This window comes from Dipodomys merriami, unplaced genomic scaffold (assembly GCF_024711535.1).
Source record: "Dipodomys merriami isolate MVZ:Mamm:240054 unplaced genomic scaffold, mDipMer1.0.p SCAF_60, whole genome shotgun sequence".
Classification (NCBI taxonomy): Eukaryota; Metazoa; Chordata; class Mammalia; order Rodentia; family Heteromyidae; genus Dipodomys; species Dipodomys merriami.
In genome coordinates, this window is record NW_027206180.1 from 7,260,883 (window position 1) to 7,382,778 (window position 121,896).

The window sequence follows — 121,896 nt, forward strand, 5'->3', positions numbered from 1 at the left end:
GCTCAGTTGAACTCCACTTCGTGCTTTTTGCTGGCTAACTGGAGATAAGAGTTTCACAGACTTAACCTGCTTACTTCAAACCATGATCCTTAGACCCCAGCCTCCTGAGTAGCTGAGATTTCACAGCACCGTGTTCTTAGGGGTCTGCCTACTCGGTGCAGGCTACAAGCCAGGTGCCTTGAGACCTGAGATAATAGCCAGGGCCTCCCTACACAGCCCGGAGGCCCAGGAGTGCAGCCATGGAGGGATTATGCACGGGATGTCAGGAAAGCTTGGCCGGGAAGAGGCAGACAGGGAGACTCAGAGGGGCTACACGGGAAGTACAGGCCCAGTGCTTGCTTAGCCACTGCCAGGCTGCTTGGGTGCTGGCATGGGCCTGTGGAAAATGCCAGACAGCCAGGGCTAACTCAACAGCCGCTTAAGACCAGCAAATCACCATTCTCACCCCCAGCACAGCCAAGCCCTCAGCCAAACCCATACCCAGTTCCACCCAGGCTGGGTCAGCCGGAGAGCACAAGACCTTGGTGCCTAGAAAGCCCAAGGCAGAGCCCTGGCCTGGGCTATCAGGTACGGTGGCCTAATGAGGACACAGGTCATGCTGGGTGCCGGGGGCTCAGGCCTGTAATCCTAGCTGATTTGAGGATCATAGTTCAAAGCTAGCCCAGGCAGGAAAGTCCAGGAGACTCTTATCTCTGATTAGTCACCAGGAAACCGGAAGTGGTGCTGTTAGTCACCAGGAAACCAGAAGTGGTGCTGTGGCTCAAGTGGTAGAGCGCTTGTCTTAAGCTGAAGAGCTGAGGGGCAGCGAACAGGCCCGGAGCTCAAGCCCCATTAAAAAAAAAAAAAAGAGGACATGGGTCAGGCTCTGAGCCACTCGGAGGGGCTGGGTTGGGACCCAAGACAAAGTGACAGCTGGGTTGGTGAAGTGTAGGACAGAGGCCCAGGAAGTATACTGCCTAAAATGGCACTGCCGGTGTCAAAGGATTCTCAGCCAGCTGCTGGGCCCCAGCAGCACCTGTGAGGGTGGGAACTGGGGGGACAGCTGGAGGGGGGACAAGGCGCCTGGGGGCAGACGCCTTCTGCACCCGCAGCTGTGAGATGTCGCCTGGCCTCCCACTCCCGCTCTGCCCCCACGCCACCTCCCTCTGGACAGCCCTTTAGCCCAGGCCTGAGCTTCAGCTTCGCTGGTCTGTCCCGGGCACACCTGCCTGGGCGTTCCCCAGGCCCTGGCCAGGTGCAAGGCTTGACCCCCTTCTCCCCACCCACTGGGCAGTTCACTGAAACCTCAGGCAAGTGTGAACTACAGACTCCGAGAAGCACACCCACAAATGTACAGCAGAGCAAATACTTAGCCACCAGAGCAGAATGTGGCCAGTCCTCAGAAGCGCCCACCTCCTTCCCAGCTGACGTGATTTCCCCTGTTTTGTTGTCACTTTATGCTGTCTGTGGTCCGGTCAGGCTCTGCCCCCATCCCCTACCCTGAAGTCCGAGGTGCTGTTGCAGCCAATGGACACACGGGGGCGCACGGGGCCCGCTGAGCCTGGAGGGAGGGTGGGATCCTGTGAATTCAACAGCTGGGCACGGCTGCCAGAGTACCCTGGGCCCAGAGCTTTGGTTCTGACCCCTGGGATCACAGGCCTCCGCCTCTGTGACCTGGGGTTTGTGTGGTTCCTGGACCCTCTCCAGAGGCCTTCTTTTGGTCCTGGCAGCTGTCTTGAAAACTGTAAAACATTGGGCTGGGAAGGTGGCTTAGTGGTAGAGTGCTTGCCTAGCACAGGTGAAGCCCTAGGTTCGATTCCTCAGTACCACATACACAGAAAAAGCCAGAAATAGCGCTGTGGCTCATGTGGTAGAGTGCTAGCCTTGAGCAAAAGAAACTCACAGACAGTGCCCAGGCCCTGAGTTCAAGTCCCAAGACTGGCAAAACATAAAAAGACAAAAACAAAATCATTCAGATGGTCAGGTGGGTTACTGTTATTAAGCAAGAAGACACTGATTGTGTGCTTGTGCACATTCATTCTCCCAGGCAGGGCTCCTGCCTGAGAGGAGGGAGCAATTTTAGTCTCCTATTTTACACATGCCAAGGTTGTGGCACGAAAGGAACCCAGTTCGGACTTTTCCCTGCACCACAGCCAGAATCCAGTACCACATTACATTTATTAGAAGTGTGATTTTAAATGCCTTTTTTAGTTTTTGGCTTGCTTTCTTCTTTTAGGGCTGGGGATTGAACCCAAGGCCTTGTGCATGCTATAGGCAATTGCTTTACCACTGAGCTACATCTCCAGTCCTTCTCCTTTTTCTTTTTTTTCGCCAGTCCTGGGGCTTGAACTCAGGGCCTGGGCACTGTCCATGAGCTTCTTTTGATCAAGGCTGGCACTCTACCACATGAGCCACAATACCACTTCCAGCTTTTTCTGTGTATGTGGTACTGAGGGATCCAACCCGGGGCTTCACACATGCTAGGTAAGCACTCTACCACTAAGCCACACTCCCAGCCCAGTTCTCTTTTGAGATTAGGTCATCCATGTGTAGCTCAGGCTGGCCTTGAACTCACCACCCTCCTACCTCAGACTCCCAAGTAGTGGAATTACAGGCATGTAACACCAAGCTTTTTTTTTTTTTTTTTTTTAAACAAGGTCTAACTATATTTTCTAGGCTGTCCTCCAACTTCTGGGCTCAAGTGGTCTTCCCGTCTCAGTCTCTTAAATGCTTGGGTTATAGGCTTATACCACAGTACCGGCTGATGCTTTTTTTTTGTTGTTGTTGTTGTAAATCAGACTTTGAGGGCTGAGAAGTTTCGAAGGAGCCTGTTTTGGAAAAGGGGCTGGCAGAAGTCGCTCTGGGCAGCTGGTCCCACCGGGTGTCTGGGCCAGCCTGAGTCACCGGGAGGTGGCTGCCCGAGATGCTAATAGAAAAGGAGGTGCGTGGAGGTAGGCTTTAGCCCAGCACTGGGTCTTGAGTATAACCAGGTGCCTCACCACCCTCAATGCTGATCCTTGAGAGGGAGACTGATCTGGGAAGGTTGGCACCCCATTACACAATCACCAGCCCCCTCCAGATAGAGACAAGGCCCACCCCAGCTTGCTCTGTGTATAAGCGCTTTAAGGGGATCAGCGCAGCATCACCTGCTCTGTTCTTCCAAGAGAGACTAATCCGATGCTCAGAAAAGCCCAGCTGGTTACCTGTAGGTCATTCAGCCTCAGCGGCCTCGGGAGGCCTCAGCTGAGCCTGAGAATAGTGTGTGTACCGCCAGACTCTAGGCACCCGCACAGGCGATCGCAGGGCGCCCCAGGGGAGGGACACAAAGCTGAACCTTCACTGGACATTTAAAGACTATGGATGGACACGAACTCCAGGAAATAGAGATAAAATAAAGAACTGTCTGTTCAGAGGGCTTCCAGGAAGAGGTGGCACTTCATGCTCCCGCCTGCACCATGGGGGAAAGTGGGGCGCGTCTCCCCTCAGGCACTAGGCCGGTCAGGAGGCCTGGGCCCGGGGGTCGGCGCTGGACCTGGTGCGCGCGGCCCCGCCCCGGCCTCGCCTCCCAGGCCCAGCGCTGCGGCCGCTCCTTTTATGGACTCCAGAATCAAGGCAGTCCAGCGAGGACAGCGGGTGTCGGAACCAGGGTCTGGAGGCCGCTGGGAGTCGGGAACTGAGCGGGGTGGGGCGTGGAGGCGCCGGGCAGACTCCGCGCGGCCGGCCTGCTCGCCGGGCTCGAAGCCCCGCAGCAAGCCCCGACCCCCGCCGGCGGCGGGACGCGGCGCGCCTGCGCAGTGAGAACTCCGGCGAGCGGCAGGGGGCGGGGCTGCGGCGGCGCGCACGCAGGACGCGAGGGGCGGGGCCAGAGGCCGGCGCCCTAGAGGAGCCGCGGCGGAAGGGGGCGTGGCGGTGGGCGGTCCTGGGCGGGGCCTCGAGGCCGGTTTGGAATTTTTGGCGCGAGCCGGCTCCGCGCGCGTTCACGGGCCGTTCACCCCGCAGGGAGAGCCCTTCCCCTGGGCGTCCGGAGCCGCCACCGGCCGACCCCGGCTGTCCTGACCGTCCTGAAGCTTCCTGTAGCCTTCGGCGACCCGGAATCTGGGACCTCGCTGCCGCGCCCCGCCCCGCCCCGCCGTCCCAGGTGAGCTCAGCCCCGGCCGGGAGGGCTCCCGGGAGGGGCCGGCCCGGGCCCCGCGCTCCGGGGCGGCTCCTGGTCGCGTCCGCCTTCACCCACTCCTCGAGTGCCCACCCTCGGTGGTCCGTCCGCCCTCGAGGGCTGCCCCACCCCTCCCTTCCGCCCTGGGCCGGCCCGGCCCTGCCCTGCGCGGTCCTGCCCTGCGGGCCCCGCCCTGGGCCGCGGCGGAAGGCCCCTCCCGCCCCGCCCCGCCCCGCCCCGCCTCCCCTCTGATCTAGGCGCCCCTTTCTCGGCCCCCCCCTCTCCCCGTACTTGCCCGGCTCCCCCCTCCCCGCTTCCCATCCCGTGCCCTGCGCCGCCGCCGGCTCTCCCCGCTCCCCGCTGACAGCCCGGCTACCCCGATTGTTCTTCGCCAGGGATTCCTTCCCCCCTTCCACGAACCGGTTCAGCCGCTGCCCTGCCCCGGAGGAACTCACAGTCTAGCCGTCCCGTGGTCAGCCGGCGCGTCCTGTCCCGTGAGAGGGTGAGGTCCTGGGCCCGTGGCGAGATCCGGACATCCTCGTTCTCCACTTCCCAAAGTGTGCAGTATGATTCTTCCCCTGCTTCCACCCCCCTTCCTTTCCTCCCCCTTGTTGGTTGGTGTGTGGGGTTCTTTCCCCTGCTAGGCAAGGGCTCCACCAACTGAGCTACACGCCCAGCCCTGCCACGGGATCCTGGAAGTCCATAGACGCAGCTGAAGGTCCCCAAGGACGGGAGAGAGGCTTTGCGCCCTCTGGTGCCCCTCTCCCACTAAGCTCTGTCCCCTAGCCCGGGAGGCCACTCTTCAGATGACCGATGCTGAAGTCAACACCTGGAAGGTTTGGCATCTTTGGAAACATTGTGGCTTCCCTTCCAAGTAGCTTTCTGGTTTTTCTTTCAGCTCCAACATTGTAACAACACCACAGCCCTCCCGGCCCCCACTGCCGACACAGCCCCTGACACCATGGGACAGCTAACTGTGCTTTGTGTGTCCTCCCAGTGATAACCCAGAGCCTGGTTTATGATAGCATTTATGCCCGCACCAAAGCTAAGTCTACTCCATGGAGCCAGTACAGAACTACAGGTCTGTAGACTCTGGGCACCAGCTGAATCTCAAAATTCAAATAGTCTCAGATCTGAAAAACTAATTTAGAAGGCTAATATTAGTACATATGCACTAATGTGTCAGAGGCATTATCCTGAAATCAGTATCTGTCACAAAGTATGTACTATTTACAGGAAGAGAGAATCAGGGCTCTCTGTTTCTCAACTCCCTACCTCTCCCATGCAAGATCCTGCCTGGAGCTGTGCCATGGGCTGAGCTCCGAGTGGCGCTGAGGCCTGAGGAGCAGCGCTGTGCAGGGCAGTGGCTCTGGTCACTGGGCTTTCCTCTTCTAAGTGAGTGAACTGGTGTTTGGGGCATCTGGCTCCACAGCTTGTTGAATTCAACAAGAGCTTCCTCCCTGAGGGGGGCAGGTTTAGAAGAAGGGGGCCCCTGGCCTGTAGGCCACATGGAGCTGGGGGGAGGGGCTGAGAAGCGCACAGAACCTGCCCCCTCCTAGCAGATACCTACACTTTAACTGGCAGGAGGGGAGGGGAAGCTCCAGCTTCTTGGCCTATAGGGCTCCAAGGCGCCATATACATGCAATTACCAAGATTTGGTAGGTTTCTTGGGCAAAGGGTTCTTCCTTTGCTGAATTCAAAGACCTCAGGTGCTTGGTTGTCATTTTCACCTGTTCTTCCCGTGTCTTTGGGGAGAGGCCTGTGGGACCCCAGGCTGCCATCCTGAAAGTAGGACCCCACTGAATCTGTTCTGGCACCTACAACTGTGAGAGTGAAAGGGTGAGAGAAACTTCTGCAACTCAGAGCTTCTCAAAAAAGTATTTTTTTAAATTTTGGAATTAGATTTTCCCCTCGAGATCTTGGAAGGGCCGGGTGCCAGTAGCTCACACCTAGCTACTCAGGAGGCTGAGATCTGAGGATCGCAGTTCAAAGCCAGCCTGGGCAAGAAAGTCTGTGAGACTCTTAGCTCCAATTAACTACCAGAAAACCAGAAGTGGGGCTGTGGCTCAAATGGTAGAGCGCTAGCCTTGAACTCAAGAGCTGAGGGACAGCGCCCAGGCCCAGAGTTCAAGACCCACGACTGACAAAAAAAAAGATCTTGGAGAGCTGCACAGCTGGTTGTGAGGGAGCTGGACATGCGGGTGTCTGACTCCAAGCGACCTCTCTTTAATCTCTGTACTGGGCTGGGAGACACTCGGGGCCACAAGTCCATGGTTTCCACATCATGTTTCTGCTACCTCCAAGATGTCGCGGGGTGCCAGTGTGCAACTGCTTGTCCTCTGCCTTTCCTGCAGGTGCTGTGGCCCCTGGGCCTCCATGTGTGTGAGGAGACCTGGCCCTGGGCTCTCAGGACCCGGCGCTGTGTGAGAGGACACACTGCACTCAGCCGCTCACGCTGGCCATGCCTGTGCCCACTGAGGGTACCCCACCGCCCCTGAGTGGTACCCCTGTTCCAGTACCAGCCTACTTCCGCCATGCAGAGCCTGGCTTCTCCCTCAAGAGACCTGGGGGCCTCAGCCGAAGTCTCCCACCCCGGCCTCCTGCCAAGGGCAGCATCCCCATCAGCCGTCTCTTCCCTCCTCGGACTCCTGGCTGGCACCAGCCCCAGCCCCGAAGGGTGTCATTCCAGGACAAGGCATCAGAGCCCCTGAAGAGTCCTGGGTATGACCCCAGCCGGCCTGAGTCCTTCTTCCAGCAGAGTTTCCAGAGACTCAGCCGCCTGGGCCATGGCTCCTATGGCGAGGTCTTCAAGGTGAGTTTAGGGGTCATGGCCCAGGCTCGCCTTGGGGATCCCATCCTTCACTCCCCTGCACAGCCTGTACACGCTCTCTCTTTCTTTCTCTCCCTTCACAGTCCATCTCTCTTGGGCTGACAGCCCTCCCTCTGTGTTTAGATTTCTCCCAAGCCCTCCTGCAAGCCCCTCTGGGGCTGCCCCCCCCCACCCCCCCAGCACACCGGCCTCTTTTCCAGAGCCTGGCGCAGCCTGCGTGGCCCCGGGATGACATTTCTCCATCTGGATCCAACTGTGCTGGGGTTCTTGGCAGACCCTGCCTGGCTCCTGGAGCTGGCCTAAATGCATGCCCCCACCCCCGCCCCACCCCCCCAGACTGGCAGGCTCAAAGCTACCCCATGCCTACCACCTTTATTTTTTTTTAATTCATTTTCCACTGACTTACAGTCTCTTTAAAACCATAGCTTTCCCTGGCACAGAACGATATAAAGGCAATCTCATTACACGCGCCAGCAGCCTGGCCCCTGAACCAGCTCTCCTCAGAGGAAAGCTTGTGTAGCACAGCACACTGCCCCATTGTCCTGCGCCCTGGGCAGTCCATGGGGCAGAACGCACGGGTTCGCCCCGCCTGCACCTCTGCTGCGTCTCCAGCACACCACCCTACCAATGGAGGCTTGTCAGTTTTGTTTCTGTACGTAGGGGGTCTCCCTAAGTGCTACAACTTTCCTCTCCCCCATATGTGAAATCTTCATGGCATCTGCTGATGGTCCCTCGCCCCTGCCTGTGGGCCACCACACCTCTTTTCCAGGTTCGCTCCAAGGAAGACGGCCGGCTGTATGCAGTCAAGCGCTCCATGTCACCATTCCGGGGCCCCAAGGACCGGGCCCGGAAGCTGGCTGAGGTAGGTGGCCACGAGAAGGTGGGCAAGCACCCACGCTGTGTGCGGCTGGAGCAGGCCTGGGAAGAGGGCGGCATCCTGTACCTTCAGACAGAGCTGTGTGGGCCCAGCCTGCAGCAACACTGTGAAGCCTGGGGTGCCAGCCTGCCCGAGGCCCAGGTCTGGGGCTACCTGCGGGACACTCTGCTGGCTCTGGCCCACCTGCATGGCCAGGGCTTGGTCCACCTGGATGTCAAGCCTGCCAACATCTTCCTGGGGCGCCGGGGTCGCTGCAAGCTGGGTGACTTTGGGCTGCTGGTGGAGCTGGGTACCACCGGAGCGGTCGAGGCCCAGGAGGGAGACCCCCGCTACATGGCTCCGGAGCTGCTGCAGGGCTCATACGGAACAGCCGCAGATGTGTTCAGGTGAGGACTGGGGGGCGGAGGATGTTGCCGGTGGTCACCAAAGAGAGGGACGTCCCGGCCTGGCTTTAGGTCAGACGCTTGGCCTCAGGCTGCAGAGATGCTGGCCGCCTTCTAGCCCTGAGGTCCCCAGAGCAAGCTGCTCAAATCAGTGCTGCCTTTGGAGCCCCTTTCTCTCCTCACAGCTCCATAGGAGGAGTGGTGACTGTACCCCACCCCAGGAAGGAATGACGCAGAGAAGCTAGGGCCTTGCCCCAGTCCCCCCAGTCCCCAGTTGCCACCGTGGCCGGGCACAGGCCCTGGGTTCCCAGCCACTGCCCCGCCTCCATCAGTGGTACCTGTGATCACAGGAAAACTGTGATGATTTAGAAACCGTGGTGTCTGTTGGTGGGGTTCTGGAGGGCCTCCATTACAGCCTGTCTGCCACAGGGGTGTGTGCACACTCTACAACAAGGTCTCTGTGCTGCTTGGGGTTCACTGGCTCTCCGGGGGCCTCCTCAGAACCCCCACCCTCCTCACGCCATCCCCCTGGCTCATGGTAGACTCTCTCCTGCCCTTTCATTGCCGCGTGGGCATCTGTCCTGAGGCTGCCTCTGCTAGTTCTGTCCCTGTCCCTGTCCTCCCAGCCTCGGTCTCACCATCCTGGAAGTGGCCTGCAACATGGAGCTGCCCCGTGGTGGGGAGGGCTGGCAGCAGCTGCGCCGGGGCTTCCTGCCCCCCGAGTTTACTGCTGGTGAGTGGGGACCAAGAGCCGGGGCCAGTGGCGGGGGAAGCGGCTGGGCTGGGACCCCTGACACAGCCCGGCCTTGTGCACAGGTCTGTCTGCTGAGCTGCGTTCCGTCCTTGTCATGATGCTGGAGCCTGATCCCCAGCTGCGGGCCACAGCCAAGGCCCTGCTGGCCCTGCCCATGCTGGGGCAGCCCAGGCCCTGGAATGTTGTGTGGTGCCTGGCTGCAGACGCACTGAGTCGTGGCTGGGCCCTGTGGCAGGTATGCTCCACCGTGATGGCTGCCCGCGTGCTTCCCACCGCCGCCGGCTCCCTTTCCCACTTACAACGTAGCCCAGGCTGGCCTCAAGCTCCTCATCCTCCAGCGTAGCCTCCCAAGTGCTCAGATCCCAGCCGCTGTGCTTGTCCTCTCCATCTCCTAGGCCCTGCTCACGCTGCTCTGCTGGCTCTGGCACAGCCTGGCTCACCCCACAAGTTGGCTGCAGCCCCCGGGGCCGCCGGCCACCCCTCCCGGCTCACCGTCCTGCAGCCCCCTCCTGGACAGCAGCCTCTCCAGCACCTGGGATGATGACAGCCTAGGGGGGTGAGACCCCGCCCCCAGGGTGGTGAATCCCTGGCCAGCAGCACATGGGAGGAGGCTGGGGCCTCACGGAGACAGATGCATTGGGCCTTGCCTCCAGCCTGGCCTCTGTCACACCCTGAGCAGCGTGGCCTGGCCTGCGTGCATATGGCTGTGTACAGGACAGTAATCACAGCACAGCGCCACACTAGGAAGGGCAGGGAGAGGGTCAGCAGGGGTGCAGCCACCTCCTCAGCAGAGGCTGCCACTGCCCAGGAACGAGACATTGTCCTTCCCTGGTGTAGACGCCTCCAGAGCCCAGTGAGCACCCGCCCCGAGAGAACTACCTGAGTCCCAGGTGTCTGGTGGCCAAGAGGCTGTAATTAAGAAACCGCAGCACAGAAAAGACACGTGCTCCCGCTCTCCTGGGAGGACTCCCTCACAGCAGCGTGTCCCTTGCTCCAGGCATCTCAGAGCGGGAAAAGCTCCATTTACCAAAAGCTCACTTGACATCAGCCTCAGAGTCTGTCTAGCCTGAAGAGGAGGAGAGGCCTCCGGGAGGGGCTGGGTGGAGGGAACAAGGTGCTCAGAGGCAGTGCAGGGTCGCTGTCCCCTGTGGACCTGGAGCCGTGGGAGGCCAGACCTGGTTTTACCCCGCACCACTCACCCCTTGAGGCCTGGTTGTTTCACTCACTTCCCTGCAGGCCCTCGCTCTCCCCAGAGCCTGCTCTGTCCCGGGCCACCAGGAGCACATCCACGCCCCAGGGCAGGTACATGTGGAGGTGAGCAGCCTGGGGACTGGGCTGGCTAGGACTGGTTTTGAATTCCAGAGTGTCATTCCTCTTTCCTCCTTCTCCCAAGGGACACCCAGGACCTAAGTGACATGGACACAGAGCCTCCCCGGGGCTCCTTTCCCTCTTTTGAACCTCGGAACCTCCTCAGCCTGTTTGAGGACTCACTGGACCCAGCGTGAGCTGTGGGCCCAGCTTCAGTGCTTTTAACCATTGACCCCTTTTTCTGTCCCTCCTCCCAGAAAGCTGGGGTCCCTCTGGACCCTCCTGTGTCTAATAAAAGTTGAATCTTGGGTGCACCCAAGCCTGCTCACATGGCCACGTAGCACTTCCGGTCCTTTTATTGATGCTGCCCAGGGTCCTGAGTCCCCGGGATGATCTGGCCTCCAGGCTGAGCCCCGCTCAGCGCAGAGTCTCAGGCCTCTGGCGAGCAGAGATGCACTGTGAGGAGCAGATTTCCTGAGTGGGCCTAGCCCTGGTGGGCAGGTCATGTCCTCAGACCGTGGCACTGAAGGTAGAAGACCAGCCTGGTCCCAGGGGCCTGGGTCCAGGGCCACCCATCCCCATCTGTGCTTGCTGGATCAAGCAGCCGCCACCATGTGCCTCTTGACCGACTGGTACACGAAGGGTGACACCCACTGGGTCCTGGGAGAAGGGGCTGGTCCTTCACCCTCACTCCGTCCAGTCTCTTGGGCCGGGAGGGGTGAGGTTTTGGCGTTGGGGGAGCTGGCATGCAGGGTGGAGATGGGAGCAGGGGCTCCCCAGGGACCCAGGAGATGTGGGTGAGGGGGATGGGGTGATGGCTCTGGGCTGGCAGCCACAGGCAATTGGCAAAACTCAACTGTCAGGGCAAGAGAGAACCCTCGAGGCCCTCTGGCCCAAGCCTCGCAAGTTACCAAAGGTAAACTGAGGCGCAGGGAGAAGTGTCCTTCCAGCTGGCACAGCAAAACAGTACCCTGGAGTGAGTCAGGAGGGGAGGCGTCAGGATAGTTGGAGTTCCAAAGCCTGGGTGGAAGAGGTAAATCCATAGGGAATAATGAACAGACCAGGGGTCCCAGCTGGGAAGTCCCTGGCTCTGGAAGCTTCCAGGGCTAAGAGGGGGGAGGGAACAGTGTTGGGCAGGCCCTTGCAGACCAGCAAGAGGAAAGGTGTCCCAGGGCCACTGGGGAGGCTGTTCAGTCGGGGGGACACGCGTGGCGGGCTGCCCAGAGCAGGTCAGGCACCACCCCAGCGTGCAGCTGCAGGATGGAGCCCACGCTGAGCAGGTGCATGATCTGGTGGGAGTTGCCCCAGTAGTCGAAGCGCCCGGGTCCCCAGCGCTCTGGCAGGCGGGCCACGTTCACCAGCCCTCCGAGAAGTGCCAGGGCATCCATGCGCAGGTAGCAGGGCAGGGAGCCGGGAGCCCCCGAGCCCAGCCCCACACCACGGGCCCCGAACACCAGGAGGCGGGCCCCAGCTTGCCAACCAAAGGCCCGGAGCCGGGCGCTGGTGGAGGGGGCGGTGAGGGCTCTCCAGCCGGCCACGCCGGACAGGGCAGTGTAGCCCACCAGAGCCGCCGGGCGCAGCCAGGGTCTGCAGGCCAGTGTGCAGTGGATGATGGGCAGGGCTCCTGCAGAGAGAAAGCAAAGAGCGCAGGTCAGCCAGAGCCTGCCCACCCCTTCCCACCCAGGGCTCCCAGCAGCCCTCCCCCACGCCGGGGCCCTGGCTCACCCAGGGTGTTGACCAGGCAGACCCCACACATGTCCAGGGCCAGGAGCCGGGTGTACACGGGGCTGCCCCCTTGGTGGCACATGAAGAGATGGTAGAGCACAGAGGCGGCCGGGGGCGCCAGGCAGGCCACACAGTGTGTGCCCCCCAGCCAGCCGTCCTTGCCCAGCTGACTCCACGGCATGGTCATCGGCACCAGCACCAGGAAGCCCAGGAGGGCCAGCCCTGGGGAGGAGGGAGACAGTTACCCACCGTCCATCAGCTCAGCATCGAAGACAGCGTGTCTGAAAAGCTGAAGATGGCACAGGACGAGGCTGGGACGGCTCTGCAGTGGGTGGAATCAGGGCCTCAGCTTTTTCCACTCCAGGCTCGTGCTCTACCACTTGAGCCACGCCTCCACACTGGCTTTTGCCAGTCAGTCGGAGATAAATCTCTGGGATCTCTCTTCCCTGGCTGGCTGTGAACAGGAACCCTCAGCTTCCTGAGTAGCTAGGATCACAGGTACCCGGCTGCCAGACAGGGGTGGGTGCTGCCGCCATGCAGCACCCAGGGCTGGAGACTTTTCAGAAACGGCTTGCCGAGGTGGCTCAACAGTTCTGGGGAGCAGAGATGACGAGCCCCACTTTGCTGGTGAGGAAACAGGTGTGGAAGCCAAGCAAACCCGAGACGAGCCGGGTGCCGGTGGCTCACGCCTGTCAGCCTAGCTACTCAGGAGGCTGAGATCTGAGGATCGAGGTTCAAAGCCAGCCCAGGCAGGAAAGAAAGTCCGTGGAACTCATCTCCAATAAACCACCAGAAAAACGGAAGTGGCACTGTAGCTCAAGTGGTAGAGTGAGGGATAGCTCCAGGGCCCAGAGTTCAAGCCCCATGACCGACAAACAAACAAACAAAACACTAGGTGAGCCCCGCAAGGAAGCAAACAACAGAGTTAGGAGCCGGGACTTCTAGCTCCCGCCCAGCAAGTGGCAGCATCCTGGAAATGGCAGGACCCCAGCAGGCCTGCTCTTCGGGGTGTTCACAGACGCGCCTCGGGGAGGCATGACCTGCAGAGCACCTCCCCCAAGTGTCCACACAAATGGGCCTTTTTCTGTCTTCCAGGCAGGAGCAAGCCAGAATGAGGGAGCAATCCCCCCGCCCCAGGTTCCTCTCAGGACCTCCAGTTGCGCAGCCAGCCCGGACTCTTCCTGGAGACTTGCGCCCCTCCTCTCCAGAGTTGGCATTGTCTCTCGGGGGGGTCACCTGGGGGCGCCAGCTGCCCGCTCTCGGAGGGGCCAGGCCTGGCAATCGCCCCTCCCTGGGGAAGGACCCTTGGCTAAGTCCAGCTGGCGCCGCCCCCCCCCTCCCAGAAGCCGGGGCAGCTCAAGGACGGGCAGGGCTGTGTCAGCAAGAGCTCTGCGGGCCGTGGAGGAGGGGCAGGGCGCTGCGGGGGGAGGACGGAGCCACCGCCAGGCGGAGCCCCAAGGCTGGGCTGCCCGGACGGGGGAGGCGGGAAGGCAGGGCGGCGGGGCGGCCGGGCCCCAGGCCCCGGGAAGGGAGGGCTTCTCCCGGCCAGTTCACACCCATCTCTAGGACCGGCGCCGGGGGGCGGGAGGCGCCCAGGGCGCCGAGATCCCGAAGGGGTCGGACGCTGCCGGGGGCTCGGCGGGATGAGGGGCCCAAAGGGGCCCAGTCCCCCCCCTCCCCGCTCCCCTCTCCGGTCCCCGCCGGGAAAGCGGAAGCTGGCAGCGCGGCTCGGGACAATGGCAGCTTTGTCACGGCCGCTGCCGGTGGAGCCGGGACGGGACACCCCGGGACCCGCGCGCTGGGGCGCTCCTCGGCCTGCGGCGGGGAGGTCGCGAGCGCGGGATGCGCGGAGCGGGGCGCGGCTCACCGTGGGTGTAGATGTTGCCCAGCTCGTTGTGCAGGTAGAAGAGGCTGCGCAGGCAGCCGGAGCCGCTGCTGGCCGGCCGGTAGCCGGTCAGCACGAACTTATTGAACTGCAGGTGCGGCGGGGAGCTGGCCCAGTCCAGCAGGCGGGGCCCCGCCAGGAACGCCATGGCCTCCCGCAGCGCCGGCGGCCTGGCGCCTCCGGATCCCCCCAGGCCCCGCTCCTCAGCGGGGTCGCGGCGCTGGGGAGCTCATGCCCGCGTGTCCGAGGGTGGCCCCGCGCCGGGGCAGCTCGCGCGCCAGCCCGGGGTCCCGGCCCGCTCCGTTCTCGCGCTGCGCACGCGCGAGCCCCACGCCCCCGCGCCGGGGAGCCGCGGACCCGCACGCCCGAGCGCAGTGCCGCCGCGTTCCGCCCGGGGCAGGCGCGGCGCGGCGCGGGCTCCGGGGGATCGAGAGCTCGAGTCCGCGGCTGGTCTCGTCGCCGCAGCCCCGGGAACGGGCGCGGCCGGACGCGGGAGCGGACGCCAGGCTCCACCCCGGCTCCTCGCCCCCGCCGCCCAGCCCGCGTTTCGCGCGCTGGATCCCTGACGTAGACGTTGCCGGGGCCAATGGGCGCCGTGCGCGGGGTGGCTCCGCCCCGGGGCCGCCCAGACTCCGCCCCCTCAGCGTAATACTTGCGGTTCCAGGCTCATTTGCAACGGGGCGGGGGTGGGACGGGGGTGGCTCCGGCTCGGGGCTCGGGGCCCGCAGTGACCCGGCACCTCGCGCCCCACGTCGCGCATCCTGGCTTCCAGCGTGAAGGCCAGGTCGTCACCCCCCCTTTGTACACCCGCCCTCCGAGGCGCAGCCCCTCGCCACCCAGCCTCCCCCCCCCCCCCCGCCCCAAGCCAGCGGGGCTCTGTCCAAGGTGCTGCCGTCCCAGCCCCGTGCCGGCCAGCCCCGCCCAGCTCGGGTGCGGACCCACATTGGACCCTAGACTGGCCCCTGACACCCCAAGCCCCCCGAAGCCGTCGGGCTAGGCCCGGCTCTTCCAGCCAGGTTTCGGCGAGCTCCGGCTCTGCCCAGTTCACTCCCAGTTATCGTCCGCCCACACTAGGCGCGCCCTCGGCCCGCCCAGGACCCGCAGCAGACAGAGGGCAGGGCCGGAGGAGGAAGATTGGGGCTGAACCGCTCGGTCCACGATCGGCCTCCGCCTCCCTCTCTCCTCCCGCCCTCGGCGCCCGGGTCCTCGGCACTCCTGCGGGGAGCGGCCTTTCCACGGCGCCGACACCCGCATGGCTCCGCCCAGCGCCCCCGTTCGCTCAGCTCCCTCCACCGAAGAACGTAAGGTCAGCACCAGGTCTCCAGGTCTCCAGGCCCTTTATTGAAAGTCTATGGTGGATCTTCACCTATGACCTCTAATTGGAGACAGTAGTCCAGGACCAACTCGGGAGGAGCTCAGTGACCTCTGAACCCAGAAGCCCACCCCTACTTCGAGGTCCATTGTTGGGGGAGGCGCTTAGGGTCCTCCTGCCCTTTGGCCTCCAACCCCTTGGACCTCTAGGGTTAGGCCAGGATCCCACGGCGGCACCGAAAGCTTCCCGTCCGAGGTCTCCACAGGCCGCGCTGCCTTCAAAGGAGAAGGCCGAGGTAGGCTGTGGCATCAAGTCTCAGATGTCCATCTCGGTGATGGTGGAAGGTCCGACGGACCCCGGGGTCCCGGGTCAGAGGGCGGAGATGAGCGAGCGCAAGGAGCTCTGGCTGGAGGCACTCAGGGGCCGGTAGCCCGCGGCGGGACCCTCCGCCTGGGGGTCCCCGGGGGGACAGGGCAGGGCCACCCCTCGGGGCCGGCGATACCACACAGCCCAGCTTCTCCCGGGCCCCCGGGAGGGCCCCAGGGCCAGGGGCCCCTTTCCCGGAGCCAGCAGACAGCTCCTAGAGAGGGAGCACACGTCAGCTGGGCCCAGCCCAGCCCCGTCTCCAGCCTCCTGCCTGCTCCGCCGTCAATCCCACGCCCGCCCCCTCGGGAAGCCAGGCGTCCCTTCCTAGGCGCGTTCCCTTCTAGGGCCCCGGCTCCCCACTAGGCTCCCTCCGTGTCCCGGGACACCGAGGCGATAGGCACCCGGTGCGGGGTCCGCCCTCAGGCCCTGCCCCGGCGCCCGCACCGTCGGCGCAGCAAACGCAGCAGCGACAGGAGCAGCAGCAGCAGCACGGAGATGGCCATGACCGTCGAGGAGACCCGAGCTGCGGGCACAGGGGCGCGGTGAGGGCGGGGCCCGCAGCGGCTGCGCCCGCCTCTCGCCCCGCCCCGCGCGCCGCCGGCCTCACCTCCCACCGCCGGCTGCGGAGCTCCGGGCCTGGGGCTGCAGCTGGCGTTGGCGCCGTCGAGGGGCTCTGCGGGGGTGTGCGCCGAGCCCTCGGGGGCGGCAGCGTCGTCCTCCGAGGCGTCCTGCAGCCCTGTGGAGAGCGGTGTGAGGGCCGGGGCGGGCGGGCGCGGGGCCGGGGCGGGCGGGCGCGGGGCCGGGGCGGGGCTCACCGCGGTAGGCCAGCGCGAAGCCCTGCGCGTGGCCGCGCGCGTCGCTGCGGAAGGACAGCAGCAGCGCGGCGGTGCGCAGGCGCAGCGGCCCGGCCGGAGGCGGGCGGGCGCCGTCGAAGGCGCGGAGCAGGCTGCCGGAGCCCGCGTCGCGCAGCTCCAGGCGGTCCCGCGGGTCGGCCAACTCGAAGAGGCGGAAAGTGAGCTCCAGCGCGGCCCCCGCCGGGCGCAGCAGCCAGCTGCAGTTCCGATCCGGCCCGTACTCGTCCGGGAAGTCCGGGGAGTAGACGACCCCCTGAGGAGCGGTCCAGTTTCCCTGGCAGGAGCCCACGGACACTGCGGGCGGGTGGCCGTCAGCACCCCCGGGGGCAGCGGGGCTGCGCCCCCTCGGCCGGGGACAGATCCTCAGCGGAGCCCTCGGAGCCCCGGCGAGGCCCCAGGTCGGCTCGGCCTCTTTCCTCAGGCCCCAGCGCCTTCCCGGGTGCTGCCCCCGGGCTCAGCACTGTCCCCTACCCGCCCCTGGGATTGCCCGTAGCCCACCCCGGTGAGGGCGGGGCGCGTCGGGACCCTCCCCCGTCCCTGCCCAGGGCTCACCTTCGTAGATGCCCAGCCGCCCATCGCCGCCGCACAGCTGGCCTGGGTGTCCGAAACAGATCTGGTCACAGTCGGTGGCGGGGGCCGGGCGTCCCCGAGCCAGGTCGCCTTCAGAGCCGCAGAAGCAGGCGTAACCAGCCTCCACACCCGCCAGCTGGGAGCGGACACCGAGTGAGCCCGGCGGCAGGGGTCTCCGGGGAGGGGCGGGGTCGGAGGGGTGGGCAGGGGGAAGCGGGCCACAGGTGCGGAAGTCAGTGTGTGGGTTTGGCCGTCGGAGTGCGGAGAGTGGGGTGCTGAGATGCAGCCGGGGGTCGCTGGCGTGGGGCCCCGCGGGCAGTACCTGGTAGCCCTTCATGCGGCAGAAGCGAAGGCACACCGGAACCGTGAGCTTCGTGGAGGTGCCGCTGGGCCCACTGAGGGCTGGGGGCGCCCCCGAGTCCACGAAGCAGCCCAGGTACCCGGGCACTGAGGGGGCAGCAGAGTCAGGCCCCGCCCTCCGAGGCCACACAAGGCGCTCCCACCTCCGTCCACTCGTGTCCACTCACTGTGGCACGTGGGGATGTCGCAGTAGCGCCAGTAGATGCCCTCTTCCGTCTCGGCCACGTAGCACCACGGCTGGACGTCACCGTCCGGGTTCCTGTGGGTGGGAGGGAGGTGGACAGGGCGGAGCACGTCGGCTGGAGGCCAGATTCTTCCCCCAGAGCCGGGTCTCCTCGTCTCCACCGGCTTCTGAACGCCGACCTCCGACGGCGGGGCCAGAAGTCACCGCAGAGCCCGGAGACTCGGGTGTCTTTTAAAGGTTTCTGATTCTGCCCGTAAGAACTCGGCGCTGGGCCTGTTCGGCCGGCCCTGTCCTCCAAACCCCGCCGGAAGCGCAGACGGAGGGCCCTGAGCTGCTCAGGTCAGTAGAGAGGTGGCCTCCTGCTGGACCTGCGCGCTCCAGGCGCAGGCTGACCGCAGCCCGCGCGCACGGACCCGCCGAGGCCCGGCTCTTCTCTCCTAGCTCCGGTCTGAGGCTCTGCCTTAGTCGGGCACCTTAGTCTTGGCACCTGTAGTGCCAGGGGTTCTGCGCACCTCCTGCCATCCCAGTGCCAACGAGGCCCGCATCCTTAAGTCCCCCAGGCGGACCCCGCGCTGGCGCGCGCGCAGCCCTCCGCCCCGCCCACCATGCAGGCCACACCCACCACGCGGTCCACCCAGCACATGTCCCCCGCTGCAAAGGCCACACCCACCACGGCCGCCCCGCCCACCGCAAGGCCCCGCCCACCGCACGGCCCCGCCCCTCACCGGCAGAAGTTGTGCGCGCCCAGCCCCCAGCGGCCCTGGGGGTCGCTGGCGCTGCTGTAACTGTGCTGCTGCGTCTGGTCCCAGAAGAGGCACGGGCGCCCGGCCCCGCGCGGGCCCGTGTGGTTCTGGTGGCCTCGGTAGTCGGCGCCATTCACCTGGAAGCACTCGGACAGGCCTGCAGACCGCCGCAGGACCGGGGCGGGGCGGGGGGGGGTCGGGTCTGTACCTCACGGGGTCTCCTTCCTCCGACCCCTGGGTGCCAACTCCCGACCCGGGCACCTGCCCGCGCCCCGCCGCCTCCCCAGCCTCGAACCCTGGCCCTGGCCGCGGCCCGACTCACCTGGGCTGTGCAGGCGGCCCGCGGAGGCCCCGCGCGGAGGCAGCAGCGGGAGGAGGAGGAGGAGGAGGCCCCGCAGAGCCCGGGCCCCCATCGCCCCCGGCCGGGAGCGGCCGCTCGGGGTCTGTCCCCCTCCGGCCCCTCCTCGGGTCCCGTCTCGCTCCGGGTGGCGCCGCCCCCCGCCCGTCTAACTATCTCCTGGAGGGGGGTCTTCACCGCCCAGGGTCGGCGGCCCCTGGGGTGTCTCCCCTCCGACCCCCGGGGCCGGGGCGACCTCCGTCCCCGCTGCGCTGCCCGCGGGGCCGCGGCCTCCGCACGCGCTCCGTCCCGCGGCGCCTCGCACCCTGCCGCTCCCGCGCCCGGGTCTCCACTGCGCCGCGCCGCCCCCCGCGCCCCCCCGCGAGTCCCCCCGCCCCGCCCCGGGCACGCGCGCCCCGCCCGGCGCCCCAGCGCGGGCTGCAGGTCCAGACGCCTCCCACGCCCGCCACCCCCGCGGGGACCCCGCGCCGCCCCGCCCCGCTCCCGGCGAGCGGCAGACCGGGGACCCCTCGGGAGGCCACGGGGGGCGCCCAGGGCACCAGCACGCCCCCTGCCCGTGCAAGCGCGCGCCCCCCCGGCCGCGCGTGCACCGTGACCTCCCCCCGCCCCCCCTCCGCAGGTCCCCGCCGCCCCCTGCCCCCCGCACCCGCGAGCCGGGCAGGAGTCGTGGACCCGAGCCCCGGACGGGCAGGGGCAGCTGGCGTCTGGGGAGGAAGACAGCTGCGCCCCGCGCCCCTGCGCGTGCCCGCGCCTCCCCCTCCCCGCGAGGACCCCAGCCGGGGCGGTGGAATTCCCCGGCGGTGCCCCCCACCTGGCGGGGAGGGGGAGGGGAGCAGGCCCGGGCAAGCGTGGGGGGAAATCCCCCGCCCCCTCCCCCGGGCCGCCGACTCGAGTCCTCTGATCTCCGGCTCCGCCTGCCCGCTGCCCCTGGGGCTTGGGGGGAGGCCAGCGCAGGTGCGGGGGCGGGCGGGGGCGGGGGCACCGGGGACCCGGAGCGGCCGCGCCCCGCCCACATCCCTCACCATCCCGAGACCCACGAAGCCCCCGGCCCGCCGCCCGCGGGGGCACCCAGCCCTCGAACCCCAGTCCGCCCAGGAAGATGTTGGGGTCCGGGGGCTTCCTGGGGGGATCTTATGCATCCCGTACTGGGTGTTCCCTACCAAGCCGGCCTCACCAGGAGCGGGCTGGCCGCCACTGAGGAGAGGGCCTGGGGAGCACCTGGGGCGCATCTAGGGGCCACCTGGGGACAACCTGGGGAGCATCTGGGGGCAACCCGGGGAGCACCTGCAGGCCCCCCTTCCCTGGCCGAGACCCCAGCAGGGTGGACGGCGGGGTGGACAGCGGTGGGGGCAGCCCAGGGACAAGCGCCATCAGGAGCCCGCTGTGGGCGCAGGGTGGTGCCCGGAGCCCCTCTGGCGGGACCAGGGACGGAAAGGACCCCGGGGGCTGAGGGGGCAGGGGTGCAGAGCCCCGTCTCCACGAAAAGGGAGGGACGGGGAGGAGGCATCCCATTGCCAGGCATGAGGGAGGCGGGCAGTGTCTCGGACACAGGCTGCGGTCCTTTCCACAACGAGTAGCCTTTGCACACGCGCATGCACGCATGCACGCACGCATGCACACAGCAGCCCACACTCAGCATTTGCTTTCAGGCAGCAGCCTGTCTACACAGCCTGGGCCCTGGGGGGCGTCCGTGTCTCCCCACTTTGCAGAACATGGCCTGAGCTGGGAGGTCCTCAGCAACCGGGGACTGGCAGGTTGTGAAGTGTAAGAGGAGGCAGGATTCAGTGCATGGACCCCAGCTGGGGCTTATGCACACTCCTTGGGCAGGATTTTCAATAAAGCCATTTCACAGATGGGGTGACTGAGTCCAGGGAGGGGCAAAGACCAGCCTAGGGGCACTGGAGTCTGAGACCCTGACTCTGGTGGACCTGAGGGAGGTGAGGCGCAGCCCTGGCTTGTTAATGAAGTAGGAAGCAGATTCGCAGGGAAAGACTGGCCACGTGGGGGCAGCAGAGAGACAGGAGGGGGCCACAGCTCGCAGGAGTGGGAGAAAAATGTCCCAGGCTGGGTGGGCAGTGCCCTTCCTCCCTCTGAGGCATGTAATAGCAGACTTGCCCAGTCTAGTAGGGTAGATAGCATAAAGTGGGGGGCTGTAGGTGAGAAGAGGAGTCAGGTTACTTTGTCACAAGCCCCCCCCCTTCCCCCAAGAAGGGAAGAGGCAGATTCAGCTTGGCCCTCTGGCTCAGCTGAGTGTAGAGGTAGGTGCGTCACCTCTGAGCCCAGCCTTTTCTGAGAGCCCATCAGAATGAGGGTGGACCCCAGCATGGATTCAGGGCACCTGACCTTGTCCCCACAGTTTTCTTTCTAGACGGCCCAGCTGTCAGAGCAGTGTCATGTTGCTGCCACCAACACAAAGGGAAATACCAGACATATTCTGTGTGCTCTCTGGGGGGGGGGGGGGGCAGAAGGGGGGAGAAGGTCAACCAGGCCAGGCCTGGCCTCCAAGCTCCCTGTCCACCTGTCCTGATACTTGGAGCTCAGCAAGTTGTGTGTGTGTGTGTGTGTGTGTGTGTGTGTGTGTGTGTGTGTGTGATTGGTTCATGCTTCTCAATTTCTGGCAGCAAGCTTTGTAGTTCCAAGGACTGTGGCAGGAACTGGCTTTCATTATCACGTGGCATTCTTGCTGGGTACCTGCTGTGTCGGAATGTCTATGCCCCCTCCCGCTGCCTCCTGACCTGCCTGGTTTCTGAGGGGCCCAGATTTCAGAAATCTCACTTCAACTTTGCCTTGTGGGGCTTGAACTCTGGGCCTGGGCGCTGTCCCTCAGCTCTTCAGCTCAAGGCTAGCGCTCCACCACTTGAGTCACAGTGCAACTTCTGGTTTTCTGGTGGTTTGTTTCATGGCCTTTCCTGCCCAGGCTGACTTTGAACCGGGATCCTCAGATCTCAGCCTCCTGAGTAGCTAGGATGACAGTTGTGAGCCACCAGATCTCCCTCAACTTTGCCTTTTATCTGCTGGAGGGTTTGATCTCTTTCCATCTCTTTGTCTCGCTGTCTTCTGAGACATAGCCTTTCCCTCAATCTTACCATAAAGCTGGGGCTCTCCATCCTCTTTTCACCTCTGTTTCTCAGCCTCCCCAGTGTTGGGATTTCAGGCTTGAACCACCATGTCCCCTCGTGACAAGTTTCTTGGGTTCCCTGGGCCTCCATTTTCCTATGAAGATTCCACTAAATGCCCACCGCTGGGGAAAACTAGCCACACTGGCTGTCTTCCTGCAGATCGCCGCGACGGCCAGCAGGGGCCGCGCTGGTCTCATCTGACACCAGCCATGCAGACTCAGGCGCGCCCTCCTGTGGGCGCCTGGGGCTCTATCTTTAGGAATCCACATGACTTGCGGGAAATTGCTGTCTGGCGCTGGGCTGGGCCTGGGCTCCGGCATGGGAAGCCCCAGGTCCATTCTGTTTGCTCCCTGCCCTTTCCTCTCCCAGGCGGCCCGGGACAGCAGGGTTTCACTTTCGATGGTTGAGATGGCTCCTGAGAGAGGCCAGCTGGTTCCTTGGCAGGCAGGCTGAGCCTGGAGGTGCAGTGACTGCCGGAGGGGTGTGAGATGTGAGAATGTTGGGGCTCCCCTGGGAAGAGGAAGGTTTTGGGGGTGGGGGCAGCTGAGCCAGCTGTGGAGCCCATCAGGGGCACAGCCGCAGCCTCACTTCTTCCTGACAGGTGAGGCAGCAATCATGACCTGGTTCCAGAAACAGCTGGTTTGGACGGAGCAGGTGAGAGCCACACCCCTCCCCGCCCCCTCCCCGGCTCCGCAGGCCCTCACTCGGTTCCCCTCTCCTCAGCAGCACAGTGAGGGGCTGCAAATGCCCCTGGGGATCCCCATCGCCGCCGGAGTCCTGGCTCTCCTGGCCCTGCTGGCCCTGGCCTGTCACTGCCTCGCAGAGGTGCCCGCTCCGCCCCCGCCCCTCCCTGCCGCCTCTCCCTCTTCCTCACAGCCCTCTCCTCCCCCAGGCCTGCAAGTCCAAGTGGAGAGCACCATGCTGGCCCTGGCGGTACCCCCACCCTGGCGCACAGCTCGTCTCTGTCCACAGCCTAATGGACAGACCGCGGGGAAACCCATCTGGGGAGCCCCATGTGCCCAACGGTCTCCCCTCCCCTCCCCCTGAGACCCCCCCAGATACTAGAAGGGCCGGGGGCTCTGGCTGTGAGGAGCCGGTGAGGTCTGCCCCGCCGTGCGGTGTGTCACCTGGGTAACTGGCGCAGCTGAGAAGGGAGGATCCCAGGCCCTGAGGTCACGGTGGCCCCCGGCGTGGCCCCGCCCCCTCACCTTCTCCCTGCCCCTTCCCCACTTGGCCCCGCCCCTCACCTTCTCCCCGCCCCTTCCCCACTTGGCCCCGCCCCTCACCTTCTCCCCGCCCCCTTCCCCACTTGGCCCCGCCCCTCACCTTCTCCCCGCCCCTTCCCCACTTGGCCCCACGGGGCCCCGGCTGCCCCTCACTGCCCGGCCTGGGCCTCGCGCTCCTGCAGCGCGCGCTCCTGAACTGCCATAAAGTCTCTTCCTGCCCGAACACGGCCGTGCGGCTCCCTAATGAACCCGACTTCACGCACCCGGCAGAGCCCTGGCCACCCGGGCTGCGGCGGCGCTGGGGCGCTGGCCTGGCGTCTCGTGGGAGATCACCTCGCATCTGTCACCGGGACGCGCGGCGGGGGCGCAGTGCGTGTGTCGGGGCCCTTCCCCGGCCTGTGGCGCTGACTGCTAACGCCCCCCGGAAGGAGCCTTTTCCCTGGGAGTGATGGGGTGACCCTCAGGAGGGCCAGGGGCTGCGCGAAGGCCCACGGGCCGGGGCTGGGGTGCAGAGAGCCCCGTGGGGCCGGGCGTCTCTCGCGAGGGTTCCCCGCGAGGCAGAGGGGTTTCTGCCTGTGAATAGGGCGTCAAAGGGAGACGTGCCGGCGCCCAGCGGCACACGCCCGTGGATGGGAGGTTCGAGGCCAGCCCGGGCAGCGCGCTGGGCCCGGGCCGCCGTGGGATGGATGAGCGCCGCGCGGCCTCGCTTGGGCGGTCGGTGACACCGGGTCTGGAGCGGCGGCTCCGGGGCCCCCGCGCGGCCCACGCCGCTGGGGTTCGGGCGTGAGAAGGGGAGCGGCCAAGGCCTTCCCGCTGGGGAGGCATCGTGGGGCCACCTGGCCTCGAGGCGGGCTGCACAGGAGTGGGGTCCCCCCCAGCCCCTCACCCCCCCGCGCAGGCGCGCGCGGAGCGAGGCCTTAGACCAGGTGAGCGCAGCGGGTTTAATGGGGAAGCAGAGCTGAGCAGAGCCGGGCACCGCGCCTTCGCCGGCCGGCCCGCGGCCTTCCCGCCGGGGCCCATCCCTCCGGTCCCAGGGCGGGCTGGGCCGCCCCGCGTCCCTCTCCTCGTGCGCCGGGCGACCCCGGCCCGACCTCTGGCCAGACTCCCCCGTCGTGAGGACTGCGGGCCCGGATCCACACTGCGGGGGGCGGTGCGGCGGGGGCCGGGCGGGACCGGCGCCGCGGAGCCCCCCGTGCGGCTGCGCGGGCGGGAAGGCGGGCGTCTGCACATGCGCAGTTGCGCCCGGCGCGCGCCACGCCGGGCTCTGGAAGCCGGGGCGCCGGCCGCGCGGGGCCGGCTGAGGCGTCGGAGGCCGGGGGAACGCGCCGGAGCCTTCCAGAGTCGGGAGGGCGGCAGCGCCTCGCCCGGCCCCGGCCAGGCGGGGACCGGGGGCCGCGCGGGCCCGCGGAGCAGCGACGGGACTTGGGCCAAGCGACTGGAAGCGGCTGGGAAATGGCCGCGTGCACGGGGAGCCCCGGCCGGGCGCGTGTCGTCCGCGTTCCTGGCGATAAAGACACCCGCGTTATTCCCCAGACGAGAGCGCAGCCAGAACAGGCCCGGAGCAAAGTGCCCGGGCCGGGAGGGGCGCACGCCTGGGGCCCCGGGTTCGACTCCTCAGCACCACAGGAGCAGAAAAGGCCGGGACTGGCGCTGTGGCTCAAGGGGTAGAGCGCCAGCCTTGAGCCGAAGAGGGTCAGGGACGGCGCCAGGCCCAGAGTTCACGTCCACACGCACATACACGCACACACATGCACATGCGCGCACACACATACGCACACACATGCACACACACGTGCATACGCACACACATGCGCATGCACATGTGCACACACACGTACGTGCACATACACACACATATGCACATGTACACATATGCGCGCACACACATGCACACACACGCGCACACATGTAGGATGTCTTAGAATAACAGAAGCAGTAGTTGGGATGGGACAGGTGTGCTGCGGTTTCAGCTTAAAGGGCAGCAACCAGTAGCAAGGAGAAGGCGGGAAGGTGCTGGAAAGGGAAGGCACAAAGCGGTCTTGGCCCAGGGTCCCCGCCCGGCCCTGCTGTACCTGGGCTCACTGCTGGGCAGGGCCAGGCTGCCGCTCCCGCTGCCGCAGGGCCTCGAGACCCTCCAGGTCGGGAGGGTGGCAGTGGCCCCGCATCACCATCACGCGCCGGCCCTGCGTGATGGCGCGGCTGCGGCAGCCCAGCCGGGCCTGGTCCCGGCACATCCAGTACACCTTCTCGCCAGCGGCCTTCTCCTTCCTGTAGAGGAAGCACTCGTGCACCAGGAACTTGCCCCCGAGGGACGTCCTCAGGAACTCCAGGGGCTGCAGGGGCTCTGGAGGGGGAGGCAGGGGGAGCTCAGGTCCTGGCGACAGCATGCCGGGAACAGAGGGCGGGTGGCCTGTCCCCCAGGCAGGAAACGACCATCCCTCCTTGCCCCATGCTAGTCTCTGACGCCCCAGGCCTCTGCCTGCCCCCTGGCCCTGGTCTGATCTGGTCTGGGCATCTAAGACCTCCCCCCCAGCCCCCCCAGGGCCCATCCACCCCTCCACTAATTGGCAACCAGGCAACTCCCTCAGCCTCTAGGGAGCTGCAGGAGAGATCATGAGGTGGGACCAGCATGGGGGGGGGGGGCTGAGGCTGAGCCCGTCCAGGGTTGCTCATAATGCCATGCAGGCCGCTGCCCCCTTTTCTAGCAGCCGGCTGCTTTCTGGCACCACATCAGGGCCAGCGCCCCGAGCCTGGTGCAGCCCCAGCTCTGAGCTCTCGGCCACGTTCTGGGGCATGCGGGCAGGGTGAGTGTGTGCAGCAGGGAGATGGCCCCGCCGCGCCCGCCCGCGCCCGCCCGCCCGCACCTGGGCCTTCCCACTGGGACAGGTTGGGGAAGTGCTCCCGCTGGCGCAGGGCCTCCAGGCCGCCCATGTCGGGCGGGTGGCAGTGCCGGCGCATCACCATCACGCGCTGGCCCTGCGTGATGGCGCGGCTGCGGCAGCCCATGCGCGCCTGGTCGCGGCACGTCCAGTACACCTTGTCCCCCGCCGCCTTCTCCCGCCGGTACAGGAAGGACTCGTGCACCAGGAAGCTGCCCCCCAGGGGCGTCTTCAGGAACTCGGGGCCTTCTGCAGAGGCACGGGAGAGCGGTCAGGACAGCTCCCCGAGCCCCAGGCCTGGGGAAGGGGCGATCTGGGGGTGTCTTGATCTCAGTCATACCTCCCCCCAGCTTGGGCCCGCCCAGGACGCAGAGCCCAGCCCCCTCGAGGACCCCCTCTCCGGAGTCCAGAGTCCCCTGCAAATGGAGCCCCTCAACTCTGGGGGCAGGCGGTGTCTGCTGTGCCTGTGTCTATGCAGGGACTCGGGGGACAGGGGGGCTGGTCAGGGGAGGCATGGGCAACTGTCCTCTAGGGACACTGTCCGCCGGGCCGGGGTTGCAGGCTGTGGTGGTCCTTGGGGGGCAGCCGTGGGGTGCAGATTCACCAAGAGCCACGTGGAGGCATCCCTGCCTGTCTCCCCACAGGATGGGGTCTCCCGGCAGCACGAGGGAGAGGGGCACCCGAGGTGGGCTGAGGACTCGGGGCGGGGGGCAAGGCAAGAGGAGGGCTAGAGGAAAGAACTGTGGCTACTTCTGGAATGTTCTGGAGGCTGGGCACAGGGGATGGGCGGGGCCGCAGGGCTCCTGGGGGCACCTGGGACACCCCAGCGAGTCGGGCTGGGGGGCTTCTGCCTCTGCCGCAGGGTCTCCAGCCCCAGCGCGTCGGGCGGGTGGCAGTGGCCCCGCATCACCGTCACGCGCCGGCCCTGCGTGATGGCGCGGCTGCGGCAGCCCATGCGCGCCTGGTCGCGGCACGTCCAGTACACCTTGTCCCCCGCCGCCTTCTCCCGCCGGTACAGGAAGGACTCGTGCACCAGGAAGCTGCCCCCCAGGGGCGTCCTCAGGAACTCGGGGCCTCCTGTGGGAAGATGGGAAGGACCTTCAGGGAGGGCGGTGGAGGCCGGGGCGGGACTGCCGGACAGGCGGAGGGCTGGGCTCTGGGGCTGGGAGCCCCCAGGGAGGGAGACTCACCCGGGTCCTCGTCAGAGGACCCCTGCGGGGCTTCGGGCTGGGCAGGGGTCTCCTGATCCTGGGCCTTGGCTCGCTTTCGGCCCTGGGGCCGGGGGGCGGGCAGCGCGCCCGTCTCTCTGCCGGAGAGCAGACTGTCCACAGCGCACGTTAGGCTATGGCCCACGAACTCGTACTCGTCCGCCGTGGTCTCCTCCGTGGCCTTCTCCTGCTGCCGCCGGGCCTCCAGCCCCTCCATGTCGGGCGGGTGGCAGTGCCGGCGCATCATGGTCACGCGCTGGCCCTGCGTGATGGCGCGGCTGCGGCAGCCGTACAGCGCGTGGTCGCGGCACGTCCAGTACACCTTGTCCCCCACCACCTTCTCCCGCTTGTAGAGGAAGGAGCGGTACACCAGGAAGCGGCCCCCATAGCAGGTCTTCAGGAACTCTAGGGACCGACCCTGCCCTGGAGGGAGGACAGGAGGACAGAGGGGCGGCTGGGCTCACGCCTGTCCTACCTACTCAGGAGGCCGAGATCTGATGATCACAGTTCAAAGCCAGCCTGGGCAACAAAGGAACTGAGACCTTTACCTCTGATTAACCACCGGAAAACCAGAAGTGGAGCTGTGACTCAAAGTGGTAGAGCGCTAGCCTTGAGGGAAAGAGCTCAGGGGCAGTGCCCAGGCCCTGAGTTCAAGCCCCAGGACTGACAAGAGGAGGAGGAGGAGGAGGAGGGGAGGTAGCGGCAGCGGCAGTGGCAGCCTGTGAGAGCTGGGTGTGACAGGGAACATTAGCAGAGCACCAGCCCATTCCAACACAGCCCCTGGTGCTACCCAGAACAGAGCCGGGCTTCCTCTGCTCACCCCCCCCCCCCCCGCCCTAGGCCCACACCAGGAGGGGGCTGGGCTATGTTCCTGTTTGCTCTTGGCTGTGTTTTCATTTGTTAGGGTTTATTTAATGTAATTCTCTTTATTATTATCTTTAAGTAGTTGTTACAAAGGAGTTGCCATGTAGGCTTAATTTTTTTTTATCGAACTTTTTCAATAATACATGTGCACGCTGCTATAAGTCAAGTAGTACTGAGAGATACTCAGTGGAAAGGAAGTCCCGCCCTGCCTCAGCACCTGGCTCTCCCAGCCTGGGACCCTTAGCTCCTTCTGGGGTCAGGCCTTCTGGAGCCCGCTACCTTGCTGCTGGTAATAAAAACCACCTCTCCCCAAGCCCTCACCTGCTAAGTGGGGGCCAGAACCTCCCACGGCCCCCATGGCAGCCCAGCTTGTTGCATCTGCCTCAGGATAAAGCTCCAGAGACACCAGCGTTTGAGCAAGTTTTCTGAGGCACAGGGCCACCGGTGGATGGGGCTGGAATGTGAACCTGGGACCAACTGACGAACCTTCCCAGAGTTCCTGCCCGGATTCCATCACATCAGAAGCACTGGGGCTTGTTCCAATTCAGATTTCCAGGCCTCCATATCGGGCCTTTCTGCATCAGAGAATTCTGGAAGGACCTCCCCCCCAGAGCCACAGCTGGTTTAGGAGCAGTAGTGCTGGCCCGTGACTACCGGGGCACATTTGTATTTTTGATCTTGAGCACATTTTGGGGAAACACATGGGACCTGACACGCCTAGGTTTTAGCTTGAGCTCAGGCTCAAGCTTCCCTGGCTAGGCTGGCTGGCTGTCTACCGCTTGAGCCAGGCCTGCAGCCCTGGGGGACCCTCCATTTCTGTCTGGGCATGAAAGGACCGGCAGGTTCCCGCCTGCTAAGAGGAAGAAAGGGCGCGTGCTCACCGGGCCTCCGCTTGCGCTTCTTGAGAGGCAGCCTGAGCAGCGAAAGGGCCAGGGCGCGCTCCTCCTCCTCCAGGGCCAGCTGCTGGAGGATGGGGTCCGGCTCCTCCAGCAGCGGCCACAGCGTCACGCCGTCCAGTGCCTCCTCCTCTTGGCCTTCAGCGCCCTCTGGACCGGGGGGCTCGCCCAAGCCCTCCGGCAGGCTGGGGCCGGGCAGTGTCTCCTTCTCGCACCCGGCCTCCGGGCCCTCCTCGTCGGGTGGGTGGCAGTGATCCCGCATGACGGTGGCCCGCAGGCCGCGCGAGACGGCCCGGCCCCGGCAGCCCAGCTCCGCGTGCCGGCGACACTTCCAGTACACCTTGTCGCCTACCGCCTTCTCCTGTTTGTACAAGAAGCCCTTGTGCACCAGGAGGCGGCCTCCGAACGGCGTCCTCAGGAACTCCAGGGGCTGGGGGGCGGCTGAGGGCAAGGAGAGGGCTGGTTAGCTTTCCTGGGGCAAGACTGGAGGCCAGGGAGGGTGGGGTGAGGGGCTCTGGAGGAGGATGGGGTCTGTATGAGTGGGGTCCCTCCTTGGAACCCCCAGCTGTTGGGCCAGAAGTGTATACTGTGCAGCTGGCTTCTCAGGGCGCCGTGGATGTGTTTGGAGGAGTCTAAAAACTCTTTGTTGGTCGTGGGGCTTGAACTCTGGGCCTGGGCGCTGTCCCTCAGCTCTTCAGCTCAAGGCGAGCACTGGAGCCACAGCGCCACTTCCGGTTTTTTGGTGGTTTATTGGAGATAAGACTCATGGACTTCCTGCCCAGGCTGGCTTTGAACCTCAATCTCAGATCTCAGCCTCCTGAGTAGCTAGGATGACAGGCGGGAGCCACCGGCGCATGGCAAGCGTAAGAGCTTTTGCTGTCACTGGCATTCCCACCCACAGGCGTGGCATGATGGCGCTGGCACCCCAGCCTGCGGCGGGCAAACCACACCAAGAGGCTCTACTGGAAGCGGGTAACACGAGGTCACCTAGCTGGATCTCGGGGTGCTGGGATCAGGGGCAACAGGCCGCCCAGATGTCTCACCTGCGTCCACTCTGCTGCGTTTCCTCGGGACAGGCCGCACCTGCTCCTTGGCTGGCGGGGTAGGGGGGGTGCTGGCGAGGGCGGGGGGCACAGACGGCTCCAAGGACACAGCACGGGGCGGGGCGGTGGGCTTAGAGCCCACCCCGTCTCCACCCTGGTTGGGGGCTGGGAGACTCCTGGGGGCGGCCAGGATCACGCTGGTGACGCGCCCCGCAGCAGGCGCCTGGCCGGCCTTCACTCCCTTGGCCTCCGGCTTGCGGGGCTCGGGTAGGGGCATCCCGACACCACGCTCCATTCCCTGCAGAAGATGACTCTCTCCTCTTCTTCCCTGGTCAGGATCTCCGTCCTAAGGGAGGAGGTAAACAGGTCAGGGCAGGAAGCCCTTGGGCCTGGGATGGAGCATGGGGCAGCTGAGAAGGGGCAGGACCAGTGGGCCCCAAGCCTCTGCTCTGCATCTCCGTCCGGGCAGCCATGGTTTCCCTTCCCCATCTAGGCCGACCGTCAGTAGACACTCAGCAGGCTGACAGTGGAGTTTCTCCCCAGTGGAGGTTTGGCCCTGCAGGTGCAGATGTGGCGCACTCACAAGTTCGTCCACTTAACCTTCTTGCCCTGGGGTTCCCTGCCAGTCATTCCTATTGGCCCAGTTTACACCAGAGGCCAGAGGCAGAAACCTGATTGGAGGCAGAAGACTTCACTGTTCGTGTGCCCAGGACCTGCCTGGACTCTCTCAGCCCTGTGGACCTCACTTAGATAAGGCTTAGGCCAGGTAAGCGCCAGCACTCAGAAGCTTCTATCCTAGTTTGGAGGTCCCAGAATGGCCCAGTCCTTGGGAAGTGCCAGGCTATGGGGGAGCAGCTACCTTTGTTTGCTGCGGCCTCAGCTGAGCAGGCCTGTGGTTATGAGGGTGTTGGGAGAGTTCCTCGGGGTTAGGGAGCAGTGGGGGGGGGGGAGAGGGCTGATGGGCCCAGCGGTCATCAGTGTGGGTTGGCCTTCCTGTCATTCTGGGAGGATGCAGTTGGTGGGGGTCTTTCTCAGTCAGTACCCCAAGCAAGCCTGCAATACCCCCTATTTTAAGCTTCTGTACTGCAATTGGTGACAATTCTGTGGTTCCAGTTCCTACTGGACCCTCACTTCTGCCATGAGGTTTCTAGACTGAGAACCCAAGTCCATTCACCAAGTCTCAGCAGCTGCATGATCAGATGAGGCCATGGTGAGCATCATTCAGCAAATGAAAAGGAACAGAATTTGCATTTTTTTTTTAAAGCCAGTGACCAAAGACCAAGTATTACAGGAATTCATTTATAGGAAATGTCCAAGCTGGGCACCAGTGGCTCATGCCTGTAATCCTAGCTACTCAGGAGGCTGAGGTCTAAGGATTTTGGATTGAAGCCAGCTGGATTTTCTATTTTCTCCTTCCTTCCTTCCTTTTCTTTCTTTTTTCTTTTTGTTAGTCATAGGGCTTGAACTCTGGGATTGGGCTCTGTCCCTCAGCTCTTCAGCTCAAGGTGAGCGCTCTACCACTTGAGCCACAGTACCACTTCCGGTTTTCTGGTGGTTTATTGGAGATAAGAGTCTCATGGACTTTCCTGTCCGGGCTGGCTTTGAACTGAAATCCTCAGATCTCAGCCTTCTGAGTAGCTAGGATTACAGGAGTGAGCCACCAGGGCCCAGTCAGATTTCCTTTTCTCTTAAATTGCATTCTCCATGTTGTTTAGAATGAACCTGAATTCTTTACCATGGGGAAAATAATAAACTTCAAGGAAAACTTCAGGGGCTGGGAATGTACCTTAGGGGTAGAGTGCTTGCCTAGCATGCATGAAGCCCTGGGTTTGATTCCTCAGTACCACAAACACAAAAAAGATCAGAAGTGGCTCTGTGTGGCTCAAGTGGTAGAGTGCTAGCCTTGAGACAGTGCCCAGGCTCTGAGTTCAAGCCCCAGGACTGGCCGGACAAAAGAAAGAAAGAAAACTTCATCTCCTAGTTTCTCTCTAACTATGTAAAGCTTAGGGGAAAAGAAGGATCCTTGGCAGGGAGCAGGTGGCTCACGCCTTAGCTATTCAAGAGGTTGAGACCTGAGAATTGAGGTTCAAAGCCAGGCAGGGCAGGAAAGTCCAAGAGACGCTTATTTCCAATAAACTACTCAGAAAAAGCTGGAAGTGGCGCTGTGGCTCAAGTGGTAGAGCGCTAGCCCTGAGCCGAAGAGCTGAGGGACAGCGCCCAGGCCCAGAGTTCAGGCCCCATGACCGACAAAAGAAAGTAGGGCCAGAAGCATGGCTCAAGTCACAGAGCACCAGCTGAGCAAGCAAGCAAAACAAGTATAAGGCCCTAAGTTCAAACCTTGGTACTAGCAATGCATTGACACAGAAAATGTTCCCAGAGGCCTCTCTTGTACAGCATGGTGAGGTGAGTGAGGAGACCTCTGCCCACATCCCGCCCCTCTGGTCCTTCTGCCCCTGGGACTCAGCCAGCATCTCCTCAGTGTCCCTTGCCTTAGGCCTCCTCGCCTTGGGCCCTGTCAGGAAGGAGATCCTGTGCTGTCAGCCCTGATGTCTATGACTGCAACCCGGGGCCTTGTCCCGTGTCACCATGGTGTCACTCTGCCCTGGGGAGGCAGTGGCCTCAAGCATTTCCCTGCATGGCCTAGGACTACACAGTTGATGAAAGTCAGGACTAGAGTCTACGCCTGGCTGGCCCAGACCCAGTGTGTCCTTCCCTGACCTTGAGCAGCTGGTGCTTACAGTATGCTCCCCAGGGAGCAGTCCACTATCCTGCTGTGTCTCAAAGGCCAGGTTTTATTTATTTATTTTATTTTCCCATGGGGCTTGAACTCAGGGCCTGGGCACTGTTCCTGAGCTCTTTTGCTTAAGGCTAGCACTCTACCACTTTGAGCCACAGCTCCACTTCCAGTTTTCTGGTGGTTCATTGGAGATAAAAGTCTCACAGACTTTCCTGTCCTAGCTGGCTCTGAACCTCAATCTTCAGATCTCAGCCTTATCAGAGTGGCTAGGATTACAGGCATGAGTCACCAGCGCCCAGCTGCCAGTTTCTTTCTTTCTTCCTCTCTCTCTTTCTTTCCTTCTAACTTTATTTTGTTTTGTTTTGTCTTTTCTGTTTTAGACCCTGGGGATCGAACCCAGGACATTGTACTTGCTAGGCAAGTGCTTTGCCACTGAGCTACATCAAGTCCTTCCAGTTTCTTTATAGTTGATTAGTTGTACCTCACAGGGGGTTTCAAGTCCAACTTGGCCAATGGAGGCCCGCAAGAGGGGCGGGGACCTCCGCAGCATCCTGCTTTGGACAGCGTCTCCACTTGTGCTGTCCACACACTCTGCCTAGCGCTCCTGGCTGCCCGTGACTCTCAGCCTGGCTGTAGTGGCAGTTTCTAGCCATGTCCACACTCTGGATTACCTAGAATTTCCTGCTGGTGTCTTAGTCTTCTCCCAGGAGAGCCATTAAATTCCAGGTAAAGTCTTAGCAAAGCGTCTGTCTTCCCAGTTGGAGTATGACTAATGCCACCTTCTAGATTCTAGAGTTATAACGTCAAGTTAACTTTCCTTTCCTGTCCTTTCCTTTCCTTCATTTCCTCCACCCTTCCCCATTCTAATGCTGAGGTTTGAACTCAGGAGCTCACGCTCTTACTGGGCGTCTTTGTTCAGCTGGCTCTCTACCACTTGAGCAGGCAACATTTTTGCTGGTTATTTCAGAAATGGAGCCTCATAGACTTTTGTATCAAGACTGGCTTCAAATATCTGTCCTCACTGGGTGTCAATAGCTCAGGCCTGCAACCCTAGCTACTCATAAGCTGAGTTCTGAGGATCATGGTTCAAAGCCAGCCCAAGCAGGAAAGTCCATGAGAATGATCTCCAATAAACTACCAAAAAAGCCAGCATTGGAGCTGTGGCTCATGTGGTAGAGCACTAGCCTTGAACAAAAGAAGCTCAGAGGTAGTGCGCAGGCCCCAGGACTGACACAAAGCAAATACCAATCCTCCAATCTCAGTTCTTCTGAGTAGCTAGGACTACAGGAGGGAAGGCCTAGCTTTGGAAAAAACCTCCCAAGCACGGCCAGTGGTGCAGGTTTGTGATCCCACCTGCTTAGAAAGTGAAGCAGTTAAAAAAGTCGTTAAAAAAAGCAGCCTGTGTGGGGCTGGGAAGGTGGCTCAGTGGTAGAGTGCTTGCCTTGCATGCCTGAGGCCCTGGGTTCAATTCCTCAGCACCACATAAGAAAAAAGCCGGAAGTGGAGCTGTGGCTCAAGTGGTAGAGTGCTAGCCTTGAGCTGAAGAGCTGAGGGACAGCGCCCAGGCCCAGAGTTCAGGCCCCACGACCGGACCAAAAAAAAGAAAAAAAAAAGAAAAGCAGCCTGTGTAACATAGCCTGACCTTACCTCCAACAAAGAAGAGGGAAAGCCCTTCCTGCAGGGTCTCAATGGCTCCTCCTTCACCCTCTGCTCTGCCTAATGAACTATGAGACTCAGGGGTGGGCACTGCCTGGTTCCGGAGCCCTGCGTGACGGCACACGGTCTGTGTGCTGTCATTCCTGGGAGGGGCTGGTGTCCATCCTCCGGAAGATTACCCTGTGCTACTCTAAGGCAGCGTCACAACCCCGGCACCAGTGGCCACTGCTGTGTGGACCAGACACTGCTTTGTTGTATGTGTATGTGGGGTGGGGGTGGGGGTGGGGAGACTGTTCTGCTCACTATAGGGTCGTTAACAGTACCCCTGCCCTCTACCTGCTGGACAGATGCCCCTCAAGTTATGACAACCAATACAGCTGAAAGATCCCCTGACAGGCAAAACTGCCTGAGAGCCACCGCTTCAAGGCAACTTAAAGGGTGCAGAAGGGGAGATCCCAGCCGGGTGAAGGCTCACACCTTTCATTCTAGCTATGCAGGAGGCAGAGATTGGGAGGACTACAGTTTGAAGCCAGCTGTGCAGAATATTCTCCAGATGCCTAGCTCAGCCAATAAAAGCTGGGTGTGACGCCTGTGCCTGCCATGCAGAGATGCATAGCTAGAAGGAACGAGGTCTTGGCTGGCCTGGACCAAAAAAAAAAAAAAAAAAAAAAGTGAGATTCTAGTTAAAAAACGGAATGGGGGCATGGCTGAAATGGTACACTGCCTAACAAACATGAGGCCCTGAGTTCAAATGCTAGTACCACAAAAAGGGAGATTCTAGCTAATGGGAGGCCCCTACCTCACATCTCCTGCTCTAGAGTGACTCATGTGTGCCCCCCCAACCCCGTGTGCTAAAGGGCTGAGTGGGAAGGGGCCATTAGGATGTGAGCATGGTGGGAGGTATTCAGGTCACTGGGCAGGGCGTGCCCCTGAGAGGAAGAGGAATCCCTGCTTCTTCCTCTCTCTTGCCTCCGGACCCTGAAAAGGACCACATGCTTCTCACTACTGCTATATAGCACTGCTGCCGGATGCCCAAAGTGCTCTCACAGTCCTCGACTGAAATCTTTGAGCTGTGAGCCAAAGTTAACCTCTTGTCTTTATAAGTCAGTTCCTGGATATATTTTGTACTTACAGAAAGCTAACAATGCACCCCAAGTCACCCTAGACTAGAATCTCAGCTAGTTTTGCTTCTTCACCTGGCCTAATGCATCTTCAAATCTTCGCCTGTGTACCTGATTGCACCTGCCTTCCATCTGCTTCAGGTCATCTGAGACCTTCCTCTTCACTGCAATGCTCAGCAATACTTCAATGTGCGCTCACGCCAGTTCTCTCCAAAGGTTGCCAGCAAGTTCCTCTTCTTCTATTTATTTCTTTGTTTGTGCTGGGCTTGAACTCAGGGCCTGGGTGCTGTCCTTGAGCTTTTTTGCTCAAGGTTAGCACTCTACCACTTGAGCTGCAGCTCCATTTCTGGCTTTTTGGTAGGTAAGTGGAGATAAAGAGTCTCACAGACTTTTCCTGTCCAGGCTGGCTTTAAACCTGGGTCCTCAGATCTCAGACTCCGGGGTAGCTAGGATTGATTACAGGCAGGAACCACTTGGCAGGTTCCTCTTTTTAAAGCTGAAGCTTCCTCAGGCATCTAAAGCATACCTCTAGCTCTGGGGCTTACTCAGCGCGGCCAGCTCCACACAGTCTAGCCCCAACGTCAGACATGGACTTCTTCCACTAGTCTGATTTAGTGGCTTTGGGGAAAGGAACCAGATAAACCTAACCAAATCACACCGGAAAAAAAAAAAAAAAATCTAAATCACATTCCAGAAACGACGCTGGCCCTGGAAAGCAGAAATGGAAGTTTACATGTGATTATCTGATTGTAGGGGTCCGGCAGACCTCCCACTAGGCCCCCCATTCACGGGTTCGCGTGTTGGCCGGCATGGAATGGGTGGGGATGGAATGGATGCGCGTGCAATGGATCCGAGGAGGGCCGAATCATCTGCGTCACGTGCACTGGGGTCTGCGGCTCCCTTTGAAAACTTGAGGTGCAGCAATCCAACCTCGGGCACCACAGGGTCTGCACACGGGGCGCATTTCTCAGACATGAAGTTTGAAAGCCGTCACCGGCGCAAAGTGCAAGGTCACTGGGGCCCGGGGACGCGGAGATGGGGGGGGGGCGGGGGCACCGCGGGGGGGCGGGCGGCGAGGGCGGGGAGGCCCCCCGATCTGGGGGTGTCGGCTTCAGGCCAAGGGGCTGAGGGGAAAGAGGACGAGGAGTTAGGAGGCGAAGCCCGGGCGGCCCACAGGGAGGCGGCGGCGCCCGTGACGCAGGCCCGGACCCCCCCCCAGCACCGCCCGCGGGGCCCGGGGCGCCCATCCGCCGGACGGGACCCTCCCCGCCCGCTGGGGCCCGTCCTCACCGACGGCAGCCGGCCCTCCCTCTCCCGCGACGGGTCCCTGGCCTCGGCCGCTACAGCCGCAGGCGTCGACCTGGAGGCCCCGGCCACTTGGGCCACCACAACCCCACAGCGCCGGCTCCCAGCCTCCAATGGCCCCTTCGAGAGCGCGCCCTGTGCCCTGCGCGCGCGCGCGCGCGGCCCCGAAGCGGAGCGGACCTCTCGGAACGCCCCCAACCCCCCCCCAGCGAGCATGCGCAGTAAGGCTGCGCAGCCGCTCCTGGGATAAAGTCCTTTTCTCTGGTTCTTCCCAGGGCGCCGCCGAGCTGACGGTCGTCCTAGCCAATGACCGTGCAGGGGCGGGGCCTTTCATATCGAAAGAGGCGGGGCCACCCTGGGATTGGGTAGGGGAGATCAGGGGCGGGGCTAGGGCGGGATTTGTGGCTGGGACTGGGGTTTGCAGGGTGTGATGCTCCATTTCTGAGGTGGCTATTGTCCATTGGTCTGGCTTCTTTGGACATCTGATGCCTTTATGCATCTTTAAAACCTGGGTTGTCATTGAGTATGATTATTTATTTATATATCCTAGCTATGCATCTTTCATCAGATATTTGATCCAGTTCAGGTGGTGTCTTTTTTTTTTTTTTGGTCGGTCGTGGGGTTTGAACTCTGGGCCTGGGTGCTGTCCCTCAGCTCTTCAGCTCAAGGCGAGCGCTCTACCACTTGAGCTACAGCGCCACTTCCGCTTTTCTGGTGGTTTATTGGAGATGGGAGTCTCACGGTCTTTCCTGCCCGGGCTGGCTTTGAACCGCGATTCTCCGATCTCAGCCTCCTGAGTAGCTAGGATTACAGGCGTGAGCCACCAGCGCCCGGCCAGGTGGTGTCTTTTGAACCATAAAAGTTCTTCATTGTATGATGTCTAATTATCATTGTTCTGTGTGATTTTGATTTTGGTGGTTCTGGGGATTGCATGGGGGCCTTGAGCTTGCTGAGCTGGCACCTCCAGCTCTGTTTCAGTTTGTTTTGTCTTGTTTGTTGGTGGTGCTGGGGATCCAACCCATGCCACATCTCACTACATACCCACTCAGTATCCACACTGTCTACTGAGCCATTCTCTAACACTTGCGTTTCTTTATTTTTTATTTTCTTTCTTTCTTTCTTTCTTTCTTTCTTTCTTTCTTTCTTTCTTTCTTTCTTTCTTTCTTTCTTTCTTTCTTTCTTTCTTTTTGTCTGTCGTGGGGCTTGAACTCTGGGCCTGGCCGCTGTCCCTCAGCTCTTCAGCTCAAGGCTAGCACTCTACCACTTGAGCCACAGCACCACTTCTGGTTTTCTGAGTGGTTGGAGAAAAAGTTTCACAGTCTTTCCTGCCTGGGCTGGCTTTGAACCTCGACCCTCAGATCTCAACCTCCTGAGCAGCTAAGATTACAGTCGTGAGCCACTAGTGCCCAGCAGTGCTTGCATTTCTGACAGCACCTCATGAACCTCAGGTTGGCCTTGAAATCACTATGGAGCCTAGACTGACCTGGATCCTAGGATCTTCCTATCTGCACCTCTGAAATGCTGGGATTACAGAAGCAAACCACTACACCTGGCTCATTTTTCCCCCCTATTTTGCTTGTGCTGTGCACTCTGTGTGTGTGTGTGTGTGTGTGTGTGTGTGTGTGTGTGTGTGTGTGTGTGTGTGTGTGTGTGTGTGTGTGTTGGTATTGGGACTTGAACTGAGGGTTTGGACACTGTCTCTCGGCTTTCTTGTTCAAGGCTTGCCTTTTACCACATGAATCACATGTCTATTTCTGGCTTTTTGGTGTTTAATTGGAGATAAGTGTCTCAGACTTTCATCTCTGTGCTAGCTTCTGACCACAGTGCTCAGATTTCAGCCTCTTGCATCATATTATAAACATAAGCCACCCCCTTTCTAGGTCTTAGACTCAGAGCCTTGTGATTTTGCTTGGCTTGCTTGCTTGCTCATGGCTGATGTTCTACCAAATCAGCCATACCATCAATCTGGCATTTTGCTGGTTAATTGGAGCTATAGTTTCATAGACTTTGCTGCTCAAGCTGGCTTTGAACCTCAATCCTCAGATCTCAGCCTCCTGAGTGGCTAGGATTACAGGTGTGTTCAGGATATTAGCTTTGCTCACTAGTACTGGCCATTCTCCAAGCCCAGATGTGCTTGCCATCCCCCATATTACTCTAGTCACACACACACACACACACACACACACAAGGACACTCAGCAAAGGATAAATCAGTGGATTCTATTTAAACATAGAACTAGCAGAAGTTTCCAGGCAAGAAGAAGTTTCCATGTAAAAGAAATATAGCAAAATGCAGATGCTAGTTGGTTTTGAAAACATCCTATTTAACAATAAACAGCTTCTACATCCTACACTGAAAAAAAAACAAAAACAAAAACAAAAAACCGGAAGGCTTCTTTGTACTCAGAGGTGATTTTCAAAGAATAAGGAAACCAAAGGCCAGGAGCTTTGTGGAGGAGCCTGGTGGAGGGCTGGAGGAAGAGAACTGCTTCCTTCATGTTTAACCCAGCCTGGTGACAGCCAGTAGGCTAGGGGAAAGGCTCAGCGCCACCTCGCCCAGAAGAAGCGAGGTGCAGGCTAGGCAGGGAAGTAACCTTCTGATCGTGGGAGGCCCCAGCAGGTGGGAGTATGAGGCCTCTCAGGAACAGGCCCCTGGAGGGAATGGGCTGGCTATCCAGGGCCTGGGCCATGAGCTCCCACTGGCCCCAGTCTAAGGGCAACAGGAAGAGGAAACCTCGGAGCCACCCACCTAGTTATCTTCAGTGGCTCATTTTTCCAGGCCAGAGGGGTCTAGAGCGGCGAAGCCTGGGATTAGAAGCCACAGAGGATGGATCACCTGCTCTGGTTACTCTGGAGAGGCGGGAGGCACGTGAAGACTGGTAGAGGGAAGACGGCTCTAGGCTGGTGGGATTGGGGCCAGGTCCCAAGAACCCAGAATCCTGGAATGTTAAAAACCCGTCTGCAATGGGAAATCGCATAGGGCTGGTTAGCCCAATGAGCTCCCTTCCCATAGCTTAGCATGTTCCTTCCCCTCTCTACGGCTTGGCATGCTCCCTTCCTAGACAACACTAGGCCCATGTAGTAAAGGCAGTAAATAATCAGCCTCCAAACCCTTTACCTTGAGCTGGCATTCTTCTGGGGCAGCTACCACCCTCAAAGGCAGCAAGAGCTCCTTCGAGTGACCTTCAGGTCTGGGCAGTTGCAGCAACCCTTATCTACTATTTGGACCCCAATCCTAAATCCTAGTCCGCCATGATGAAGCCCCTGGCCCTCACATCCACACCAGGGTCTCCGCCTCCTGGCCCCTACTAGCCCCTCCTAGCCTCAGAAGGTTATATAGATCACCTCAGAAATAGCCGGTGCCTCTTCTCACTCCTCTCTTGTGGGAAGGGGTCTCGCCAGTCCCTTTACTGGCAATAAGCCTTTTCTTTGCTCTTTATGCCTGGATGTCTGTGCGGTTTTCTGGCAATCTAAAATACTCTAACAGGGCTCCTTATTTTCTCCCTTTGAATATGTCTTTTCTTACAAAAAGTAACACGCTTGATCTTTTTGAAAACAAACCTCCGCTCCACTTCCCATGGGCTTCTAAGAGCCCTGTGGACAGCTCCTCTCCTCCTTCCCCTCCCCCAGTGATGGTCCTCCAAGGATCCACGGCTCCACCATTGGCAAGGTTACAGGGACGCAGTGCACGGGGCCAGGTGCCCAGTAGCCTTTTCCGGGAGCAGGATGGGAGCCACTGCAGCCAATCCGCTGTGTTCTTTGGTGTCAGCATCTGGAGGGGAGGCAGGTGGGTCAGGCTGGTGGTACAGGACCAGGGCTGAGAAGGGCTGGTTCTGGACATCCCAGGACCCAGCCTGTGCTGAGAGTCCCCTACCTGGCCTGGCTCTAACCACTCCTCCAGGCTGGGTGGGGTGGGGTACCTTCCCAGGCCAGAGCCTCTGATGATTGACTTAGAGAAATAATCTCTACTCTAGGGACCCGAAGGGCCTCAACCCAAGGGCAACAAAGGCTGTTGAGTTAATTCCAAAACATTTGGGGAAGCTGTTGCTCTGCCTACTACTGAGCCTGGTGGCTGGCCCTGTGGCCAGGGGTGGCCCTCCCTCTGCATGTCCCCTGCAGAAGCCTGGCTACAGAGGGACCCCAGAGACAGCTGTGTCCTACCCATAACAGTGGGGAGGGGCTGGGAAGGAGGCTCAGTGGTAGAGCGCTTGCCTTGAGCTGAAGAGCTGAGGGACAGCGCCCAGGCCCAGAGTTCAGGCCACACAACTGGACCCCCCCCCCCAAAAAAAAGAAAAACCAGTGGGGAGAACCAGTCCCCAGCCAGACCCTAATCCCCTCCTCTCTGTGGCATCAGCTCCTGGCCAACCTCCTACTCCCACATGGGCTCCTCTTCAACCCCACAGGTCCTGGGGACTCTACCCTCCACCCCTGGGCTGCTGAATCTCAAGGGTCAGTCACATGGAAGCACTCAGAGATCTGGCAGGCAGGATATGCCTCAGGTCAGGTCCCCTCTGACTCCCCAACAGGACTCCCATGGGTGTGGGAGCCCCCAGCAGGACATGGAGACAGAGAGAGTCCTTTGGTCCCTGAGAGTTCCAGGCCGCTGTTCGGGATATCTAGGGGCTCTGTGCCTGGCTGTCAGATGAACACCCAGCTGAGTCCAAGGGGCTCCCCTACACAGTGAGGAAACCCTGTCTTTTCAGGTCCTGGCAGACTTCACTGGAGTTTGGAAAAGCCTCGGAAAAGCCAGCACAAGGCCACCCAGTCTCTGGCTTCTCTGAGTCCCAGTGCCCAATACCATTCTGGAAGTGGAGACAAAGCAGCTAACTGCAGAAATGAAGGCGCTTTCTACACTGGCCATGCATGGCTTCTAGAACATGTGGAAGGTACACAAGGCCAGGCCCCCAGCTCCACCCACAGACATGACTGAGACAGAGTAGGGGTGTGAGGTGTGCAGGCTGCAGGGGAGGGGCATGGGGGGCATGGCCACCTGGAAGCAATGGCAGGGGCAGAGTCAGGATCTCCAGCTCTGAAGGGATGCACAGCCAGCACCTACCACCCCAGGGCCACCACCTCCCACGTGTGCTCAGAGGAGTCAGGGTCGAGGGCCAGGAGGCCAGAATGAGCAACAGAGACGCTTGGGACAGACGTCAATCCTCTGTGTGGGCAGCTTTGACAAGGGACCAGAGGCCATCTTGGTGTGTGTGTGGGGGTTCTCTGAAACTCACCCAGGCCCAGCTTGCTGCGCTTCTGTTGGGGATCGGGGGGAGCTGCCTCAATGGCCCGCTGAGCCTCTGGGTGGGTCTTGAGGAGGGCCTTGGCCAGCGTAGCAGGGCCTGGCGCGCCCAGGGCCATGATGCAGTGCACACCTTTGCGCTTGGCCCCGGCCACTTTGGCACTGTCTTTGGAGGCTGTCAGCAGGACCAGCTTGGAGAACTTCCTGGGCTTCCTGGGGGCAGCAGGGAGCACAGCTTTGCCAGGCTCCGAGGGCTCCGGGTCAGCCTTCACGTCTGGCTCACTGGGTTCAGGCAGGGGCATGCTGAGCCCGGCTGCGCCTGGGCTCTCCGGCAGCGGCAGCGCCAGACCCCCAGCAGACATGATCCACCTCCTCCTCCTCCTCTGCTTCCTCCCCTCTGGCCAGGTTACTGGGGTTCCCAGGCTCTGTCCTAGGGGAGGAGGCAAGCCAGTGAGTGAAGGAAATCCTTATTCCTCAGGCTCCAGCAGGTAGATCTAGGGAGGATCTAGTGGATGGAGTGATTTCACTTTCCACCAATCTCTGTTCTCAAATTGTAATGTTCATGACCTCATCTTTTTTTTTTTTTTTTTGCATGAATTAACCTTTACAACAGGAAAATATTTAACACTTAAAAAGGCTAGGGCTGATGGGAGACAATGTTGTCAAGACACCTTGTAGATTCATATACTGTTTTGTAGAATGGGAATGTCTTTGTACAACTACTTAAAGATTTTTTTTAATAATAAAATGTTAAAAGAAAAAAAAAAAGGCTAGGGCTGGGAAGGTGGCTCAGTGGTAGAGTGCTTGCCTAGCATGCATGAAGCCCTGGGTTTGATTCCTCAGTACCACATAAGCAGAGAAGGCCTGAAGTGGTGCTGTGGCTCAAGTGGTAGAGCACTAGCCTTGAGTATAGAGAGGCTCAGGGACAGCACCCAGGCCCTGAGTTCAAACCCAGAGCAGGCAAAAAAAAAAAAAAAGGCTAGTGGTGTACATTTTGCAATTCTAGTTATATGGAGAGAATCATAGTTCCAGGCTAGCTTGGATAAAAAAGGACAAAAATCACTAAAGCAAAAAGGGCTGGTGGCTTGGTTCAAGATGTAGTAGACTTACTCGGCTAGCAATGGCAAAGCCCTGAGTCCAAATTCCAGTACCACCAATAAAATCAATCAACCAATCAATCTATAATTACTCACAAGGCAATTTTTTTCATTAGTCCATTACTCAGAGGGAAAAAAGAGTCTCTATTCAGATACGAGATAATACCACAAGAGAAAATGAAGGTGGGTGCTAGTGGCTCATGCCTGTAAATCCTACCTACTCAGGAGGGTGAAATCTGAGGATCATGGTGGAAGGCAGCTGGGGCAGAAAAATCTGAGATATTATCTCCAATTGGCTGTCAAAAAAAAGCTGGAAGTGTGGCTGTGGCTCAAGTAGTAGGTTGTCAGCCTTGAATCAAAATCCTAAAGGACAAACCAGGACTTGAGTTTAAGCCCTAGCATGTGTGCGTGCGCGCGCACACACACACGCACGCACGCACGCACGCACGCACGCGCGCGCGCGCGCGCGCACACACACACACACACACACACACACACACACACACACCATTCTGGCATTAAAAACAGACACAACACAAGCTGATAGAGATAAAGGAGTGACCTGGAGACCTGGGTGGAATGGTGAGAGGGTGGGAGGCAGAGCGTGAGTCAGCCCCTCTGGCTCTCCTTCAAGTCCTGCACAAAAGCACCCTGAGTGCGGAACAAGATCCTGTGACATCAGGGTCAGACCTTCCAAGTAGGTGATCAGGATTACAAACCCCCTCCCCCCCTCCCCCCCAAATAAAATAATCCCCAAACCACACTGATCTAAAGAACTGAATACAAACTTCCTCTTCCAGGAGGTGGCGCTACGTCTTCTCTCTAGATTGTCAGTAAGCTTCAGCGACTCCGTTCCAAGAAGAGGGAACCGTAAAAATAAATTAAAAATAGCAAATGCACCGGGGAGACAGCTCCTCAGCAGCACCACAAGAGACAAGGCATGTGGATGCCGAGCCTCACGTGGCCGGCGTGTGATGACAAGGGCCCCTCAGCTCTGGACTCTTTCCCACAGAGTTCAGGGTAGATCAAGCCCAGCATCACACCACAGGCAGGACCCAGGGGTATTATTCCCACACTGTCAGGTCTGTGGGAGACAGAGGGACGTCCCTAACCACGTCCAGGTCCTAATTCCTGACAGTTTCACCTTATTTGAGAAGATGCAGAAGGAAGGATGCAGATGGAATTAGGGTTGCTCACCAGGAGTTCACTCTGGATTATCCTCAGGCTTAATCACTAGGCTGCTTCTAAGTGGAAGAGGGAGGCAGAAGACTGGGAGAGACGCATCATGACGGAGGCAAGGCCCACTGAGATGTGTCTTTGAACATGGAGAAGGACCACAAGCCAAGGGATGCAGCCCCACTCATCTCTCCAGTGTGTGTGTGTGTGTGTGTGTGTGTGTGTGTGTGTGTGTGTGTGTGTGTGTGTGTGTGTGTGTGTGTGTTGGCACTGAGGATTGAACTAAGACCCTCTCATTCTTTTTTTTTTTTTTTTTGCCAGTCGTGGGACCTGAACTCTGGGCCTGGGCGCTGTCCCTCAGCTTTTCAGCTCAAGACTAGCGCTCTACCACTTAAGACACAGCACCACTTCTGGCTTTTTCTGCTTATGTGGTGCTGAGGAATTGAACCCAGGGCACTGTGCATGCAAGGCAAGCACTCTACCACTAAGCTACCTTCCCAGCCCGAGCCTCTCATTCTTGCTTGACTTTTCCACTCAAGGCTGGCACTCTACCACTTGAATGAGACCTCCACTTTCACTTTTCTTTTCTTTTTTTTTGTCAGTCATGGGGCTTGAACCCTGAGGTTTTTCACTCAAGGCTAGCACTCTATCATTTGAGTCACAGTGTTCTGTTTTTCACTGGAGATAAGTCTCACAGCCTTTCCTGTCCAGGCTGGCTTTGAACTTCAATCCTCAGATGTCAGCCTCCTGAGTAGCTAAGATTACAGAAGTGAGCCACTGGCACCCAGCTCACTTTTAGCTTTTTGCTGGTTAATTGGAGATAAGAATCTCACAGGCTTTCCTGTCCAGGATGGCTTGGAACCTCAGATTTCAGCCTCCTGAGTAGCTCACATTACAAGGTTTGAGCCTGGTGGATTTATGCTTCCATTTTTCCAGTGACACCCACGACAGCTTCCGTATAACTGTGGTTCTGTTCTAAACCACTTAAATTTGTAGCAATCTGTTCATGGCAGTCACAGGAAAATAATACAAGGTCTAACTAACCTCACCAGGAGCTGGAACCTTGCCTGGCTCCTTCTTCAGGTCATCAGAATTATCTTCATAGGAAGACAAATCCCTTACCATTTCTGGGCTGATTTCATGTGTTCTGGGATTAGTGATGAAGGGAGCAGAGGTTGTTAATAAGCGAGATGTGAAGGGTTGTGAACGTTTTGTTTTGTCTTTTTGCTTGCAAAGTGTGCTAGCCCCAGCTGCTCCCGGCAATCTGTGGAAAGCGTCCACGAAGGACACGCATGACGGGGCTTCTGAAGGGATGATGCGACACGTAGTGTCCAGGACAGTGGAAGAAAAGACGGTGCGCTTGGGGGATACCCGAAGGTCCTGGGCTGTATTCTACAGGTGTGGGCTACTGAGGCATGGACCCGGAGTTTTCATCAGGTGATTATTTCTCCCTCAGCACCAGGGCCCAGAATCTTCCCGACAGGACTGCCGTGGGGGGCCGTCCAGGCTGCACGCAGACGGCCCCCCGGCTCCCCAAGGCCGCTCCGGGCCTTCGATCGTCTCCCCAGCCTCCAGCCCTCAAACCTCCGACTCCCAGCCTCCGGGGCCGAGATGGGACAGGACCAGGTGGGGGCGGCGCACCCTGCACGGGGCGGGAAGGCAGGGGGCTCTCGGATGGGGGGGGCGTCAGGCCCGGGGGTCCGGTCCTGGAGGAGGCGAGCCGAGGAGGCAGATCCCGGCACGCCGGGGCAGGGGCACCCTCCCCAGCCCCCCGGACCCCGCAGAGCTGGGCGGGGGGGGGTCGTCCATCGCGGGCCCTCCCCGCCCGCTGGGGCCCGTCCTCACCGACGGCAGCGGGCCCTCCCTCTCCGGCGACGGAGCCGCGGCGGGTTCCCTCCGCCTCAATGCTCAGGATCCCCCCCTCCCCACCTCGGCTCCGGCCGTCACCTCAATCTGGGGTCAAGGCGCGAGCATGCGCGGCAGGGCTCCAGAGCCCATTCCTCGCAGGACTCCGCTTCTCCGGGTCTTCCCCTCGCGGCAGCGGGCTGACGGACCGACCAATCGGCGCGCGGGGCGGGATCGAGGGGGCGTGGCGGAAGCGGATTGGGTGTTGTCGGAAAGGGGCGCTTCCTCCGCGGGGCCGATTCCGGTTTCCGGCCCCCGCGGCGGCCCTCGGCCCTGGCGGCCCGCCCGGTCCCCGCGCGTTGGCCCCGGCCTGGCCGTTTGAGCACCGGACCCTTGTAGTTGTATAGCAGCCCGGTGCCGTGGGCACCAGGGTGCGTCTGGGCGCAGCCCCGAGCGGCTGCTGCAGCTCCGCGCTCCTGGCCGAGTAGTCGAGGCCCGCTGAGGCCTCCGGGAGCCTCGGGCACCGAGCGCCCCGGCCGGGCCGCGGGGAGAGGCCGCGGGAGCCCTCGGGGCGAGGGGGCGGCCCCGGGCTGTGTCCACCGCGAGCCCTCCCGAGCCGGTGTCACTCCTTAGCCACACCGAGGGACCCTCCGAACTTAGTTTATTTCCCTTTGGTGGGACGCGGGGCCGGGGCCCAGGGCCCTGGGCTCTGTCCCCTCAGCCCTTCTGCGCAAGGCTAGTGCGCGACCACTTTGAGCCACACCCGTGTTTCTGGTGGTTCATTGGAGATCCCAGTCTCTCGAACTGTACCGCTCAGGCTGGCTTCCAACTGCGATCCTCAGATCTCAGCCTCCTGAGTAGCTAGGATGACAGGCGTGACTCCCTGGCACGTTTGATTTAATTTTTGCTGGTTGGGGATCCAACGCAAGGCCTTTCCCACCTCTAGGTAAGCTACCCCTTCACATTTTTTTTTTTTTTTCTTCGCTGGTGCTGGGACTTGAACTCTGTGGGCCTGAGTGCTGTCTTTGAGCTTTTGTGCTCAGGACTAGCACTCTCCCACTTGGGTCACAGCTCCACTTCTGTCTTTTTGTGTTGTTGTTGGAGATAAGAACCTTAGTGACTTTCCTGCCTGAGCTGGCTTTGAACCACTGATCCTCACATCTCAGTCTTTTGGGTAGTTAGGATTCCAGGCCTGAGCCACCAGCGCCTGACTTGTTTCTGTCTTTCTCTGGTGCTGCAGATTGCACATCTGAAAGCCAGCCCTACCCTGAGTGGCATCCCCAGCCCTCCAATGATGAGCATCTTTTTAAGACAAAGGGAACAGGAAATGGAGGCAAACATACAGGCCAGTGGAGGAGTCTGAGTACAGAGGCAGAGACATGAAGGGAGACAGGCGATGCTGGAAGAGCTGAGGAGGGCATTTCCCTAGAACTTGCAGAGGAAGTGAGCACTGCTGACACCCTGATTTTGTACTTTTTTCTTCCAGAACTGTGAAAGAATAAACTTAGTTGCTCAAAGCTACCCAGTTCATGGAGGCCTACAGGAAACCCTTACTTGCACTTTTGGTCTGTGGCAAACAGTCAGGGGTGATGGGATTGAAAGACTACGTTTGACTGATTGTTTGTTCAGCTGCTAAGACATCTACGTACAAAATTTAGGAAAGCCACAAAAGCTGGTGGCATGAGCCACTGGCACCGGCTGCCCTAGTCCTTTTGAGAAAGCCTAGTGGACAAAATGCAGCTGGTAGAATATGACACCAACACCTTACCCTGGAGACGGCAGTGTGGAGTCTGGATTTTTCTGACCTGCTGCCGCTCAGGCTTGGCAACTTTAGAAATGTGGGAACAGGTCATACTTAGGAATGTATAAGTAATTTTCTAAAAACAAGGTAGCACAGGAAAATTTGGAATGGCCTGGTTCACATGAGAGAACCATTGTTAGGACTGAAAAAACATAAAAGTTATTTAAAATATTGCCTACTGGGGCTGGGGAGGGAGCTCAGTGGCAGAGTGCTTGCTTAGTACTCCTCTCCGCTGGGACCCAGGCGCTAGCAGCCATGGGACTGGGGAGGCTTTGGGGAACGGAAGCCGGCTGTCCTGGGAGGGTGTGGAGGAGGGGATGAGGGCTCCCAGAGAAGGACCCCTAGAAGGCAGAGTCAGTCATATCTAGCCACAGGGTAGGACTCTAGAGCTCGTAAGGACAGTGGCCCACTTCTAAGGTGAGGAACCAAGTCCAGGCTGTTCTAGGCACTTAGCTTAAGATCTCTGGAAGAAGCAGGAAGTCCTGAGTTTCAGGTGGTTTCTTCCTGTCTCAGAACTTTGCCCTCTCGGCTCTATGTTTACTTGTAGTCAAGGAACTGGTCTGGCCCCAGGGCCCTCTGCCAGTGGCTCTGTGTTTACTTGTAGTCAAGGAACTGGTCTGGCCCAGGGTAGAGTGCCCGGTAGGGAGAGTAAGGACTTCCTGGTCTCCCCTGAGGGCCCAGACAAGCTCCCACTGCTCCCTTCCCTGCCGAGGAAGCAGGAAACAGAAACCTCAGGGACTTTGCTTACTTAGCAATCCGGGGCTTTTTTTTCCAGGCACAGCAGGACCAAGGGCTGTAAGGATTGGAGGTGGGTGCTGAAGGACCCAGGATCCTGCAGGTTAGAGTATAGTTCTAGGGGGAAAAAAAAAAGCCAGGCATCTAATAAGCACATCTAATTGTGTTTAATGAAACTTCTTACATTGTTCACGCTCAAAATTTGGAATGTGTACTGTGTGTTGTCAGCGGCCTTCCTGTCACAGTTACACCAGGGCCTGGATAACAATTGTATCTTAAAACAATTTTTTTTGGGGGGGAGTTGGAATCCAGGGCTTCACACTGAATAGGCAGCCATCATTTCATTTTTTTCTCATTCATCTTCTTTACCTGAAAAAGAGAGGCAGGTCAGCTGAGCCACTGAGGAGGGGGAGGGGTGGGGAAGGTGCAGAGGGAAGAAGAGGGTGCTGAGAACCCCAGAGGGACCCCGCCCCTTCTTGCACACCTACCCTGAGCAGTCCACTGACACCCCCACCCCTCCTGTTACTCATGGGAACCTTGGCTGCAGATCCATCCCAGGTCTGCCATGGAGAGCAAAGTCCTTACCTTACTTGTGATATAATAAGTGACAGCAGTAACAATGACCACCGCCACCACAGCTCCAATAAACCATGCCACAGGTCCGGTAAAGGTCGCCGTCACAGATACTGTCTCCAGCAGTGACTAGTAGAAGAAAGATGGGCCCCTGACCTCCCTAGCTCCATGCCCATCCCACAGCTGGGGGCCATGAAGGGGTCTACAGGCTCAGGTCCCTTAGGACACAGGAGCAGGGACGATCACAGTGACCCTGGAGATGGCTCGGTCCCACCAGCTGCCAGGGAAGAACAAGCTCCCAACAGACGCAAACTGCCCCTCCCTCCCCTCTGGCCTTAGATGAGTGCGCTTCCCTCAGGGCCCGGGGACCCCGCCCTGCACCAGGCTGATACTCAGACCCGAGGTGGGCAAGCTGGCATGCCCCAGAGGGGCCTTGTGGCTCCTTGGGTCCTGTTCCCTCTGATTGATTGCTCAGCAAGGTTCCCAGAGGCCTGGGCCCCCCATCTGGGTGGAGGCCCAGGGAGCCTTGTGTCCCCTGACAGCTGCAGGCCCTCGGTCAGGGATAGCCCATCTCAGGTGCCCTGGGGCATCTGCCTGTGGGAAGGCAGCGGAGTGCCTACCCTCACTGCCCATGGGAGGCCTGTAGGGGCCTTTGGTTCTCACCAAGGAGATTGAAACGGCAGACTCCGTTCCCAGCATCTTTGAGACAGTAGAGCGGTCAGTCCTGTAGGGAGGAGAGTCCAGGTCACCTTCCACCCTTGCCCTGACTCCCTGGGACCATGAAGCCCAGCCCATGGCAGGGCCCCATTTGCCCTGCCTACCGCCCCCTAGCTGTTCCTGTGCTTGGTAGGAGCACCTAGACAGAGGGCACAAAGGAATGGCCTCGAGACCATGGGCTGCCCCAACCCACCCTCCATGTGGCCTCTGAGTGGCCTCTGCCTGCGGCTGGGCCGGCTAGAAACCCCTCAAGAGGTACAGGGATTGCCTACCAAGGGCCCAGTCTCCCATACACCCCTTTCTATTGCTCTTGTCAGTTGCTTGCCCGGATGTACACAGGGGTGGTCACTAAGCTGCTCTTCACCTGCCCCTCCCCTGTATCCCCCCCCACTCCTGTTTCTGGATAGTTCCAACAGGGGAGGCAGCTAGGAAGTTGGAACAGGAGCTCTGTAGTCCCTACAAGGTCCCTAGCTGCCTGTGAGTGCGTCTCTGGTCATGCCCTCCTTAAGCTACAACCCAGGCCGACTCCTGTCAGGGTCCCGGTGGCCTGTGGGATGGTATCAGCCCCGGCCTCCCACTTTCTCATTCCTCAGTCATCTTGGAAAGCAGTCTGCCCTCAGAGGGCGGCTCCTCAGTATCTCTTCTTTGCACCCCAGGGTCTCCACATGCATGCTGAACATGGTTCTCTGGGTCCTTAGAAGACACTGCCACTTCCTTCTTGTTCTCAGCCTGTTCCTCTGCTGCCTGCATGCCTCCTCTGCCACAGGGCCCCCCACAGAACCTCGACGCACCTTTGGGTCCTGGGGATGTGGAAGGCAGAGGACTGGGTGGCCGGGGTGGGTGTGAAGAAAATAGTAGGCTTTTAACACTTTCTCTGTCATTCCCTCCCCACTTCTTTCTTAGCACCCCCAAATCTCATGACACCCTGTGGCTGACCCTGCCCTGGCCTGGCAACCACACTGGTGGATGGAAGGCCTGATTAAAAAAAAAATTAGCATACATGGCCAGTACCAGCGTCTCATGCCTATATTCCTAGCTATGTAGGAGGTTAAGATCTGAGGATCACAGTTGGAAGCCAGCCCAGGCAAGAAAGTCCATGAGACTCTTATCTCCAATTAACCATCAAAAATGAGTTGGAGCTGTGGTTCAAGTGCTAAGAGTGCTAGCCTGAAGTGGAAGAAGCTAAGGGTCAGCACCCAGGCCCTGAGTTCAAGCCCCAGTACAGGCACAATAAACAAATAAAATTAGCATATATTAGTTATACAAGGGAGAAGGAAGGAAGGTCTTGATTCATGCCTGTTTCACCTGGGCTGCCCCTTCATTAAGGCCTTCTTCAGCCTGAACCCCCCACCCTCGGGCCTGCACGTTCCCAACTGCATCCAATAATGAGCCATCCATACAACTCCCACATCGTGGACATGGTGCTCCCACCCTTACCTTGAGCTGTGTTCAGTTCCAGAAGATTCTTAATTTGGTGCCAGAAGCTGAAAACGAGTCAGAGTAACTGCCTTTGCCCCACCCATTTACTTTCCGGAAATAGCTTAGTCTACAGATTTGGTGGTAAGCAATGAACGTCACTGAGTTTCACTTGGTTTCTTTTTCAGCTGCTTTGAGATTAAAACTAATAAAGATCTAGTAATAAAGATCTAGTAATAAAGTTCCTTAAAGTACCAGTTGGGAGCCAGGCACTGGTGGCTCATACCACTAATCCTAGCAACATAGGAGGCTGAGATCTGAGGATCGGGGTTCAAAGCCAGCCCAAGCAGAAAAGTCTATCAGACTCATCTCACTGTGCTACTTCTGGCCTTTTCTGTTTATGTGGTACTGAGGAATTGAACCCAGGGCTTCACGCACACCATCTAAAGTCTCAAAATCAGCTTGCTGATATTGTAAAGTACTTCCTGCCTATTTAAAAAAATCTGTTAAGTTTCGATTTCCCCATGCTGTACCATTTTCCCAGTGTGATGCACAAATCCCCACTCAGTTGCAAGTCTCATTACATTCTTCTTCTTCCTCCAATTCTGGCAGCCCACATAATGTGAATCATGACTGTCCACTCCCTGAATTTTAAATTTCACTCACACCTGTTGACAGCTGCTGCCTCCATTCCCACTTAGAACAGCCTGGCAGGTCTGTCCCCCCCAAAAGTTGACCCCATTATCGGTCCCTTGCCTCTCATTTCTTACACACACCTCTAAATCCAGATACTTGGCAGGCAGAGATAGGAAGATCAAGGTCCAAGGCCAGGCTGGGCAAAAGTGTGAGATTACCTGATTAAAGAGATTCAAAGCAAAAGGACTGGGGGACATGTGGCTAAGGGGTGAGGTCCTTGGCACTGAGTTCAATCTCAGGCAGGCTTCCCAGCCTCACCCCACCCCTCACAAAAAATCCTGCACATGAGGCTCCGAGGGTCCTCTTTTTTATTCCCCTTCTTATGCCACAATGCTCTCAGGACTTGGGGTCCTGGCACTGGCTCTCTACTGTCAGGAGAAACTGGAGAAATGAGTTGCATCCAAGACAGCCTCCTAGGGCAGAGAGCAGAGCTGCTGGAGCACAAGGTGTGGCAGTGGTACCCTCTCTAGTTTCCCTATGGCAGAAGGGGCTTTTTTCTTTGGCAAGTCATTTTCTGTATATTCTGGATATTAACTTGGCAGATATATGACTTGTAAGACTTTTCTTCCATTCAGGGACGGATTAAAAGTATAGATTTTCTGCTTAGAATGTTGAAAAAGTTCTGGAAATGGATATGGTAATGGTTATATGATTTCATAATGTACTTAATGCTCCTGAATTGTATTACTTGAGAGGTAAAATGAGATATTCTGTATTCCCTGCATTTCTCCACCCAAAACTGCATGGAAATACCAATTCTTGTCCAGAGAACTAGCTTAGATTCACAAGTATAGTGCTCCCTCTATAGGTGAGGCTGCGGGCCAGCAGGCACTCTCATACTTGCTAGTGGGAAGAGAAGCCAACCTGAGAGGAATTTGGCATTATGACCAAAACTGCTGTCTTTTCTTTTTGCTCTATCCTTCACACCTTAGGAATTTACAGCAGGAAGACAGATGTCCCAGGAGGTGAAAATAGACATGTACTTGGTTACTCATTGCAGTGTTGTTTGGAATTACAAAATAGTGCAAATAGTTTAAGTGATCAGAGGTACAAGACTAGCTGAGTAAATACCATTACATCCACAAATCTCTACAAACGAAGGGGGAAAAGTAAAGTAGCAAAGAATACCTGTATTGTCTTTGTGTATGAAAGGGAATTAAGGAAACATATTGGGCTGGGAAGGTGGTAGAGTGCTTGCCTAGCATGCATGAGGCCCTGGTTCAATTCCTCAGCACCACATAAACAGAAAAAGCTGGAAGTGGTGCTGTGTCTTAAGTGGTAGAGTGCTAGTCTTGAGCTGAAGAGCTGAGGGACAGCACGTAGGCCCAGAATTCAGGCATCACAACCGACAAAAAAAAAAAAAGAATAATTGAGGGGCTGGGGATGAGAAAACAACCATTCTCTGAATAAATATAATTATTGTATAGACATGTCTTTTGGAATCATGTTATTGTTTCACTGTTTAAGTATCTAAATAAAAGTGGGGAAGCCAGGCACCAGTGGCTCATACCTGTAATCCTAGCTACTCAGGAGGCTGGGATTGGATGATGGAGGTTTTTTTTTTTTTTTTTTTTTTTGGTTGGCCGTGGGGCTTGAACTCTGGGCCTGGGTGCTGTCCCTCAGCTCTTCAGCTCAAGGCGAGCGCTCTACCACTTGAGCTACAGCGCCACTTCCGGTTTTCTGGTTGTTTATTGGAGATGGGAGTCTCACGGTCTCTCCTGCCCGGGCTGGCTTTGAACCGCGATCCTCAGATCTCAGCCTCCTGAGTAGCTAGGATTACAGGCGTGAGCCACCAGCGCCCGGCTCTGATGATGGAGGTTTAAAGCCAGCCTGGGCAGGAAAGTCATATGACTTTATCTCCACATAACCAATGAAGCTGTGACTCAAGTGGTAGAATATTAATCTAGAGCAAAAAAAGCTCAGGTACAGTGCCTACCTAGACCCTGAGTTCAAGCCCCAGACTAGCAGCAGCAACAATGACAAAGTTGGTGACTGGTTACTCACACTGGTTAATCATATATACTCAGGAAGCTGAGGTCTGAAGATTGAAGTGCAAAGCCAGCTCTAGGCACATTTCCACTTCTGGCTTTTGTTGTTGTTGTCGTTGTTAACTGGAGAAGAGAGCTCAGATCTCAGTCTCCCTGGTATCTAGGACTGCAGGTGTGAACCACTAGCTTCTGTCTTCAATCAGGGTTCTTGGCTACAAATTATCGACAAAATGGCCTGTTATCTCCAAAACTCACTGTCACGAATTATAGTCAGGAACTGTTCCACATAATCTAAAAGATTTGACAACTAAATGCAACGAATTCATGATTTTAAATTTTCTTTTACTGTAAAAAAATGTTTGCTATCAGAATAGTTGACATTTCATTACGTTCTACGGATTTTAGCATTGCTCTGATGTTACCTTCCTGAAACTGTGCTATGGGTTATGAGGTTTCTTTTTTCTTGATGTTTTTTCTTTTTTGTTCCGGTCGAGGGGCTTGAACTCTGGGCCTGGACACTGTCCCTCAGCTCTTCAGCTCAAGGTTAGCACTCTACCACTTGAGCCACAGCACCACTTCCGGTTTTTTCTTTTTTGTTTACGTGGTGCTGAGGAATCGAACCCAGGGCCTCATGCATGCAAGGCAAGCACTCTACCACAGAGTCACCTTCCCAGCCCGATTGATGTTTTTGTTTTCTTTCCTTTTTGTTCTGTTTGTTCGTTTATGTCTTTGTTCGTTTATGTGTAAGGGGAGGCACAGAAAAGGAGGGACAAAGGGTGAACAAATGCAGTAATAGTGCTCATTGGACACTATTTTGAAAATGAACTATACAACTTGTGGCTGGTGATGGGAGAGAAAAACTGGGAAGGAAGGAATGACATTGCCCCGAAAGAAATGTAGTCAGAGGCTAGGAATGTGGCTTAGTGGTAAGAGTGCTTGCCTAGTGTACGTGAAGCCCTGAGTTCGATTCCTCAGCAACACATAAACAGAAAAAGCCAGAAGTGGTGCTGTGGCTCAAGGGGTAGAGTGCTAGTCTTGAGCAAAAGCTCATGTACAGTGCCTAGGCCGAGTTCAAGCCCCAGGACTGGCAAAAAAGAAAAAAAAAAGAAAAAAAAGAAATGCAATCCTAACTACTCAAGAGGCTGAGATCTGAGGATCAGGGTTCGAAGCTAAACTGGGCAGAAAAGTCCCTGTGAGACTCTTATCTCAAAGAGCCCGAAGTGGGGCTGTGGTTCAAGTGGTAAAGCATTAGCTTTGTGCAAAAGAGCTGCGGGACAGCGCCCAGGTCTTGAGTTCAAGCCTTGAAACCGAATTAAAAAAAAAAAAAAAGAATGTAGTCATTGCTGGGTGCAGGTGCTCCTGTCTGTGAGGAGGCTGGTATCTGAGGAGGGCAGTTTGAGGCCAGCTGAGGCAGGCAAGGCCTTGAGATCCTTATTTCCAATGAACTACTTAAAAAAGAGGAAAGTGGTGCTGAGTCTCAAGTGGACAGCCCCGGGACAGGCCCCCCAAAATGAAGCGCTCGTGAGAAGGACTATTTAACAAGTCCAGCACAGGAGGCAAGCGGGGGGCAGGCCGGGAAGAGCCGCAGAAGCAGCCGTGCGGGGGAAAATGGCCTCCCGGCCGGCCACCCTACCCGCAGGTGGCGGAAGACCGCTCCTCCGGGGCTGGCCGCCCGCCTCCCCGCGGGCTACGGCGCGAAGCCGCCGACACCATGGAGGGCTGCTGCCGCCTTCGCCCTGGACGCTGAGCCCGGAGCCCCGCAGGCCCAGGCTGCGACCCCGAGGGCTTGTGGAGGAGACCCACGGTCCGCTCGGAGCGGCCTCGGGGCCGGGCTCGCGCCACCGCCGCCCCAGAGGGGGGAACAAAATGGCTGCCGCGCCTTGGCCGAGGCTACATACGGGTTCCGCGCCATCGCGGAACTACAGCTCCCAGAAAGTTCTGGGCCGAAGGCGGCGTTGGGTGTGTGTAGTGGGGGAGGAGGGAGTGTAGTTTCTCGAGGTGTCGCAAGGCCCGATACCCTTCCCCCTCGCGGGAGGCTTCAGGTGGACGTTGAGGGTCCGGTCCGCTCGCCCCGCCCTTCCTCGCAATGGCTGACGGGACTTGAAGTTTTTGGGCAACGGATTCGAGCATCCCATACGCCTTAAAAAAACTATACTTCCTGGTGAGGCTTCGGCGCCTGCGCACCACGTCACGGAGCCTACTACGGCTCCCGGCAGGCTCCGCGGCGCTCGCAGTTGCGTGCTGACGCATTTTAGTCGTGCTGACGTGCAAGCGTGGCCCAGGCGGGGTGCGAGTGGCGCAGTCGGAGCCCGCTGCGGCCCCAGAGGTAGCGAGGAGACGTCCGCGTCGACTGAGGCGGGCGGACTGACGAGGCGAGGCGGCGGCTCCAGGCCCCGAAGGAGTCTGGAGCCCGAGCAGCAGTTGCAGCGGGACCTCTCCCCCTCGGAGGCGGCGGGTGGAGGCGGCGGCGGCGGGTGAGAACGAGAAGGAGCGCGCGAGCCCGGTGGGGGAGGGGTGGTGGCCGCGGCCGGCGGCCAGGGCGCGCGGGGAACGGCCGGGCCGTCGCGCTCACGCGGGCCCGCGCGCCCTCGGCCCGCGCGGAAGCCCTCGCGGGCCTCCCCGCCTCCCCTCCCCCTCCCTCCCTGCGGTTCCTGTCGCGCGCGGCCTTCGGCTCGCGCCCCTCCCCCATGGCAACGGCGCGCGCCGCCGCCGCCTGCGTTCAGGTTCGCGCGCTCCCCTCTGGAGGAGAGCTCGCGAGACTCGGCTTCTCGCCCCCCTCCCACGTGCGGTCGAGGCCGCGCTCGCTCGCTCGCTCGCTCGCGCCGCTGCTGCCCTGGTTGGTCTTTTAAGCGGAGGGGAGGGGGCGGCGGCGGCGGCGGCGGCGGCGCCGCACGGCCTGCGGCCTGCTCGCGGATGCGTTCTCCTGCCCGCCCGGTCCCTTTTCCCTCGTGACTGCGGCGTTAGGCCTCCCCGCCCCTTTGGAGGGCCTGTGGACCGGCCGGAGCCTCCCAGACGGCGGGGCGCCGTGCAGCCCCCTCCCCCATCGCTCAAGGCCGAATATAGGTCTTCGCGGTCCAGCCAAGGCCTTGAACTAGGTGGCCCGGTTTCACGGAGTTTTCTCTCGGTAGTATCAACCCTGAAGTTGACTTGGGGGGAATGGGGCCGCCGAATCTTAAAAATAACGTATTCGAAGACGTACGGCAGGCCGTGCTCCCTTTTTATTCTTTATTCTGGTCAGTCTTTAAAGGCCTTCAATAAGCTTTTTGTTGGGAAGAACAATTTCAAAGACGTTCTAGCTTCTTATTTCTTGAAACTTCATTTCTGTTTACTGTTGTCCCCCATATTTCCAGTCCATTCAGCTAATAGTGCTGAGCTAGCTCCTACCTACGACCATCTCCTGGACACCTCTGCCTGCTCCCCTCTTAGTGCCGGTTCTGAAACAGTTTAATAATTTCAAAATATCCTACTAATTTTATTAGTTGGCATTCTTGTAATTTTATAACAAGAAATTCCTTGCATCTTTTCTTTCTCTTGGGTGACTTTTGCCTAGCCAGTTTGGAAACTTCGGGTTTTAGAGTTGTCTTTTGGTAGTTTGTTTTTTGTCTTAAGTACTGCCTGGATGCTCTTTTTTAAATTTTTTTCTTTCCTTTTGGTGCATCCCCTAAAAGTTCTAGAAACATTGTGACTTAATTTTCTTGGCTTAACACCTACTGGTTTCCTCTTTTTTTTTTAAATAGAGGATTTTGGTGTGAGGTGTGGAATTGTGGGTGAATGGTTTGAAGAATTAATTGCAAGCCAGAAGTTTTGTGTTTTTTGTTTTTATTTTTGTAAGGGAAGTTAAGAAATTAGGTACGAAATAGGATTGCAAATAAAAGACCTTGTTTTGAGTGGGGAAGGATTGTTTTTAGAAAATTAGAAGTGATGCCAGGCACTGGTAAACTTATGCCTGTAATTCTGCCTACTCAGGAGTCTGAGATCTGAGGATTGAGGTTTGAGTCTAGCCTGTGAAGGAAATTGTGTAAGGCTTATATTTCCAATTAAGTACCAAAAAGGCAGAGTGGAGCTGTGGCTAAAGTGGTGTAGAGCAAAACAATTCAGAGAAAGTGCCTTGGCTGAGTTGAAGTCCAGGACAGATACAAGAAAAGGAAAAATAAGAGAATTGAAAAGTGGAGAAACTAATTTCTTGAGATGTTGAGGCTTTATTTGTGAATTTTCCTTCTTAGATTTAGTCTCATCGTTCCTTTACACTCATAACAGTTATTCCTTGTTCTTTCCCAGGTCTTCTGTGGTTCTGTTAGGTTTACTGTGGGTCTTTTTTTCCCCTTTTTTTTTTGCTAGTCATGGGGCTTGAACTCAGGGCCTGTGATCTGTTTGAGCCTCTCTGTGCTCAAGGCTAGCACTCTACCACTTGAGCCACAGTGCCACTTCTGCCCTTTTCTGTTTATGTGGTACTGAGACATCAAACTCAGGGCTTCGTGTATGCTAGGCAAGCATTCTAGCACTAAGCCACATCGTTCCCTGCCCTGCTGTGGGTCTTTCTTAAAGACTCATCCTTAAGACTTTCAGAGCCATCTGGAACAGTCCTTTCATTTAATATTCTTATATTTTCTCATTTCCCCCTTTGCATTTTAGTAACTTTTCCTGGGCATTTATATGGCACTTTATTCTGGAGCTTTATAAATGCAATTTCCTTTTGTCAAATTCTATCTCTTTCATTTATCTTGATTGATCTCTGCCTGATCCTTGGGCATTTTCATGAGGCATTGTTTTCTTACATGCTTATGTTGTACGAAACTATTTCTGAGAATGTTAGAGAAAGACATGTAGCATAGGTAGCAGGAGAAGGAATAGAGTATGAGAAACCTATGAATTTAGTCAGGATTACAATCTTGGTTTGGGGGCTCCTTGAAAATCTTGCTGGGGTGGGGCTAGTTGAGAGCGTAGAACCTGGCAGGAGGCATAAGGTTAACATTAGAGGACAGATAGGATTGGATGAGGAAAAGTGGTATAGCTGGGGGTTGGTACAGAAAGTTGATGCATGTGAGATTGTGAACTTTCTAAGTAAATTTAGGGGTATAGTAAAAAAAAAAAAAAAAGGTATATAGGGAATGTATAGGAACAGTTGGATTGGAGAGGCTGGTTTGATTTGTTTAAAGAGCTTTAAGTTGAAAGCAGGTAATACTTAAGAACTAGCCAGACTTGGAGGAGCTACAAGTCATGGTAGATCCCACTGGAGAGGAAACTAAAGGCTAGTTGATAGCTGTAAATGTTTGGAATCAAAGAAATAGATCCTTCCCTGGGAGATAAAGTATAAGGTAACACCATGATTCATGTGTGGTTTTGATGTTCCTATTGGCCTATGGTTAGAGTGTAAGGCTGCATAGTATATTCAGTTTGTTAATCAGTGTACTTATTCACTGAGACTAGTCTCACTTTGTGTCTGTATAAGGATAGCCTGAAAGCTTTAGGTAAATTTTTGGAAGAGTCTTTGGACATGGATTGCAGGCCTTTAGGTGACAGATCTATGTCTGGTGTTTGTTGTGTTGTTTGGATGACTGTCTTGATTAGTAGAAGTTAGATGTGAAGAGTGGTGAAGATACCACTTGTGTGCATTAAGATCAAAGATTTCAGAGAAACTAGGAAAAAGGAAGCAGTATGGGAAGGATGAAGAATTTTGTTAGGAGACATGAGAATGGCCCATGCTAGCAGATTAAATACAAGTGCTGAACTAGGAATAAGGAGAGCCAGGGATACGGGAGGTGGTAAGTGGTAGTGTGGGGCCAGGGGCCTGACCCGTGTCTCCCCGCTCCCCCTCAGGAGCGGTGGTGCCCCCCCGGGCACAGGGCCATGTACAACGGGATCGGGCTGCCGACGCCCCGGGGCAGCGGCACCAACGGCTACGTCCAGCGCAACCTGTCCCTGGTGCGGGGCCGCCGGGGTGAGCGGCCAGACTACAAGGGAGAGGAGGAACTGCGGCGCCTGGAGGCTGCCCTGGTGAAGCGGCCTAATCCTGACATCCTGGACCACGAGCGCAAGCGGCGCGTGGAGCTGCGATGCCTGGAGCTGGAGGAGATGATGGAAGAGCAGGGGTGAGGGAAGGGGCAGGGCAGAACAAAGCATCTAGTGGGTACAGAGTGGGTATTAGGAGGGATATATGGAGCTTAGGGTTGGCTGGAAGAGTGGATTTGTGAGGAGAGGTAAATGAGTTAGTGAAGAATTAAGGGAGGTGAGGAAACTGTCTAGAGCATGAATAGTAGCTTGAGGGGTTCTGAATTAACTAGATGGATATGGGAAAGGGGAGATTATAGAGGAACAAAAATGTGCTGTAAAGGACAGAGAAGAGAACAGCATTCTGGCTGGCGAAGACGTAGGTAATCTGATAGGTATTGTCATTGGTAGGAAATGGATTAAGGTTGAGGCCTTGAAGGATAGCAAAGACAAAAGAAAAGGAAGAATACTTGAAGAGGCTATCTTGGGCTAGGTAGGAAAGTGAAGTTTTGGAAAAGGCACACATTCAGGCAACCTTTTAGAGCAGTGGTTTTCAAACTTGAGCAATGGTACCCCTTTTGTACACTATACCTTCCTTTGAAATCCTAGGAAATAAAGGATCTTTTCTTGTTCACATTGGGAAGGAGCACTGAGAACTTTACCAACTAACTTTCTTCTCTAGGCCCCTAAATTGTAGTATGTTTAAAATCCACTGTTCTAGAGGCTATAGTAAATACAAAAGGAAGGTATGGGGGGAAATCAGCAGGATTTAAGAAAACTTTGGATGATAGTGAAAAGTTGTATGTGTGCATGGAGATGTAAGGGACTCTGATGGAAATTAAGGAAACGTAAGTCTGACACTTACATTGAAGGGATTTGTTCTTTAGGTACGAGGAACAGCAAATTCAGGAGAAAGTGGCTACCTTTCGACTCATGTTGTTGGAGAAGGATGTGAACCCTGGGGGCAAGGAGGAGACCCCTGGGCAGAGGCCAGCGTGAGTTGAGCTCTCCCTTGGTTCCCCCACACTGTATACTACTACTGCTGCTGCTGCTGCTGCTGTTGTTGTCCTTTATCCTTCCTTGCTTTTGTTTTGATGGCTGGTTCTTGCTTCTAATTACTTCGAGTAGACATCTGCTCTGTTCCCATATTTTTGACAAATATTTGCCTTTTTTTTCTTCTAGGGTAACTGAGACCCATCAGTTAGCAGAATTGAATGAGAAGAAGAATGAGCGACTCCGTGCTGCCTTTGGCATCAGTGATTCCTATGTGGATGGCAGTTCTTTTGATCCTCAGCGTCGTGCTCGAGAGGCTAAACAACCAGCTCCTGAGCCTCCAAAGCCTTACAGGTACTGATGATCAGGCTTCTTTTTCTGGTTTTAAGCATCCTGCTGTTACTTTAACTATTTCTCCAAACATCAGATGTTGTTCTTTTGAGCCTGAAGGGTCTTAAGGGTATGAGCTCTAGCACCCACATCTTCTGTTATTTTTTCCTAGCCTTGTACGGGAGACCAGTAGTTCTCGTTCACCAACTCCAAAGCAAAAGAAGAAGAAAAAGAAGAAAGATAGAGGACGGTGAGTCATTTAGAAAGTCAGTCTAGTATTTAGAGGATTAATCATGTGGTAAAATCATGTATTTTCTCTGTTGAGCATTCTATTAGGGAGCAGGAGACAACTGCCAGAAAAGCCAGGGAGAAAGGGAATCACTATTTCAGTTTTTAACTGGGAGAAATTTCTGTGTTTATTGGGACAGGTTGAGTTTAACCTGCCATTGAAGGATAGCCATCGGCATTTTGGATTTCTGGAATTTTCTTCATTTTAGGATTTGTTGATTTAACTATACTTGGTTTTTTTTTCGGGGGGGGGGGGGGGTCCAGTCGTGGGGCCTGAACTCTGGGCCTGGGTGCTGTCCCTCAGCAATTCAGCTCAAGGCTAGCACTCTACCACTTGAGCCACAGCACCACTTCCGGCTTATTTTCTTTTTGCTTATGTGGTGCTAAGGAATCGAACCCAGGGCCTCATGCATGCAAGGCAAGCTCTCTACCACTGAGCCACCTTCTCAGCCCCGATTTAACTATACTTGGAAGTGAAGAATACATCCTGGGCTAATTCTGGGCCACTGATGCTGATGGGAGTCATGGGTGCTTTAGAAACTATTTTTACGAGTCAGGTGCCCAGGGTTCATTACTTTGGAGGCTGAGATGTGAGGATTGTGATTTGAAGCCAACCCTGGCAGGAAAGTTTGTGAGACAGTTACCTGCAATTAAGCACCAAAATGCTGGAAAGTGGATCTGAGGCTCAAATGTTACACGAGTTAACCTTAAGCAAAAAAGCTTAGAGACGGTTCCCAAGCCCCGAGTTTTAAGTCCTAGGACCAGCAAAAACTAAAAACCAAACATTTCTAGGGATGGATTGTAGGTGGGAGAGCTAGACAGAGCAAAATAGAGAATGACCTTGCTTCTGAATCTGTCTTTAGTAGGTCAGAGAGCAGCTCTCCTCGTCGTGAGAGAAAGAAGAGCTCTAAGAAGAAGAAGCACAGGTATGGTATGAAGTAGAAGTACTTAGAGTGATTGGAAGAGGCTTATTGATACTGAGTTCAGGCATAGGTGTGAGTTAGGAGTTTTAATTTACAATTTATATTTCCCTATAGGTCAGAATCTGAGTCGAAGAAACGGAAGCACAGGTAAGAGTTCTTTGGCTCACAGGGCAGTGGTGTTCTTTTTCTTGGAATAAAGCTCACTCTTTTAGCTTTTCTGTTAACATTGTAGTCCTTTCCATTTCACATTGGATTTTATTGCAGTTTAAAAGTTTGCTTTGTAACACCTTTACCTTATTTCCTAGGTCTCCCACTCCAAAGAGCAAACGTAAATCTAAGGACAAGAAGCGGAAGCGGTGAGTAAATTTGAGAGGAATTTGCTTAGTAAGTAGATGAAGGCCCCCTTAGTGGGAGGGGAAAGTAGAGTCAAGGGTTAGGGGATGTGTGAGAAGAATCTAATACAAGTGAATTAACCTGATGAGCTATGTGGTGGTCTTTCAGGTCTCGAAGTACAACACCAGCTCCTAAAAGCCGTCGGGCCCACCGTTCAACCTCTGCTGATTCTGCGTCGTCCTCTGATACTTCTCGAAGTCGGTAAGGGGTAGTCCAAAAGGAAGGGGAGGGAGAGGGAATGGTGGGTTAATTAATTTAATATTTATTGAGCGCCCACGGTGTGCTAGGCGCTGCACAGACCATTCGGAAGACACGGTCCCTGCCCTCTAGGAGCTGACAGGCTAAAGCAACAGGATGGACAGACATATACATTTCCCCTTGTCTTTTTATTTTTTTTATTTTTTGTTTCATTATGATGTATATGGACTGCCAGAATAGGGGGAGGGGTGGTTTGTTCGTGGTGTCTGGGGGAGGAAGGAATCCTTACCCTGGCTTCCTTAATCGGGGAAGGCTTCCTGAAGGAGGTGGGTTCAGAGGTGAGTTGTGAATGAAGTGGGTAGGGATTGGGACTGGGTGGAGGGTTTGGGGATGTTTGGGGGAGGTGGATAAAAGGTTAAGGGGGAGATTGTGTTGGGATGAGATGGAACAAAGTGGACAGCTTGCATTTTGATGAATGATTTGAATCATGTGGCTAGATCATTTCTGGAAAAGGGTTGTACAGTTAGAAAAGCTGGGGAGCTAGGGGGGAGGGGACTTCTGTTGTCCCTTGAGCTGACTTCCTTGCATTCCCCCATCCTTCATTTAACTCACAGGTCTCGAAGTGCTGCAGCTAAAACCCATACATCTGCTTTGTCTGGGCAAAGTCCTTCCCCTGCTTCAGGGTGTAGAGGGGAGGGAGATGCACCTTCTAGTGAACCAGGTACCACCAACATACAACAGCGGCCTAGCAGCCCAGAGCCCTCTACAAAGCAGCCTGCCAGTCCTTATGAAGACAAAGATAAGAAGGAGGTATGTTTTGAATTAATATTCATTGCATTGCCTGGTTATTGGTTTTAGGATGAGTATGAAGGTGAGAACAGATAACATTAGAAAAAATTGTTTTTTTTATGTTCCTTTCAATTACCAAGTTCTTGTACACATCTGCAAATATTTTGGAATCACAACTCACTAAATTTGAAGCCTGGATATTACAAGTTTTATGTTACTATGTGGTTCATATTTATACATACATATACATGTATGTGTACAAAGACAAGAGTGGGAAAAAGTTTAAATTTTTTTGAGGTAGTAGAAATTGAATCTAGGATACTAGACACAGTTGGTAGGCAAGTGCTAGACCATTTGAGCTAGGAGAAAAGGTTTTGTTAGCCAGTTTACCTTTCCTTTATGGTGTTTGTTTTCATTTAATTATATGGGTCATGATTTTACTGTATGCTTTTAATCTACTGCATTACTACTAGCAGTCTGGAAACACTAAAGAATGGTCTTTTCAATTTTGTCTGTTGTTTTATACCCTGTGTTCTGAGTCCTGATCATTTCAGCCTTTAATTACTTCACTACTTTTGTCTTTTTATCCAGAGATAAGTTTCCGAATTATTAGTTGAGCCACCTCAGAGGATTTGAGTTCTGTTGCTTTTGTGTTACATTAGTGTTTTTGTTTTGTTGTTGGTTTGTTTTTTGCCTTTTGAGCTGCTTCTCAAGCTTGAACTCAGCTTGGCTTTTTTGCTCAAGACCGCTACCATTTGAAAGCCACAATTCTACTTCTGGCTCTCTCTCTCTGTGTGTGTGTGTGTGTGTGTGTGTGTGTGTGTGTGTGTGTGTGTGTGTGTGTGTGTGTCTGGCTGTGTGTGTGTGTCTGGCTGTGTGTGTGTGTCTGGCTGTGTGTGTGTGTCTGGCTGTGTGTGTGTGTCTGGCTGTGTGTGTGTGTCGGTTGTAGGGCTTGAACTCTGGGCCTGGATAGTATGGTCCCTGAGCTGTTCAGCTCCAGGCTCTATCCCTTTGAGCTACAGCTCTGCTTCTGGTTTTCTGGTGGTTAATTGGAGATAAGAGTCTCACAGACTTTCCTGCTCCAGCTGGCTTTGAACCACAATTCTCAGATCTCAGCCTCCTGAGTAGCTAGGATTACAGGCGTGAGCCACTGGTGCCCAACTGCTTTTTTTGCTTCACATTCTTTAAGTTGACTTTTGCTCATAGCTGGTGTTCTACTGCTTGAGCTATTTATCCTCCACCAGCTTTTTGCTGGTTAATTGGAGATAGACTCTTAGAGACTTTATAGCCCAAATGAGCTTTTGAACCCTGATCCTAAGATCTCATTTTGAGTAGCTAGGTTTATAGGAATGAGTCCTACCTGTATCTAACTCATATGTTCTATTTGTCACACAAATCATATTGTCAGGGGACTGGGAAGATGGCTCTGGTAGAGCGCTTGCCTTGCATGCCTGAGGCCCTCGGTTCGATTCCTCAGCACCACATAAGCAAAAAGAAAAAAAAACAGAAGTAGTGCTGTGGCTCAAGTGGTAGAGCGCTAGCCTTGAGCTGAAGAGCTGAGGGACAGCGCCCAGGCCCAGAGTTCAGGCCCCACGACTAGACCCAAAAAAATAAAAAACAAAAAAAATCATATTGTCAGTACTTTGCCTTTACTTGGGCAATTTGTTTTCTTTTGCCTGTATTAGAGCTTGAACTCAGTGTTTCATACTTACTTGGTTTTCTTGCTCATGGCTGGTGTTCTACCACTTGAGCCTCATCTCCAGCCCAGCTCTCTTGCTGATTAATTGGAGATGGAGCCTCTTAGATTTTTGCATACAAGATGCTTTTGAACTGCAATCCTCCAGATCTCAGCCTATCTCAGCTAGGATTGATTACAGGCTTAGCCACCAGTACCAGGCTATTTATTTTAACTGAATATAGTCATTTATCAAAGCTGAGGATATCCTACTTTAAGAAATGTCTTTCAACTCACAAAACATATTTTTTAGTAATATTTTTTGGTAAGTAAGCCAGTCAGTGAACAAAGTCATCAGGTACCAAGTCCTAGTCTTGGAACAAAAAATAAATACATTTTTTTTTCCTCTGTTCTCAGAATTTTTTTTTTTTTTTTTTTTTTGTCAGTCATGGGGCTTCAACTCTGGGCTTGAGCGTTGTCCCTTAGCTCCTCAGCTCAAGGCTAATGACGTTCCACCACACGAGTCACAGTGCCACTTCTGGTTTTCTGGTGATTAACTAGAATAAGAGTCTCATGGACTTTCCTGCCCAGGCTGGCTTTGAACCGTGATTCTCAGATCTCAGCCTCTTTTGTAGTTAGGATTACAGGCAAAAGGCACTGGCGCCTGGCTCAGAACATTTTTATAATACTACTTGCTAGTAACTTGTGTTGAGTTGCATTTAGTCTTTTTTTTTTTTTTTTTGGTTGGTCATGGGGCCTGAACTCTGGGCTTGGGCGCTGTCCCTCAGTTCTTCAGCTCAAGTGTCCTACCACTTGAGCCACAGTGCCACTTCTGGCTTTTTCTGCTTATGTGGTGTTGAGGAATCGAACCCAGGGCTTCATGCATGCAAGGCAAGCACTCTACCTCTGAGCCACCTTCCCAGTCTGATATTGTCTTTATTAGTCACAGCTTTTGAGGTCACAGACTGTTCATACATGTTTTTCCCAATGTGTTTTATGTCATATGATGTCCTGTTACTGAGTAGAAGTGATTGCTGGTGGTGAGGAAAAGGACAAATGGGGTTGGAAGAAGAAAAGTTTTATTGGAAAGAATGTTGGGTTCTTTGGGAGATAATGAAGCTTTGATGCTTATTGTATCTCTATCCCTACTTTTTCTTCTACTCTTAGAAATCTGCAGTTCGACCTAGCCCCTCTCCGGAAAGGAGCAGCATGGGTCCAGAACCGCTTGCTCCCCCTCTGCTCCTTGCTGAGCAACATGGTGGCTCCCCACAACCCTTTGCAACAGCCCCATTATGTCAGGATCCAGTGAATCCCCCTTCTGAAGCCTCCCCAGCCCGGGGCCGTACGCCAATTAAATCTCCTGAGAAACCTCCCCAATCATCTTCCTCAGAAAGCTGTCCACCATCCCCTCAGCCTACCAAAGTTTCTCGGCATGCCAGCTCTTCCCCTGAAAGTCCTAAGCCAACACCAGTTCCTTCAGCAGCCCGACGAGAGATGTCATCTTCTCCCACATCCAAGAATCGTTCACATGGCCGAGCAAAGAGGGATAAATCTCATTCCCATACCCCTTCCCGAAGAATGGGAAGGTCCCGTAGTCCAGCAACTACTAAGCGGGGGCGATCTCGGTCTCGAACTCCTAAGAGAGGCCACTCTCGGTCTAGGTCCCCTCAGTGGCGTAGGTCACGCTCTGCCCAGAGGTGGGGAAGATCTAGAAGTCCCCAGCGCCGTGGCCGATCCCGGTCACCTCAGCGTCCCGGCTGGTCCAGGAGCAGAAATACCCAGAGAAGAGGCAGGTCTAGGTCAGGAAGGAGAGGCAGGTCACATTCTAGATCCCCAGCCACGAGGGGCAGATCTCGTTCTAGAACGCCAGTCAGGCGAGGTAGGTCCCGCTCTAGAACACCTGCCAGGCGTAGATCCCGGTCCAGAACACCTCCCCGGCGTAGGTCTCGGTCAAGAACGCCAGCCCGGAGGGGAAGATCTCGGTCGAGAACACCTGCTAGGCGCAGATCTAGGACCCGATCACCAATACGACGAAGATCTCGTAGTCGATCACCAGCCAGGAGAAGTGGTAGGTCGCGTTCCAGAACCCCAGCCAGACGTGGCCGGTCGCGCTCCAGAACCCCGGCCAGACGTGGCCGGTCGCGCTCTAGAACTCCAGCTAGACGTGGCCGGTCACGGTCTAGAACACCAGCCCGGAGAGGAAGATCTCGGTCTAGAACACCAGCAAGACGAAGGTCCCGTAGTAGAAGTCTGGGTAGGCGTGGAAGATCACATTCTAGATCACCACAAAGAAGAGGCAGGTCTGGCTCATCATCAGAGCGGAAGAACAAATCCAGATCATCTCAAAGAAGAAGCAGGTCCCACTCAAGCCCGGAAATGAAAAAATCCCGTGTTTCCTCAAGGCGGAGCAGATCTCTCTCTTCATCACGATCCAAGCCAAAATCTCGCTTATCTCTGAGGCGAAGCCTTTCAAGGTCTTCTCCTTGTCCTAAACAGAAGTCTCAAACACCACCTAGGCGCAGTCGTTCTGGATCATCCCAACCTAAAGCTAGATCCAGAACACCACAGCGAAGTCACTCTGGTTCTTCACCACCTGAACAGAAGTCTGAAACACCATCCAGACAAGCACGTTCCAGTTTATCTCCGCACCCTAAAATGATGTCTGGAACGCCACCAAGGCAGGAGTCTGTAACCAGTTCCCAGGCAAACGAACAGTCTGCAGTGACACCCAGGCAGAGCCATTGTGAATCATCACCTGATCCTGAGATGAAATCTGGAACCCCTTCAAGATATAGCTGCTCTGAGTCCTCTCCTCAAGTGAAATCTAGGACACCTCCAGGACATAGCCCATCTAGATTGTCATCTCCACAACCTAGAGTAAAGACAGTGTCACCAAGACACAGGAGCCATTCTGGCTCCTCTTCTCCAAGTCCTAGTAGGGTGACTTGTGGGACACCTCCACGGCAAAGCAGGTCAGTATCTCCCTGCTCCAAGGTGGAATCTAGATTGTTGCCAAGACAGAGCCATTCTAGATCCTCTTCACCAGATACCAAAGTAAAGCCTGGAACACCACCAAGACAAAGTCACTCAGGGTCTACATCGCCATACCCCAAAGTAAAGTCTCAAACTCCACCAGGACGAAGTCTCTCTGGATCAAAGTCACCATGTCCCCAAGGGAACTCTGAGGACTTGTCAGCACAGAGTGGCTCTGAATCTTTCTCTCTCTGTCCTGGAGTAACATCTTGTATACTGCCAGGAGAGAACTATTTTGGCACCTCATCTCTGCAACAGAAAGGAGAATGTCAGACTTCACCAGACCACAGGTCTGATACTTCAAGTCCAGAAGTGAGACCAGGTCACTTGGACACTCTATCTTTGCAGAGCAAATCTCAAACATCTCCTAAGAGTGGCCGGTCTAGGTCTTCATCTCCAGTCACTGACATAATGCTCAGATCTCCAGTGAGACAAGATAGAAATGACTTATCAACAGGTTCAAGGCTGAAATCAGGTATGTCTCCTGAGCAGAGATCTCAGTCTGACTCTTCCCTATATACTCCAGTGGACTCTAAATCTCTTTTGGGACAGAGCAGATTGGAACCTTTGCCTGAAACGAAGGAGAAGATAGGCTTATCCCTTCAGGAGACTGTTACTGGGCATTCTCCTAGACCTAGAGACAGATTAAGTCCTGTGCAGGATAGGCCAGAGTCCTCACCAGTCCTGAAAGACACGCCTAGACCGCAGTCAAGAGAAAGTATTGCGGGATCTCCAGATACAAGAGACCAAAATACTACATTACCTAAGTTAAGTCAAGACGAGGAATTAATGGAGGTGGTAGAGAAATCTGAACAGCCTTCGAACCAAGTTCTGCCCCATATGTCTCCAGAACTTAAAGAAGTTGCCTGCATTAATTTTGAATCTCAGTCTCCTGAAATAGAACAAAGGTCTGTTGTGTCATTGGCTTTTGACCAAAGTGGGTCACAGGCTTTGGAAGCAGAAGTTCCTGCAGTGGCCTCGTGTTGGAGTGGACCCCACTTTTCTCCAGAACATAAGGAACTGTCTCACTCCCCTCCCGGGGAGAATAGCTTTGAGTCACCTTTAGAATTTAGGAATTCAGGCCCTGGTACAGAAATGAATACTGGATTTTCTCCCGAGGTTAAGGAAGATTTAAATGGACCTTTCTTGAGTCAGTTGGAGACAGACCCATCTTTAGACATGAAAGAACAGTCAACCAGGCCCTCTAGGCGCAGCAGTTCTGAGTTCTCCCCAGAAGGAGTGGAGAAGGCAGCGATGTCTTCAAACCAGAGTGTCTCTTCACCTGTACTCGGGGCTGTACCTAGAACGCCTTCTAGAGAAAGAAGTAGTTCTGTGTCTTCTCCTGAACTGAAAGATGGTTTGCCGAGAACTCCTTCAAGGAGAAGCAGGTCTGGGTCTTCTCCAGGACTTAGAGATGGGTCTGGGACTCCCTCTAGGCATAGTCTATCCGGGTCCTCTCCTGGGATGAAGGATGTACCTAGAACCCCATCCAGGGGGCAGAGCGAATGTGATTCTTCACCTGAACCAAAAGTGTTGCCTGAAACTCCTAGGGCAAGAAGTCATTCTCCATCATCCCCAGAGCTCAACAAGGGTCTCACCCCCCAGAGAGAGAGAAGTGGGTCTGAATCATCAGTTGAACAGAAGCCTGTGACTAGGACCCCCCGTGGGCATGGAAGTCCATCTGGATCTTCTCAGGAACTTGATGGGAAACCTGGCGCATCCCCTCAGGAGAGAACTGAGTCTGACTCTTCCCCTGATTCTAAAGCCAAGATGCGAAGTCCACTTAGACAGAGGAGTCGCTCTGGATCATCACCAGAGCTTGACAGCAAATCTCGACCCTCTCCTCGGCGTAGTAGATCTGGCTCATCCCCTGAAGCAAAAGACAAACCAAGATTGGTGCCCAGGGCCCAGAGTGGTTCTGATTCCTCTCCTGAGCCTAAAGTACCTGCCCCCAGGGCCCTGCCCAGACGCAGCCGATCAGGTTCATCAAGCAAAGGCAGAGGTCCTTCTCCTGAAGGAAGCAGTAGTTCTGATTCTTCTCCAGAACACGCACCCAAACCCAGAGCCGCTCGAAGAGGCTCCAGGTCTTCACCAGAGCCTAAGACCAAGTCTCGCACACCACCTCGACGGCGCAGCTCTCGATCATCTCCTGAGGTAACTAGGAAGGCCAGAGTGTCTCGAAGAAGCCGTTCTGCTTCATCATCACCAGAAACTCGATCCAGAACTCCTCCAAGACGCCGAAGAAGTCCCTCAGTGTCTTCCCCAGAGCCAGTTGAAAAGTCGAGGTCTTCACGTAGGCGACGCTCAGCTTCATCTCCACGCACTAAGACAGTTTCAAGGAGAGGCCGGTCTCCTTCACCAAAACCACGTGGGCTCCAGAGGTCCCGGTCTCGCTCACGCAGAGAGAAAACAAGAACAACACGACGTCGAGATAGGTCTGGATCCTCACAGTCAACCTCTCGGAGAAGACAGAGGAGTCGGTCTAGGTCTCGGGTAACTCGTAGGCGGAGGGGAGGCTCTGGTTACCATTCAAGGTCTCCTACTCGGCAGGAGAGTTCCCGAACCTCTTCTCGACGCCGAAGAGGCCGTTCCCGGACACCACCAACCAGCCGGAAGCGTTCAAGGTCACGCACATCACCAGCTCCGTGGAAACGCTCTCGGTCTCGAGCCTCACCAGCTACTCACCGGCGATCCAGGTCCAGAACACCCCTGATCAGCCGCCGCCGGTCCAGGTCTCGGACATCACCTGTGAGTCGAAGGCGGTCACGGTCTAGGACATCAGTGAATCGACGAAGATCTCGATCAAGAGCATCCCCAGTGAGTCGAAGGCGATCCAGATCCAGAACACCACCAGTAACGCGTCGCCGCTCAAGGTCCAGAACACCAGCACGTCGTCGCTCCCGTTCTAGAACTCCTCCAGTGACTCGGAGGCGGTCCAGATCTAGGACTCCCCCAGTAACTAGAAGACGATCTCGAAGCAGAACTTCACCCATTACTCGGAGAAGGTCAAGGTCCAGAACATCCCCAGTCACTCGGAGAAGATCTCGATCTCGTACATCTCCAATCACTCGCAGGAGGTCCCGCTCTCGAACCTCTCCTGTAACACGCCGCCGCTCTAGGTCTCGAACACCTCCAGCAATTCGGCGACGCTCAAGGTCTCGAACACCCCTGTTGCCACGCAAACGTTCCCGAAGTCGCACACCGCTTGCTATCCGCCGCCGTTCGAGATCTCGTACTCCACGAGCAACCCGGGGCAAACGCTCTTTAACAAGATCCCCTCCAGCAATCCGTAGACGATCTGCATCTGGCAGTAGTTCTGACCGTTCACGCTCTGCTACTCCTCCAGCAACAAGAAATCATTCTGGATCTCGGACACCTCCAGTAGCACTGAGTAGTTCCAGAATGAGTTGCTTCAGTCGTCCTAGCATGTCACCAACTCCTCTGGACCGGTGTAGATCGCCTGGAATGCTTGAACCACTGGGCAGTGCCAGAACACCCATGTCTGTCCTCCAGCAAGCCGGCGGCTCCATGATGGATGGTCCAGGTCCACGACTTCCTGATCATCCAAGAACATCAGTGCCAGAAAATCACGCTCAGTCTAGAATTGCACTTGCTCTGACGGCCATCAGTCTTGGCACTGCCCGGCCACCTCCGTCCATGTCTGCAGCCGGTCTAGCTGCAAGAATGTCTCAGGTTCCAGCTCCAGTGCCTCTCATGAGCCTCAGAACAGCCCCAGCCGCCAACCTCGCCAGTAGGATTCCTACAGCCTCTGCAGCAGCCATGAACCTTGCTGGTGCCCGAACACCTGCCATTCCAACTGCAGTCAACTTGGCTGATTCGAGAGCACCAACTGCTGCAGCTGCAGCCATGAACTTGGCCAGCCCCAGAACAGCAGTGGCACCTTCAGCTGTGAACCTTGCTGACCCTCGAACCCCCACGGCCACAGCTGTGAACCTAGCAGGTGCCAGAACCCCAGCTGCCCTGGCAGCTTTGAGTCTCACGGGTTCTGGCACACCTCCAGCTGGTGCGAGCTATCCCTCGAGCTCCCGAACACCCCAGGCTCCAGCCCCAGCAAACATGGTGGGTCCTCGGTCTGCCCATGCTACAGCTCCTGTGAATATTGCCAGCTCTAGGACCCCTACTGCCTTGGCCTCTACAAGTCTCACCAGTGCTAGGATGGCTCCAGCATTGTCTGGTGCTAACCTCACTAGTCCCAGGGTGCCCCTGTCTGGTTACGAGCGTGTCAGTGGCAGAACCTCACCCCCCTTGCTTGACCGAGCCAGGTCCAGAACACCACCAGCTGCCCCGAGTCAGTCTAGAATGACCTCTGAGCGGGCTCCTTCCCCGGCCTCGAGAATGGTCCAGACTCCTTCCCAGTCTCTTCTCCCTCCAGCACAGGATCGACCTAGGTCTCCTGTGCCATTGGCTATGACAGACCAATCTCGTTCTATTGCCCAGACCACTCCTGTAGCAGGGTCTCAGTCCCTGTCCTCTGGGGCAATGACAAAGACCGCATCCTCTGCTAGTGACCACAATGGCCTGCTCTCTGGCCCTGCTTCTGAGATGTCCCACCCCGAGGGTGGGGAGCCACTTCCCTCTACTGGGGCCCTGCAGCCCCCAAAGGAACGGCGGAGCAGCTCATCATCATCGTCATCGTCTTCTAGCTCCTCCTCTTCCTCCTCCTCTTCCTCCTCCTCCTCCTCTTCCTCTGGCTCCAGTTCTAGTGACTCGGAGGGCTCTAGCCTTCCTGCCCAACCTGAGGTGGCACTGAAAAGGTGAGGGAATTTTTAAAGATTCTTACCCATGGGGAAGGTATTGGGGATAGGTGCAGGAATGGGGAGGAAATAATGGTCGGTTCCTTGAGTCTTGGGGACTATGACACTCGAGCTGGGGTAGAAGAGTGTTGGGTGGGGCTGTTGGGGGTGGGAATGGAACAGGTAAAAGGCTCCAGAGGTTAATTCTCCAGAGGATAATGATAAGTTTTCCATCTCTACAGAGGACAGAACTAGAGGAAATGGACTTAATTTTACAGCAGGAGGGATGGCAGTTAGACCTCAAGAGGAACTCCCTGGGCTGGAAGGATCTTCAGAGGTCATCCCGTCCCTCTCCCTGCCTCCAGGCAGGACGGCCCCTCCCAGCCAACCTGCCATGCACAGGGGCCTCCCCAAGCTGCGGCTCTCCCAAGGAGGGAGACCACCTAGCTTCAGCTGACCATCTGAGCCCAGGGCCTTATTCCTCCATCAGGGACATTCTTGAGGTTTAACCTTGATCCCTTGTGCTGTGGCCTCAGCCTAATGCTTGTGTTAGCAGACGTTGGGTCGGCTCAGGCCACTGCTCCAGCAGAGTGCCCACTGGCCTGCCTAGGTGTGCTCCCGAGGCCTTTCTCAGCACCCCTCCCCCACTGCCCTTCCTCCAAGCCAAGGAAGGTAGGGTCAGGGCCGGGGCAGCTTGTCTACTGATGACCTTGCTCTTTTCCCACAGGGTCCCCAGCCCCACCCCAGCCCCGAAGGAGACCGCTCGCGAGGGACGTCCTCAGGAGCCAGTCCCAGCCAAAAGGAAGAGGCGCTCTAGCAGCTCCAGCTCCAGTTCTTCCTCCTCTTCCTCCTCCTCCTCTTCTTCCTCCTCTTCTTCCTCCTCCTCCTCCTCTTCCTCCTCTTCCTCCTCCTCTTCCTCCTCCTCTTCCTCTCCCCCCTCTCCTGCTAAGCCTGGTCCTCAGGCCTTACCCAAACCTGCAAGTCCCAAGAAGCCACCCCCTGGCGAGCGGAGGTGAGTGCTGCCTTGCCTGAGGTGGAAGTGGCGGGTGGGTTGACTGCTCCAGAGAAGGGACCCTGGGTGAGGTTCCTGCTGGGGTGCCTCGTGGACGTCGGTGTCTGATTGTATGGGAGGACTCGGGCAAACTCCTCTGCCCGCTGCTCCCAAGGTGCCTTGTTCTGGAAAAGGGCTGCACCATCCAAGAGGGTCCCACACCAGAATTGGGAGGTTCTAGTTTTCTTCCTCTGTCCCCTCCCTCCCTCCCCTGACATGCAGCCCAGTCCCAGGGGTTCTAGCTAAGTCTCCCCATTGCTGCTGCAGGGCTCTGGTCTGGCCACCGTCATCTTCTCCCGACTCTGTCCACAGCCTCCTCCCTGTCTCCCTGCCTCCACGCCATTCTCTTCCACTCGTAGCCAGAGGGATCTTTCTAAAACGCACATCTGGCTACTTCCCTCCACTCCACAAATCCTTCCGGGACGCCCTGTGGCCTGCAGGATAAAGCCCCACCTCTGCGGGAATGGCGTGTGAGGCTCTTCACCAGCTACCCTTGCCCGCCCCATGCTCTTGTCCACCCTGTGTTCCTCCTGCCTACCCCCACACATGCCCTGTGATCCGGCCATGCCCGCGCCTTGCAGTCTAGGAGAGCCCCATGCCTTTGGACATGCTGTTCCTTCTGCCTGGGATTTCCTTGTCCGCCTGGCGAGCTCCTCGTTCTGCAAGACTCCACTCAAACAGCACCTCCGAGAAGACTGCCTTGCCCTTTCCCTGCCCCACCCCAGCCCAGGCTCCCCTCCCTGGGGCCCCCAGACCCATGCACATCCATTCCTGCGGGGCTGCTTCCCACACATGGGGACTGGGCCTGTGTGCCTCCTTTGCTGGCCTCCTCCACTACCAGACTGAGCACCTTCAAGGGCAGGGACTGTCTTTTATCTTTGCGTCCCCCGCTGCACCCTGTGCCCTGCCCACTGGGGCACTCGGTGGATGGTGTGCGGGCGGATGGGTGAGTGCGGATAAAGGTGGGTCTGAGGCTGGCCCTGCGTGGTGTGAGGTTTGGTGGTCAGGACCTGGGCGGGTGGTCCTGAGTGCTAGCTGGTGGGTTTGGAAGGATGTGGTGCTATAGAGTCCCACTCTGCTCCTCAGGTCTCGGAGTCCCAGGAAGCCAATAGACTCCCTTCGGGACTCTCGGTCCCTCAGCTATTCTCCTGTGGAGCGCCACTGTCCCTCACCCCAGCCTTCCCCACAGGAACAGCAGAGGTGAGGCCCCTTCAGCCTGTTGCCTGATTAGCCACCATCCGCTCATACAGAGGGCTTTTGAGGATTCTTAAAGACAGCCTGGGGTCTGACACCTGTCCTCTGTTGCAGCAGTGAGCGGGTTTCCCGGAGAGGCCAGCGTGGGGACAGCCGCTCTCCCAGCCACAAGCGCAGAAGGGAGACACCTAGTCCTCGGCCCACACGCCACCGCTCCTCCAGGTGAGTTGAGTCTTGAGTGGCAGCACTTGTGGGCCAGCTTAAAGTGGCCCTTGGGCTGGGTGCAGCTTTCACATTGATCCTCCTCTGTTGCAGGTCTCCATAAATCGTTGGGGTTTCTATCACACCTCATAATTCTGGAGCCACATGGAACATCCCTTGTCCCCAATGGAGCTGTAGGGGTCCTTGTCTGTTTGCCCCTTGAACCCTGACAGCATCTTCTGGGAGGGCTCCTTTCTTCCCCTCCATTTTTTTGTTTCTGTGAAATGTTAATCTCTGTGAGTTTTCCCTGGTTCGTGTTGGGGGGGGAGGGCAGGGATTGGGGGGGGAGGGAATGCAAATGGAAGTTGGGGGAGGGGAAGGAAACTCCCTAGCCTAGTTATTAAGGGGGTAATTGATGGTTTGGGTCATGGGAGGTTGGTTGATATCTGGGAAGGGGCAGGATTTGAATTCAGTGAGCCCCTGTTGGCCCCTATGAAGTTGCAGGCCCCTCCCCCCCAAAATTTCTTCATGTTTCTTAAAGGCATTTTGGTTTTTTAAAAATCTGTACAGCAAGAGAAACTTTTTCTGTCAAATAAAAATGAGAAATGCAGGAATTCAGTCTATAGACTTTTATTAACAATCCTAGGGCTTGAACTCAGGGCCTAGGCCCTGTCCTTGACCTTTTTGCTCAAGGCTAGTGCTGCAGCTTAAACTACAGTTCCACTTGGAGTGGTTTACTGTAGATTGGCATTCCATGGCAGGAAGTGCTTGACGGATGGATGTTCCTGCCTTGGCTGACTCCAAACCAGGATCTCAGCCTCCAGAGTAGGTATATGAGCCTGGCACCAGCACCTGGTAGACCTTACTTTGGTGTGATAAGAAGGGCTACTAAACAATTATGGCTCTAGCTGCTGGCTTCTCACCTGGACTATTTGGAGAAGGGTAACTGCCCATAACTGCTGGCCCAGGGCTTTGGGTCCTCAGGGTGGACTATGGTGCCCAGAGAGGCAGGCAGCCTGGCTGCAAACAAGGTCCCTTAGAAGCTGATGTCTAGACTAAGGAGCCGTAGAGAGAAAGAGGCAGCAGTCAGTCAGGCAGACACCCAAATCTCTTTTATTGGGGGTAGGGGGAATGAGCCTCTGGGGGCATGCCTGGGGCCCTCACTGCACAGCTTGTTCATTGGCGCTGCCTCCGGAATCCTGAGGCTTCATCACATCTGGAAGCTCTGGTGGGCTGGAGAAGGGCTCGATGCGCAGGGCCTCAAAGGCTTCATCTGTTGGGAAGGACAACTGGAGTCGGTTCCCTACCTCCTGTCCTCTAGCTCAGAAGACACATTTTGTCTTAAGCCCCAACTCCCAACCTCTGGCAGGCTGCCGTCTTGGTGCTGAAATGTCATCGTCTCCCCCCCCCCCACCAGCATAACCCAACCACCCCTTCAATAACCCACCTTGGCCCCATGCAACTGGCTGTTTTGGGGGGCCTTTATCCCGATTCACTTACTTGCCTTTCCTGGCACTGTCCCTAAGCTGCTTTTGCTTGAGGATTCTGCTACTTAATTCACAGCCTGACTTTAGCTTTTTCTTAGTAGTCAGTTGATGAGTCTGACTTTCCTGCCTGAGCTGGCTTTGGATCTCAGGCTGATCCTCGGATCTCAGCTTTCAGAATACCTAGTGTACACCAGCTTATCAATAAGCCAACCTGTGGCCATAATACTTCATTCTGTCTGCTTTGTCTCCACGCCACCATCACTTTACCCAGAAGGTTTCCTTCCCATCAGGTTTGTGAATGGGATCCTAAACTCCCTGCCCTTTTTGATCATGCCTGATGCTTAAGGTACTGGCTCCTAAGGTTCCTACACCACCCTGTTTCCTGCCTGAGTCTCTGCACTCAAGTTGGCTAATCTGGGCTGTTGAACTCAGGCCCCTCCTCAGAGATCACTCCCAGCCTGCCAGTATACAGTACAGTTTCTATATCAACTTACCTGGACATTACCTCAGGAGCACTTAGCACAAGCAACTTGTCTGCTTTTCATACTTCAAACAGTGGCTCCAATTCCCACCCTTGTTCCAGTGCAGAGGAAATGAACTTCATACTTTTTTCTCCTACCTTACAGACTCTTCACCAGGCTCAAATGACACTTGGAGGTGTGTGCGTGCGGGCATGTGTGTCTCCTGGGGCTTGAACTCAGGACCTAAGTGCTATCCCTGAGTTTTTGTGCTCGGGGCTAGTTGTGTATCACTTCGAACCTAAGCTCTATTTTCAGCCTTTTTAGTGGTTAACGAGATTCAAGGGCTTCCCTGCCTGGGCTGGCTTTGAACCCCCTTTCTCAAATCTCAGCTTCCAGAGTGGATTACAGGCATGACCATTGGCGCAGAGCTCTAGGGTGTTTTCTTCATCTACTTCAGTAAACAATTTTTTTTTTTTTTGGCCAGTCCTGGGGCTTGAACTCAGGGTCTGAGCACTATCCCTGAGCTTCTTTTGCTCAAGGTTAGCAGTCTACCACTTGAGCCACAGCACTGTGTCTAGCCTTTTCTGTGTATGTGGTACTGAGGAATGGAATCCAAGGTTTCACGCATGCTAGCCTAACACTCAACTGCCAATCCACACTCCCAGCCCAGAAATTTTTTTTGGGGGGGGGCGTCTGTTGGTCGTAGGGCTTGAACTCTGGGCCTGAGTGTTGTCCCTCAGCTCTTCAGCTCCAGGCAAGTGCTCTACCACTTGAGCTACAGTGCCACTTCCCGGTTTTCTGAGTGGTTTATTGGAGATAAGAGTTCCACGACTTTCCTGCCCCGGGCTGGCTTTGAAACACAATCCTCAGATCTCAGCCTCCTGAGTAGCTAGGATTACAGGCATAAGCCACGGGCGCCCAGCAGAAATTCTTTATATACTTAGCTACAGGAGGTCCAAAGCAGTGAAAATACAGGTCTATGTTTCCATTCCCAGAAGCAAAGAACAAATTCTAAAAGCATCCCCTTAAAATTGGGAAGAAAATAAAACTTTTTGCAGATCCTGGGCCTTGAACTTGGGGCTTGTGCTCTGTCCCTGAGCCTCTCTATGCTCAAGGCTACCACTCTACCACTAAGCCACATTACCAGCCCAAATAAACCACTCTTTACCTTTCAAATTTCTAAGATTTGGGCAGGGCTGAGGCAGGATGGATTAGATCACAAGCTTTGTTCATCTGACTCCGGAGTTAATGTCCCAGCTAGTAACTAGACCACTTTAGGTTTCTTTAACTTATCTAAAAATGGGCACAGTACGGGTCTCAGAAATGCACTGTACAGCCATGCAGTCTGGCTCCAGAAAGCTACTTCAAAGCCTAGCCAGCCCCATGGGACTGCTTCAGCATCCTCATCTTCTAAATGAAAACTAATGCAGTACTGCTTGTCCAGAGCTATGGAGAGGAACAGAAAGGACTCAGGAAGTAACATGGAGAGTACAGGGTCAAGCACTTAGAAAAGTAAATCTGAGCTGATAGGACTATATCTTCACATCTATGGCTGTTATCAGACTACAGATGCCATCCAGCTCAGCCCTCTTACCTGCCCGGAAGGCTAGGCCCACTGTGGCTGGGGCCTGTGGCCGTGCTGTCTGGCTGGTGAAGCCACACTCGCCCAGTGTTTTCCCATCATCTAGAAGCTGGTCGTCCTGAGGAGGAAAAGCTTAAGTCCGGGAGGGGTCCCTGAGGGATATATCCCAGACCTCTAGCCAACAACAACGGGGGAGTCAGAGGGAAGACAGACCTCCCCACCTGTGGCTATGACTCCAGAGTATAAAATATGCATACCAACACTATACCCAAGGGTTTCAAACACACCCATAAAGAGAAGGAAATCTGATGTTTCCCAACTCCAAGAAAGTCTAATTTGGAGCCACTGGCCTAGGTCTACCCCCCTACCCCACCCCACCCCAGTCCTAGGGCCTGGGCACTGTCCTGAGTTGCTTTTTTGCCCAAGGCTGGCACTCTACCACTTGAGCCACAGCGCCACTGCTGGCTTTTTCTGTGTCTGTGGTACTGAGGAATCAAACCCAGGGCTTCATGAATGCTAGGCAAGCACTCTACTGCTAAAGCCACATTCCCAATCCAACTAGCATAGTTTGAAGAGAGCTAAAACTTGATAAATCCCCTTAAACAATGTCTCAAGTCCCAGGCTGGCCTTGAGCTTGAGATCCTCCTGCTTCAGCCTTTGATGGGCCATCTGCCAGACTAAGTTGAAATTTTTTTTCTGTTACGTTTCCAGAACCTTAAAATAGGAATTCCTGAGTTCCCAACTGCCAGGTTTCAATCACTAGGGAGGCACAGAAAGCACTCAAGCACAGTGTATGGCACTTGGGATCTTTATAAAGGAAGTTCAGCAGATTTCGGCGGGGAAAGCCTTTCACACACCAGCAAAAAGTCAGCGCCCCAAGTTGCCAGCCAGAATCCGATCAGCTCACTCAGGGGACCTCATGCTTCTGGGAACCAGAATCAAGGGCTGAAGCGCTTGATTCCCCAACGAGGGCCCGGACTCCCCGCCACCCTCACTAAAAACCGCCGTTGGTTTGAACGGAAACAGGCAGCTAACAACCCAGCGGGCGCTTGATGAAGCTCTTGTGGGCCTGACCTATCTGGACACATTGTCTCTCTCTCTGGGCACTGACCACGTCCCAGCCCGAGCAGCGGGATCCCGATGGGACCGAGGATTAAAAAGAACGTGAGGCGGACTCTGCCACGACCTCTGGCCGCAGCCTCGGGGTGTGGGTCTCCTCCAAGGCGGAGCAGGGCCCCGGGAGCCCGCGGGGCGCGGCGGGCCGGCCGGCCGCGGCGATCGGGGACCCCCGCCGGTCCCCCCCGCTCCACGCCCGCGCGCACAACCGACGCCCCCGCGCGCCGCACCTTGTAGAGCCGCTGCTCGTCCGGTGGCCGCTTGAGGATGCCCTCGACGATGCGCTTCAGCTCGAACACGGTGCTCGACTCCTTGGCGTCCGTGAAGATGGTGGTCTTGTGGCGCCGGATCATGAGGAACACATCCTGGGGGGCAGCGGGCAGCGTCAGCGCCCGGCCGCCGGCCCCCCCGCGCGGCCCGGCGCCCCCGCCGCCCCCCGGCCCGGCCGGGCCGCCCCTCCCCCCGCGCCCGCTCACCATCCCGGCGGCTGCCTCTGGCTCGACGCGCCGGCGCGGCCTCGCCCCGCCCCTTACCAGCAGCCCGCGCGCGGCCCAGCGTGCCCTGCGCGCAGCCCCGCCCACCGCGGCGCCACCATTTTAGGTAATCCGGAAGTGGCTCGCGCCGCGCGCAGATGAGCAGCCATCTTGTTGCCGAGGCGACTAGGAAGTAGGGTGGAGGGGCGCGGGCGGGGCGGGGCGGGGATCGGGGCGGGGCGGGGCGGGGCGCGCGAGCCGGGCTGAGGCCCCGGGACCGGGACGCCGGCGCCGAGCCGAGGGGCGTCGGCGAGGCTCGAGGGTGTGGTCTGGCGGGGCGGATCGCGAGACGCCGGTGGCCATCTTGGGAAGGTGTGGAGCTCTGCGGCGGGCCAGGCTCGGGCCCCACGCCTGTAATCGCGGCTGTCCCGGAGCCCGAGACCCTGAGGGTGGTGGTTCGAAGCCAAGCCCCGCAGGGAAGTCCGCTGAGACTGTTTCCAAAATACCCAGGGTGGGGCTGGGGTGAGGCTCAGTGGCAGAGTGCTTGACTAGCAAACGCCGCATCCTGGGTTCGATCCCCAGTACCAAAAAAGAAAAAGACAATAACCAGTGAAGCCGGGCGCCCGGTGGCTCACGCCTGCGATCCTAGCTACTCAGGAGGCTGAGATCTGAGGATCACAGTTCAGAGCCAGTCTGTGAGACTCTTTATCTCCAACGAACCACCAGAAAACCGGAAATGGCACTGTAGCTCAAGTGGTAGAGCGTTTACCCTGAGCTGAAGAGCACAGGGACAGCGCCCAGGCCCAGAGTTGAAGCTCCACGACTGATTAAAGAAAAAAAAACAACAGTGATAAAGCAGAACTGAGGGCTTGGCTCAAGTGGTAGAGGACCTACTTAGCAAGTATCAGATCCAGAGTTAGAACCCCAGTACTGCATTTGTTTTAAAAGGGGGAGTGAGGGGGTCTTTGAGATGTCAAGCTGCAATGCATTTTGGGTAGAGAAAAATCTCAGGACATGTCTGGCAAATGGAAATCCTGAAACTCAAACCTATTGCTCCTGAGTTGGGTAGGCCCGGATCACCTTGCCATGTTAATAAATTACAGCACCAAAGCTATGATTAGAGGTTGGTAGAATTCATGGCTGTGGATTATTCTCCCAGCTCAAAAATACAGGCCAAGCCGAGGTAAGGATGCCTCAGGCCTGTAAACCTAGCTTGTCTGGAGGCTGAGATCTGGAGATTGCAATCCTAAGCCAGCCCAGGCTGTCCATGAAACTCTTATCTCCAGTTAACCAACAGAAAGCCAGCTCTAGCTGTGACTGTAGAGTTAGAGCTCTGGCCTTGAGCAAAAAAGTTCCCCATGAGGGTGCAAGTCCCAGGACGCTCCCTCTCCCACCTCCCCCAAGTATAAAGGCCATAGATAAGAACCACGCATGTCCTGTAGGGAGTACACAGTGTTTCTCTTCTTAAAAATCTCTTTTTCTTATTACATGGAAATAAGTTCTTGCTAAACCTTCCCCCTTGTGAGACACTAGTGAGACACCTGGAAAGTCACACAAGTAGATGACAAGTTCCATGATTTGGTGTGCAAACTGAGAAGCTGAGGGAACTTGCTCATGCCTGAAGCGGTGACAGGTGTATAGTTTTGGACCTTCTGGTCACTGTAGTGGAAGCATCTCCTCCTCCCTTAGGCTTGGGTCTAGTGGTTGATGATGCCAATCCAGAAAGACTTTGTGGCCAGTAAGTTAGCTAGGCGAGTAGTCTGCCATTCCCCTCAGCTACCATCTAACATTTTAAAGCATGCCATGTGAGATGCAGTATCTCAAAATGCATGCACAGGATCGAGCCTGCCTGTACGTGTGATGACAAGTCTTTCCAGTGTGCATGTGTTTCCTCAATGAAATTTCCTTTGTTTGGAGCCACACAGCTAAGAGAAAGAGCCCCAGCATCTCCTACTTGCTGGAAGCAATAAACCCCTCCCCACTCTAATCTCCTCCTTGTGTTTATTGCCTTGAGCTAGTGACTGAACACGGTCTGGGCTCCTGTTCTTGCTCCGCAGCAGCTTTGGGCAGTTCGCCTCATCCAGAAATTCTTCCCTCTCTCTAAGATGGGGGATGAGTTGTCTTGCCATACATTGGCACTCTGTACCTGCTTCCAAAGATTTAACAAGTTATTGGTCACTTGTAGAGTGACAGCCTTAGGTTCCTCTTGAACCCCTTAAGTCTCTTCCCCTCCTATAACATCCTTCCCTGGGTGTGGTTCTCCCCCTCCCCCGCCCATCTCCCAGCCTCTCAGGCCCACAGGAAAGGGTTTAAAGCTGTTACCACGCCAGTGGGCAAGATGTGACTGAGGGAGTCCAGCCTCAGCAGGCCGCGGTCCCCCGGCCCCCAGGCTGGCCTCGCTGGCAGGTGGGACACACAGCTTCCGGGATTGGGAAGAGCTGCTGCTTGCCAGCACCACGGGAGTGTGGGAGACCACACTCTTGGGGTGAGAGGTAGTGGAGAGAAGAGGGGGTTCTCCTCATGGCTGGTCCTAGAAGCGGACAGCTGGGTATGAAGCCTAGTCTACTACCTTGACATCTGTGACTGGCCTCAGCTATGGTCTGGGGGTCTCTTCTCACCCCACCCACCCCCACCATGTAGCTTCCACTAAGAATGGGCCTAACCAGGAGCAACAAGGGCTTCATGGCCATCCTCCCCTGCAGCGCTCAGGTCTCAGAAGCCCTCTTATGACAGGCTTTCTGGATGTGAGTCATGGCAGGCCTCAGGCCTTTGGCCTGCTCCTCCTCTTGATCTCATCTCGCATGCTATCGAGGGGGGGGGGGCGCTTCCAGAAGGAAAGTCATGTGGGATCCACGTGGCCCTGAGCAGCATTAACCAGTAGGAACTGCCATCAAGGAGCCCACGGTCTCCCGAGGCCAGCCTGCCTTGCCCAAGGCGCCCTGGTCCCTGACCCCCCCCCCCAGCATAGACCAGCTGTGCTGCAGCGTGGACTGCCCTCGGCCTGGAGGCAGAGGGAGCGGCCTTGAGCTCTGCCTCCGACACAAAGTGGCTTGAGTCAGCAGTGACCTTCCCAAGCGGCCTGAGTGGGGCCCGGGCAACTGTGCCTCTGAGGTTCCTCCATTATTTTCCCTGGCTCACCCATCAGCTCCAAAATATAAGCTTTGACTTGTCCAGGTTTGGTTCACTTTCTTGCTCCTTCTGTAGCTCTAGTGACTCTTATCACTAGGTCCCAGTGGCTCATGCCTATAATCTTAGCTTCTCAGGAGGCTGAGATCTGAGGATAGCAATTCAAAGCCAGCCCAAGTAGAAAAGTCTTTAAGATGATTCTTCTTCTGCCTGAACTCAGGGCCTGAGCTTTTCAGCTCAAGGCTACCGCTCCACCACTTGAGCCACAGTGCCACTTCTGGCTTTTTTTGCTTTTGTGGTACTGAGGAATGGAACCCAGGTCCTCATGCATACAAGGCAAGCACTCTACCATTGAGCCACCTTCCCAGCTCAGTCTCTAAGATTCTTATCTCCAGTTAGCCCGCAAAAAGCTAGAGTGGAGACAGATCACTAGCCTTGAGCAAAAAAGCTACAGACAGTGCCCCAGGGCTGAGTTAGAGCCCCAGTACCTACACTGTAAAACAAAGAAACTGATCCTTATCTGTCCCGAGAGAGGACTCCAGGTCCTTAGCGGAAAGAGGTACGGGATGGGAGGGAGGGCCTGGGTCCAGGTTCTAGGTTCCCCCTAGGCGTAGATGGTGTCCATGAACAGCCGGACAGCAAGAGCTGTGGCTGTGCCTCCTGAGAGCTGACAGGTGAGGTCTGTGCCCGGGCCTCCCCGGAGGGCGAAGGGCCACGACTCCTCCCCCAGAACGCCCCGCCTCCCGCGTGCAAACTCTGGAGGAGTTTGTTTGTTTGACAGGGATTCACATTGTCCCCAGGCTAGCCTAGAAGTCCCTCATCTTACCTCAGCCTACCAGATGCCGAGTTTACAGGCGTGTATCACCACACCAGGCTCTAGATTAGCTTTTATGGTTGTATAATAACCTGCCACAAAGGTAGCAGTTTAAAACAACACAAATTTATTAACTCACTACTCAGTGGATGAGAAGCCAGGGGAAGGGGCTCAGCAGGTCTCTGCAGGCTTAAACTGGGTTCTTTTCTGGTGTTGGGGAAGAATTTATCTCCAAGCCCCAACATGTTAGCAGAGTTGGCTTTCTGGTCATCATGAGTCTGAGGATGCAGCCAGCCGGGGCAGCCACCAGCCCCTGCAGCCAACAACGGAGACTCCCTGGTGTCGAGTCCCCGTCCTGTTTCCACTCTGACTTCCTCCAGGAAGTGAGGGCCACGCAGCCCAGATGAACCATCAGCTGGGTTGCCCATCTCTGGGTGCCCTGGCCCCATCCCAGGCCAGGGAGGGTCACCAGGAACCAGGAGGGAAGGGGGAAAGTGAGCACGAATGATGGTGGCAGAGATCAGTGGACTCCTCAGAGGATCGGAGGCAGGGGATGGACAGACGGGCGGCTGGCTGGCTCCTGAGCATGTCAGCCTCTAGGCCGAAGGGTTGGGCATGTGCATGTGACTAGACAGGCCAGGGGGCCCGAGGACCAAAGTGACTGCTCCAGGCAGCCGACCTCCACCCAGCTGACACGCATCACAGGCTGAGGTGAGCCTGAATCCACCGGCTGTACTTGGCCACGTTGGTATACACGCCTGGTCTGTTGGGCAGGGCACAACCCTTGCCCCAGCTCACCACACCCACCAAGACCCAGCGTCCAGATTGCACGCAGGCCAGGGGTCCCCCGGAGTCACCCTGCAGGAGAAAGGCCAGCTGAAGTACCCGCCCCCCCACCCCCCACCATAATCTTCTAGGCAGCTCCCCCAGAATTCAGGCTGGAGATCTGATCTCCTGTCCTGGGTTCTGGGGATGTGGAGGTCAGAGGAGGCGGGGGACGCGGGGGACACGCACCTGGCAGGCATCCTTGTGGCCCTGGAGGTAGCCAGCACACAGGTTGCCCGGCAGGACTATGCGCTCAGCCCGGGGCACGTCAGTGCCCACGTGGTAGAGCCGGTCACAGGCCTTGGAGTCCAGCAGTGGCACCCGCGCTCCCTGCAGAGGGCGCCAGTCTGGGAGCGGAACTGGGAGAGGGAGAGAGTCAGGAGGGCACGAGGCCCGCAGCCCCTCTGCCAGGCAGAGGCCTCCGAGGGCCCACTGCGAGCAGATTGGGGGCCTCAGAAGTGACTCTGGGCCAGGCACCGGTGGCTCACGCCTGTCATCCTAGCTACTCAGGAGGCTGAGATCTGAGGATCATGGTTCAAAGCCAGCCCGGGCAAGGAAAGCCCGTGAGACTCTCATCTCCAATGAACCACCAGAAAACCGGAAGTGGCGCTGTGGCTCAAGTGGTAGAGCACTCGCTCGCCTTGAGCTGAAGAGCTGAGGGACAGCGCCCAGGCCGAGGCTCCACTACCGACCACAAAAAAAAGTGACTCTGGGAGGCTGCGAAGGTGGATCCTCAGTCAGATGGAGGAGGCTGGGCCTCCCATTGCCCTCCCCCTTGTGTCTCACCTCCGGGCTGGAGGCTGCCCCAGCCTGTGACCCAGCATGCTGCGGCATGAGGAGGCCGGGAGCCGGGCGGGGGCAGGCACACAGGCTGGACGTGGGCGCTCAGGGGCACCGGGCGGCCGAGCTGCAGCAGCGCCAGGTCTCCTCGGGCCTCGTCCTCCGAGAAGTCTGGGGGCAGCAGCACGCGGCGCACGGGTGCCGAGACGGCGTGGGGGGACGCGAGGCCCAGCCGCAGGGCCCCGAGGCGCACGTGGTACTCGGATGGCAGCACCCGTCTGAGAAAGGAGTTGGGGCCGCTCTGTGGAGGGGGAAGAAGGGCCAGGCCCCTGGGAGCCCTCACCGCCCAGGCCTCCCCCCGGCTCTTCCTAGGGCTCGGGGGTGGGGGGCTGACCTGGGGAAGCAGTGAGCCGCTGTCAGCACCCACTGGGGTGCAATGAGTGACCCCCCACACACGTGGACCCCGCGGTGCTGGATGCTGGCCTGCCACGGCCACTCTCCATTGCGAGCATCCCGGCCCCCCACAATGCGACTGGACACTTGGGGCTGCCCACAGGCTTCGAGAGAACAGAGAGACAGTGGGTGTGGACCAGGGACAGGGCCTGGGAAGTAGGGGTTGAGGAGGGAGGCTCGGGGTTCAGGGGGCGCATGCTCTGAGGGGGGCTTACCTGCGGATGCCTGCGCCCCAGCAGTCTCTGAAGAAGGAAGAGGAGGAGGAACTGGATTAGGGGTCGGGTGTCAGGTAACAAGCTGGGGCAGAGGTGGCGCAGATGGGGCAGGTGGCAGCGGCTTCTGGGCACTCTGTCACCTGATTTAAGCTGCAGGGTAGGGTGGGACTTAGGCTTTATGCAGGACTCATGCAGGATGTCAGAGAGGACTTGGCCCTTTGAATTAAACCAGCTGGGGCTGGGCACTGGTAGCTCATGCCTTGTGATTCCTAGTTACTCAGGGGGCTGAGATCTGAGGGGCAAGATTCAAAGCCAGCCCAGGAAGGAGAGTCCCTGAGATTCAGATCTCCAATGAACCACTAAAAAGCTGCAAGTGGAGCTATGGCCTAAGTGGTAGAGCGCTAACCTTGACTGGAAAAACTCAGGGACAGAGCCTAAGTTCAAGCCCCAGGACCAACTCAAAATGATAAAGGAAAAGAACGGGCCGGGGTGCTCAGCTGCAAGGCCCAGCCCCACTCACCCAGCACCAGCAGGAGCAGGACCCAGAGGCGGGGAGCCCCCCTCATCCTATCTTCAGGGCTGGTCTGGGTAGAGGTCGCACTGCTCAGGGCTTGGACTCTGGTCTGAAGTCGGTAGGGAGCAGAGAAGAACATCCCAGCCGTTGGGGACACACCAACCCACTCTCCCCTCTGCGGCTCTTCCCTCTGCCATCAGCGGCATCTGCTTGGTTCTGGATTGGTCTCTGTCACCCAGATTAACACCCCCTACCCTGCCCAGGCCCAGGTGGGCATCTGTGGCAGGTGTGTCTGACAATTGTTCTAGAATCTCATCCTCCTGTCCATTCCCCAGCCACTGCCCTGTCTTTCCCCCCTGGTGAGCCCTGAACCTGCTCTCACCTGCACGGCCTGTGCCCTCTTGGCTGACTGGGGGCCAGGGGAGGACCTGGGGGCTTAAAGGACAGAGGGGTGGAGGCCCCGCCTGGGGAAAACTAACACTGCCAGGCGGGCCTGCGGCTTCCCCTAAGCAGCCTCAAACAAAGATGCTTTGAGCAGTACTTTGGCAGAGGCAAGAAAAGGACACCAGGAGCAGGGCAGGGAGGGGGAGGCCGCGGCAGGCGGGGATCTCCGGAGGATCCTGGGCAGGTCATCTCTGAACCTGAGCCTGCTTCCTGGTCCCGAGCGCGGGCACTGGAGCTTCTGAGCTCTATTGTTCAGTCTTGTAATCCCAGCTCAGCCCAGACCAGCCAGCCTCCTACGCACCTCCACCACCCTAGATCGTGGCCTCAGACCTCAGGCCTGGCCCCGCCGAGCCCACCCAGAGCCCCCAGGGCTAGACCGGAAGTGAGTGGCTCAAACCTGCCTGAGCATGAGCAGAAACAGCCTCCATCTTGGGAAATGATACACATTTTGGCTTGGGGTGGCCACATCAGAGCAATCCTCTGTGTGGGGCGGGGTGGGCTGGGAGATGGCGGGCTAGGCCAGTGCGTCCCCTCTCGGGTCCCCTTCCAGTGCTGGCTGTCCATCACACGTCCTCTCTGCCTGGTCCTCATAGCTCTGGCCATGGCCATGCCAGAGTAGCGATCTGTCTTCAGGAGGGGTTGGGGGGGAGGTTTATCTCACAGGGCAGGGAATGAATCTGTGCCCATATTGTGAGCTCAGGCTGACAAGCTGACCATGACCATCAAGGAGATGTCGAATCTCCCCAGTCTGGTCTTCCAAGGCCCCAGACAGCCCAAAGACAGCCTTTCTTCTGGAAATGACCTCTCCTTGGGAAGGACTCTGGTGTTTGAATCAAAACCAGGGCCAGGTTTAGGAGCTGCTAGGAAGAGGTTCAGTGTGGACCCAGGGTGGTCTTCAAGAAGTCAATGGAGAGTTGATGAAGCTTCTCGAAGCATCAGCTTACATGCTCATGTGCATGGCGTTTATTAACAAGAGGAAAACAGAGCACACTCCCCTCCACACTGGGCGGATCTGGGCCTGGGGGGTATTTTAGCACCAGATCCAGACCTGCACCGAGTTGGAGAGCTCAGGCTGGGCCCCGGAGCGGGAGCCCAGGGAAGAGTGAGGAGCAGCAGGCGTGACAGCCAGGGCTCGGGCCTGGGCGCGCCGCTGGGGATCACGGTCTGGATCCAGTCGAAATGCTGACTGACGTTGGTGTAGACGCCAGGCTTCCTGGGCCGACCGCAGCCCTGGCCCCAGCTCACCACGCCGACCTGATACCACCGCCCGTTCTCCTCACAGACCAAGGGTCCTCCGGAGTCACCCTGGGGAGGGGCAGGGGTGAGATGGGCCAGGGGTGAGGGGCAGGGGTGAGGGGCAGGGCCGGCTCCCGCGCGGGGAGGATCACTCACTTTGCAGCTGTCCACACTGCCGTCCTCAGCGCCCGCGCAGATCATGTCGCTTTGGATTATATCAAGTCTTCCGGTGGTGTACAGATCGTTACACCTGGAGTTGTTCAGGATGGTGACCTGCGCTTCCCGGAGGTGGTAGGGTGGCTGGAGTTCTGGGAGTGGAACGGAGACAATACAACATGAGTCTCCTGCCCCAGGAGGAGGAGACACCGGTCCCATGGGGGTGTCCCTGGGGGTCACCTCACACAGTTGTGACTCACGGTGTCACAGAAGAATGGACAGGCTTGACCTTCACAAAAGCCCAGGTAGGAAGGGGCTAAGGAGGTGCTTTGGGGCCGTAGGGACACAGAGGAGGGGGTACATCAGGCTGAGACGGAAGACAGGCAGGAAAAAACTCAAAAGTCTTACAAAGGAACAAGGAGAGCCGGTGAAGGGCACTACGCCGCTGAATGTACAACGTGGCAGCACTGGAGTTTTGGTTTCTGATTTTGGTTTTGGTTTTGGTTTTTGGGCCGAGTACACTTGAACCACCTCTTAATCTCCCACCCCCCACTTTTTGAGACAGGATCTTGCAGTGTAGCCTCAGGTGGCCTCCGAATTTCCATCCTCCTGCATCTGCTTTCTCAGTGCTGGGATTACAGGTGTGGGTTACCAGGCCTGGCTACCAAAGTGTTTGTAGAGTTTTCTTGGCCATTTGTTCTTTGTGTTGCTGCAACTTATATGTCCTCTGCGTTTTCTGATAATGGGGTACAGCCCAGGGTGAGCGGAGAAGGAAAGAACTGAGGTGGCGGCTCCTGCGGCCTGCGGTGAGCTAATCAGCCTCTAATCTCTGAGCTGAGCTGGAGTGGATATCGTGTCCCAGTCTAAACCTCTGGTCTTTAACAAAAAAACTCCTAAGATTAAAAAAAAAACTTTAGCTGAAGGTACTGGGATTATGAGGTTCCAGGTTCAACCCAGAGCACTGAGAAAGCAAGAAGAGACCAAGACACAGAAAACAACAATTGTAAGTTCCCAGCAGTTTACACAGTGTGTAAGGGCATAAACAGCAGTGGCTCCCGGCACAGCTGGCTCACACCATAGCTACTGGGCAGGCGGAGCTGTGCGGGTCAAGGTTTGAAAACACCTAGGGCAGAATAAGCTAGTGAGGCTCTTTTTGTTTTTTTTTTTGCAGGGCTGGGGGGGGGGGAGGCAGTCATAGGGCTTGAACGTGGGCCTTGGGCGCCGTCCTGAGCTCTTTTTGCTTAAGGTTATGGTTTTCCGCTACTTCCAGTTTTCTGGTGGTTTATTGGAGCTGACAGTCTCACTATCTTTCCTGCCTGGGCTGACTTTGAACCGAGATCCTCAGATCTCAGCCTCCTGAGTAGCTAGGATGACAGGCATGACCACCAGCACCCAACCCTGTAAGACTCTCATCTCCAATTAGCAGCCATAAAAGCCACAAAGGAAGGTGTAGCTCAACTGCCAGAGCACCAACCTTGAGTAAAAAAGCTAAGGGACAGCACCTAGACCCTGGGTTCAAGCCCCAGAACCAGCACACAGAAACCAGTCACCAATGGACAAAGAAATAATGGTGTCCAGAAACTGTGCTGCGAGCAGAACATTCCAAATGTAGGACTGCATGCATGTGAAATGCACAGGGGGGCAGAATCCGGAGGTTGGAGGTTCTCAGGGCTGTGGAGAGGGGCCGGGAGGAGGAAGGCTTGGTGAGGGAGGGTCCCCACAGAGCCCGAGGCCGAGGGGCAGAGCCAGAGCCCGGGGAGGGGCTGCAGGGCCTAGTGCTGCTGGCTCAAGGCAAGGACAGGGCGGGGCCCAGCCCTCGGCCACGCCCACCCGCGTGCACCCAGCCTCACTCTGGTTCTCTTGGAGCCAGCCCCAGCCGGTCACCCAGCAGTCAGGCCGGTGCTGGAACATGGAGGTGGAAGACAGGATGCAGACGGGCTGGATGTGCTGGTTGTAGGGGACGGGGGAGGCCAGCTTCACCAGAGCGATGTCATGGAGCTTCCTATTTGCGTGGGGGTTCATGATGATCTTCTTCACCTTGTACCGGTTGGAGTAGGCCTTCAGGTTCCAGAGAGATGGCCGGGAAGTTAGCTCCCCAAACTGGACGGTCCACGTATGTGGATCAGGGGACCTGGTGGTAGGAGAGAGCAGTCGAGGCAGGAGGGCGGCCTCCCGGCATCCACCCCGCACCTCCCTTAGGGGTCATGGTGGATGGGGCTGCTTCCACTTGCTCGTCCTGGACACCAGTGCCAAGAGCCTGTAGATAGCAGACGGGCCACAAGCAAAGCCCTGAGCAGGGCCAGGGCTCTGGGGGTCTGCAGGAAGGGGGCTGTCTTGTCACCTTGTAGAGCTGTCCTCTGGGGACTCCTGGGTACCCCTAAGTAGCCTGAGCAATAGTGGCTGGGGTGACTGTGGGGCCCTGGGCAGGATGGAGTAAGCAGCAGCTCTGGAGAACTGTGCGGGGCGCGGGCCGGACCGAGGCCCAGCACCGCCTCATCTCTACCCACATGCAGACTCACCGTGCTCCCAGGCTGGCTCCCTTTGGGTAAAAACTGAGGGAAGAGGAATGAGGAGGAGGAACAGAACAGTGTTCTAGTGTAGCCTTCTAGAAGAATGGGAATTTCAGGATTGGTGGTTCACACCTAGGATCCTAGCTACTCAGGAGGGGGAGATCTGAGGATCGAAGTTCGAAGCCAGCCCTGGGCAGAAACTGGTGAGGCTTTTATCTCCAATTAACCACACACACACACACACACATGCACATGCATCACACGCACACGCACCACACACATGCACGCCCAGAAGTGGAGCTATGGCTCAAGTGGTAGAGCCCTCGCCTGGAGCAAAAGAAGCTTGGGGACAGCGCCCAGGCCCTGAGTTCAAGCCCCAGGACTGGCAACCACAGGCACAAGGGAGACCGGGCACTCCATGCGCCCAGGGCAGGGGGCGGTGCGCCCGGGGACGGGGGGGGGCGGTGCGGGGCGCCCGGGGGCGGTGCGGGGCGCCCGGGGGCGGGGGGGACGTGGGGGGGCGGGGCGGGGCGCCCGGGGGCGGGGGCGGGCGGTGCGGGGCGCCCCGGGCGGCTCAGGCCCGCTCACCTCCTGAGGCAGTGGGCGGCCGTGAGCACCCACCGGTGGTTCAGCAGGCTCCCTCCGCACTCGTGCGCTCTCCTCAGGCGCAGGCTGACCTGCCACGGCCAGCGCCCGCGCACCGACTCCTCGCCGCCCACTATCAGCGGCTGCACGTCCCGCTGGCCGCAGGGGCCTAGGACGGACAGACGGACAGGAGGCGGAGCCCGCGCGGCCGCCCGTCCCCCCGAGCCCCCGCCTCCCCGAACCCCCCTCCGCCCCGCGGCCGCACCCCGGTCCCCACCTCCCCCCCCCCCCCCCGCCCCGGGGCCCGGCGGTTACTGGTGAGCAGCCTGGCGTCCGCGGGACCTGCAGCGGACCGAGGAGAGCACCGGGTGAGGCCTCCGCGCCCCACGCGGGCCCCGCGCCGGCCGCGGCCCCCGGGCCTCACCTGACGCCCCGTCCCGCGGCGGCCCTGCGGGGGGCGGCGGGGGAGCGCGGCCGCCCCCGGCCCCGCCGCGCCCGGGCTCCGCGGGCCGCAGGGCTCCCGCCCGACACAGCAGCAGCCACAGCAGCAGCGGCAGCGGCCGTCCGCGCGCCGCCATGGCCGAGGCTCCGGGCCGGCGGCGGTGAGCGCGGGCGCCCCCTGCGGGACGGGCGGGGTGAGCGCGGGCGCCCCCTGCGGGACGGGCGGCGGCGGTGAGCGCGGGCGCCCCCTGCGGGACGGGCGGGGTGAGCGCGGGCGCCCCCTGCGGGACGGGCGGGGTGAGCGCGGGCGCCCCCTGCGGGACGGGCGGGGTGAGCGCGGGCGCCCCCTGCGGGACGGGCGGGGTGAGCGCGGGCGCCCCCTGCGGGAAGGCGGCGGCGGCTTCAGGAGCAGCGCGTGGCCGCCTCGGCCGGCACCTTCTCCCCTGACCTCCCCGGGCCCAGGCTTGGGCTGCTCGGAAGGCCGCTGTGCCGCAGGCGTAGCCGCCCTCGGCCCGGGGCTGCCTGAGCCGGTGGGTTTCAGCCCACAGGAGGGATGGGTGCCGGAGGCGCCGGGAGAACGCGGGGTCTGCGCGCGGCGCCCTGCGCGAGGCCTGCGGGAGGCCCGGGTCCCGGGGCCGGGCAGCCCCGGCCTGGCGGAGCCCCTGCACACAAGCGCCTGTAGGCCTGCGCCGGAGCCTATCAACGAGAGCCCAGGGCCGGGACCCCGGAGCCTTGGCCGAGAGCCCCGGGCCAGCAACCAGGAGCTGCAAACCACGGCCGTGTGGGAAGCCAGGCCCGAGTCCGCGAGCGTGGGGGCCCTGGGCCCCGCCCGGGCTGGAGGACAGGGTGGAGGCCCAGCCCCACCCCAGGGCAGCCCGGGGCCCAGCCGCAGCTGCAGTCTCCTTCCTCCTTCCTGGACTGACTGGAACTCTGACCCCGCACGCAGCCACAGCGCGCGCCTGGGCGCCATGGAGCTGGCCCCGCGTGCCATCCTGCTCGCCCTCCTTCCTGGAGCCCTTCTAGTCAGCGAGAGCCCCCCAACTACCCCAGATAGCCAGAGTGACTATGGCACAGACCTGAATTCAGGTAGGCTATGAGGTGGGGGGAGACACAGGAACTATAGGAGAGCCCACAAAGCCTGAGCTCCCCAGTAATCTTGACCCCTGGTCCTGGAGCCGTGTTCTTGGGCTGGTCCTGTTAGGAACCCAGGCATTAGGGCCTCACCCTGGTCAGGTCCTTCGAGAGGTGGTGACAGGTGAAGGTGGCTGGGGATGGAGGGAGGGAGGGAGGGAGGGAGGGCGCGTGGCCACGTCTCCCTGTGTCTCACGGTGCTGGTTCTCTGCAGTGTGCGGACGTGTGCAGGCGTCGGATCGCATTGTGTCGGGGCAGGATGCCAAGCCGGGCCAGTGGCCCTGGCAGGTCAGCCTGAGGCAGTATGGCCAGCATGTGTGTGGTGGCTCCCTGATTTCTGAAGACTGGGTGCTGACAGCTGCCCACTGCTTCAACCAGTGAGTGTCCCCCCAGGGTGCACAAGCCCCTTCCAGGCGCTCTTGTTTTCCTTTCCAGCCACACCCTCACCTCTGCCTACTTGGTCAGAAGAGGAGGCAAGGCTGTCCCCTCCTGGCATCTTGTCTTGCTTCTCTATCCATCATGGCCCCTGATCTTGGGCTAGTACTGGGGCCTGCGGGGGGGGGGGGGGGGAGATGGGAGAATCCAGCCTGCTCACTTCCTCTCTGATACCACCGCTTTCTCCCAAATTGATGTTCCTCTTGAGAACCCAAAATCTTGAGTGCACTGATTATTATACCGGCGTTTGCACTGGTGACAGGTCTTCAATTGGTGATTTTTCTTTTTGGGGTTCAGTTGTGGGGTCTGAACTCTGGGCCTGGGCACTGTCCCTCAGCTCTTCAGCTCAAGGCTAGCGCTCTACCACTTGAGCCACAGCACTTCAGCTGTTTTCTTTTTGCTTATGTGGTGCTGAGGAATCGAACCCAGGGCCTCAGGCATGCAAGTTAAGCACTCTACCACTGAGCCAACTTCCCAGCCTCTTTTCTTTGTGTGATACCTGGGTTTGAACTCATGGCCTTGAGCTTTCCAGGCCAGGTCTGGAGCCCTGGAGCCCCGCCCTCAGCTGACTGAAGCCGGGGAAGACTGCAGAGTGATGGCTTTTTACATTTATTTTTTAATTTATGTTTGTTTTTATTTTTTTGGTCGGTCGTGGGGCTTGAACTCTGGGCCTGCGTGCTGTCCTTCCCTCTTCAACTCAAGGTGAGCGCTCTACCACTTTGAGTCACAGCACCACTTCCGCTTTACTGGTGGTTCATTGGAGATAAGAGTCTCACAGACTTTGAATCAGGATCCTCAGATCTCAGCCTCCTGAGTAGCTAGGATTTACAGGTGTGAGCCGCCGGTGTCTGGCTTGTGTTGACTTCGAATAGCGATCACACACAGGGTAGCACATTGTCTTCCCTACACACACACACACACACACACACACACACACACACACACACACACACACCCGGGATCCTGGCACAGCTTGAACAGCCCCCTTGGCCTTCCTGTCCCCCAGGAACCAGCCCCTGTCCGCCTATGTGGTGCTGCTGGGCTCCATCTCCTCCTACCCAGAGGCCGGCGAGGCGGGCGAGCTGCGGGCCGTGGCGCAGATCTTCAGGCACCCGAGCTACTCGGATGAGGAGCACAGCATGGGTGACATCGCACTGCTGCGGCTGGCCTCTCCCGTCTCCTTCAGTGACCTCATCCTTCCGGTCTGTCTCCCCAAGCCCGGAGACCCCCTGGATCCTGGCATCAGGTGTTGGGTCACCGGCTGGGGGAACACCTCTCCGACTCAGAGTAAGGAGGCTCAGAGCCGGGGGTGGGGCACAGGAAGTGGGGGGGGCTCAGGAAGTGGGGGGGGCTCAGCAGAAGCAGCTGGTCAACTGTGGAACCCAAGCACGAAGAACGGCCACCAGAGGGCGTCCACGAGTCCCCGGCAGGCCCACCCCTCTGGGCCAGCGTGCACCTCGGCCACCCCGGTGGCCACAGGTCGCACTGAATGGCCTCCATTCTCCCTGGGCCCTGGTTTCTCACTGAGATCTTCAGTGCCCCACGTGCTGGGTTGATGCAAGGGTCATGTGAGGTGTTCTGGCCATTTCTAACAAGGCTGGGAGCTCATCCACCTTCCTTAGTGTCTTGGGCTAATGTCCTGGGGCTCGTGATGAGTCACCTCAAAAGGGCCGGCTCAAAGACACAAAAACGTGAGTTTGCTTGTAGTTCAGGGGGTCAGCAGCCTGAGGTGAAGGGGCTGTCGGGGCCTCTTGGCTCCCGCTGGGACCGCTCTGTGTCTGGCCTTGCCCAGCCTCACTCAGCCTCACCCCCCACCCCAGGCTGTCCTGTCTGTCCGTCTGTCCATCTACCTGGGCTTCTTATCTTCTCCTGTGTCTTTTGGTGCCCATGGTGGGCTTGAACTCAGGGTCTCTTGTTCTCCCTGAGCTTTTTTCTGCACAAGACCAGCTCTCTTATCACTTGAGCCACAGCTTAAGTGATGCTGGTTCATTGGAGATGAGTCTCTTGGGTTTGTCTGCCGAGGCTACCTTTGAACTGTGATTCTCAGATCTCAGCCTCCTTAGTACCTGGAATTACAGGCGTGAGCACTTGTGCCCAGCTGACTCATCTTAAGTGACTGATAGTATCTGCAGAGCCTCTATTTCTTTCTCTTAATTTTTCTTGATATTTGTTTATTTAGGAATTTAGTGCTGGTCCTGGGGCTTGAACTCAGGGTCTAGGTGCTGTCCCCAAGCTTTTTTTTTTTTTTTTTTAAATCTCGCTCTCAAGGCTCTCATTTTATTGTTTGAGCTGTAGCTCGACTTCTAGTTTTTTGATGCTTAGAGGTAAAAGTCTTATGGGTTTTCTTGCCCATACTGTCTTCAAACTGTGATCCTCAGATCTCAGCCTCCTGAGTAGCTGACAGGGGTGAGCCTTCATAAAAAGTGTGTGTGTGTGTGTGTGTGCATGTGTGCACAGGCACACACACCATTACCAGGGCTTGAACCCAGGTCCTGGGTGCTGTCCCTCAGGTTCGCTACTCAGGCTGATGAGCCCCAGCTTTTTGGTGGTGAGGCCCTCAGTCCATCACACCTATGCATGCCGGGCCGGGCCGGGCCGGGCCAGGGCAGGAGAGAGCTTGCTTTTGAATGTGAAATCCATGGAGGTAGCAGCCGTGTCCCCTGGCTGAGCTGGGCTCTCCCGTCCCCCAGGTCTCCTGCCCCCCTTCACCCTTCAGGAGGTGGAGCTTCCCCTCATCGCCCGGCAGACCTGTGAGGCCTACTACCAGGGGAACCCCGAGTCCGGCCAGGGGTCCCTCATCCTGGAGGACATGCTGTGTGCTGGCTTCGAGGAAGGCCAGAAGGACTCCTGCTATGTGAGCAAGCCGGGCCCGCCCCCCTTGTGTCCCCCCAGCCCCCCAGTCCACAGGCTGTCCCTCCCCCTCCCCATCACCCCTGGAGATCCAGGACAGAAGACATGTTTATTTGTTTTTTCTTTTCTTTTTGTGGCTGTCCTAGGGTTGGGACCCAGGGCCTGGGTGCTGTCTCTGAGCTCTTTGGCTCCAGGCTAGTGTTCCCCACGTGAATCACAGCTCTACAGCTGCCTGTTTATTTTGCTGGTTAATTATTGGAGATGAGAGTCTCACAGACTTCCCTGCCCGCGCTGGCTTTGAACCGTGATCCTCAGATCTCAGCCTCCTGAGTCGCTAGGATGACAGATGTGAGCCACCACATCTGGCTTCTTTTATTTTTTTATACATCTATACACAAGGGTCAATGCAAAAAAAGAAGTTTCCAGGGTAGAGCCCTTGCCTAGGCCTTTTGAAGGCCCCAAGATCCATCCCCAGCATCTCAAAAAAAAGAAAAAAAATCAGGACCTGCAGTTTTGTCCTGGATCTTATCTCTACGCTGAAAGCTTTTAAGAATCTTAAAAAAAAAAATGTCCTCCCACATGAACTTCAGAGCCTTTGACCACGTTTCCAGCAGTCAGGGCCTACCCTTCAACCGCTCTTGTAAACCCTCTTTATTGTGTTATCTCAAAGAAGAGATTTATTAGATTAAAAAAGGCACCAGCAACACCAGCTACCCAGACACTCTTCCCTGAGTGCTAACTCTTCTTTGTCGGTTGTGGAACTCTGGGCCTGGGCACTGTCCCTCAGCTCTTCAGCTCAAGGCTAGCGCTCTACCAATTGAGCCACGGCACCAATTCTGGTTTTCTGGTGGTTTCTTGGAGATAAGAGTCTCACGGCCTTTCCTGCCCGGGCTGGCTTTGAACCACGATCCTCAGCTCTCAGCCTCCTGAGCAGCTGGGGTTCCAGGTGTGCGGCCCAGGCAGCTGGCAGATGTTTTCATTTTGTTTTAGAGATTGTGCACACTACAGGACTTGTCCCATGTGCTAGGCATTCCCCTTCTTTTTCCCAGACTTTTGCCACTTTCCCATCGATTGATCTCCCTTCTAGCCCTGGGCGGGACAGTACCAAAGAGGTTAAGGGAGGTGGCGGGGGTGGGGGAAGCCCGTCTCGCAGGGAGGCCGGCCGGCCCAGCAGCCTCTACCTCCAGATCTCTCTGTCTCCGTCTCCGCAGGGCGACTCTGGAGGCCCGTTGGTGTGTGATGTGGGCGTGTGGGTGCAGGCAGGGGTGGTGAGCTGGGGGTCCGAGTGTGCCCTGCCCAGGAGGCCAGGAGTTTACACCAACGTCAGCTACTACACGGCGTGGATTGCCAGCGTCCAGAACTCAGCCCCAGTCCGGAGCCTCTCCTCGCCCTCCTCCAGCCCGTTGTTCCTGGGGTCCGCCGGTGCTGCCCTCATCTCCCTGTGGCTTCTCTGATGGGTACCCCTTATCTCAGCCCCCACACTCTGAGCTGGTGGTGTCTCCCAACCCCTGCCAGGTGCAGGCGCTCTGGGCGAGGCCCCTTCCTGGGGGCCTTTGTGGGCAGCCATTGCTGTCCTCCGTCCTCCAGCCTCCACACAGATTCCTCTTCAGACTCTTGGGGACCCCTCAGCGAACCCCCGGCCTCTTATTTGTCTCCTCTGGGCCCTGGTCACCCTTCACCCAGGATGGAGCTGCAGGGCGCGGCCTCCACTCCGGGCACTTGGCTGGTTTCTGGGACTCCTGGGCTGGGTGGATCCGTTTCACTGAAGCAATAAAGCCTGGACCTGCACACTTCCTCCTCTGCCAACTGGCCACACAGCTTTCACCGGGGGTCCCCCGAGACGCCTCACCCACACAGGCTCACCCGAGGCTCCCCTTGTTCTCAGAATGGGAGGCGGAGGAGGGGAGCAGGAGGCCCGCCCACTGTCCCGGGAAGCCCGGTTGCTAGGCCCAAGGAGCCGCCTGTGAACGTACCCTGGCGCCAGGGACCCCGTAGGACCGGCGGAGGGGACCACGGAGGGTGGGCGTGGATCCCAGTGGTGTGGGCAGGCCTGGGGCTCAATTCCAGGCTCTCCTGGGCAGAGAGGTAGGGTCGGTCTCAGTGTCCTGAGGTTCTGATGCCAACCCCAGAGCTGTGGCAAAGCAGGAGTCGGGCCTGCGCCCACCTCAGCTGAGCAGGGACGACCCCAGGTTCCATCCCCGAGGTGAGTGAGTGTGGCCCTGGCTGGGCCGTTCTCAGCCGCTCTTCCTCTCCCCGGTCCTTCAATTCCCAGCCTTCTCCCCAAGCAATAAAGTTTGTTAAAGAGTTTCAGCCCTCAAGTTCCAACTCAGTAAACTGGGTGTGGTGGGGCACTCCTATAATCCCAGCACTCGGGAAGCTGAAGGGAGATGAGCTTTGAGTTCAAGGTCAGGGTGGGCTGCATCGTCTGTTCCAGGCCAGGTGGGGTCCATGCAGCAAGACCTTGCCTCAAAAAGAAAAGAAAGGCTGGGAAGGTGGCTCAGTGGTAGAGCGCTTGCCTTGCATGCATGAGGCCCTGGGTTTGATTCCTCAGTACTACATACACAGAAAAAGCTGGAAGTGGTGCTGTGGCTCAAGTGGTAGAGCACTAGCCTTGAGCTGAAGAGCTGAGGGGCAGCGCCCAGGCCCAGCGTTCAAGCCCACGACTGACAAAAAGAAAACAAAATCATCTACCACTCTTCCTTCCTCAATGTTTTATTCTTCTGCTTTCATACTTGAATACATATTGACCATATTTACCCCTCTACCACCCCATGCACGGATGCCCCCCAGCAGCCGGGTTGTACCCCTGTTTGCATTTGTAAAGTGTATATTAATTGTACAAAGGGTATTTCTCAGATTCATATCTTATACTTTATTCAGATTAACTTCCTCTTTGGCTCTCTGGTCCCTTCACTCTGCCCCCTATTATTTAACAGTGTTGAATTTCCTTAGGCCATCTTTGTTGATTGATACAATGTATTATTTTTGTTGGTTGCGGGGGCTTGAACTCAGGGCCTGGGCGCTGTCCCTCAGCTCTTCAGCTCAAGACTAGCGCTCTACCACTTGAGCCACTGTACCACTTCCGGTTTTCCGGTGGTCTATTGGAGATGAGTCTCTTGGCCTTTCTCACCCGGGCTGGCTTTGAACCATGATCCTCAGATCTCAGCCTCCTGAGTAGCTAGGATGACAGGTGTGAGCCCCTGGCACCCGGCAGATGCAGTGTATTTTGATATGATTCATTCCTGGTCACTCTCTTCCCTGCTCCCTTGTACCTTCCCTCCCCCCAAACAGTCCACGTTGTTTTTGTAACAGGACCTCAAATCAATGCCAGTCTGGGCTGCAATCCTCCCAACTGCGCTGCTCGCACAGGGGTGCCAGGTGTGTGCTGCCACACCTAGCTTTTATTAGTTGAGATAAGGGTATTGTGACCTATTGCAGCCCTGAACTGGGACCCTCCTGACCTTTACCTCTTGAGGAGCTGGAAGACAGAGGCTTAGCTGAAGGTATTGCTTTTCTAAAGATATTTCAGAGTCTCTTCCTTCAAGGCCTGTAATTTTGGCATTCTGGGAGGCCAGAGAACCTCGGTTCTGGGCCAGCATGGGTTGCTTCGCAAGACGCCATGTCCAAACACATAATCCCTATGGAGGATGGTGAAGAGAGGTGGGCCTGCGGCCAGGTGCAGCCTGAGCAGAAAGGCTCCAGCCAGCTGTGGGCCCGGGGAGGTCAGGCGGATAGAAGGCGCAGGGCCGGGGCTGCCCTGCGCGCCTGTCCTGCAGAGGGCGCCCGCCGCCACCGTCTGCCTTGCGCTGCTTGTCCTGCAGAGGGCGCCTGCGGCCACCGTCTGCCTTGCGCTGCTTGTCCTGCAGAGGGCGCCCGCCGGCACCGTCTGCCTTGCGCTGCCCGACCTGTAGAGGGCGCCCGCCGCCACTGTCTGCCTTGCGCTGCTTGTCCTGCAGAGGGCACCTGCGGCCACCGTCTGCCTTGCGCTGCTTGTCCTGCAGAGGGCACCTGCGGCCACCGTCTGCCTTGCGCTGCTTGTCCTGCAGAGGGCGCCCGCCGCCACCGTCTGCCTTGCGCTGCTTGTCCTGCAGAGGGCGCCTGCGGCCACCGTCTGCCTTGCGCTGCTTTTCCTGTAGAGGGCGCCCGCCGCCACCGTCTGCCTTGCGCCGCCCGACCTGTAGAGGGCGCCCGCAGTTGTCGTCGCCAGGCACCGCCCGTCCTCCAGGGGGCGCCCGCCGTCAGGAGCAGCGGGAGCCGAGGCCATGGGGACGCGCGGAGGGTGGCCGCTGCCGCCGCTGCCGCCGCTGCTGCTCCTGGCCGCGCTGATGTCGCGCGTGGGCGCCAAGCAGCCGGGTGAGCTGCGCGGGCCGCGGGGGGTGCGGGGCGGGGGCCGCGTCTCACCTTCTCCCCCCCCCCCCCCCCCCGCAGAGCTGCAGGCGGTGGACACGCTGTCAGGTGAGGCGCGGGCGCGCCAGGACGCCCACATGGTGGACCGGGTAACGGGGCCGTGCGGGGGGGGGGGACCCGGATCCCGGCCCCCTCCGTCCCCCTCCGGCCCCCTCCATCCCCCTCCGGCCCCCTCCGGCCCCCTCCATCCCCCTCCATCCCCCCCTCCATCCCCCTCCATCCCCCTCCATCCCCCTCTGTCCCCCTCCGTCCCCCTCCATCCCCCTCTGTCCCCCTCCGGCCCCCTCCATCCCCCTCCGTCCCCCTCCATCCCCCTCCGTCCCCCTCCGGCCCCGGCCCCCTCCATCCCCCTCCATCCCCCTCCATCCCCCTCCTGCCCCTTCCATCCCCCTCCATCCCCCTCCATCCCCCTCCGTCCCCCTCCGTCCCCCTCCGTCCCCCTCCGTCCCCCTCCATCCCCCTCCATCCCCCTCCGTCCCCCTCCGTCCCCCTCCATCCCCCTCCGTCCCCCTCCGTCCCCCTCCATCCCCCTCCATCCCCCTCCGTCCCCCTCCGGCCCCCTCCATCCCCCTCCATCCCCCCCTCCATCCCCCTCCGTCCCCCTCCGTCCCCCTCCATCCCCCTCCGGCCCCCTCCGGCCCCCTCCGGCCCCCTCCATCCCCCTCCATCCCCCTCTCCATCCCCCTCCATCCCCCTCCATCCCCCTCCGTCCCCCTCTGTCCCCCTCCGTCCCCCTCCGGCCCCCTCCGTCCCCCTCCATCCCCCTCCATCCCCCTCCGTCCCCCTCCGTCCCCCTCCGTCCCCCTCCGTCCCCCTCCGGCCCCCTCCGGCCCCCTCCATCCCCCTCCATCCCCCTCCGGCCCCCTCCGTCCCCTTCCGTCCCCCTCCGTCCCCCTCCGGCCCCCTCCGTCCCCCTCCGTCCCCCTCCGGCCCCCTCCGTCCCCCTCCGGCCCCCTCCATCCCCCTCCGGCCCCCTCCGGCCCCCTCCGTCCCCCTCCGTCCCCCTCCGGCCCCCTCCGTCCCCCTCCGTCCCCCTCCGGCCCCCTCCGGCCCCCTCCATCCCCCTCCGGCCCCCTCCGTCCCCGGCCCACGCGGGCGAGGCCCCGGCCTCCCCACGCCGCTCAGCCTCCGCCCGCGCCCCCCAGGCCCGTGCGGCCACCGGCCCATCCCGTCGCGCATCGTGGGCGGCCAGGACGCGGAGCTGGGGCGCTGGCCGTGGCAGGCCAGCCTGCGGCTCTGGGGCATCCACATGTGCGGGGCCAGCCTGCTGAACCGCCGCTGGGTGCTGACGGCCGCCCACTGCTTCGACAGGTGAGGGGGCGGGGCCGGGCCCGCGGGGAGCCGGGAGACGCCCTCCCCGCAGGGACTGACGGAGTCCGCCCCGCGCCACCTCCCGCCCCGCCAGGTCCAATGACCCCTATGAGTGGTCGGTGCAGCTCGGGGAGCTGACCTCCTCGCCGTCCTTCTGGAGCCTGCAGGCCTACCACAACCGCTACAACGTGGATAGCATCTTCCTGAGCCCCAAGTACCCGGGCACGTTTCCCTACGACATCGCCCTGATCAGGCTCTCCTCCTCCGTCAGCTACTCCAGCCACATCCAGCCCATTTGCCTCATGGCCTCCACAGCCATTTTCGAGAACCGGACCGACTGCTGGGTGACCGGCTGGGGGGACATCCAAGAGGATGAGTGTGAGCCTGTGGGAAGGGAGGGGTCACTCCCGGGTCACAGCCCAGCCAGCCGTGCTCAACGGGCCAGCCAAACAGCCCGTGCCCTGCCCTAGAGTCTCAGAAGAGCCGAGACCTGCCTGTCCATCGCCCAGGTCCTTGTGTGGTTTTGTTGGCCATCCATGTCGAGTCCAGGTTGGAACTGGAAGTGTTAAGAACGGGGACTGGAGCTGGGCGCTGGTGGTTCATGCCTGTCATCCTAGCTACTCAGGAGGCCGAGTTCTGAGGATCACGGTTCAAAGCCAGCCTGGGCAGGAAAGTCTGTGAGACTCTTATTCCAATTAATCACCAAAAAGCCAGATGTGGAGCTGTGGCTCAAGTGGTGGAGAGCCTTCATCAGAAAGGGAGCGTGCCCAGGCCCTGAGTTCGAGCCCCAGTATGGGCAAATAAAAATAACCACACACAAAAAAACCCCAAACCAGTACCCAGGCACCCCAGTTACCCAAGGCACCCCTCACCCCACAGTCCACAGCATCGTCCACCGCGGCGCGGGGAGGATCAAGCTGCCTGCTCCCTGCCCCGTGTCTTCACAGTGCTGCCGTCACCCTACATTCTCCAGGAAGTTCAGGTGGCCATCATGAACAACAGCATGTGCAATCACCTCTTTGAGCTGACAGACTTCCGCGTGGACATTTGGGGGGACATGTTGTGCGCGGGAGACCCCAAAGGTGGCAAGGATTCCTGCTTTGTGAGTGCTCCCCCAGACCGCCCGGCCTTGCCCACCCCGCCCGGCCTCCCCAGCCCACCTGGCCTCGCCCAGCCTGCCCCCACCCCCACTCACCCCACTGCTCCCCAGGGTGACTCGGGAGGACCCCTATCCTGCGAGCAGAATGGACTGTGGTATCAGGTCGGCGTGGTGAGCTGGGGCCAGGGCTGTGGCCGGCCCAACCGGCCTGGCATCTACACCAACATCAGTCAGCACGTCCGCTGGATCCGAACCACCATTTTACACAATGGCACCCCTGGGCCGCGCCCCTCCCCAGTGGGGCTGCTCCCCGTTCTGCCCTGGGCCCTCAGGCTCCTGCAACCAGCCTGAGCCACAGGCCCACACTGGCCAGAACCTTCTGCTGAGCAGAGCTCTGCTCCCCCGTTTTTATGCCAATAAACACATTGGAGTTGACTTTTCCAGAGCATTCCTTGAACCCTGCTCCCCCACCTCCCTCACGTCGAGTCCAGCCCAAGTCCCACCTCTGTCTCCCACCCTGCGTCCATCTGTGCCAGCGTAGTTGTTTCTATCAGACGGTGAGGCTTGAACTCAGGCCTTGCGGTTGCTCTACCACCTGAGCCACACTCCCAGCTACCAGCCCAGTCACTGGTTCATTTCCTTTGTGCCAGTCCGGGGCTTTCACTCAGGGCCTGGGTCACTGTCCCTTAGATTTTGCCCTCAGGGCCTGGCGCTCCATTACATAAGTCTCAGCTCTGTTTCTGGCTCTCTGCTGTCTACTTGGAGATCAGAGTCTCTTGGAATTGTCTGCCCAGGCTGGCTTCTAACCTCAGTCCTCTTTCTGAGTTGCTATATTACAGGTGTGAGCCGCAGGGCCCAGCCAGCCTCCACCTTGTAAAGCTGGGCGCGATAGGCCTGGAGCTTGCAGCATTTGAGCGCTGAGCCTGTCAGTCTGCGAGTCCAGCCCTCGGGTCCTCGCACACCCGAGGGATTCCCAGCAATGGGGGAGGGGGGTCTCTTCACCTCCCCAGGCCTCTGTCCAGGACTGGGAAGGAGTCTGGTTGGCCTGTTGGTTAGCACCCCCTTGCTGCAGCTTCGGGGTCACCTCGAGGAGGTGGGTCTTCCTCCTCCCATGGTGCATCCACCCAAAGCCCAGGAGAGGCCAGGGGGTGCCTGGGGAGCCAAGGGCGGCGGTGGGCAGGCCTCGCCTCCCTCAGACACCTGCACCTGTCCGAGGCTGCGTGTCCGGGTTCTTGATGATGCAGGCACAGCCTCCCGGGCTGGAGGGGGAGAGCAGCGCCAGCTTCTGTCCACACAGGTGGAGCCGGCACGGACAGTGCCAAAGCCAGTCGTCCAGGCTTCCTGGGAGGCCACAGTGTGATTCCAAACAAAAACAGAAAAAATGCCTAGGCCGAACGATGAGTGTCTGTTCTCCTGAGCTGGCGCCATGACACAAGCTGCCATCCCAGTGACGCGGGGGAGCAGGGGGAGGAGGACCGCAGTCCCGCCGCGGGGTGGAGTCAAGACCAAGCTCCAAATACCCTCACACCAACGGGCTGGTGAGCACAGAGCTCTGAGCCCAGCAGCTCACAGGGAGCGATCCTTCAGGAGACCTCCAGGTGGCGACACCAACGCTCACTAGAAGGGCTCCAGGAAGGAGGGCGAGCAGGATGGCACGCGGGGCCAGCTCCATGCGCCCAGGCGCGCGCTGTGGCTGCGTGCGGGGTCAGAGTTCCAGTCAGTCCAGGAAGGAGGAAGGAGACTGCAGCTGCGGCTGGGCCCCGGGCTGCCCTGGGGTGGGGCTGGGCCTCCACCCTGTCCTCCAGCCCGGGCGGGGCCCAGGGCCCCCACGCTCGCGGACTCGGCCTGGCTTCCCACACGGCCGTGGTTTGCAGCTCCTGGTTGCTGGCCCGGGGCTCTCGGCCAAGGCTCCGGGGCCCCGGCCCTGGGCTCTCGTTGATAGGCTCCGGCGCAGGCCTACAGGCGCTTGTGTGCAGGGGCTCCGCCAGGCCGGGGCTGCCCGGCCCCGGGACCCGGGCCTCCCGCAGGCCTCGCGCAGGGCGCCGCGCGCAGACCCCGCGTTCTCCCGGCGCCTCCGGCACCCATCCCTCCTGTGGGCTGAAACCCACCGGCTCAGGCAGCCCCGGGCCGAGGGCGGCTACGCCTGCGGCACAGCGGCCTTCCGAGCAGCCCAAGCCTGGGCCCGGGGAGGTCAGGGGAGAAGGTGCCGGCCGAGGCGGCCACGCGCTGCTCCTGAAGCCGCCGCCGCCTTCCCGCAGGGGGCGCCCGCGCTCACCCCGCCCGTCCCGCAGGGGGCGCCCGCGCTCACCGCCGCCGCCCGTCCCGCAGGGGGCGCCCGCGCTCACCCCGCCCGTCCCGCAGGGGGCGCCCGCGCTCACCCCCGCCCGTCCCGCAGGGGGCGCCCGCGCTCACCCCGCCCGTCCCGCAGGGGGCGCCCGCGCTCACCGCCGCCGGCCCGGAGCCTCGGCCATGGCGGCGCGCGGACGGCCGCTGCCGCCGCCGCTGCCGCTGCTGCTGTGGCTGCTGCTGTGTCGGGCGGGAGCCCTGCGGCCCGCGGAGCCCGGGCGCGGCGGGGCCGGGGGCGGCCGCGCTCCCCCGCCGCCCCCCGCAGGGCCGCCGCGGGACGGGGCGTCAGGTGAGGCCCGGGGGCCGCGGCCGGCGCGGGGCCCGCGTGGGGCGCGGAGGCCTCACCCGGTGCTCTCCTCGGTCCGCTGCAGGTCCCGCGGACGCCAGGCTGCTCACCAGTAACCGCCGGTCCCCCGGGCGGGGGGGGGGGGGGGAGGTGGGGACCGGGGTGCGGCCGCGGGGGGGGGGGGAGGTGGGGGGAGGTGGGGACCGGGGTGCGGGGGGGGGGGGGAGGTGGGGACCGGGGTGCGGCCGCGGGGGGGGGGTGCGGCCCCCAACCCCCTCCAGGGTGGGCCGCACGGGCTACGCCTCCTGTCCCTCTGTCCATCTGTGTCCCTCTGTCTGTGTCCCTCCGTCCATCTGCTTGTGTCCGTCCGTCTGTCTAGGCCCCTGTGGCCAGCGGGCCGTGCAGCCGCGGATAGTGGGCGGCGTGGAGTCGGCGCTGGGGCGCTGGCCCTGGCAGGCCCTGGTGATGGCCAGGGACGGCCTGTTCTGCGGAGGGAGCCTCGTCAGCCCGCGCTGGGTGCTGTCCGCTGCCCACTGCTTTGGGAAGTGAGTTGGGGGCCGGTGGGGGGGGAGGGAGGTGACTGTGGCCTCTGGTCCTTGGAGGCCCCTTGCTGGTCTAGGTGGCCGTCCCCCCCCCAGCCCCAAGGAGCCCAGGCAGTCCATTCACAGAATCTGCCAGGCCTGCGGTCACCCTAGCTATGCAGGAGGCTGAGATCTGAGGATCCCCATTCCAAGCAGCTGAGGCAGGGAAGTCTGTGAGACTCGTCACCAGTTAACCACCAGAAAGCCAGAAGTGGAGTTGTTTCTCAAGTGATAGCACGCCAGCCCTGAGTGAGAAAGGTCAGGGACCGAGCCCAGGCCTGAGCTCAAGCCCCAAGGCCGCACAGAAACAAAACTAATAAGCATCAGTTTCTCCTCCTGGAGGAGACCCTGCTCGGGTTCTTGTAGAGCATTCCTACGCACTTTCTTCTGTTGGTGTTTTGGTCGCGGGGTTTCTCAGCCTCCTGAGCAGCTAGGAGGACAGGCGTGAGCCCCTGGGCCTGGCTGGGCGCGATTTCTATGCATTAAAGATAGGTTGGGAAGGTGACAAGACCTCTGCAGACAGCCCCCCTCCCTGCAGAGCCCCCCCCCCCGGGCCCCAGCCCTGCAGCCTGTCTGATGTCTACAGAGACTCGGTAATGGTGTCCAGGACCCACCATGGCACCGGAGGGAGGGCTCCGTGTCGGATGCGGGGAGGCCCCTCCTGTCCTGACTGCTCCCCATCAGGTCCCCTGAGGTCTCCAAGTGGACTGTCCAGCTCGGGGAGCTGTCTCTCCAGTCACCTCGCTGGAGACGGGCAGCCCACCACCACCAGTACCAGGTGAAGAAGATCATCGTGAACCCCAAAGCCAGGGGAGAGCTCCACGACATCGCGCTGGTGAAGCTGGCCTCCCCCGTCCCCTACAACCAGCACATCCAGCCCGTCTGCATCCTGTCTTCCACCTCCATGTTCCAGCACCGGCCTGACTGCTGGGTGACCGGCTGGGGCTGGCTCCAAGAGAACCAGAGTGAGGCTGGGTGCACGCGGGTGGGCGTGGCCGAGGGCTGGGCCCCGCCCTGTCCTTGCCTTGAGCCAGCAGCACTAGGCCCTGCAGCCCCTCCCCGGGCTCTGGCTCTGCCCCTCGGCCTCGGGCTCTGTGGGGACCCTCCCTCACCAACCCTTCCTCCTCCCGGCCCCTCTCCACAGCCCTGAGAACCTCCCCTGTGCTCCCCTGTGCATTTCACATGCATGCAGTCCTACATTCAGAATAACATTCTACTCACAGCACAGTTTCTGGACACCATCATGTTTTGATCCATTCATGGGTTTGGTGGACACCTGGTTGGTGTCTGCCTGTGGAATATTGTAAATGAGGAGCCTGTGAACATCAGCATCCTAGGTAGATAGACACTTAGATAGATAGGATCTATCTATTTCTTCTCGTTTCTTAGCTTTTTCACTCAATGCTGTTGCTCTCCCACCAAGCCACACTTCAGCCTCACGCCTTTGTCCTTTATTATTTTTTGAAGTACAAATATCTTGTACTTTTACGTCGGGTGGGAAATGCAGAAGGATGAGGAGGGAAAGATCCACACTTCCAGCTTGGCGTGCTTTACCAGAGCTGGTTTCTTTCTGTGACTTGGACTTCCGTCCTGCCTGGCTGCTCCCATCTCAGCCTGAAGGACCCCTCCTGCGGGACCCCAGCAATCGCTGGGAGGAAGCCTCCACGCTGATGTTTATCGAATTCCTCCTGCATTCTGTGGGGAATAGGCCTGTGGGTTGTTTGTACGGTGTAAAATTCTTGGCCGGCTTTAAACGTGTCTTCTATTGCTCTCAAGACTCGTGGGTTTCTCAAAGGAAGCCCACTGTTGGTCTTCCTGACAGTCCCTTGAACCAACAGCCCTCTTCTCTCCGGCTTCTGTCTTTGCCTGTGATAGTTTGATCGCGATGTCTCTCCACGTGGTTCTCTTAGCTTCCGGACCCTCTGGTTTGTCTTTGATCAATTTTGGGGATTTTTGTTCCAGATCCCACAGTCCTTCACTCCTTCCTATCTGTGCTTTGGGGCCTTCGGTGCCTGTCCACGCCTGGTCCTTCTGTGACGCTGTGGGTCCTGACTGTGCTGGGTGATCCCCGGGGACGCTGCACTGCACCGAGTCTCTCCTCCCCCCACCCCAGGGGTGGCCGGAGGCTGACCTGCTGTGTTGTCTCTGCTCCACTCCAGAACTCCAGCCACCCTACCACCTCCGGGAAGTGCAGGTCGCCATCCTGAACAACTCCAGGTGTAACGCTCTGTTCTCCATGTCCTCGGGACGCAGTTTCATCCATAATGACATGATCTGCGCAGGTGCGGAGGACGGCAGTGTGGACACCTGCAGCGTGAGTGCTCCTCTCCACCGCGAGAGTGCTCCCCACCCCGCCCGGGGTGTCTCCCCCAGCCCACCCTCGGGTTCATTCCGGAGAGACCCGTCCTGTTTCTCAATTACCCTGGCCTGAAGCCATCCTTCCCCCTTTCATTACCCACCCCTCCTGGGTGCGCCCTGCCACACGGGGCTGAGGCAAAGCTGAGGCTCTGTCCTCCAAGGGGAGGAGTAGGATTCATGCCCAGTCCACAGCCGCCCTTCTCCCGCTGCTCCTTCACTGGCCCTGCCCCTCACCTCTGGTCTGCCTCGCCCCTGCCCCTCACCTCTGGTCTGCCTCGCCCCTGCCTCCCCCCCAGGGTGACTCCGGAGGACCCTTGGTCTGTGACCTGGATGGACGATGGTATCAGGTCGGCGTGGTGAGCTGGGGCCTGGGCTGCGGTCGGCCGAGGAGGCCTGGAGTCTACACCAACGTCAGCTCCTTCTTCCCTTGGATTCAGTGGCTGATATCCTCCACTGCGCCCGCGCGAGGCCCTTCCCTGCTCTTGCTCTTCCTGACTCTACCCTGGGCTTCCCGGCTCCTGTGTCCCAGTTGAGCTCCCTCGACCTGGGTGGGCACCGAGCACTAGGACACCCGCCCAGCTGCGAGCGCGGAGTCCGGGCGCGGCCCGCCTCCTGCCCTCCATCCCATTCACTAATACACTTTCGCTAAGTTGCTTCCTTGAAGAGCCTGATGATCTGTCTAGATTTTAGCTCCAAACTCCAGCTAACTCCATCATTTGCAGGAGTTGGGGGTGGGGATGCTGGGGTGGGGGTGGGGAGCCAGGCGCCCCATGTGTTGGGGGTGGGGGTGTGGGGACACTGAGGGAGGGAAGGAAGGCGTTTGCAGAAGGAGGCCAGCACTGGGGGCCGAGGCCCAGCCCCCAGGGCCCCGCCTCCTCCTCCACGCTTAGGTAGAGGGCGGGCCGGGACTCCGGGTGCTGGGGCGCTGCACCGGCCCTGGCGAGCAGCCCCACAGGGTGGCCGGCCAGCGCAGCAGGGCAGCCCTGACCAGCGGGCGGCTGGTTGTCCCTGGGGCCTCCGGGAGCGCGGAGGTGGGGATGGCCTCGCCCGCCACTCGGAGGAATGCGGAGACCAGACTTGATGGGGAGGCCCGGCTGGTGGTCATTGCCAATGGAATTGAAGGACCAATCAGAAAAAGTATACACTAGGATCCAGTGGGATTTTCCCCAGACAACGTAAGATCGGTTTAATATACGTAAATGACACAATGTAATACACCACATTAACAGAACGCAAGACAAGACTCCCCTTGGGCATTGCAGTGAAGGCCAGAAGCCTTTGGCCCAATAAAACTTCCACCCCACTCAAACCTGGGGAGAAGCCAGGAGAAGGAACACCTTCCCCCCACCCCTGCACCCAAGCAACAGCTATGCATACAGACCAACAGGCAGCACCGTACTCAATGGTGGGAAACTAAAACAGCATCTACTATCAGGAGCAAGGTAAGGATGTCCACTCTCCACCCCTCTTCAAAGTGATTCTGGAGTGCCTAGCCAAAGCAATAAGACATAAAAGGGATTCACATAGAGGAAGAAGCCAATCTACCCCTCTTTGCAAACAGCAGGATCTTATAGCTAAGGGACCCAAGAGGCTCCCTCCCCAAGCTCCTAGAGCAGATCAATACCTTTGGATACAAACCTCACAAAATCAGTAGCCTTTCTGTATGCCGACAATGTACAAGTAGAGAGGGAAATCGGGAAAACAACTCCATTTGCAAGAGCCTCAAAAAAAAATTAGGAGTCAACCTAAGGGAGTAAAAGACCTCTGTAGTGAAAACTATAAAAATTCTGAAGGCCAGGCGCTGGTGGCTCATGCCTGTCATCCTAGCTACTCAGGAGGCTGAGATCTGAGGATCGCGGTTCAAAGCCAGGCCAGGTAGGAAAGTCCATGAGACTCTTATCTCCAGTAAACCACTAGAAAACCAGAAGTGGTGCTGTGGCTCAAGTGATAGAGCCCTCACCTTGAGCTGAAGAGCTGAGGGACAGCGCCTAGGCCCAGAGTTCAAGCCCCATGACTGACAAAAACAAAAACACCAGAAAAACAAAAAAACAAGTTCCAGGAACTGAAAACATGGATTTTGAGGCTGTTGGTGGTATTTATTTTTTGGCTTTGTCTTGGAGCTGGGGGGGACAAAAGAGCACAGAAAGGGTGGGAGGAGGGGTGAGGTGAACAGATGCAACCTCGCCATTCAGTATACTCTGTGTGGAAAGTGAGCTACGAAACTTATGGGCTCAAACACCAGCCCAGCCTCCCTGTGGCCCCAGGTGCCCTCCCTTCCCCGGCAGCAGCTGGTGGAGTCTACGCTCCATTTGCCCTTTGCTTCCGATCGTCTCGCTAGGCCTCCGGCCTCCCGGCAGCTCCTCCGGCCTCCCGGCAGCCGTGGTGTCATGGGTCCTGGTGTCCCTCAGCCCCGCGGGGACATGCTGCGTGCACCGCCTCCCGGCGCCATACCAAGCAGCAGCCTGGTCTGGAGGAGCCAGAGCCAGAGCCCCTGACCCCAGGCTCCGAAGGAGGCTAGCCAGGCCCTGCCACCCCCCACAGCGCACGGGGCGGGGCCGGGGGGGGCTGCAGGGGTTCCAGGTCCCGAGGGGTCCTCCTGTCTCCTCACCCTGACGCACAAGGGCTGGCGGGCCAGAACCGGAGGAGAAGGCTCCATTGTGGTTTGCTGGCAGCGGGGACTGGGCTGCATCCAAGGCAGGGAATTAGCGCCCGGTAAATCCCCCTCTTGGAAAGCGCCGATTTTTAGGGACAAAGGGGGCCTGTGTGGAGGCTGGGACGGCGCAGGCTCAGGGCCAGCCTTGGGCCTCAGTGACCGGAGGGGTGGGGCGTGGCTGCTCTAGGATCTCCCACAGTGTGTGTGTGTGTGTGTGTGTGTGTGTGTGTGTGTGTGTGTGTGTGTGTGTGTGTGTGTGTGTGTGTATGTAGCGCGCCCTTGTGAGTGTGCACACGGGTATTTCCCAGCATGGCGTGACTGTGCGTAGCGTCACGGTAGAAGCTCCCTGGCGGTGAACCCCTCCATCTTAGCCCCCCAGAGGCTGACGAGGAAGGTGACAGGTTTGAGGCCAGCTTGGGCTACATGATAATGAGGACTTGTCTCAAAAAACAGAAAGAAAAAAAGAAAAGTTTTCTGGTGGTTTATTGGAGATAACAGTCTCGTGGACTTTCCTGCCCCTGCTGGCTTTGAACCGTGATCTTCAGAGCTCAGCTTCTAAAGAAAGAAGAAAGAAAGAAAGAGAAAGGAAGGAAAGAGGAAGGAAGGAAAGAGGAAGGAAGGAAGGAAGAGGGATGGTGGTGTGTGTGGAACTCTTATCTGCAAAAGCAACAGACCCTAGAGGCTAGCTGGGGGGGGGGGTCCACCCTCATGTTTTATTTTTAAAAGAAAAGGGAATAGAAAAGGTTGGAAGGAGAGAGGGAGAAAGAAGGAAGAAGATGAAAAAAGAAAAGAAGAGAAATAGAAGATTGGGGAAAGAAAGGGAGATTGTTCCTCAGCTGTGCCGCTGAGCAAATCCCTCCTGCCCCACCCGGCCTGGGCCCCGGCACTGGAGCTGGCACCAGGTGCCCCGCGCTGTCCCCAGACCGCGCCCGGGACGGAACACTGCCTGGCTGCGTCACCTCCCAGGCCCAGCCTCAGGGCACACAGCCTGCCAGGAGCTGAGGTTATTTCTCCTTCCCCTCCCCAGAGGTCCCCCCGGGACCCGGGGAGGGGTCCCCCACCCACCCCAGCCCATCCTCCATGGCCCCTGGATGGTGGGAGTCACGGGGGGGAGTGGGCAGATGGGGGCTCACCTGGGCAGTGCTGGACAGTGGAGGCTGGAACCCGGAGGAGCCCCCAAGAGCAGCAGTTTAGAGCCAGCGGCCTGGTGACCGGGGACGCATCTCTGCCCCTGCTGGAGACCCCTCATGGGGCAGAGCCCGGGCCCCTGCCCTGCCCAGCCTCTGCCATGGACAGTAGTGCAGGCTTGGTGTCCCCCAGGGACGGAAAGATGTGAGGGCCGAGACGGCACCGTTGGTGGCCTGTCTGTGTCACGGGAGATCAGCCGCGCTGACACGCCAATGCCCTCACACTCCAGCAGCACATGGCAGCACCGTGGCTTCCAGATTTCATGAAACGATGTGCATGTGCACCCAACAGCCTGCTCGTGAATGTAATACTCCGAGGGAATTTCCCCTAGTGATGTTTTTTCTTCTTTATCAGTTGTGGGTCTTGAACTCTGGGCCTGGGCACTGTCCCTTAGCTCTTCAGCTCCAGGTGAGCGCTTTACCACGTGAGCCACAGCGCCACTTCCGGTTTTCTGGTGGTTTATTGGAGATCAGAGTCTCATGGACTTTCCTTCCCTGGGCTGGCTTTGAACTGTGATCCTCAGATCTCAGTCTCCTGAGTAGCTAGGATTCCAGGCGTGAGCCACCAGTGCCCCAGCTTCTAGTGATTTTTTTTTTCACATGTGAGAGGCTTAGCTCCTAAGCTCCTGGGTGTGCATGAGTGTGTGCGTGCGTGTTTTGGTACTGGGGCTTGAACTTGGGGCCTCACACGCTTGCTTGGCTTTTTCCATTCAAGCCTGGCACTCTTCCCCAGAAGCCGCCACAGGGCGTGCTGGCTCCTTAGAGAGCAGCGTCTCCTGCGTTTTCCTGCCTGGTCTGGCTTCGAGCCATGGTCTGCAGATCTCGGCCTCCTGAGTAACTGGAATTACAAGCGTGAGCCAGGGCGCCTGGCTGGCTAGGTGGAGAAGCCTAGCACCTCCTCACCAGCACCCCAAAAGCAGATTCTCTAATTCTCCACGCGTGGTGGGCGATGCGGTGCAGGGCGGGGCAGGGGCGGGCGCAGCACCCCAGATCTCACCTCTAGTGAGCAGGAAGCTGGAGTTGGCAGCTCCCTCCTCCCCCAGGGTGTTCTGGAATCTACAGGGGCCCTGGCGTGACTTCGGCACCCCCTCTTCCTTGTCCTCCACCCTCTCTTCTTCCCCGGACCCCAGTTCTTTTCCAGTCCGCCCCCCTGCACTCTGCGGGGTGCGGGAGCCTGGCCTCTGGGGGGGGTGTTGAGCATGAGCTACACACAGGGGTGTGGAGGTCACCTTGGGGGGGATGAGCTGGGTGAGAGACAGGGGTTAGGACCTGGCGTCTGCAGTCTGCCTGGAGCCCAAGCATGGCAGCGGCGGGGGTGGCCGCTCCCCGCCAGGGAAGGGCTGGCCGCCACCTTGGCACCTGTGCTCCATCTACAGCTCCACTCCCACCCTGTGTCCTGTTCTGTGGCTCGCGCCCCCCATGACACCCAAACCCAGAGGAGAGGCTGCAGACGCCAGACTGATGGGGGGGTCTATTGTTGGGGGGCGGCTTGCGCCTGGGGCAGGGTACCCAGAGGTGAGCGTGGCAGAGGCCCTGGACCTGTCGCTGCGCATGGCAGGGCCCTGGCGTCTCGGGGGCCCTATGGCCCCCTCCCCAGGGTTCCAAACCTCGCTGGCCAGGCGGGGCGCGGTGCCCCCTGCTGGGCCACGGTCAAGGTCAGTCCCGGTGGCCACGCGGGAGGACGCAGGAGGTGACCCACAGACGCCGCCCGCCGTCCCCGGCCCTGTTTGTGTGGGCTCCGGACCAAGTCAGCAAACACAGTGTGTCCGGAGGCTCCCCGGGGGGGGCTCAGGGGACTCCCCCAGGAAGAGCCCCCCACCCGGCTCCTTCCTGGCCCCCGCTGGCCTCGGCTCCTTCCTTCTGGATAGGAGCCTAGAAGCCCGGGAGCATATAAGGGGAGGCGCGGGCGCCAGGCGCCGGCTCCCACGACCGACTCCGACGCAGGTGAGGTGCGGGGCTCCCGTGGGTGGCCCGGGTGGGTGGGGTCGGCCGGGGCCTCTCTGAAGGCCCAGCGGCCTCCTCCTCTCGCCAGAGCCCTGCACGCACGCTCCGTCAGAGACCATGCTGTTCCTGCTGGCTCTCTCCCTCCTGGGCAGCGCCGCTGGCTTTCTAAGCAGTGAGTCTGCCTTGCCCTTACCCCCCAGCCCCCCCAGCCCAGACCCCCCCCCCGGGTCCCAGACCAAGTGTGGACACAGGGCCATGGTGTCTGGCTTGGTGACGGAGCCGCCGGGCCCACGCACCTGGACTCTTCCCCATTGTCCTCCACACAGACTACTATGGCAGGATGTGCGCCCCCCACTTCTGCATCTACTCCCATGATGGAGACGACCTCACGGGGCTGCGGGTGTACGAACAGTCCGACCACATGATCGGGTGGGTATGTCCGGCGGCCCCGGGGGCTCCCGGCCAGCTCCCCCTCCCCGCGCTCCCGTCTGGCTGCCAAGGGTGCTCTGGGGTCAGTTCATCTTTGGGATCCCAGAGATTCCAGCCTCTGCACCCCCCACCTCCTCTGTGGCTGTCAGCCTCACTCCTTCTCACCTTGGACGGATGACCAGAGGGTTGCCAGTGCCTTTCTGCCTTTCAATCCAAACACAACTCAACCCACAAGGGCCTTAGTCCCGGTGCTGATAGGAAAAAAAAAAATCAAGGGCAACTCTGCCAGGTTAGAGTCAAAGAGGCAAAGCTGACGAGGGTCGAGTGAACTGGTCAAATATTAGTGGCTATAAAATCCAAGACCCGATGTGTGTGTGTGTGTGTGTGCGCGCGCACGCACGCGCGCATGCGTGCACACATGCACTGGTACTAGGGTTTGAAGTCAGGGCCTGAAGCTCTTTCTTGGCTTTTTTTCTCCCAAAAGGCTGGTGCTCTACCAGTTGAGCCATGCACCCAGCTGTGGTTTTTTGCTGGTTCTTTGAAGATAAGAGTCTCTGGGATTTGTCTGCCTGGCCAGGCTGGGTTCAAACTTGGATCTTCAGATCTCAGGCAGCTAGGATGATAAGCGCCAGCCGCCAGCAGTCAGCTTCTAGGTGGATCTCTACCCTGCATTTTGGGGTGTCAGGGACATGGGAAAGAGAGGGCACAGAGGCACCACAGCAGAGGAGCTGGCTTGAATGGCTCTCAGGAGGCTGAGAGCTGATGATGGCGGTCCCAGCCAGCCCAGGAGGGAAAAGTCTGACTCATCTCCCATTAGCCACAAAACGGAGCTGTGGCTTAAGCATTGGAGCACCAGCCGTGCACCAATGGCTGTGGGAAGCGCGCAGGCCGGAGAGAGCGCGGTGTGTCCCGGGAAGCCGGGCTGGAGGCCGGGAGAGGCCAGCGCCCCGGGGCTCAGTGTACGGCTCTCTTCCAGGATTCAGGCGAAGTTCGGAGACTGCTGGAGTCCCCTACATGGCAGAACTGGAAGAGGGATGGTCAATGAGCTCGTGTTACGTCCCGGGGAACGGATCACCTCGATCATGGGCTCCATCCTGGGCAATATTCGCAGCATCTTGGTGGACACCCAGGAACGCCAGCACCTGTTCGGGACGATGAAGGGCCAGGAGTTCCTGGTGAACCCCTACCACCGAGGTGATGTGCTGAAGGGCATCTGTGGGCTCCGCGACTCCATCTTCATCAGGTCCCTGGCCTTTTATTGGGGTGAGTTCAAGGAAAACTCCACCACCGTGAATTGTTAAGAGTCCACGGCCAGACAGAGCCCTCCGAGCCCCCGGGCTGAGCTGTCTGGGTGGGGGGTACGCTCGTAGTGGTATTGGGGTAACTGAACTGGGACTTGGAATCTGATTCCACCAATAAATAAAGTTTCTGCAAGAACGCCGCGTCCAGATGTGGTCCTTGTGTCCACAGGATGGGGGGGACGGGGGGGGGGGACGGAGCCTGAGGGGCTGGAAGGAGAAGCGGGCGGAGGTAACCGGGGAGGCGAAGGTGCCCAGGGTTTGGGGCCTGTCTGAAAACCAGGCCAGTCCCACAGCCTCTGAGGGGTCAGGAGCCAAGGCTGCCCGTCTCCCTGGCCCCCCGCCGGACACCAGCCCCGCACCCTGGCCGCTCAGCTGTCCACTTAGCAAACACGTGCCGAGAACTTCCTCATATCCCCCAAGTCTGCGTGTTCTAGAACATTCTTCAGGGCCTGTGTTTGCTTTCCAAAGGGAGGATCTCCCCTTCTCCTGGGGGAGGATCCCCTTCTTCTGGGGGGAAGACCCCCTTCTCCTGGGGCAGGACCCCCTTCTTCTGGGGCAGGACCCCCTTCTCCTGGGGCAGGACCCCCTTCTCCTGGGGCAGGACCCCCTCTCCCAGAGACAAGGACCAGGCGGGCGCACTCGGGTGCAGAGCTTTATTGGGCGCGGGTCACCGGGCCGCCCAGCCGGGCCAGCCGAGCGCCCCTGACTCCGGGGAGGGCGTGGCTGGCTCCTGGGTGGGCGTGGCTGGCCCTCGGGTGGGCGTGGCTGGCCCCCGGGTGGGCGTGGCGGGCCCCCGGGTGGGCGTGGCGGGCCCCTCCGGAGCCGACCCCCACTTGAAGCCGATGCCGGACAGGCAGAGGAGGCGGTGCTGGCCGTTGACGGTCAGGAGCCGCGCGTCCCGGGCCGCGGGCTGGGCGCGGAACGGGCGGCCGAGCGGGCGGCCGAAGGCGGCCTCGCGCCCCGCGCTCGTGACCCAGCGCAGCCGCCAGACGCAGGCGAGCGCGCGCCCGTCCGCCGCGATCACGCGCTCGCCCGGCCGCAGCGTCAGCTCCCGCGCGCGCCCGCCTGGCGCTCCGTAGTGCGCGCTCCAGGCCGAGCCGAACCGCAGCTGGATGCTGGGAGGGTGGGGAGGGGAGGGGAGGGGGCGGGGCGTGAGGAGGGGGGCGGGGTGAGGGGGTGTGGCAGGGTGATGGGCGGGGCGTGGGGACGGGGGTGTGGCGGGCGGGGCGTGAGGAGGGGCGGGGCGTGAGGAGGGGCGGGGCACGATGGGCGGGGCGTGGGACGGGAAGGGCGGGGCGTGATGCGGGGCGGGGCATGAGGGGCGGGGCGTGAGGATAGGGGGGCGGAGAGGGGAGGGATGGAGAGGGGTGGGACGGGGAGAGAAGGGGCCGGTCAGCCCGCACTGCCCACCTACCTGGCCCTTCCCTCTCTTGCCTCAACCCCCCCCTTCCCAAAGCATGAGCATCGATCTGTGTGTCTGTGTGTCTGTCTTCAGGTCTCTCTGTGTCTGTCTGTAACCCTGTCTGTATGTCTGTGTGTCTGTCTGTCTTAGGTCTCTCTGTAGGTCTGTCTGTGTGTCTGTAGGTCTGTCTGTGTCTGCGTGTCTGTGTGTCTGTCTGTAGGTTTGTGTGTCTGCGTGTCTATGTGTCTGGGTGTCTGTAGGTCTGTGTGTGTCTGTGTGTCTATGTGTCTGGGTGTCTGTAGGTCTGTGTGTGTCTGTCTGTAGGTCTCTCTGTGTCTGTCTATCTGTAGGACGGTCGGTCAGTCTGTCTGTCATTGTCTCTCTGGGACAGAGGCAGTGTGCAGCCTGGCCCAGATCAGTGGGTCCTCTGGCCCTGGCTTCTTTCAGACCCACTTGGCGAGGCCCCCAGCCCGGCTTGGGTCCTGGGTGATGTCTCTGTGGTTTCCCTGCAGGCTACGCCCAGCCCGATGCCCCAGTAGGCTCCGCCCCACCCCCACCTCCTCCTGAGGCCCAGCTCTCACTCCCATCTGGGAGGCGTCCGAGCACGCAGGGTGAGCAGCAGCAGCGGCGGCCACGCTGAGGCCTGAGGTCCTGGAGCCTAAGACTGCCCTGGGGTGGTCCAGACTGCCGGAATCCGGCTGTCCCTGCCCTGGCCTGCTAAGACACCCCATGCGAGCTGCCAGATGCCATGCAGGACCTTAGTTCAATTTGAACTTCAGATAAGGAATGATTTTTATATGAGTGTTACATTAAAAATTAATACAGCTCCAGGCTGGCGCTCTACCACTTAAGCCACAGCCCTGCTTCTGGCTTTTTGCTGGTTACTTGAAGATAAAAGTCTCATGGACTTTCCTGCCTGGGTTGGTTTTGAACTGCGATCCTCAGATCTCAGCCTCCTGAGTCTCTAGGATGACAGGGGTGAGTCACAGGCGCCTGGCTACATTTCAGTGTTGTAAGGAGTAAATATGCTCCAAACCCTGCACGCACAGGACACACTTGGACTGAGCGACCACCCCTTGTCGATCTGGGACGCAGAGACACGGGGTGTCCTGTACTTGTATTTGCTAAATTTAGCACCTACAGTTGGAGCCACTGTGGGCGCTGCGGACGTGGGCAGGAACTCGCACACTTCAAATCCACACACAGCCCGGGGGTGAGCAGTTTCCCCTGCGCCCCACGCATGGTTTTGGTCACTACTGAGGGACGCTAAGGCCACCAGAGCCACGTCAGGAGGGGACATCAGAGCTTCAGCGGTCCTCTTTGACCAGGGTCCCCTTTCCCAGGGCCTCTCCACCCACCCGCACCGCCCGCCCGCACCGCCGCCCGGGCCGGGCATTTCAGCCTGCAGAAGGAGCTTTCAGTCCAGGCAGGAGCGTTGGATAATTGAGGTCAGGAAGACAGTGTGGCTTTTAAGGGAGCAGCCGCGAGGCCCGGCACAACATGGGCATCGAGGGCTAGGGCAGAGCCTCGGTTCACCCCTGGATGGAGCCCCACTCACCCCTTGATGAAGCCCAGGATGCCCACGAAGACGCGGATGGCCCGGATCTCCCCCTGATCCTCGCCCTGGACGTAGAAGTAGGTGCCGCCTCCCAGGCCCTGCATCTCTGGGAGAAGGCAGCGGGAAAGAGCTGGCACCATGCTGCGGCTTCACACGTGGGCCCAACTTCCTGGCGGGATGGTGGGGGCCGGGGAGGCCCGGGCGGAGCGGGGCTCACCCTGGGCCCGGCAGGCAGGGCTGGCGAGGAGGCCCAGGGTCAGCAGAAACAGCATGGTGGCCAGGCCCGTCACACCCCGCAGTCAGGAGCCTCAGGCCGAGGCCAGACTTCAAGGACGTTCTCCTGGGGAGGACACCTCAGAGGTGAGGAACCTGGAAGGGAGAGCCAAGGGTCTTTCAGGAACCTTCCTTTCCCATACAGGCTGTGTGTGTGTGTGTGTGTGTGTGTGTGTGTGTGTGTGTGTGTGTGTGTGTGTGTGTGTGTGTGTGTGTGTGTGCGCGCGCGCTCGTATGTCCGTACTGTTGCTTGAACTCAAGGCCTGGTCATTGTTCCTTAGCACCTTCCCTCCAAACTAGATCTCTCTCACAGCGCCACTGCTGGCTTTTTTGGTGATCTTATTGGCAGTCAGCATCTTCCAGTCTTTTTGTTGTTGGTGGTGGTCGTGGGGCCTGAACTCGGGGCCTGGGCGCTGTCCCTCAGCTCTTCAGCCCAAGGCAAATGCTCTACCACTTGAGTCACAGCACTACCTCCGGTTTTCTGGCGGTTTATGAGAGATAAGAGTCTCATGGACTTCCCTGCCCCGGGCTGGCTTTGAACCGCGATCCTCAGCTCTCAGCCTCCTGAGTAGCTGGGATTCCATGCGTGAGCCACCGGAGCTGCACTCCCGAAGCCTTTGTGCGCTGACAGGAGAGCCAGTGGCTTTGCTCCAGTGTCGCTGTGGGGAAGGGGAAGCGCTCTAACAAGTCTGATCATGGAGCCCCACAGTGTCCTATCCCGGGACCCCCAAAATTGTGGCTGCTCCAGGGAGAGTCCCGAATGGGAAGGGCCCCCTGCTCCCTGACTTAGCTCCTGGCAGTCCCCCCACGCCCCCCCCTTGCCTCTCCCAGGTGACAGCCCACCCCTTACCTGCACTGCGCGGCCCGGGCCCTCAGCTGCCCGTTTATACTGGGGTGCTGGGAAGAACCCCCACTACTGTGGCTCCACACCCAGGAGGGGTACGTGCCGGAGCACAGAACTGTCCATCCTGGGACACTGTTTGCGTTCCCGTCCACAGCCCAGGGACAAACGAGCCCCTCGGGCTAGGCCACGCTCGACGGGGAGCCGCCACAGGCTGCCCCGGAGCTGGCTGAGGAGGGAGGGGTCACACTTGGTGACATCAAGCAGCCCTGACCAAGCAAGGGGCCCCGGCCAAGCAAGGGACCCCGGCCAAGGGGCTGGTGTTGGCTCTGAGTCCAGGCCTAGGCGCACGCGGGAGGGAGGAGCGCACATCCCACCCACGAGGGCCAGGGCCGAGGGCCGGCCTTGGAGACCGGGCAGGACGCCCCCTCATTGGGACAAAGGTGCTGGAAGTCACTTCCAACACCGTCCTCCAAAAGACTCGCTCCCCACGCCTCCCTGC

The 121,896-nt window shown here is 58.4% G+C and overlaps 13 protein-coding genes and 2 long non-coding RNA genes across 38 annotated transcripts; 6 read left to right on the forward strand and 9 right to left on the reverse strand.

Moving 5' to 3' along the window:
- The first annotated feature begins 3,933 nt into the window (after positions 1 to 3,933).
- LOC138814611 (membrane-associated tyrosine- and threonine-specific cdc2-inhibitory kinase-like) lies at positions 3,934 to 10,598 on the forward strand. Of its 4 annotated transcripts, XM_070003659.1 has the most exons (9): positions 3,934 to 4,117; positions 4,528 to 4,634; positions 6,487 to 6,944; positions 7,732 to 8,225; positions 8,849 to 8,955; positions 9,039 to 9,211; positions 9,372 to 9,532; positions 10,213 to 10,290; positions 10,370 to 10,598. In XM_070003659.1, exons 3-9 carry the CDS (start codon positions 6,594 to 6,596, stop codon positions 10,479 to 10,481), a joined length of 1,476 nt encoding a protein of 491 aa, XP_069859760.1. In that variant the 5' UTR covers positions 3,934 to 4,117; positions 4,528 to 4,634; positions 6,487 to 6,593; the 3' UTR covers positions 10,482 to 10,598. The 4 variants fall into 4 exon arrangements, with proteins under 4 accessions (XP_069859760.1, XP_069859761.1, XP_069859763.1 ...); XM_070003660.1 differs by lacking the exons at positions 3,934 to 4,117; positions 4,528 to 4,634 and adding an exon at positions 4,643 to 4,689; XM_070003662.1 differs by lacking the exons at positions 3,934 to 4,117; positions 4,528 to 4,634 and adding an exon at positions 5,038 to 5,213.
- Positions 10,599 to 10,622: 24 nt separating this feature from the next.
- On the reverse strand, positions 10,623 to 14,360 carry LOC138814613 (progestin and adipoQ receptor family member 4). The gene is made up of 3 exons (XM_070003663.1): positions 13,877 to 14,360; positions 12,010 to 12,231; positions 10,623 to 11,908 (listed from the first exon to the last, which is right to left on the reverse strand). The coding sequence occupies exons 1-3, from the start codon at positions 14,040 to 14,042 to the stop codon at positions 11,475 to 11,477; spliced, it is 822 nt and encodes a 273-aa protein (XP_069859764.1). The 5' UTR covers positions 14,043 to 14,360; the 3' UTR covers positions 10,623 to 11,474.
- Positions 14,361 to 15,233: 873 nt separating this feature from the next.
- Positions 15,234 to 18,696, reverse strand: LOC138814489 (kremen protein 2). 3 transcript variants are annotated; one of them, XM_070003385.1, is made up of 9 exons: positions 18,606 to 18,696; positions 18,266 to 18,440; positions 17,524 to 17,615; positions 17,319 to 17,443; positions 16,979 to 17,015; positions 16,388 to 16,720; positions 16,180 to 16,308; positions 16,017 to 16,095; positions 15,234 to 15,786 (listed from the first exon to the last, which is right to left on the reverse strand). In XM_070003385.1, exons 1-9 carry the CDS (start codon positions 18,694 to 18,696, stop codon positions 15,576 to 15,578), a joined length of 1,272 nt encoding a protein of 423 aa, XP_069859486.1. In that variant the 3' UTR covers positions 15,234 to 15,575. The 3 variants fall into 3 exon arrangements, with proteins under 3 accessions (XP_069859486.1, XP_069859485.1, XP_069859487.1); XM_070003384.1 differs by having other exon boundaries at positions 16,979 to 17,132; XM_070003386.1 differs by lacking the exon at positions 16,017 to 16,095 and having other exon boundaries at positions 15,588 to 15,786.
- Positions 18,697 to 22,112: 3,416 nt separating this feature from the next.
- Positions 22,113 to 23,201, forward strand: LOC138814490 (uncharacterized). The gene is made up of 3 exons (XR_011368018.1): positions 22,113 to 22,250; positions 22,362 to 22,414; positions 22,653 to 23,201. It is a non-coding gene; the product is annotated as an uncharacterized lncRNA (long non-coding RNA).
- A 712-nt stretch (positions 23,202 to 23,913) lies between these two features.
- LOC138814614 (FLYWCH-type zinc finger-containing protein 1-like) lies at positions 23,914 to 46,226 on the reverse strand. Of its 5 annotated transcripts, XM_070003667.1 has the most exons (9): positions 36,681 to 36,827; positions 36,124 to 36,337; positions 29,877 to 30,222; positions 28,819 to 29,274; positions 27,056 to 27,496; positions 26,679 to 26,942; positions 25,851 to 26,114; positions 25,059 to 25,330; positions 23,914 to 24,487 (listed from the first exon to the last, which is right to left on the reverse strand). In XM_070003667.1, the coding sequence occupies exons 3-8, from the start codon at positions 30,169 to 30,171 to the stop codon at positions 25,065 to 25,067; spliced, it is 1,986 nt and encodes a 661-aa protein (XP_069859768.1). In that variant the 5' UTR covers positions 30,172 to 30,222; positions 36,124 to 36,337; positions 36,681 to 36,827; the 3' UTR covers positions 23,914 to 24,487; positions 25,059 to 25,064. The 5 variants fall into 5 exon arrangements, with proteins under 5 accessions (XP_069859768.1, XP_069859770.1, XP_069859766.1 ...); XM_070003669.1 differs by lacking the exons at positions 36,124 to 36,337; positions 36,681 to 36,827 and adding an exon at positions 46,151 to 46,226; XM_070003665.1 differs by lacking the exon at positions 36,124 to 36,337.
- LOC138814615 (FLYWCH family member 2-like) lies at positions 38,895 to 46,233 on the reverse strand. Of its 3 annotated transcripts, XM_070003672.1 has the most exons (4): positions 46,049 to 46,131; positions 43,245 to 43,390; positions 41,923 to 42,360; positions 38,895 to 40,466 (listed from the first exon to the last, which is right to left on the reverse strand). In XM_070003672.1, exons 3-4 carry the CDS (start codon positions 42,290 to 42,292, stop codon positions 40,366 to 40,368), a joined length of 471 nt encoding a protein of 156 aa, XP_069859773.1. In that variant the 5' UTR covers positions 42,293 to 42,360; positions 43,245 to 43,390; positions 46,049 to 46,131; the 3' UTR covers positions 38,895 to 40,365. The 3 variants fall into 3 exon arrangements, with proteins under 3 accessions (XP_069859773.1, XP_069859772.1, XP_069859771.1); XM_070003671.1 differs by lacking the exons at positions 43,245 to 43,390; positions 46,049 to 46,131 and adding an exon at positions 46,151 to 46,233; XM_070003670.1 differs by lacking the exon at positions 43,245 to 43,390.
- A 595-nt stretch (positions 46,234 to 46,828) lies between these two features.
- LOC138814617 (serine/arginine repetitive matrix protein 2-like) lies at positions 46,829 to 76,398 on the forward strand. Of its 11 annotated transcripts, none has more exons than XM_070003674.1 (15): positions 46,829 to 46,994; positions 59,792 to 60,063; positions 60,850 to 60,957; positions 61,145 to 61,309; positions 61,458 to 61,535; positions 62,437 to 62,499; positions 62,611 to 62,643; positions 62,802 to 62,852; positions 62,998 to 63,090; positions 63,702 to 63,897; positions 66,719 to 73,359; positions 74,066 to 74,350; positions 75,476 to 75,589; positions 75,698 to 75,805; positions 75,899 to 76,398. In XM_070003674.1, exons 2-15 carry the CDS (start codon positions 59,822 to 59,824, stop codon positions 75,906 to 75,908), a joined length of 8,187 nt encoding a protein of 2,728 aa, XP_069859775.1. In that variant the 5' UTR covers positions 46,829 to 46,994; positions 59,792 to 59,821; the 3' UTR covers positions 75,909 to 76,398. The 11 variants fall into 11 exon arrangements, 8 of the variants coding, with proteins under 8 accessions (XP_069859775.1, XP_069859779.1, XP_069859778.1 ...); XM_070003673.1 differs by lacking the exon at positions 46,829 to 46,994 and adding an exon at positions 56,265 to 56,448; XM_070003675.1 differs by lacking the exon at positions 46,829 to 46,994 and adding an exon at positions 56,265 to 56,448 and having other exon boundaries at positions 75,701 to 75,805.
- Positions 48,730 to 55,622, reverse strand: LOC138814616 (uncharacterized). Of its 3 annotated transcripts, XR_011368031.1 has the most exons (7): positions 55,608 to 55,622; positions 53,991 to 54,186; positions 51,312 to 51,358; positions 50,666 to 50,697; positions 49,821 to 49,881; positions 49,170 to 49,286; positions 48,730 to 48,953 (listed from the first exon to the last, which is right to left on the reverse strand). It is a non-coding gene; the product is annotated as an uncharacterized lncRNA (long non-coding RNA). The 3 variants fall into 3 exon arrangements; XR_011368030.1 differs by lacking the exon at positions 50,666 to 50,697; XR_011368029.1 differs by lacking the exons at positions 50,666 to 50,697; positions 53,991 to 54,186; positions 55,608 to 55,622 and having other exon boundaries at positions 51,312 to 51,409.
- Positions 76,399 to 76,881: 483 nt separating the features above from the next.
- Positions 76,882 to 80,964, reverse strand: LOC138814618 (elongin-B). Its single transcript, XM_070003681.1, has 4 exons — positions 80,907 to 80,964; positions 80,661 to 80,795; positions 79,327 to 79,432; positions 76,882 to 77,057 (listed from the first exon to the last, which is right to left on the reverse strand). The coding sequence occupies exons 1-4, from the start codon at positions 80,907 to 80,909 to the stop codon at positions 76,945 to 76,947; spliced, it is 357 nt and encodes a 118-aa protein (XP_069859782.1). The 5' UTR covers positions 80,910 to 80,964; the 3' UTR covers positions 76,882 to 76,944.
- A 4,052-nt stretch (positions 80,965 to 85,016) lies between these two features.
- On the reverse strand, positions 85,017 to 87,769 carry LOC138814453 (serine protease 33-like). Its single transcript, XM_070003344.1, has 6 exons — positions 87,637 to 87,769; positions 87,117 to 87,167; positions 86,843 to 87,005; positions 86,455 to 86,726; positions 85,858 to 86,027; positions 85,017 to 85,701 (listed from the first exon to the last, which is right to left on the reverse strand). The coding sequence occupies exons 1-6, from the start codon at positions 87,767 to 87,769 to the stop codon at positions 85,543 to 85,545; spliced, it is 948 nt and encodes a 315-aa protein (XP_069859445.1). The 3' UTR covers positions 85,017 to 85,542.
- Positions 87,770 to 88,992: 1,223 nt separating this feature from the next.
- LOC138814454 (serine protease 41-like) lies at positions 88,993 to 93,972 on the reverse strand. The gene is made up of 7 exons (XM_070003345.1): positions 93,926 to 93,972; positions 92,986 to 93,698; positions 92,877 to 92,903; positions 92,565 to 92,730; positions 91,317 to 91,597; positions 89,467 to 89,618; positions 88,993 to 89,379 (listed from the first exon to the last, which is right to left on the reverse strand). Exons 1-7 carry the CDS (start codon positions 93,970 to 93,972, stop codon positions 89,041 to 89,043), a joined length of 1,725 nt encoding a protein of 574 aa, XP_069859446.1. The 3' UTR covers positions 88,993 to 89,040.
- Positions 93,909 to 99,728, forward strand: LOC138814635 (serine protease 33-like). Its single transcript, XM_070003731.1, has 5 exons — positions 93,909 to 94,088; positions 94,348 to 94,510; positions 95,575 to 95,855; positions 97,259 to 97,422; positions 98,630 to 99,728. Exons 1-5 carry the CDS (start codon positions 93,971 to 93,973, stop codon positions 98,870 to 98,872), a joined length of 969 nt encoding a protein of 322 aa, XP_069859832.1. The 5' UTR covers positions 93,909 to 93,970; the 3' UTR covers positions 98,873 to 99,728.
- Positions 99,729 to 101,680: 1,952 nt separating this feature from the next.
- LOC138814455 (testisin-like) lies at positions 101,681 to 104,660 on the forward strand. The gene is made up of 6 exons (XM_070003346.1): positions 101,681 to 101,771; positions 101,847 to 101,873; positions 102,971 to 103,136; positions 103,231 to 103,514; positions 104,084 to 104,238; positions 104,347 to 104,660. Exons 1-6 carry the CDS (start codon positions 101,681 to 101,683, stop codon positions 104,584 to 104,586), a joined length of 963 nt encoding a protein of 320 aa, XP_069859447.1. The 3' UTR covers positions 104,587 to 104,660.
- Positions 104,661 to 115,065: 10,405 nt separating this feature from the next.
- On the forward strand, positions 115,066 to 117,456 carry LOC138814456 (pancreatic adenocarcinoma up-regulated factor-like). The gene is made up of 5 exons (XM_070003348.1): positions 115,066 to 115,371; positions 115,515 to 115,590; positions 115,679 to 115,762; positions 115,917 to 116,019; positions 116,996 to 117,456. The coding sequence occupies exons 1-5, from the start codon at positions 115,066 to 115,068 to the stop codon at positions 117,318 to 117,320; spliced, it is 894 nt and encodes a 297-aa protein (XP_069859449.1). The 3' UTR covers positions 117,321 to 117,456.
- Positions 117,457 to 117,987: 531 nt separating this feature from the next.
- Positions 117,988 to 120,552, reverse strand: LOC138814457 (prostatic spermine-binding protein-like). The gene is made up of 3 exons (XM_070003349.1): positions 120,498 to 120,552; positions 120,281 to 120,386; positions 117,988 to 118,435 (listed from the first exon to the last, which is right to left on the reverse strand). The coding sequence occupies exons 1-3, from the start codon at positions 120,550 to 120,552 to the stop codon at positions 117,988 to 117,990; spliced, it is 609 nt and encodes a 202-aa protein (XP_069859450.1).
- Between the last annotated feature and the right edge of the window lie 1,344 nt (positions 120,553 to 121,896).

What these genes read in the sequence shown, in the direction of transcription:
- LOC138814611 (XM_070003659.1), top strand. Translation starts at nt 6,594, where the DNA reads ATGCCTGTGCCCACTGAGGGTACCCCACCGCCCCTGAGTGGTACCCCT. An exon ending in CCTATGGCGAGGTCTTCAAG is followed by an intron (nt 6,945 to 7,731) that starts GTGAGTTTAGGG and finishes CCTCTTTTCCAG; the next exon opens with GTTCGCTCCAAGGAAGACGG. An exon ending in GATGATGACAGCCTAGGGGG is followed by an intron (nt 9,533 to 10,212) that starts GTGAGACCCCGC and finishes ACTTCCCTGCAG; the next exon opens with GCCCTCGCTCTCCCCAGAGC.
- LOC138814489 (XM_070003384.1), bottom strand. Translation starts at nt 18,696, where the DNA reads ATGGGGGCCCGGGCTCTGCGGGGCCTCCTCCTCCTCCTCCTCCCGCTG. An exon ending in GGCGCGCACAACTTCTGCCG is followed by an intron (nt 17,616 to 18,265) that starts GTGAGGGGCGGG and finishes TCCCACCCACAG; the next exon opens with GAACCCGGACGGTGACGTCC. An exon ending in CGACATCCCCACGTGCCACA is followed by an intron (nt 17,444 to 17,523) that starts GTGAGTGGACAC and finishes CTGCCCCCTCAG; the next exon opens with TGCCCGGGTACCTGGGCTGC.
- LOC138814614 (XM_070003664.1), bottom strand. Translation starts at nt 35,522, where the DNA reads ATGGAAGGCAGGTGCAATCAGGTACACAGGCGAAGATTTGAAGATGCA. An exon ending in TTGAAGATGCATTAGGCCAG is followed by an intron (nt 30,223 to 35,465) that starts GTGAAGAAGCAA and finishes CTCCTCCCTTAG; the next exon opens with GACGGAGATCCTGACCAGGG. An exon ending in GAAGCGCAAGCGGAGGCCCG is followed by an intron (nt 27,497 to 28,818) that starts GTGAGCACGCGC and finishes TCCTCCCTCCAG; the next exon opens with GGCAGGGTCGGTCCCTAGAG.
- LOC138814457 (XM_070003349.1), bottom strand. Translation starts at nt 120,552, where the DNA reads ATGCTGTTTCTGCTGACCCTGGGCCTCCTCGCCAGCCCTGCCTGCCGG. An exon ending in CCCTGCCTGCCGGGCCCAGG is followed by an intron (nt 120,387 to 120,497) that starts GTGAGCCCCGCT and finishes GCCTTCTCCCAG; the next exon opens with AGATGCAGGGCCTGGGAGGC. An exon ending in ATCCTGGGCTTCATCAAGGG is followed by an intron (nt 118,436 to 120,280) that starts GTGAGTGGGGCT and finishes CCACCCTCCCAG; the next exon opens with CATCCAGCTGCGGTTCGGCT.
- LOC138814617 (XM_070003674.1), top strand. Translation starts at nt 59,822, where the DNA reads ATGTACAACGGGATCGGGCTGCCGACGCCCCGGGGCAGCGGCACCAAC. An exon ending in GAGCCTCCAAAGCCTTACAG is followed by an intron (nt 61,310 to 61,457) that starts GTACTGATGATC and finishes ATTTTTTCCTAG; the next exon opens with CCTTGTACGGGAGACCAGTA. An exon ending in CCTGAGGTGGCACTGAAAAG is followed by an intron (nt 73,360 to 74,065) that starts GTGAGGGAATTT and finishes CTTTTCCCACAG; the next exon opens with GGTCCCCAGCCCCACCCCAG.
- LOC138814618 (XM_070003681.1), bottom strand. An exon ending in ACGAGCAGCGGCTCTACAAG is followed by an intron (nt 79,433 to 80,660) that starts GTGCGGCGCGCG and finishes TTTCCTCCTCAG; the next exon opens with GACGACCAGCTTCTAGATGA. An exon ending in GGGCCTAGCCTTCCGGGCAG is followed by an intron (nt 77,058 to 79,326) that starts GTAAGAGGGCTG and finishes CCTTCCCAACAG; the next exon opens with ATGAAGCCTTTGAGGCCCTG.
- LOC138814455 (XM_070003346.1), top strand. Translation starts at nt 101,681, where the DNA reads ATGGGGACGCGCGGAGGGTGGCCGCTGCCGCCGCTGCCGCCGCTGCTG. An exon ending in GGCGGTGGACACGCTGTCAG is followed by an intron (nt 101,874 to 102,970) that starts GTGAGGCGCGGG and finishes CGCGCCCCCCAG; the next exon opens with GCCCGTGCGGCCACCGGCCC. An exon ending in GTGGCAAGGATTCCTGCTTT is followed by an intron (nt 104,239 to 104,346) that starts GTGAGTGCTCCC and finishes ACTGCTCCCCAG; the next exon opens with GGTGACTCGGGAGGACCCCT.
- LOC138814454 (XM_070003345.1), bottom strand. Translation starts at nt 93,972, where the DNA reads ATGGCGCCCAGGCGCGCGCTGTGGCTGCGTGCGGGGTCAGAGTTCCA. An exon ending in GCCGCCCACTGCCTCAGGAG is followed by an intron (nt 91,598 to 92,564) that starts GTGAGCGGGCCT and finishes TCCTACCACCAG; the next exon opens with GTCCCCTGATCCACATACGT. An exon ending in CTGGCTCCAAGAGAACCAGA is followed by an intron (nt 89,619 to 91,316) that starts GTGAGGCTGGGT and finishes TTCCACTCCCAG; the next exon opens with AACTCCAGCCACCCTACCAC.
- LOC138814456 (XM_070003348.1), top strand. Translation starts at nt 115,066, where the DNA reads ATGACACCCAAACCCAGAGGAGAGGCTGCAGACGCCAGACTGATGGGG. An exon ending in CGCCGCTGGCTTTCTAAGCA is followed by an intron (nt 115,763 to 115,916) that starts GTGAGTCTGCCT and finishes TCCTCCACACAG; the next exon opens with ACTACTATGGCAGGATGTGC. An exon ending in CAGTCCGACCACATGATCGG is followed by an intron (nt 116,020 to 116,995) that starts GTGGGTATGTCC and finishes GCTCTCTTCCAG; the next exon opens with GATTCAGGCGAAGTTCGGAG.
- LOC138814613 (XM_070003663.1), bottom strand. Translation starts at nt 14,042, where the DNA reads ATGGCGTTCCTGGCGGGGCCCCGCCTGCTGGACTGGGCCAGCTCCCCG. An exon ending in GGGCAACATCTACACCCACG is followed by an intron (nt 12,232 to 13,876) that starts GTGAGCCGCGCC and finishes CCTCCTCCCCAG; the next exon opens with GGCTGGCCCTCCTGGGCTTC. An exon ending in CTGCCTGGTCAACACCCTGG is followed by an intron (nt 11,909 to 12,009) that starts GTGAGCCAGGGC and finishes TTCTCTCTGCAG; the next exon opens with GAGCCCTGCCCATCATCCAC.
- LOC138814615 (XM_070003671.1), bottom strand. Translation starts at nt 42,292, where the DNA reads ATGTCTGCTGGGGGTCTGGCGCTGCCGCTGCCGGAGAGCCCAGGCGCA. An exon ending in GCGCAGCAAGCTGGGCCTGG is followed by an intron (nt 40,467 to 41,922) that starts GTGAGTTTCAGA and finishes CCTCCCCTCCAG; the next exon opens with ATGCTGACACCAAAGAACAC.
- LOC138814453 (XM_070003344.1), bottom strand. Translation starts at nt 87,769, where the DNA reads ATGTTCTTCTCTGCTCCCTACCGACTTCAGACCAGAGTCCAAGCCCTG. An exon ending in GGGCAGCCTCCAGCCCGGAG is followed by an intron (nt 86,028 to 86,454) that starts GTGAGACACAAG and finishes TCCCTCTCCCAG; the next exon opens with TTCCGCTCCCAGACTGGCGC. An exon ending in GCCACAAGGATGCCTGCCAG is followed by an intron (nt 85,702 to 85,857) that starts GTGCGTGTCCCC and finishes TTTCTCCTGCAG; the next exon opens with GGTGACTCCGGGGGACCCCT.
- LOC138814635 (XM_070003731.1), top strand. Translation starts at nt 93,971, where the DNA reads ATGGAGCTGGCCCCGCGTGCCATCCTGCTCGCCCTCCTTCCTGGAGCC. An exon ending in TGGCACAGACCTGAATTCAG is followed by an intron (nt 94,089 to 94,347) that starts GTAGGCTATGAG and finishes GGTTCTCTGCAG; the next exon opens with TGTGCGGACGTGTGCAGGCG. An exon ending in GCCAGAAGGACTCCTGCTAT is followed by an intron (nt 97,423 to 98,629) that starts GTGAGCAAGCCG and finishes CCGTCTCCGCAG; the next exon opens with GGCGACTCTGGAGGCCCGTT.